Genomic DNA, 144,179 nt, shown 5'->3' with positions numbered 1-144,179 from the left:
CAAGGGCCACTTTTGTAAAGTCAGAGTTAGAGGCTAGGGCTGGGAAATAAGTCCCAGGTAGTGCCCCTCCTCATTGCTGGGTGCTGCAGACAGGGTGTCTTTTCCTCACCTGGCCACCAGATGTCTCAATGCCACTGACTCTCCTGGGCGGGTCCTGAGGAGAAGGCTTCATTCTCACATGGACACAGCACCAGGTGTCCTGTAGCAACAGCCCCTTCTGTGTAGGTCCAGAAGAGAAGGAGACTTCCTCCTCATCATGGACGCGGTGCCAGGTGTCTCCAGGTGTCCCAAAGCTGTGATCACTTCTGGGCGGTTCCTGAGGAGAAGGAGGCTTAGTCTTCACCATGAACATGGCCACAGGTGTCCCCAGCTACCTGGAAACCACAGCCCCTCGCGGGTGTGTCCTGAGGAGAAGGAAGCTCTGTCCGCACCACTGGATGGCTGCCCTACTGCTCAGAGTTAGTTTGTAGGATCTCTGTATGGGCTCCATGCACCCCCTCATGGTAGAGCTGGAAAAATCTCTGAAAGTCAGGGCGGATCAATCTAGGTGGTAATCTCAGGAAGTGGAAGTGAAATAGAGTCCACCTCCCCATACGTTGAATGGGGCTAAGAAGCAAAGAAGATGGTCAATAGATTTTTTCTATATCAGCAATAATGAATAGGAATAATTGGAATTTGAAATTTTAAGACACCATTTACAGAGTACCCCCAAAATTGAATCCGTTAAGTATTAATATAACAAAATATGCAAAATTCATTAAAAAACATTGAGTCACCACTGAGAGAAATCAAAAGAAATATCAGTAAATGCAGACAAGCCAGGTACTGTGGCATATGCCTGTAATCCAAATAGTTTGGGAGGCTACAGCAGGCAGATCACTTGAGCCCAGGCAGATCACTTGAGCCCATGAGTTGGAGACCAGCCTGGGGAACATGATGAAACCCCATCTCTACTAAAAATATAAAAAATAAGACGAGTTTAGTGGTGCACGCCTGTAAAGGCGTGGTCCCAGCTACTTGGGGCACTGAAGTGGGAGAATCTCAGTGAGCTGAGATTATGCCACTGCACTCTAACCTGGGTGACACCACAAGACCCTTTCCCAATAAATAAAGGCAGAGAAGTTCCTTGTTTTGGAGAAGTACGCTAATTATTATTTTAGCCTAATCCCAATCAAATTCCAGGCAAAGATATCAAGAAAGTAGAATACATAAAATAAAGCTGAGAAAGAACAAAGCTAAAAGACTTACACATCTGGATATGAATACTTACACTAAAGCTACCATAATAAACAAGAGTGTGGCATTGATGATTTGAATAGGCAAGTAGATATGTGGAACAGAATAAACAGCCCCAAAACAGACCCAAGTCAATTGATTTTGTAAAAATTCAAAAACTATTTTTTGGAAATGGTAAGTCTGTTCCACAAGTGGCAACAGAACAACTGGAAACTATATAGAAACAAAAGAACATAGACACAAACGTTGTAATTTAAAACAATTAGTCAAAAATACCCATAAATTAAAATTTTGCAATGCAAAGTTGTAATGGGAAAATATCTGCATGGGCTTGGGGTTTGTAATGAGTTATTAGCAAGTCCATGAAAGAAAAATAAATGGATAGTGTGGACTTTATTGAAAATGGAAATGTCTACTCTGTGAAACATTCTGTTACAGTTGGGCATGGCAGTTTGAGCCTATAATCTCAGCACTTTTGGAGGTCGAAGCAGCCAGATGAACTGAGGTCAGGAGTTCCAGATCACCACGGTAAACATGGTAAACATGGTGAAACCCCGTCTACTAAAAATACATAAGAATAAAAATAAAGGAATAAGAATAAAAATAAGAATAAGAATAATTGGGAGTGGTGGCATGGGCCTGAAAACTCACCTGCTCAGCAGTCTGAGCCAGAAGAATCCCTTGAACTTGGGAAGTGGGGATTGCAGTAAGCCTAGTTCGGGTCATTGCACTATAGCCTTGGTGACAGAACAAGACTCTACCCCCACACCCCCAAAGAAAATCCACTTAAGAGAGTCAAAAATCAAGCCACAGACTGAAAAATTTAGCAAACTCATCTGAAAGGTGACTTGTATATGCAGTATACATAGAAACTCTAAAGCTCAGCAAGATAAGCAATCCAATTCCAATGTAAAAACCTGGGCAGATACCTCACCAAGAAAGATAAAGAGATGGAAAACAGGCACACCAAACACTGCTTGCTGAGACCCTGCTGCTTCTGCTGAAGGCTGACTGCAAGCCTTCCCATGGCAAGCAGCAGTGGCTGCCAACTGTCCTGAACTACCCAACCTAAGTCCTTCCTCCAGGGCCCAAGTTTCCCCAAGGCACTGGGCATGATGCTCTCCCAGAAGGAGCTGGAAGCTGATTACTTTATTTCTTTTCTTAAAGTTCTGGAGGTTGCCAAGTGTCCTTAAGTTGGAAGTTTTATTTTTGTCCTAAGCAATTTGAGACCCTGAGAAGTATTATTAGCAGAGCTGGTTTTCAATCCACACTTGTCTTCATAAATAAATAAAATAATTGGCTCCAATTGCTATTTTGTATGTTCTTTTAAAATGTTTGGTACAATGCATTGTTATTTTGCTTTCCTGAAGACATAAAACACAGAAAAATTAAGTAAAAACCAAGTTGGGAGTCATCATAAATTCATGGATACTATTTAAGCTGTCATTTTACCTGTCCTTTTTTTCTTTTAAAAAATTATACTTTATGTTCTAGAATACATGTGCAGATTTGTTACATAGGTATCCAAATGCCATGGTGGTTTTCTGCACCCATACACCCATCATCTAAGTTTTAAGCCCTGCATATATTACGTGTTTGTCTTAATGGGCTCCCTCCACTTGCCTCCTATTTTTCTGACAGGCCCCAGTGTGTGATGTTCCTCTCTTTGTGTCCATGTGTTCTCATTTTTCAATCCCCACTTATAAGTGAGAACAGGTGGTGGGTTTTCTGGCTGAGGATGATGGTTGCTAGCTTCATCCATGTCCCTGTAAAGGACATGAACTCATTTTTTTTTTTAGTGGCTGGATAGTAGTCCATGGTGTATATGTGCCAGATTTTCTTTATCCAGTCTATCACTGATGGGCATTTGGGTTGGTTCCAAGTCTTTTCTTTTCTGAATAGTGCTGCAATCAACATACATTTGCATGTGTGTTTATAGTAGAATGATTTATAATCCTCTGAAATACTTCTGTATACCCCATAATGGGGTTGTTGGGTCAAATGATATTTCTGGTTATAGATCCTTGAGGAATCGCCACACACTCTTCCACAATGGTTGAACTAATTTACACTCCCACCAACAGTATAGAGCATTCCTATTTCTCTACATCCTTACCTGCATCTGTTGTTTCCTGAGTGTTTAATGATCACCATTCTGACTGGTGTGAGATGGTACCTCACTGTGGTTTTGATGTGCATTTCTCTAATGACCAGTGATGCTGAGATTTTTTTTTTTTTTCATGTTTGTTGGCTGCATAAATGTCTTCTTTTGAGAAGTGGCTATTCATAACCTTTGCCTACTTTTTGATTTTTTTCTTGTAAATTTGTTTAAGTTCTTTGTAGATTTTGAATATTAGACCTTTGTCAGATGGATAGATTGAAAAAAAAGTCCCATTTTCTGTAGGTTGCCTGTTCACTCCAATGATACTTTGTTTTGCAGTGGAGAAGCTCTTTAGTTTAATTAGATCCTATTTGTCAATTTTGGCTTCTTTTTCTGCAATTGTTTTTGGTGTTTTTGTCATGAAGTCTTTGCCCATGCCTATCCTATGTCTTGAATGGTATTGTCTAGGTTTTCTTCTAGGGTTTTCATAGTTTTAGGTTTAAGTCTTTAATTCATCTTTTTTTTTTTTTTTTTTTTTTTTTGAGACGGAGTCTCGCTGTGTCTCCCAGGATGGAGGGCAGTGGGGCGATCTCGGCTCACTGCAAACTCCGCCTCCCGGGTTCACGCCATTCTCCCGCCTCAGCCTCTGAGTAGCTGGGACTACAGGCGCCCGCCACCACGCCCGGCTAATTTTTTGTATTTTTAGTAGAGACGAGGTTTCACCGTGTTAGCCAGGATGGTCTTGAACTCCTGATCTCGTGATCCGCCCGTCTCGGCCTCTCAAAGTGCTGGGATTACAGGCTTGAGCCACCGCGCCCGGCCCTTTAATTCATCTTGAGTTAATTTTTGCATACGGTGCAAGAAAGGGGTTCATTTTCAGGTTTCTGCATAAGGCAAGTCATTTTTCCCAGCACCAGGGAATCCTTCCACCATTGTTTGTTTTTGTCAGGATTGTCAAAGTTTGGGTGGTTTTGGATGAGTAAATTACTTTAAGGAGTATGGTCATTTTCACAATATTGATTCCTGTTATCCATGAGCATGGAAATTTTTTTCCGTATTTTTGTTTCCTCTCTTATTTCCCTGAGCAGTGGTTTGTAGTTCTCCATTAAGAAGTCCTTCAAATACCTTGTAAGATGTATTCCTAGTTATTTTATTTTCTTTGGAGGAATTGTGAATTTGAGTTCACTCATCATATGGCTCTCTGATTGCCTATTATTGGCGTATAGGAATGCTTGTGATTTTTGCACATTGAGTTTGTAGTATGAGATTGCTGGAATTGCTTATTGGCTTAAGTAGTTTTTGAGCTGAGACAATGGGGTATTCTAAATATGCAATTATATCATCTGCAAACAGGGACAATTTGATTTCCTCTACTGCTATTTGAATACCCTTTATTTCTTTCTCTTGCCTGATTGCTGTGGCCAGAACTCTCAATATTGTGTTGAATAGGAGTGGTGAAGGAGGCCATCATTGTCTTCTGCCTTGTGTCTTGTATTTGCAAAGGGAGTGCTTCCAGCTTTTGTCCATTTAGTATACTATTGCCTATGGATTTTTCACAAATAGTTCTCATTGATATGTTCCATCAATACCCAGGTTATTGAATGTCTTTAGGATGAAGGGATATTGAATTTTATTGAGTCTTTTTCTACATCTATAGATATATGGTTTTTGTCATTGGTTCTGTTTATGTGACGGAATATGGTTATTGATTTGCATATGTTGGACCAGCCTTGCAGCCTAAGGATGGAGCTGACTTGATCATAGTGGATAAGGTTTTTGATGTGTTGTTGGATTAAGCTTGCTAGTATTTAGTTGTGGATACTCACATCAATGTTCATCAGGGATATTGCTAACATTTTCTTTTTTTGTTGTGTCTCTGACAGGTTTTGGTATCAAGGTGATGCTGGCCTCATAAAACAAGTTTGCGAAGAGTCCTTCTTTTTCTATTGTTTGGAATATTTTTAGAAGGAATGGTACCAGCTTTTCTTTGTATGTCTAGTAGAATTCTGCTGTGAGTCTGTCTTGTCTGGGCATTTTTTTTTTTTTTTTTTTGGTTGGTAGGCTGTTAGTTGATGCTTCAGTTTCAGAACTTGTTGGTCTATTCAGTGATTCAAATTTTTTCTGATTTAATCTTGGAAAAGTATATGTGTCCAGAAAATTTTTTATTTCTTCTTGATTTTCTTGTTTATTTGCATAGAGGTGTTTATAATATTCTCTGATAGTAGTTCATATGTTTGTGGGATCAGTGGTGACATCCCCTTTGTCCTTGTTTATTATGTCTGTTTGATTCATCTCTCTTTTCCTTCTTTATTAGTTATGGTAGCAGTCTATCTATTTCATTAATCTTCACAAAAAAACCAGTTCCTGGATTCATTGATTTTTCGAATGGCCCCTTCCCCTTGGTAGTCCATCTCAAAGAGATCAGAGTATTACCTATAAGACCCTGACTGGGGCTGCTGCCTTTCTTTCAGAGATACCCTGCCCATTGAGGAGGAATCTAGAGAGCCAGTCTGGCCACATCCACTTTGCCATGCTTCAGTGAGTTCCATGCCGGCCAAAGTTCCTGGCAGCTTTCTTAACACTGTGAGGAAATCTCCACTACTCAAGTCTCAGTAATGGTGGTCACCACTCTTCCCATCAAGCTTGATCATCCCAGGTTGACTTCAGACTTCTGTGCTGGTAGTAAGAATTTCAAGTAGTGGTTCTGGGCTTGCTGTGCTCCATGGGAGTGCGACATGCTGAGTGAGACCACTTGTCTCCCTAGCTTTGGCCTCATTTCCAGGGTAGTGAATGATTCTCTCTCACTGGGGTTCCAGGTGCCACTGTGGTATAAAAATAATCTTTTGAGGTTAGCTCAGCATCTGCCCAAGCGTCACACAATTTTGTGTTTGAAATCCAGGGCTGTGGTTGTGTAGGCACACTAGGGAATTTCCTGTTCCGCAGGTTACAAAAATGAGAAAACTGCAGTATCTGGGCTGGGTAGCACAGCCCCAGATGGCTGTCGTCAGCTAGGAGAAGGAGTTCCTCGTACCTTGCACTTCCTGGGTGAGGTAACACCTCACCCTACTTCTGCTTGCCTTTCATGGGCTGCACTCACTGTCTAACCAGTCCCAATGAGATGAACTGTGTACCTCAGGTGGAAATGCAGAAATCACACATCTTTTGGGTTGGTCTCACTGCAAGCTGCAGATCAAAGCTGTTCCTATTCACCTATCTTGTGAGATCACTACTGGCTTTTATTATTATTTAAAGTGTGCACTGTTGAAATTATCAGAACTTTTACTTGTTATGTCTAAAAGCAAAAAAGGAAAAGAACAGTGAGGAATCTTTTAATAAATAACTCTCTCCCTTCAAATGTGAATCTGAGGCAGTGGAGGGTTTTGTGAAAAGTGAAGTAAAACTTACAGACCAAAACCATGTGATTTCATATTTTGGCTCACTTTTGAATAAGCAGGTTTAAGAAGTAAAACCTCTAGAGTTCTAATATGTGTCAAGTATTCAACATTGCAAAATATATACTGAAATTGAAATCAATGGTTTTTTTCCAATTCCTGCAGAAACTAGTTGTACTCTATAAATTCCTGTTGCTGCTTTGACATCTGTAGGAGTTCAGTCAGGATGGTGGGGAAAATTATAAGACACAACCCTTCTTGGAAGGCCTGGGGGGTTTGCATAAGCTCCAGTAATAAACTTGGCTGAAGGTGGCCTCATCCCCTTAAACAAATTAGAATAGAAACAAAGGAATTTGGGAAATTTATCTAACTAGCTTGTTTATTCATGTGATCAGTCCTAAGTCTAATCTTTGATTTACCATGGGTGCTTAATAGCTTTCAACTTGGGAAGCCCACAATGTCAATTACCCTTTAGTATTGTTGACTCAAGCCTTTGTCAATTAATCTTTACTGAAAATGTGAGTCTCTCTAGCTGGTCAGGACATGGTCACAACTGTTTACAGCATTCTACCTGGAGTGTGTCCATGGCCTGGACCCTCAGCTGAACAGACAAAGCAGAATAGCTGGGTGTCAGTGTACTTTATTAATCCATTGTTGGATAAGGGTCTGTGGGACAGACCCCCACAGGCACCAGTGGGACAGACCCCCGCAGGCATCTGTATAGGAGTCACTTGGCTGAAAGATATCTCTACATAGTAAAGTATCACACTAATTCAGCACATTGTCTCATTAACTGCAGCTTACAATCTGATTGTAGAAATCATTAACAAAAAATTACAGGATAAATGCAACAATATGTACTAGCATAATTTTTTTTATTTTTTTCTAAGTAGAGCTTAGACTATGTTTTATTAACATCAGTTTTCTGTGGTACAACATATGCAGGCTTCTTTTTGAGGAATTATAGAATAATTAAAAAACAATAACAACAAAAAAAGCCAGTGTGAAGAGATCACATGTGGTATGATCACATTTCTATGACAGTATAGAAAACTCTATAGGGATGGTAAACAGACCTGTGACGTATAGTGGTTTGTAGGGGTCAGGGAGTGAGTTGAATAGGGGAATAGGATATTGGCCAGAGGCACAAATGGGCCTGTTGGAATTGGACTCTGTCTGGTTGAAGAGGTCGTGCTAAGTGTGTGGAAGAGCCAGGAGTGTATAGTACCTATAAGGGTAAACTGAGGCTGGAGCTGAACCGGGAACGAAGTCACAAGGCAAATGGCAGTGAGAATAGCTGTTATTAGGGCTTGCCGGTGAGGTTCCTCGGTCCAAAGGTATGGGCTGAAGAAGTTGCATTGAGGGAGGAGGGTAGTGACTTCTTACAGCCAGAGAGGTAGGGAAGCTGGTTGTGCAAACAGGGCCTGGGGGGTCTTGAAACTACTAGGGCAGGAGTTAAGTAAGGGTCACGAGGAAGGGGTCTTTGGAAACTGCCAACCGAAACTGCTGTTTATGAACTTGTGGAATGCAGGTGAGCTGCAGGTCATGGGGGAGTGTGGCTGCCCAGCTGGAACCTCTGATGTATGTAAGTCTGCAGGTGTGTACAAGGGTGAAGGGAGTCTTTAACAAAAGGCCTGCTATGCCGGGTAATGCCGCCATGTTGGGTCTTGATTCCTGCCTAACATTCCGACCTCTTTCTAATAAGAAATGGGGCGATGTGTTTATCTGGCTGCTTCCTGCTGGTATGGGTCGTCGTGGGGTTCTTTGGAGGTCGGAACTCGGGTATAGGGGTGGAGCAGCATCTGAATGAAAGTGACCTGGGAGACTTCTTTCACGCGGTCCTGGATGAAGCGGAGGACACAGGGAGCTATGAGTAGCAAGAAGCAAATGATTAGTAAGGGGCTTAGAAAGAGTAGGACTTAACCAGCCACAGACGACTGCCACCACCTAACTGAGGGCCTTGATCCAAGGTTTTTCTGGTGGAGTCTTTCCTGAATCTTTTCTAGAGTGAGGAGATTGGTTTCTACTAGTCCTGACTCATTGATGTAGTGTTCAGCCGGGAAGGGGAAAGGAGGGGGTTAGGTTAGAGGAGTTAAAAGGGCTGGGTGAGGGTACTGCAACCAGTGGGGGCTTATTCAAGGCTACACACAGGAAACAACGAGAGATGTTGTGTACCTCAGCCATGTGTACCACTTGAGCCCCTTTCCTGACTAAGGTTAGCCAGGAAAAAGGATTGCTGCTGTCCTGGGGCTTGTTGCCTGGGCTAGAGTGGGGATGGCTTCCTCCTGTTTTCTGATGTCAGAGACCAGGCTGACGAGGCTGCTTACAACCTCGATGTAGGCCTTAAAGATCCTGAGTCGGGCCACAGGATAAGACTCACTGTGCCCACCAGTCCTAGGAAGGACAAGATCTCTTCCGCATCCTGAGGAGGCTGGAGAATTTCAATGAGGCTTATTCTATCTGCTGTGAGGTTTTTGTAGTGGATGTGAGGAGTATGCCTAGGTAGGTGACAGAAGGGCTGCAAAGTTGAGCCTTAGCCAGGGTAATCTGATAACCTTGGTCACCTAAAAAATTTAAAAGTGTAGCAGTATCTGCAAGGCAGCACTCCTAGGAAGGACTACATAGTAATAAGTCATCTACATATTGCAATAATGTGCTGTGGGTCAGGGGACAGAGGACAACATCCTGTGCCAGTGCCTGTCCAAAAAAATAGGGGCTATCATGGAACCTTTGAGGCAAAACAGTCCAAGTCAGCTGGGAAGAAATATGAGTGTCTGGATCTTCCAATGTAAAAGCAAACAGAAAGTGGCAGTCTGGGTGTAAAGGGATGGTAAAGAAGGCATCCTTCAGGTCAAGGACAATGAAATGGATGGTGTCAGGGGGAACATATAAGAGGAGTGTATATGGATTAGGAACAACTGGAAAGGTAGGGACTACTGCCTCAATGATGAGGCGTAGGTCCTGTACAAGGGCTGAAGCCCCAGAGCTTTTCCATACAGGCAGGATAGGAGTATTACATGGTGAGTTGGTGGGAACTAGAATGTGCTGCCAGAGCAGGCGTGTAATGATGGGTTTTAGTCCTTGTCAGTGTTCAAGGGAGATAGGGAACTGGGGTCTAGAGGGGAACTTAGAAGGGTCTTTTAGTTGGATGCGGACAAGAGTGTGGTGCTAGGCAATGATCAAGGTGGAGGTGTTCTACACCTCAGGGTTAATGGGGACTGGAAACGGGAGTAGGGGGTCAGCCTGGTGGGGTTTGTCAGGGGAGAGAAGGGGTAAGAGGAACCTGAGGTGTGCGGCGGGGTTGGGTCAGAAGTGAACTGAGGCCCCTAGCTTGGAGAGGAGATCTTGTCCTAACAAGGGGACCGGGCACGAAGGAATGATAAGATATGAGTGCAAAAAGAAAGAGCCATCCAGGCGGCAAGACAGAGGAGGAGTCTGGCGGTAGGTGGAGCGAGTGCCATCAATTCCCATGACTGTGACAGTGGAGAGATGACTGGGGCCACTGAAAGAAGGCAAAACAGAGTAGGTAGCCCCCGTGTCCATATGGACTTACCTGCTACCTGAAGCATAACCCTGGATTTGGTGAGAGTGAGAGGGATCCCCAAGTCTGGGCCTCTTCAATCTTCGTCGGTGTCGAGGAGCTGGAAGGCGCCTCCAATACCTGGAGGAGGGTCATCACGTGGAGGCACAGCGACCGTCCTTAGGTTGGGGCAATCTGACTTCCAGTGGCCCATCTTCCAACAGTTCGGATAGGGGCGAGTTGGCTCCTTTGGGTGAGGGCACTGCCTGGCCCAGTGGCCATTGTTGCCGCACTTGAAGCAGGCACCAGGTAGCGCTCGGGTAGTACCTCTTTTCTGGGAACTTCTGGAGCTGGCCAGCCTCAGGGCTGCTACCAAGGCCTGGGCTTGGAATTGTACCTTGTGTTTTAGCCTAGCCTGTTGTTGGGCCTCAGCTGCTTCCTCCCTGGAGTTGTAGACCTTGAAGGCCAGTTTGACTAATCTTGGATGGGAGTTTGAGGGCCTTCCTCTGCCTTTTAAAATTTTTTTTGGATATCGTGGGCCGACTGAGAAATGAAATATGAGGCCAAGATGGTTCCTCCTGCAGGGGAGGCAGGGTCAAGGCAGGTGTACTGAATAAGTGACTGTCAGTCAGTTAAGAAAAACAGCCAGATTTTCATCTGAGCCTTGGACTACCTCCTTTAACTTATTAAAACTGACTGACTTATTGGAGGCTGCCTGCATGCCAGCAAGAAGGCACTGGACCATCATATCTCAGCAGCGGTGGCCTGCCTGACCAACCTGCTAGTCCTAGTTGGGCTCGGCTGAGGGCAACGCCTCAGTGCCAATTGGCATGGCATGGTCAGTTAAATGAACCTGGTCAGCGTGCTGCCTGGCTGCCGCTAGTATATGCTCCTGTTCCTCAGGGGACAGGGATGAGGTCATAACGACATGGGGATCATGCCAGGTGAGGTCATACACCTGGCACAGGTATCTGAACTTTTTGAAATACTGAGTGGTGTTGGTCGAGAAAGAACCTACACGCTTTTCAATCTTAGACAGGTCTGCCAGCGAAAACAGCACATGGACCCGGACTACTCCTTCAGCACTTGCCACCTCTTGAAAGGGACACAGGAGGTTGGTCCCGGACCGAGCATGGGCTGAGACAGGCGAGGAGGGGGAGGAGGTGGAGGTAGGGGAGACAGAATCTATCGGGTTTGGTGAGGGCACAGGAAAGGTGGAAGGGAGGGGAGGCATTGACGAGGACGGGGATAATGCTAGGTCAGGGTAAGGAGGAGGTTGGGTGGGAAACCAGAGGGGTGGCCAGGATAAGGTGTCAGGAGGCTCAGAAAAAGGAGGAATCATCCCTCTCCTTGCTCGAGGGAAGAGACCCTGTGAGTAGGACCTGAGCTAACGAGCACTGGGCGCAGAGATCTGGGTGAGAACACAAGTCCCAAAAGGCTTGAACATAGGGTATCTCATACCATTTGCCTAGTCTCTTGCAGAAGTTGGTCAGATCTGTGAGGATGTTAAAGTCTAGAGTGCCTTCTGCAGGCCACTGGGACTGATTATCCAATTTAAACTGCGGTCATGCTACTGTGCAGAAGAAAATGAGCTGCTTTTGTTTTAGGTCTTGGCTGAGACTTAAAGTCTGGAAATTAGCCAAGAGGCACCTCAGAGGGGATTTTTGGTTTGGTTTGGACAGGGTAGTTCCCATGGTCCTAAGGCTGGCAGTCCAGCGGCAATGGGAGCGTCCTCTCACTGCCACGCAGAGTGCGGAGTACGGTGGCTTCCAGGGTGATTGGATGTCTCCTAGTTCCTGGTGCCAAGGTCACAGTTGACCAGAGAGAGCCCCTGACGGGGCCACGCATTTCAGACAGGGACTCCCTGAGGGAGCCTTCAGGACGGGGGGTAAATTACCCAACAGTGATAGAATTGAGTCTTAAATGTGGTGAGATGGCTCCAGGCTTGAGGAGGGGATCCTGGCTTAGGGAGAGGAGAGCCTGCCCTACCTGGCAGGGGTCCAGGAAGGGGGTCTACTCCTGGGTTTTGGCACCAAATGTAAGGGTAAACTGAGGCTGGAGCTGAACCGAGAACAAAGACACAAGGCAAATGGCAGTGAGAATAGCTTTTATTAGGGCTTGCAGGCGAGGTTCCTTGGTCCAAAACTGTGGGCTGAGGAAGTCGTGCTGAGGGAGGAGGGTAGGGGCTTCTTATAGCCTGAGGGGTAGGGAAGCTGGTTGTGCAAACAGGGCCTGAGGGGTCTTGAAACTACGAGGGCAGGAGTTGAGTAAGGGTCACGGGGAAGGGGTCTTTGGAAACTGTCAACCAAAACTGCGGTTTACGAACTTGCAGAATGAAGGTGAGCTGCAGGTCATGGGGGAGTGTAGCTGCCCAGCTGGAACCTCTGATATACGTAAGTCTGCAGGTGTGTACAAGGGTGAAGGGAGTCTTTAACAAAAGGCCTGCTACGCCGGGTAACACCACCATGTTGGGTCTAGATTCCTGCCTAACAGGACCAATGTAAATAAACAGCCTCTTACTCTAGGAGAGAAGGATCTTCTTTCATCACACATGGAACTATTTCAGGACCAGTTCTCAGGAAGCCTTTGTTGTACGTGGTAAAGTATACATAACATAAAATTTAACAATCTAAACATTTGTAGGTGCACAAGTCAGTGGCATTAAGTATGCTACATTGTGGTGCAACCGTCACCACCATTTCACATTCACCAGTGATGCACAAGGGTTCCAATCTTTTCACATACTCTCCAAATCTCCCGTTTTTTAAGACATTCCAGTGGCTTTAAAGTAGTAATTTCATTGTGGTTTAGATATTAATTTAGCTAATGGCTAGTGATGATGAGCATACATTCATGTGCTTATTGGCATTGAATTTGTCAATGATTTCTAGGATATAACGGAAAATGCACAGGAAACAAAATAAAAAATAGATAAACTTCATTAAAACTAAAGACTTTTGTGCATCAAAGGACACTATCAGAATAGTAAATCAAAAATCCACACCATAGGACAAAATATTTGCAAGTAATATCTAAGAGTAAGGCTCTGGTATCCATGATATTGAAAGAATTCTTACAACTCAAGAACATAAAGACAAACAACCCAATTTAAAAAAATGAATAGAGTAATTGAAAGTACTTTTCTCCAAAGAAACACAAATAACACATGAAAAGTAGCTCAACATCACTCACCTCAGGGAAATGCAAATCAAAGCCACAATAAGACACCATTTCACACCCCTTATAACTGTTATTATTATTTAAAAAACAAACTAACAAGGCTTGATGTGGAAATGGAGAACTGTAAATGTAAAATAGTTCAGCTGCTATGGAAAATAGATTGGTGGTTCTGCAAAAAGCTAAACTTAGAATTACCACAGAAACCAGCAAATCCCCTCCCATATATATACACAAAAAATTGTAAAGCAAGTATTCAAACAAAAACATGTACACTTATATTTATAGCAGAATTATTCACAATAAATAAAATGTGGAAACAAACCAAATGACCACCAATAAATAATAAGAAAATAAAATATAGTATATCAATTCAATTGCATAATATTTAGCTGTACAAAGGATTGAGACACTAATACTACAATGAGAAGAAACTGCAAAAACATTGTGTTTAAAGAAGCTAAACATTAAAATCACATACTGTATGATTTCATTTATATGAAGGTCCAGAATAAGTAAGTTCATAGAGACAGAAAACAGATTAGTAATTACCAGGGGTCAGAAAGAGGACATCTGTTCTTCTCATATTCTAAATATCACTAGTGTACACTTTTCTATGATTCTTCCTTTAGTGTGGGCTGCTCACAGGCACAATGCCCTCATTACCCTTGGGAAGTGAGCATAAGCAGTGTGTTTAAGTAGTTATATGCATGCCCATCTGAGGTTTCCTTACTTTTTTTGGTGCAATGACCCCAGAAAGTCATACTCTGCCATTTTATCTCTTACTGTGCACACCTGGATTCATTCACCCAATATCCGAGATTTTATTGGAAGTCCTTTCTCTTCCTCCTTGGTGCGTGAGTTTAATTATCACTTTAATGTTACCAGTTCTGGATCAGGAGGAACTTGTCTCTCCCTGACTCCAGCTGCTAAATATTATTTTCAGAGAGCCAATATTATAACTGTCCAACCATCACCCAATGACCTGATATTTCTGGTGGGTGGGTAGGAAGAACCCTCTGCTGCCCCACTCATGCCTATCTAACTATGTGTTACAGACCTAGTGGCCATTTTCAGCTCCAGATAACTTTTTCTCTGCTGTATTCCAAGCCACCCAGTGATCAGTGATGCCTCCTGAGGGTTCACAAGGTTTTCTGAATCTTGCTGTACTATAATCCAAATCTCAGCACATAATATTCATGTGTTATCACATTCCAGTAAAAGGAAAACAGCATTTTCTGAGATACTGGGGAGGCCCATTTTCTTAATGTCCCTCAAAGCGATCAGATTAGGGGAGCTTTCATGGGCTTTGAGTCCCAGCCTGCTTCCCAGTAGGTACAAGCAGTCCTACTGTCTGGAAAAGGGATCACCACAGGGCCACCCCAAAATTCTTTCTTTGTCTCATGTCCTGTCATTGGTCTCAACCAAAAACCTGTAATTACTAACCCAGGACATCCTAAATTTTGGAACTTGTGCCATCTCTCAAATCAACTCACCAATCACTCCTCTGGAAACATGATGCACTTGTCTCTAGCCTAAGAGTTTGCCCTGCCACACAGAGACCTCAAAATACAGAGGGGCAGCTAAAGCCCTGCTTGGGCCTATTCTGAGCCTCAGGTCCTCTGCCTTAGTGATCTCACTCCCACAGAGTGAAGACCTAAACCTACTGATTGAGGGAGGGCTGTCCTTATAACTAATGTGATTAACTAGGTCTGGACTTTGTCAGAAATCAGTTCCCCAACCACAAGGAAACTGGGGCTCTTGAAAAACTCATCTGACCAAAGAAGTCTGTCTACACACCCAGAGTCAACATGGGGGTCGCCTGAGGGCTGCAGGAAGTGGGGACCCTCTCTCTGCACTCAGGTCTTCTGCCCTGGCCTACTGGGCTTGATTTAGGTGCTGGCAAAGGGCTGTTGTGAGCTGCCAGTAATTGGAAAGCCAGTTGAACACCTGCTCCACAGTAGAGCTCATCTCCAAGTTCTCCTGCCCCAATACTACAAAACTTATGGGGGAGCAGGGGTCAGAGAGGTGAGTCTGAGAGATCATCCCACCAAGAACGGGGGTGGGAATCCTGCCTAACCTCTCCACTGACAGCAGATATGGAATTCAGTGCACTAGCAAATTGGATAAGAGAATGTCTCCTGAGCATGTACTGTCTGGGTTGTCCCAATTCCTGGCCAGGCCATCTATGCAGCTGCATGTGCACATACCCCTAGGTGGGTCCCTGCTGTCCTCCAGGACAGCACACCCAAGGCCAACCTGAGTCCCTGGAATGGCAGCGCCTGCAGAACTGTGCCACCTGTGCTCTACAAAACCTCTCTGCAATCAGAGAGCACCTTAGACCTTGGCTGTTCCCAAACAAGACTCATACATCTGAGAATGTGCCTTTCTCTTTCCTGAGGTGACCCTGGGCTTAGTCCCAGGAGCAGGGTGCACAGCACTGAGAGAACTAGCTGATTGGAAGGTACAGAGAAGTGGGTAAAAGAAACAAGAAGAACCTGCAATTCACATTTTTCAGTGATACATGTTAAATTATATGTTTAATAAAATTAGATGTATGAGTACTTAAATATAATGTTGAGCTTTAAAACTTGCATTCTATTATGTGCATTTCATGTGTAGACATGATGCTATGAGCTACGTATTGATATTTAAATGGTTATTATAGTAAAGCAAATTAATATATTTGTAATCTCACATAGTGACTTGTATAGTTTGAATATTTGACTTTACCAACTTCATGTTGAAATTTGATCCCCAGGGTGGGAGGTGGAATTAAGTGGGAGATGTTTAGGTCATGTGGGTGGAATCCTTATGAAGGGCTTGGTGCTGTTCTTGTGGTAATGAGGGAGTTCTTGCTCTATTAGCTTCTCATAAAAGAAAAGCATGGAACCACCTTCCCTTCTGTTGCGTATAATCAGATTATAAAATATTATTGTTTCTGTCTGGCTTATTTCACTTAGCATAATTTCCTCCATACTCCTCCATATTGTGGCAAATGTCAAGATCTCATTCCCATTTAGGGTTAAATAATATTCCATTGTACTGGACACTTAGGTTGTTTCCATATCTTAGCTATTGTAAATAATGATGCAATGTACATGGAGTACAGATATCTCTATAAGGTGATTTCCTTTAGTTATGTGCATGAAGGAAGAGTTGGTAGGACATATGATAGTCCTATTTTTAATTTTCCAGAAACCTCCATACCTATTTCCATAACGGTATACATTACTGACAAGAGTGTACAAGAGTTTCATTTACTATCCATCATGGCTAACATTTGTAATATTTGGAGCTTTTTATAATTGGCCATCCCGATGTGAGTTAGGTAATGTCTCATGGTAGCTTTGCTTTATAATTTCCTTTTTATTAATGATGTCAAATATGTTTTCATACACCAGTTGCCCATTTTTTATATGTTCATTGAAGAAATGTCTATTAAGAGTTTTTGCTCATTTTTTAATCTGGTCATTTGTTTTCTTACTATTGAGTCATACAAGTTTTTATAAATTTTACATCTTCACCCATCATCTGATGTATAGCTTGAAAACATTTTTTCCAGATCTTTAGGCTATTGTATTTTGTTGATTTCCTTTTTTTTCTTTCTTTCTTTTTTTTCTTTTTTTACTGTGCCGAAGCTTTTATATTTGATGTGGCCTTGTTCATTTATTTCTGCTTCTGTGGCCTCAGTTTTTGGGATGTCCAAAAAATTACTGTGAATGCCAATGTTAAGGAGGTTTTCCCCTATGTTCTCTTCTAGGTGTTTTAGAGGTTGTAGTCTAAAATTCAGTGTTTTTCAATTCATCTTGAGTTGATTTGTGTGTATGATGTAAAATGGGGGTCCAATTTTATTCTTTAGCATATGGAAATCCAGTTTTCCCAGCACTACGCATAGAAGATGTGATCCTCTTCTCATGATGTCCTTTTGGTGGACATTTCAAAAATTAATTGACTGTATATGCTTGGATTGATTTCTGGACTCTGTTCTGTCTCATTGGTCCATATTTCTGTTTTCATGACTGTTTTAAATAAGCCAGTGTGATTCTTCCTACTTCATTTTTCTTTCTCAAGGATTGTTTTGACTCTTTAGAGTCTTCTATATTAATGTACAATTTGATATTTTGTTCTCTATTTCTGTGAAGAATGTCATTAATATTTTGTTTGGATTGCATTGAATCTGGATATTACTTTGAATACTATGAACATTTTAACTGTAGTAACTCTTCCAATCCATAAACATGCACCATCTTTCCATTTATTTGTGTCTTCTTCAATTGCTTTAATCAATGTTTCATAGTGGAAAGATCTTTTACTTCCTGGTATAAGTTTTTCTTAAGTATTTACTTTCTTTGATGTGCTTAAAATGAGGTGAGATTCTTGACTTATCATTTAGTTAATTATGTGTACAATGACTGAATTTTTTGTTTAGTTCTAACAGCTTTTTAATAAAATATTTGGGGTTTTCACATACAGGATCATATCATCTACAAACAGAGGTAATTTTACTTCTTGCTTTATTATTTGGATGCCGTTTTGTTTTTCTTTCTTGTCTGATTATTCTTGCCAGCACTTCCAGTACGATATTGAATACAAGTGGTGATAGTGGGCATCCTCGTGTTATACCAGATCTCACTGGAAAACCATTCAATTTTACATTGTTGACTATAATCTTAGCTGTTTTTTTTTAATGGCATTTATTACAAAAACTAACTTTCTTTTTATATCTAAACTGTTGAGGGTTTTTTAATCAGGAAAAATTGTTGGACTTTTTCAAATGCCTTTTCCTCATTAATTGGGATATATGTATGTTTTTAATCTATCATTCTGTTAATGTGAAGAATCACATTGATGTATTTGTACATATAAAAAACCAGCCTTGCATGCCAAGGATATATAATCTTGGCCATAATGTATAATATTTTTGGCACATTGTTGGATTCAGATTGCTAATATTTTATTGAGAATTTTGCACCAATGTTCATCAGACAGACTGACCTGTAGTTCTCTCTTCTTATGAGGTAGTTGTCTGCCTTAGTATCAGAGTGATATTGGCCTCACAAAATATATTTGGAAGCATTACATTTAACTTTCTCTTTTTTTTTTTTTTTTTTTTTTTGAGATGGAGTCTTTGTCACCCAGGCTGGAGTGCAGTGGCTGGATGGCAGCTCACTGCAAGCTCTGCCTCCCGGGTTCACACTATTCTCCTGCCTCAGCCTCCTGAGTAGCTGGGACTACAGGCGCCTGCCACCATACCCGGCTAGTTTTTGTATTTTGTAGTAGAGACGGAGTTTCACCGTGTTAGCCAGGATGGTCTCGATCTCCTGACCTCGTGATCCACCCATCTCGGCCTCCCAAAGTGCTGGGATTACAGGCTTGAGCCACCGCGTTTGGCTAGTTTTTTTTGTATTTTTTAGTAGAGACGGGGTTTCACCGTGTTAGCCGGGATGGTCTTGATCTCCTGACCTCGTGATCCACCCGTCTTGGCCTCCCAAAGTGATTTAACTCCTTTTTTTTAAGAGTTTGAAAATGATTAATATTCTTTTCTGAATATTTGGTAGATTTCAACCCTAAAGCCATCTGGTCTTGGGCTTTCTTTGTTGGAAAGTTTTATAAAGTCACTTCTTCAGGCTTCATTTATAATTAATTTATTTAGGCTATTTCTTCCTAACTCAATCTTTGTAGGTTTTATTTTATTTTGAATGTATTCATTTCCCTAGGCTTTCCAAGTTGTTATCATATAAATGTTCAGAATAATTCCCTTTGATTCTTTTTATTTCTAACATATCTGTTGTAATTTCTGTTATCTAATTTTTAATTTTTTTCAGTTTTATCTTTTCCTTAGTTAGTCTAGCTAAGGGTTTGTTGATTTTTTTTTACCTAAAATTTAACTCTGAATTTCACTGATTATTTCTATGATTTTTAGATTCTCTATTCAATTTCTTTTTGTTTTAATTTTTATTATTGTCTTCATTGTGCTAATTTTGGATTTAATTTTTTCTTTGTCTAGTTCCTTAGACATATTGATTATTTCTGTAATTTTTAGATTCTCTATTCAATTTATTTCTGTTTTAATTTTTATTATTGTCTTCATTGTGCTAATTTTGGATTTGGTTTTTTCTTTGTTGAGTTCTTTAGGTACAATGTGGGGGTGCTTCTTTGGAATTTTTTTTTTTAATGTATGCATTTATTGCTATAACCTTCCCTCATAAAGCTGCTTTAATGAACACCATAGGTTTAGCTACATTTTCTTTACACTATGATTTATCTCAATATATCTTTGAATGTTCATTTTTATTTTTCCTTTCATCCATTGATTGTTTAGGCGCAATTGTTAAATTTTCGTGTATTCATGATTTTTTCCCAAGATTCTTCCTGTTACTGATTTTTAGTTTCTATTATGATGGTCTGAAATAATATTAAATATGCTTTTAATCTTCTTAATTTTGTTAAGGCTTATTTTATGGCCTAACATACGGTCTTCCGAGAGAATCTTTCCTCTGTGTTACAGCAAAATATTTATTTTGCTACTACAGAATAGAAAGTTCTTTCTAATCCTGTTGGGTCCATATAATTAAAACTACAATGTAAATTCAGTATTTTCTTTTTAATTTTCTGTAGTGTTTATCTATTTTTTGTTGTAATTGAGGTACTGCAGTTCCCTACTATTATTTTATTGTCATTTTCCCTTCTTGTCTGTTTATCTTTGCTTTAAATATTTAGGTACTCCAATGTTCAGTGCATATGTATATAACTGTTATATTCTCTGGATGAATTAACTGCTTTATCATTAATGATGACCTTCTTAGACTTACGACAGGTTTTGACTTGAAATCTCTTTTATCAGATATGAGGATAACCACCTTTAATTTTTTTGATTTCCATTTGCATAGATTATCTTCTCATATTTCTTCACTTTCAGCCAACGTGTGTCCCTCAAGTTTAAGTGGGTCTCTTGTAGATAACATGAAGTTGGATGTCATTTTAAAAATCCATTAGGTCACTCTATGTCTTTTTTTGGATAATTTAATTCATTTAAATTCAAGATAATTATTGATAGGTAAGTTCTAACTACTGTAATCTTGTCACTTGTTTTCTGATTGATTCATACCTCATTTTTTTCCTTTCTTACTTCGTTGTCTACTTTTAAATTTTTTCTGCAGTGAAAAAAATTGATTACTTTGTCTTCATCGTTGGTGTAGCTACTGTAATTTTTTGTTGGTTTGATGGCTATCATAAGGCTCACATAAAACATAATATAGTTAATAGTCAATTGGTTTAAGTTGATAACTTTGGCCACATAACTGTAGACTGTTACCCTCCCTTAGAATTCAGTCTTTGATACCACAATTTACATATTTTAATATTTTGTGCCTTCCTTAAAAACTTATTATTGACAATACTTTTGCTGAATTATTTAAAACCTTCTCTACAATTTTTTTTTTTTTTTTTTTTTTTTTTTTTTTTGAGACGGAGTCTCGGTCTGTCACCCAGGCTGGAGTGCAGTGGCCGGATCTCGGCTCACTGCAAGCTCCGCCTCTCGGGATTTCGCCATTTTCCTGCCTCAGCCTCCCGAGTAGCTGGGACTACAGGCGCCCGCCACCTCGCCCGGCTAGTTTTTTTGTTTGTTTGTTTGTTTGTTTGTTTGTTTTTTGTATTTTTTAGTAGAGATGGGGTTTCACCTTGTTAGCCAGGATGGTCTCGATCGCTGTCCTAGTGATCCGCCCGTCTCGGCCTCCCAATGTGCTGGGATTACAGGCTTGAGATATGGTGCCCGGCCAACATTCTCTATTTTTCTCTTTTTCCTTATTGTTTTTAGAATCCTCTTTATTCCTTAATCTTTGAGAGTTTGATTATTACTTGCCTTGGAGTAGTTTTATGGAATGTTAATATTTTTGGTAGTCTCTGGTCTTTCTGAACCTGTACATTCATAATTTTCTCCCATTTTTGAAAGTTGTTATTATTCATTTGAATATCCTCACTATACCTTCCTCTTGCTGAGCTCTGTCTTGAACATTACTAGTTCTTAGATTTGCTCCTTTGAGGTAATTTTGTATATCTTGTAAGTGTTTTTCATTCTTTTGCATTGTTCTTCTATTACATTCACTGTGAATTTGCTAAAAACGTGTTTTATTTTTTTATTTTTATTTTTTTTTTTTGGAGACAAAGTCTCAGTGTGTTGCCCATCCTGTAGTGCAGAGGCATGACCTTGGTTCACTGAAACTTCTACCTCCCAGGTTCAAGTGATTCTCCTGTCTCAGCCTCCTGAGTAGCTGGAATTATCGGTGTGCACCACTATGCGCAGCTAATTTTTTGTATTCTTAGTAGAAACGGGGTTTCTCCATGTTGTCCAGGGTAATTTTGAACTCCTGACCTCAAGTGATCCACCCACCTCAGCATCCCAAAGTGGTGGGATTACAGTTGTGAGCCACCATATCTGACTCTAATAACCTGCTTTAGAACTCACTGCTTCTTTATTTTGTTTGATCTATTCTGCTGTTGAGAGCCTCTTGAATTTCTCACTTCAGTTAATGTATTTCTTAGTTCCAGAAATTTTTTATTTTTTAATAATTTTATTCAATTTTTAAAAATTTCTCTCAGAAGCTTATTGGTTCCTTTTCTTTATTGTTTTAGAGATCTGAATTTCATGACAAATGGCTATTTTGAATTCTTGATCACAGAATTCACTGACAGCCATCTCATTAGTTAGCACTGGTCAATGGTTTATTGACTTGTTCACTTTGAAAGATTATGATTCCCTGTTTGGTATCATTTCTTGTGGTTATATATCTATATCTTTTTATTGAAGGACGGGTTATTTACTCCATTCTTCTCTCTGTCTTATTTTGAATGTTACTGAATATGTTTGCTTTGATGTTTCTTTACAACATACCTATTGCGGGAGTTTTGTTTGCTTGCTTTTGGCTTGGTCAGTGCCTGTGTTCTGGTAGTAGATGGTTCCTTAAGCCTAGGTTTGCCTTAACTCTAGCAAACTTCAGAAGACTGCCACTCCCCTATCTGAGAGATCCTGAAAGGCATATCCTAATAGTGTGGGAAGGCTGGCTATGGGTTTGTGCTCAGGGAAATTATGAAATATACCTCCTACCTCATGGCACTACTGTGCAGGCACTCTGCTTGTGCATCTCTGTAGCTGGGATATCTAGGTTGGATATGGTAGTCCTAGCTTTCTGCTTTGTTCCTGGTCATCCTCAGAAATTTTTCCTCTTTAAGATATTCACAAGGTTTCCTGTGGATTAGGCAGGAATAGGTCTCCTGTCAGGGAATCAAAAGTGGTGGGGAAGCTGGTCATCCACTTCAACTTTATTATATCCAGTGTAGTAACAATAAGCCATAGAATTTTTGTTTGTTTTGTTTTGTTTGTTTTTTCACACTTGCTTGCCAGGAGACCAAGGGAGGAGTGTCATGAATATAAAAGCCTAACTTTCTTACCATCTGCCTGGTTTCTTCACTTCTCTGCCACCTAAGGAGCTGTCTCACTCTCATATTTGAGTTCTGGGTATTGCCAATGATAACCTCTGCTCTATATATTTGTTAGCAGTTTCCTGAGTGTGTTCTGGGGGGACTAGGTTTGCAGGGGGGAATGATACCAGCTTCCTTTATTATGCCATTTTTTTTTTGTAAAAGTACTCTCCTCTAGTTTGTGCTTTTTCCATATCCTTGTGTGTAAATTTGTGTTATTAAATTTAAATTTCTTCCTTTGTATTTATGTGTTTACAACTATATATTTCTCAGCATTGATTTCCAGAAGTTTTAGAATGTTTTCATTTTTCATTTATCTGCAAGGATTCTTTAGTTCCTTGCAGATTATTCAGTTAACCATAGGTTGTTCAAGAGTGTATTATTTAGGTTCCAAATACTACACGTTTTTCTGTTTTTAGAAAATGGGTCTTGACTGGGCAGGGTGGCTCACACATGTAATCTCAGTACTTTGGAAGGCCAAGGTGGGTGGATCAACTGAGGTCAGGACTTCAAGACCAGCTTGATCAATATGGTGAAACCTTGTCTTTACTACAATTACAAAAATAGCCAGGCATGGGTGCATGTACCTGTAGTCCCAGCCACTCAGGCTACTGATGCAGAAGAGTTGCTTGACACCACTAGGTGGAGGTTGTAGTGAGCTGAGATTGCGTGACTGCACTCCAGCCTGGGTGACAGAGCCACACTGCATCTGAAAGAAAAAAGAGAAAAAGAAAATGGGTCTCTAAATTTATTACATTGTGGTTGGAGAAAGCATTTTTATGTGGGATTTCAATAATTTTAAATATAATAAGACTTGCTTTATGGCCTACCATCAGTTCTCTTCTGGAGATAGCATGGAGAAAGATGCATATGCACTTTAGAAGAATGTGTAGTCAACTTGTGGAGTGTTTTCTATATATCTGATAGCCTTATTTTTTTTACATTGCTGTTCAAGACCTTTGTTTTCTTATTGAACTTCTGTTTGGTTTCATCCATTGTTGAAAGTGGGATGTTGAGATCTCCAAGTATTATTGCAGGGCTGTCTACCTCCTCAAATCTGTCATTTTTGTTTATATATCCTGAATATTTATTATTAGGTTTATATGTAAGTATTAGATCTTCTTAATGAATTAAACATTTTTTATACTTGTTTAGTTCATCTAGCTGTATTTTGGTTACTGTTGCATAATTATTTTTCCTCCCTTTTAAAACATTTAAAAAGTTATTCTATCAGTCATGACTTGTAACTGGAGTTTATTTTCATTTAAACTAACCACTGATAAGAAAGAATTTATTTTGCTATTTTTGTCCCTGTTTTCTACAAGTTTTCTTTTGTCATTGTTGTTATTCTTCAATTCCTCTGAAAACTTCTCATTTTTGCATTTGATTAGTTTTCTAGGGTACCATTTTGACTGCCTAATTTCTTTTCAGTATATTTTAACAGTTATTTTCTTAGTGGTCATTAAGGGTATTATAATTAATATCTTAAATTTATAAGAATGTATTGTGAATGTATTGTTGACATAATAAAAAAAAATTTCCCCATACTGCTGCTCCTACATTCTGATGCTTTTTTTTTTTTTTGTCAAAAATTGCTTGCTATACAATATAGGCTAACAGTACAGATATATAATTATTGTTTTATTTTTTGTCATCTTTATTATTTTTATTTTACTTTATTGAGATGCGATTTCAGTCATACAAGCTAAACATGGTTCACTACAGACTGAAGCTCCCTGGCTAAGGGATCCTCCCACCTCAGCCTCACAAGTAACTAGGACCAGAGGTGTGTGCCACCACAACTGGCTAGCTAATTTTGTTCATTTTCTATATAGACAAGGTCACACTTTTTTTGCTTTGGCTGGTCTCAATTTTCTGTACTCAAACAATTCTCCCACTTTGGTCGATATTAAAGGTGTGAAATACTGTGCCTTACCTCTTGTCATTTATATCTAGTAGAAAAATCACCAAAACTCCAAATACAATAATATTTGCTTTTATATTTTTTGTCTAGTTACTTTACTGATGTTCTTTATTTCTTTATTTCCACATCAGTTACTGTGTATTGTTCTTTCATTCCTTACTTCCTTCATCATATTTTGAAAGGCTGATCTAGTAATGATATACTCCCTTTACTTCTGTTTGCTTGGAAATGCCTTACTTATCCATAAATTTGAAGTTGGATTTTGCCAGATAGTGAGTTTATGATTGACTTCGTTTTTATTTTCATCACTGTAAACATGTCACCCAAATTACTTCTTTCCTCCAAAAATTTTAATGAGAAATTGGTTGTTAATGTCATTGAGGATTACTTGCACGTGATCACTTACTTCTGACTTGTTTCTTTTAAAGTTTTCTTTGTATTGTCTTTTGTCAATTTCAGTGTATTTGTTTCAGTGTGGACGTCTTTCGGTTTATTCATCTTGGAGTATTTTTTTCTTTTGAAATTCTTGGATAAGTAGATCTGTATCTAGCAGCACATTGGGAAATTTAAGTCACTGTTTCTTCAAATATTCTTTCTATCCTTATCTCTCCTTTTCCTGTGGGGATACCATTATGAATATGTGATATACTTGATGATGTCCCTTGTCTACCTTAGTTTTGTTTGTTTTTCTTGTTTTTGCTTTCTTGTTCCTTAGACTGAATGATATCAATTTTCATGTTTCCTGATTATGCTTACTGCATGCTCATGCATGCTATTAAATCCTTCTAATTTCAGAGTATTGATTTCATTTTCAAAAATAATGTATATGTCTTTATTGGTATTTTCCATTTTTGAAATACTGATCTCCTTGTTTCCTTTAGGTCTTTCAGAACATTAAAGTCAAGTGAAGGAAAATATTTGCCTAGTAAGTACCATGACTGGGCTTGAAGTACCATTTATTTTCAGTATTTTCTTTTTGAATGTGCCATTTTTTTGTCCCTTTGAATGCCCTGTATTTTATTGTTGAACACAACACTTTGGATATCATTCAGCATATCTGGAAAACAGATTCCTGCCCTCCGCAACTGCTTAGTTTTGGGGTTACTTGTATAGCAACCTTCTAATGCTATTTTTGTACTCTCCATTCTTTTTCATGTATAACCACTTAACCTGTGTTCTGTCATCCTATTGGCCACATACTGTTTTTGTCACATTTTTAGAAAACATTCAAAGAAAAAAAAAAGGAAAAGGGGAAAATAAAGAAAAGAAAAACTGCTCATACTTTGCAGATAGACTCTTTGAGTAACTCCAGAATTTAGCCAAAAGTCAAGAAAAAGTGAAATGGATATCCATATGTTCAGTACTGGAAGCATGCACAGAGAAGACCTTGAAGACCATGGGCTCTAGTGATCTTCCCACCTACTGCAGTGAGCCCTGATCATGCCACAGAGAGCCCTGATCATGCCACAGACATCTAACCTGGGCCACAGGGCAAGACTCTGTCTCTATTTAAAACCAAACCAAACAAACAACAACAACTCACTGAGAGTTTTTTAAAGCTGATTTTCCACATTAATGTCCTTCCCTAGCCTCTGACTTACAGGCATTTTGTTTGTGCCCTGCTTGACCTGATTGTTATCCCTTGCTTCATGTGGCTCTGATTAGTATATTTCTTTTGCACAAATGCCTCCTAGGAGTCAACTTCTTCCCCCAAGAAAGCTCTGATGTGGGCTAAAGAAAAGCCTTTGAGCAAATAATGTTAAATGGAACCTGAGACCCTGAGACAGGTCAAATCACACAATGGACTTTTTTTTTTTTTTTTTTTTGAGACGAAGTCTTACTCTGTCACCCAGGCTGGAATGCAGTGCCATGATCTTGGTTCACCATATTCTCAATCTCTGGGGTTCAAGCAATTTTCCTACCTCAGCCTCCTGAGTAGCTGGGACTACAGGAGCTCCATGCCACGCATGACTAGTTTTTGTATTTTTAGTAGAAATGGGTTTTGGCCATGACAACCACAATTCTTTGAGATAAGCTTCGCATTTTTCCAACATGTATCAAAAGCTTTACCTAGAATTTAATCTTCTTAACTGTTGCCATGAAGTCATGGAGTGGGTGATGATGGGCAGTTAAAATGCCACACACCGTCTTGCTAAAACTCAGGGGTAAGGTCTTTCTTCATTAAACACCTCCTAGTTCCAGAGCTCCGAGAAGTCAAGTTCAATTTTTTTTTTCCTCTGCCTTATACCCTTTAAATTTAAACTAATGAATGTTAATGACAGTATAAAATAGAAACTTTCTTAAATTTTCCTTACTTTCCAATGTTTAGGAAGACTTTTTCTGAAGTACAGTCTTACTTTGTCACCCAGGCTGGAGTGCAGTGGCGAGATCTCTGCTCACTGCAACCTCTGCCTCCTAGGTTCAAGCAATTCACCTACCTCAATCTCCTGAAGAGATGAGATTACAGTCATGCACCACAATGCCTGACTAATTTTTGTATTTTTAGTAGAGAGGGGTTTTGACCATTTTGGCGACGCTCTTGACCTCAAGTCATCCTCACACCTCAACCTCCAAAAGTTCTGGGATTACAGGCCTGAGCTGTTATGCCCCGCCTGTTTAGTATGATTGCATTCAAGGCTGCTTCTATCATTATCATGAGAGCCATCTTCTTTTTGTTATTATAGGAAATAGTTTAGAAATATACATTTTTGTTAATAACTGTTAAGTGATATAATTTTATTATTTTCCAAAAATACTGAGAGTTCAGTTAGTTTATTTTACCACAGTATCTTAGTTATTACAAATGATCAAGTTCCATCTTGGGCCTGTTTAATCTCACATTCTGTAAGCTATTTGAGTGTAAAAAATTAATGATATAATTAGACTACATAATATACAGCTTATATATTACATATAATAAAATGTAAGGTTGATATTTTAAGATAATATCACATTCATCTTATGGAATCATACCCTCATAAGAAAAAATAATTACATTTGGTAGTTGTAGGCACATCGCTATGAAGTCCAAAACACACTCCACAAATTTTATTGGGAAATGAAAGATGAAATATTATGACTGTCTTGGAACTATGGCTCTAACCAGTAAGGAGATGGCTTGTGTATTCTATGATAAAAAGAGTAATAAATAATGAAGCACTTGAGATTTTCCCACATGTTTGTTTCCTGTACTATTTACATTTTAAATGATAAAAAATCTAAATAATAAATGTAATAATAAATTTAAGTAATAAAAATATTTAAACATTTAATTATATTAATTAAATGGTCAATGTACATTCTTTTACTCATATAATAGACTCTCAATTACAGAGAAGAATATGCCAAGTCCTCACCTCTAAATGTCTTATAGCTAGGGTGGATAAAAATGGAAGAAGTCAGTGAAAAAATAGCAACTCAGTCAAAATCTTGTTTTATAATAATCTATAGAATTGGTATTCAAAAATTTAATACTGAAATTACAAATTGTTATTATTACTTAAAATATTAAACACTTATAGAGACCTTATTATATCTCTGAATTTTAGCCTAAAATTGTGCATGTAACAGTAAATAAGACTGAAATGGCTCCTCACATTGTGAAGCAATTTAATAGTAAAGCAGAAAGAAAGAAAAAGTAGATGTTTATTAAAAACAGGAATGATTCTAGACGTGCAATGAAACAAATTGAACATGGTAATGCAGAAGCAAGAGGTCAATTAAGATGTTGATACTATCATTTAGGGAAAAATGAACGATGACCTCAACTGGAATGTACAAACAGAAATAAGAAAAACATCTGTAAATGGTAGATAATACAAAATTTATTATAGGTAAAATATGAAAGAGATGAGGGAAAACAATATATTTGGAATATCCCGAGTTTTTGTGTTATGTAGATGATGTATTTTTGGACATAAAATGATGTCAGGGAGACATGTGAAGTATAGAGAAGTTCAGGGGAAGTTTTGAATTTAGCTTTCTTGATCTTGGTAGACTCATAAGAAAAAAAGGCACCATGCGTAGGAATCCAGAGGTCATAGCACTGGCTGATTTCATTGAAACTACAGGTTTAAAATGTAAGAGGCCTTTGTCTCAAAACAACAACAATAAAAAGCCAGTAAAAAAGGTGTAATGGTGTGCATCTGTAGTCCCAAGTAGTGGGGAGACTTAAGAAGAAAGATTGCTTGACCAGAGTCAAGATTGCTTGACAAGAGTGGCTTTGTTTAATTGGGTATAAGTCCCCCATCCACTTCAGCCCCTCACCCTCCTGTTGTTTTGATTCCTCAACTGGTCACTTTGCCATCCACTCTGCCTGCTTCTTTGTACCCTTTCTTCACACATGAGCACCAGTAATCACCAGTATACTTGTGCACCTTCTGCTCACCCAATCCCTCTTTCTCACACTCATTCAGGTCTGAAACCTTCACCCTCAGTTTCCCTTACCTGTGCATGCTTTTCCTGTCACTTCTATGCTGCTCCAATATGTGTGTGTGTGTGTGTGTGTGTATATATATATATATATTCTTTACTAGATTTATTGCTTCACAATGAATTGTGAAGATTTCATGGACACTTATCAATTCTCCAATCAAAACCCCTGTGATTTCCTATGTCTGTCTTTAATCTTTTAACCCCATCATCTTCTTAAGCTGAGGAGGATATTATGTCACCTCAGGACCCTGTGACCATTGCCTTCACTGCACAGTTTGTAGAGCATGTGTGTTTGAACAATATGAAATCTGTGCACCTTTTAGAAAGAAGATAACAGCGATGTTCAGGGAACAAGGAGGATAACCTTAAACTCTCACTGCCAGTGAGCCAGGCGGAACAGAGCCATATTTCTCTTCTTTCAAAGCAAATAGGAGAAATATCACTGAATTATTTTTCACAGCAAGGAATATCCCTGAGAAAGAGAATGCATCCCTGAAGCTTCTAAAATGGCCTCTTTGGGGGAGCCTGTCTTTTATGGTCATAGACAAAGGGATGAAATAAGCCCTGGTCTCCCATAGCACTCCCTAATTTCTTAGGATGAGGAAATTCCCACCTAATAAATTTTGGTCAGACTGATTGCCTGCTCTCAAACCCTGTCTCCTGATAAGATGTTATCAGTGATAATGTGTGCCCAAAACTTCATTAGGAATTTTAATTTCACCCCATCTTGTGGTCCTGAGATCTCGCCCTGCCTCCATTTGCTATGTGATATTATATTACTTTGTGAAGCATGTGATCTCTGTGACCCACACCCTATTTGTACACTACATCCCCTTTTGAAAATCTCTAATAAAAACTTGCTGGTTTTACAGCTCAGGGGGCATCACAGAACATGCCAACATGTGATTTCTCTCCCGGTCACCCAGCTTTAAAATTTCTCTTTTGTACTATTTGCCTTTATTTCTCAGACCAGCTGACAGAGAAATAGAAAAGAACCCACGTTGACTATCAGGGGTGGGTTCCCCTAATATCTGATGTACAAACGTGGTTTCTCCTTTTTTCCTAAGTACATGTGGGAACTTGATTCCCTTTGGTAGGTGCGGACCAAATAGCATCACTGTGGTCCACAGATACATATGTTCGACTCTTTTACAACTGGTGAGTACTCTATGTATGGTCTGGGTTAACTGTGGGTCACGTGGAGTCTAAATACCATACTTATCTCTACTATATTAAACTCCTATTAAAACAGGGCAGTGCTTGAGTGCCTATGGAAAATATGGTCACTCTATTCAGGACAGTGGAACAATACTGTCCTTGGTTTCCTGAAAAAGGATCCTTAGATGTAGAACTATGAGATCATGTTGGTGCAACATTCAGGGAACTGGTCTCCACGGGGAATTATGTTCCCGTCACTGTTTGGGGTGATTGGGCCTTGGTATGTGCCGTCCTGATGACATACCAATCCTGTGACCACCTACAGTTACCTCAGTTTTCTGAATCTGACAACCCTCCACCTCTTCCTCAACCTTCCTCTCCCACACAGCCTTTGTTATCTCATCAGCCTCTCCCTTCAGCTACTCCTCCCCCACCTGACAATGCTGAGAATTCAATGTCTATCTCTGGTGACTCTGCATTACTGTCACCCCCCTGATGATCTTATTTCTTTTCATGAATAGCCAGTACTTGCAGCTCCCACGGCTGTGACTCACACAGCCCAGGACCACATATGTGCTAATTCTCTCTTCAGACCTCTGGAGTCATCTCATGGCTCCAGGACCAAACTATAATTTACCTATAATTCTTCAGGTGCTCCCCCATCCACTTCAGCCCCTCACCCTGCTGTCTTTTTGATTCCTCAACTGGTCACTTTGCCATCCACTCAGCCTGCTTCTTTATACCCTTCTTCACACATGAACGCCAGTAATCACCAGTATACTTGTGCTCCTTCTGCTCCCCCAATCCCCCTTTCTCACACTTTTATTCCAGTCTGACCCCCTCACCCTCAGTTTCCCTTATCTATACATGCTTTTCCTGTCACTTCTATGCTGCTCCATCTCAGATGCCTACTCTTGAAACTTCAATATAATGCTTATTATGCCAAAACAAAGAAACAAGTGGATTAGACGCATGGACTTACCTGGTCGCCCTAGACCCACACACTTTCCAAGGGGTACAAATGTGCCATTATGTACTCTTAATCTTACCCCTTTAAAATAATTTAACTATGCTTGTACTCAGCATGGTCCCACTTCTCCTCATGTTAAATGGTATTACAAACTTTTTGTACTTAGGTCACTTTACTTCCTTTAGACTGGGATCTTTTGGCACAAGCTGTTCTGACCCCATCTCAGCATTTACAATTTCATACTTGGTGGTTACAAGAGGCTCGTTTGCAGGCTCAACTAAATCAGACTAACAGCATTGTAGTTACTCACGCTCAGATCACAGGTTCCAAAAATTTCTCTGATACTTATGCCCAATTAAACATTGGTGCTTTTACCATAGAACAAGTAACAAAGGTGTGTATGAGAGCTTGGGATAAATTACACTCTCGAGGCCAAGGTCCTGTTTCTTTAACCATGGTTAAACAAGGTCACTTTTAATGATATCCTGATATTTTAGTGAAATTACAAGATACTGTTGAAAAATCTGTCTCTGATGAGCATGCTCAAGGTATTCTCCTTTGTATGTTAGCTTTCGAAAATGCAAACCATGAGTGTAAAATGGCCATGTGTTCCATCCAAAGACAAAATTTACCTGATCACGAGGTATTGCCTGCATATATTAAAGCTTGTGAAGGCCTTGGATCAGACACCCACCAAGCTATTCTGTGGGCATGGGCCATGAAGGATACCAACGAAACTGGTCCCATTAATTCTTTTCTTGGAGCCTGCTATAATTGTGGTAAACATGGTCATACTCGAAAATTGCACTGTTAAAAACTTAAAAGCAGCCACGCCGGCTCAACAAACATGGCCAAATGCTGCTGCTACTGTTTGTCCACATTGTCACAAAGGTAAAAATTGGGCACGTAATTGCTGCTCTAAGTAAAATATCGATGGAAACCACCTGCCACAACACCAGGGAAACGGGGAGCAGGGCTGGTCCCAGGCCCTGACATCAAATGAGATGCTTCAGACTCAGACCAACATTGTGTCTCCACTTCAAGTGGTCCCAACACAACCCCCAGCACAAACAAGCTTATCTGTAGCCAACCCAAATGGGTCCCAGTCTCTCCTTTTGTCTCAGTAAAATGCTTTGTCTATCTCCATGGTAGGTGGCGGGGTAGTTGACCTCTGTAGTGTTATTCCTCTGAATTTACTACCTAACTCTTTGCCTTTAACTGTCCCCATGGGGGTCACTGGCCCTTTGCCTCAAGGTTCAGTGGGTCTGGTGTTAGGTAGGGCATCTGTCTCTGCTAAAGGTATCATCATTCATACTGGTCTCATTAATTCTGATTCCATTGATGAGATTAAATTAATCGTGTCTGCCAGGACTCCTGTTTCCATTTTGGCTGGTGAGTCAATTGCTCAATTGCTTGTACTGCCTAATACCATTTTAAACAAAAGAGATAAGACACATGGCCCTGGAATGGGCTCCAGCAGTGAAAAGCAGCACTTTTCCAATAAAGTTGAAAATACATTAATCAACTTATTGGATTAATGTAATTTCTAAACAACGGCCCACCTGCACCATACACTTTCAAGGAAGAAAGTTTGAGGGCCTACTAGATACTGGTGCTGATGTTTCTGTTATTTCCTCTAGTTTATGGCCTTCCTCCTGGCTTAAACATCCTACTAACATGGGATTTGTAGGTGTTGGAAAAACTGGTGAAGTTTACCCGGGCACATTTATCTTGCCTTGCACTGGCACTGATGGTGAAAAGGGTACAATTCAGCCCTATATTACACCAATTTCCATTAATCTTTGGGGTAGAGATTTACTGGCACAATGAGGGGCTGAAATTAACATTCCACATAACTCTTATAGTGCTGCCAGTCAGCATATGATGGAAAACATGTGGTATTTTCCTGGACTCAGTCTCATTCCAAAGCATGAAGGGATTACTAAACCCCTCCCAGTTACTATAAAAGAATACAGGGCAGATTTAGGTTATCCTTTTTAGTGGTGGTCGCTGCCACACCTCCTGATCCTATCCCTGTACAATGGAAATCTGACACACCCATTTGGATTCAGCAATGGCCACTTTTGAAAGAAAAACTGGAGGCTTTCATTCAATTGGTTTCTGAACAGTTACAACTTGGAAATGTGTAACTCTCTCTTTCCCCCTGAAATTCTCCTGTGTTTCTAGTAAAAAAGAAATTAGGCAAGTGGTGTCTGGTAACCAATTTAAGGGCCATTAATGCTGTAATTAAACCTATGGGAGCTTTCCAACCTGGTGTTCCTGCCCCTGCTTTAATATCTAAAAATTGGCCTTTCATAGTTATTGATCTTAAAGATTTTTTATATTGCTTTACATAAATCAGATTGTGAAAAATTTGCTTTTACTGTGCCATCTGTCAACAGTCAGGAGCCTGCAGCTCATTATAAATGGGAATTACTTCCTCACAAAATGCTGAATAGCCTAACAATCTGCCAACTTTATGTTGAACTAGTGTTTTCACCTGTTCGAGCCCAATTTCCCCAGGCCTATATTCTTCGTTATATCAATGGTATTTTCATTGCTGCCTCCACTGATAAATAATTAATTGATTGTTATCAAATTTTGAGCAGCCATGTTACAGAGACTGGATTACACATTGCTCAGGATAAAATTCAACAGATCACTCCTGTTCAATATTTAGGAGTGGTAGTCGATAAACAATTCATTCAGCCACAATAAGTTCAAATTAGGAGAGATTCCTTGAAAATTTTTTTTTTTTTTTTTTGAGACGGAGTCTCGGTCTGTCACCCAGGCTGGAGTGCAGTGGCCGGATCTCAGCTCACTGCAAGCTCCGCCTCCCGGGTTCCCGCCATTCTCCTGCCTCAGCCTCCTGAGTAGCTGGGACTATAGGTGCCCACCACCTCGCCCGGCTAGTTTTTTGTATTTTTTAGTAGAGACGGGGTTTTACCGTGTTAGCCAGGATGGTCTCGATCTCCTGACCTCGTGATCCGCCCGTCTCGGCCTCCCAAAGTGCTGGGATTACAGGTGTGAGCCACCGCGCCCGGCCGATTCCTTGAAAATCTTAATGAGTTTCAAAAACTTTTGGGTAACATTAATTATTTAAGACCAACTTTAGGTATTCCGACCTATGTGCTCTCTAACTTGTTTTCTATTCTGCGGAGAGATTTCAATCTTCACAGTCCCAGGACTTTGACCCCTGAGGCTTTACTAGAACTGGAATTCACAAAGAATCCAGACCGCCCAATCATCTACAGTACGCCATTTCAGCATTTTCAGCTTCTCATTTTCGCTTTATTACGCTCTCCCCACGGTACTAATTGTTCAACATAATGATTTAGTGGAGTGGTGTTTTCTTCTTCATTCTGTATCAAAAACTTTGTCTGTCTATCTGGATCAAATAGCCATATTAACTGGACAGACTAGGTGTAGAATACTTCAAATTTCTGGATTTGATCCAAATTTAGTTCCATTGTAAAATTTAGATCCATTGTAGTTCCTTTAAATGGGCTTGAAGTTCAAGTTGCCCTTCAACATTCCGTACTGTGGAAAATTCACTTGACTTATATTATTGCAGTTATTGATAATCACTGTCCAAAAAAAAATTGATTTTATAAAAATGACATCTTGGGTGGTCCCTTGATTAAGCAAAGATCAGCCCATTCGTGAGGCCATTACAGTATACACTGATGGCTCCAGTAATGGCAATGCTGGTTGTGTAGGTCCTACAGATAATCTTATTTCTACCTCTTATACTTCTGCTCAAAAGGCAGAGTTAATTGCTGTGATTACTACCTTACAGGATTTCCCCAAACCTTTAAATATTGTCTCTGATTCTGCTTATGTTGTACATGCCACTAAAAATATAGAAACTGCTGCTATCAAACATACTGATAATTCTGAATTGGCTTCATTATTTTCCAGGTTACAACAGGTGGTTCACCAACATAGACACCCTTTCTATATTACAAACATTAGATCTCATGCCATTTTACCAGGACCCATATCTGCCAGTAATCATAAAGTAGACTGTTTGGTGTCTTTTACAACCCAGGAAGCTCGGGAGTTCCATAATCTCATTCATGTCAATGCTGCTGGATTAAAAGATAAATTTGCCCTTACCTGGAAACAGGCTAAGTTCATTGTTCACACTGCCTTCAGTGCCAGGTCTTCGTACATCCAAATCAGTAACCTCGTGTTAATCTCAGAGGCCTAACTCCTAATGCTTTATGGTAAATAGATGTGACTTATGTTAGCTCCTTTGGCAGACTGTCATACGTACATGTTTCTGTAGATACCTTCTCAAGTTTTATCTGGGCTTCTTGCCAAACAGAGGAAGGCATGGCCCATGTTAAAAAAAAAAAATCTGTATTCTTGCTTTGCAGTTATGGTGCTTCCAAATCAAATATAGACAATGCCCCTGGATAAAGTAAGGCTTTTATTTATTTATGCAACAGTGAGGAATTTCTCATCTTACTGGAATCCCTTACAATTCTCAGGGACAGGCTGTGGTGGAACAGGCCAATTGCATTTAAAAACCCAATTGTCCAAACAGTGTGAACAATGAAAACATGATTAACTACCTCTCACTCCCAATTACATGTGGCATTTTTTACTTTAAAAATTTTAAATGTTCCTAAAAATAATGCTCTTACTGCAGCCGAACGCCATTATACAGGCCAAAAATTCTCCCCAAACGAAGGCAAGCTAGAGTTATGGAAAAACTCCCAAACCAATACCTGGGAACCTGGCACAATTATAACGTGGTTAAGAGGATATGCTTGTGTTTCACCAGGAGATCATGAATCCCCTGTCTGGGTACCCACCAAGAGACACAAGCTTCAGGTAAATACTGACAATGAAAACCACAGGGAAAAGACATCAGTGTCAGAGAACTCCCTCAGATGTGGTGAGATCCATGTCAACTCCTCAGAAACAGGCACACCAAATGACAATGGGTCTGATTCAATCCTCTCTGATGACAATGGAGAACCATCTAACTAATCCCACTTCTAATTAGCTTTCTTTTTCTCCTTACAAACCTAAAAATCTCACCATTTCTATTAGCCTGAAAATAACATCCCTCTGTTCTCTTCCTCCTTCAGCACTCAATCTTGCTTACAATCGATTTTATTTAATGATTATCATCCTTATACTTTCTCAGCAGTTTTCTCTCACACTGATTTACCTGCTACACGTAACTATTCTTATTGGGCTTCTGTGCCTTTTCCTCCACTTATTCTACCTCTCACCTGGATGAATGCTTCTGCAAAAATCTGCACTAAAAATAATGTGTGGATGCCTGGAACTACAGATGACTGTTGCCCTGCTCAACTAGGAGAAGAAGGCAATACATTTAATGTCACCATGGGTTATAAATACCCACCTGTGTGCCTCAGACATGCACTTGGTTGTATCCACCTAGAAACTCAAGTCTGGGCTGCTTGTCTTCCAGATAAATCAGCTACAGTGGAACTGGGACATTTGGTCTCTGGCTTCTCCCTTTCTCCTTTAAAACAAATGAAAGGGGGAGTAATGGGAGATACCACATACTTTCAATCTAAACCTACAGGAAAACCACGTCCTAAAAATTTTGAGGGCCTATCTAAAATTTAAATTTCGGAAAACTGTATTAACTCACATGCAGTAATATTAAAAAATGACTCGTATGGTTTAGGAATAGACTGGGCAGCAAAGAGCTATTTACAAAATTGCTCCTCTGGTGGAAAGGAACTCCTGGACACTACTTTTTTTTTATTTCTTACTTGGAGAATGAGAATTATCATTATACTTTGCATAGGAGGTTCAGCTCATTCTTTCTCTTAAAATTGGAAGATAAAGGCATTACTCCCACAAGACCTTGTATGATACTTCCCATTCTGAGCCCAGAACATCCAGAACTTTGGAAATTGGCTATTGCCATGTCTGGACTGAGAGTATGGGAAGGGGAAATTATTCTGTCTGTTGTCCCTGCTATTGCCTCCTGACTTGTCTTAACTCCCATTTTGACTCCAGGGAAAGTAACGTTGGTTCGAGCTTGAGAAGGAATCTGGATTCTGGTAACTTTGTCCAGAACTTGGGAATCCTCCCCCTCAATAAATTTAATTAATGAAGTGTTACAGTGAATTCTAAAAAGATCTAGGAGATTTGTTTTCACTTTAATCGCTGTGATCATGGGTCTAATTACAATCACTGCACTGGCCACCACTGCCAGAATGGTCTTACATCAATCTATTCAAATTGCTCATTTTGTTAATGATGGGCAAGCCAATTCCACGCAAATGTGGAATTCTCAACAAGGCATTGATCAAAAATTGGCTAATCAAATTAATTATTTAAGACAGTCTGTTATTTGGTTTGGAGATCAGGTAGTGAATCTCAAACATCACATGCAAATGCTGTGCGATTGGAACACTTCTGATTTCTGTATCACCCCATATTCCTATAACAAGACTGATAATTTGTGGAAAATTGTCAAAGGACACCCTCGGGGTAGGTAAGATAATTTATCATTGGATGTAACTAAATTAAAGAAACAAATTTTTGAAGGCTGCCAAGCTCACTGATCCATTGTGCCTGGAGCTGAGGCGTTATATCAGGTGGCATAAAATCTCCATGGGTTAAACCCCATGACTTGGATTAAGTCTACTGGGGACTCCACTGTAGTAAATTTTGGAATTATGTTTCTCTGTTTAATTGGCTTGCTTTTAGTGTGTTGGACCAGTCAAAGAATCCTGCATCAAAATCGAGAGAACGAACAAGCTTTCATTGCCATGGCACATTTATATATAATGAAAGGCAGAGATTTTGTGGGAAGTCAGGGCCCCCAAACGGAGGGACCAGCTGAAGCCATGGCAGAAGATAAATTGTGAAGATTTCACGGACACTTATCACCTCCCCAATCAATACCCTTGTGATTTCCTATCCCTGTCTTTAATCTCTTAATCCCATCATCTTTTTAAGCTGAGGAGGAAGTATGTCATCTCAGGACCCTGTGATGATTGCATTAACTGCACAAATTGTTTGTAGAGCATGTGTGTTTGAACAATGTGAAATCTGGGCAACTTTAAAAAAGAAGAGGATAACAGCAATCTTCAGGGAACAAGGGAGAAAACCTTAAATTCTGACTGCCAGTAAGCCGGGCTGAACAGAGCCATATTTTTCTTCTTTCAAAAGCAAATAGGATAAATATCACTGAATTATTTTTCTCAGCAAGGAACATCCCTGAGAAAGAGAATGCATCCCTGAGGGAAGGTCTCTAAAATGGCCGCTTTGGGGGTGACTGTCTTTTACATTCATAGATAAAGTGATGAAATAAGCCCTGGTCTCCCATAGTGCTCCCAGGATTATTAGGATGAGGAAATTCCCACCTAATAAATTTTGGTCAAACCGGTTGTCTGCTCTCAACCCAGTCTCCTGATAAGATGTTATCAATGGCAATGCATGCCCAAAACTTCATTAGCAATTTTAATTTCATGCCGTCCTGTGGTCCTGTGATCTTGCCCTGCCTCCATTTGCTTTGCGATATTTTATTACCTTGTGAAGCATGTGATCTATGTGATCCACAACCTATTCATACATTCCCTCCCTTTTTGAAAATCTCTAATAAAATTACTGGTTTTAAATCTCAGGGGGCATCACGGAACCTGCCAACATGTGATGTCTCCTCCAGACATCCAGCTTTAAAATTTCTCTTTTGTACTATTTGCCTTTATTTCTCAGACCAGCTGACACTTACGGAAATAGAAAAGAACCCACGTTGACTGTCAAGGGTGAGTTCCTCTGATAATTTTGCTCTTGTCATCCAGCCTGGGGTACAGAGGTGCAACCTTAGTTTACTGCAACCTCCAGTGAACCAGTTAAAGTGTTTCTTCTTTCTCAGCCTCCCAAGTAGCTAGGATTACAGTCGCATGCCAACAAACCTAGCTAATTCTTGTATTTTCAATAGAGATGGTGTTTTACTGTGTTGGCCAGGCTGGTTTTGAACTCCAGACCTCAAGTGATCTGCTGGCCATGGCCATCCAAAGTGCTGGGAGTACAGGCGTGAGCCACAATGCCTAGTCTGTTTCAGCAATTTTGAAGTGTACATTTATTAACTGTGATCACAATTCTGTGCAACAGATCTCAGAATTCCTTCCTTACTGAAATTTTTTAGCCTTTGACGAACATTGCCCCTTTCGCTATACATTCTCATCACCATCCTACACTTCAATCTCTAACTACATTTTATGTTTGTTCAAAGAGTCAGGGTCTTGCTGTGTTGCCCAGCGTGGAGTACAATGGCACAGCTATGGCCCACTGTGGCATCAAACACCTGGCCTCATGTGATCCAACCACCTTATCCTCCCAAAGTGCTGGCGTTACAAGCATGAGCCACAACACCCACCATATTCACTGTTTTCATGAGTTCAAGTTTTTCAGATTTCACATATAACTGTTATCATTCTGTGTTTGTCTTTCTGAGCCTATCTTATTTCACTGAGCATGTTTTCCAATTCCATTCTTTTGTCATAAATAAATAACAGAACTTTCTCCTTTTATTAAACTGTATAATGTATTGCATTGTGTATATGTGCTATACTTTGTCTTTTAATCTGCTGATGAGCACTTGGGTTGTTTCTGAGCTTGGCTATTGTAAGTAATGCTGACATGAATATGGGAGTGCAAATATCTCTTTGACATACTAATTTTATATCCCTTGTGTACATATTCAGGAGTAGCTGGATCATGTGGTAATTCTATTTTTAATTTAATATTTTTTTGAAACCTCAATTATATGACACTGAAAGCACATTAAAAAAGAATGTTTTCTGGATAAACAGAATGCATACAGTAGGTAAGATATATATTTACTCCTTAAGAGTGGAGGTAGAAATTTTATATAATTGCAAAAGTTGTGTTGTTAATTGCAAAGTATTCCTGTTAACAATTAAATGTCTGTCTACTCATCAGTCTAGATGAATGACATATTAAGCACATCTCACTGCAACTGGAATTTGTCAACATAAATAGATAACCATCAAATTTGCTACAGGTGTATATTGAGACAATCCTACTAAGGTATTCAAATGTATGACTGCTATATTATCTTTAAAATTTTTCCGTATTTTGATATTTAATACTTTGTCACATCTTATGTTATCAATTATTGTCCCTCTTTATTGCATTTATCCTAAAATTATCTTTGTCCAATGTAATATCAGTGGCCTATCTTATTTAATAAATATTTGATAACGTTTTCTAAAATTTTGATTTTGATATTTCAATGGCATTATTCCTAGGTAAAAGCATATTTTTCTCATCTAATGTTAGAATATTTTATGTTTTAACACACAAGCTTAAACAGATTACATTAAACATGATTACTTTCTTATCTACATAAATGATACTTGATTAGACAGTTTTTTATTTACCCAAGATTTTCTTAGTCTGCCTTTACCTCCTCTCTTTCTGCCTTTGTTTTTCTCTCATTCTTCCCACCTTAAACCTTTTTTTCAATAATACCAATTCAGTTTTCTTACCCATATTCATTTTTCCCTACTTTTGTCATTAATTACCATATTTCTACACTTTTTGCAGTCATTCATTTTTTAAAAAATTTTCATTTTTTCTGCTGACATTAATTACCATATTTCTACACTTTCTGTAGCTATTCAGAAGGACCCAGTTAGTTGACATTTTTTTTCTAAAAAGTAAAATGTACTTCTAGCCCCCATAACAAAAAAAACATAACTTCTAGCATATCTCTTTCATTTTGAGATTTGTTTTTCTCTTTGTTAAAAAAAATAGGTTTTATGCTTCCTTTCCTTCAGTTTTCACTGCCTTCAATATTTGCTTAATCTTTATGAGTTCAAAAATATATTTTTATGATAATTTATGTGGAATAATGCCTTGTTTACAATTTATTTTCATATTTTGCCTTTTATCACTTCTTTTTTTTATTATTACTATACTTTAAGTTCTAGGTTACATGTGCATAACGTGCAGGTTTGTTACATATGTATACTTGTGCCATGTTGGTGTGCTGCACCCATCAACTCATCAGCACCCATAAAATCGTCATTTACATCAGGTATAACTCCCAATGCCATTCCTTCCCCCTCCCCCCTCCCCATGATAGGCCCCGGTGTGTGATGTCCCCCTTCCCAAGTCCAAGTGATCTCATTGTTCAGTTCCCACCTATGAGTGAGAACATGTGGTGTTTGGATTTCTGTTCTTGTGATAGTTTGCTGAGAATGATGGTTTCCAGCTGCATCCATGTCCCTACAAAGGACACAAACTCATCCATTTTTATGGCTGCATAGTATTCCATGGTGTATATGTGCCACATTTTCTTAATCTAGTCTGTCACTGATGGACATTTGGGTTTATTCCACGTCTTTGCTATTGTGAATAGTGCCGCAATAAACATACGTGTGCATGTGTCTTTATAGCAGCATGATTTATAATCTTTTGGGTATATGCCCAGTAATGGGATGGCTGGGTCGTATGGTACTTCTAGATCTAGATCCTTGAGGAATCTCCATACTGTTTTCCATAATGGTTGAACTAGTTTACAATCCCACCAACAGTGTAAAAGTGTTTCTATTTCTCCACATCCTCTCCAGCACCTGTTGTTTCCTGACTTTCTAATGATTGCCATTCTAACTGGTGTGAGATGGTATCTCATTGTGGTTTTGATTTGCATTTCTCTGATGGCCAGTGATGATGAGGATTTTTTCGTGTGTCTGTTGGCTGTATGCATGTCTTCTTTTGAGAAATGTCTGTTCATATCCTTTGCCCACTTTTTGATGGGGTTGTTTGTTTTTTTCTTGCAAATTTGTTTGAGTTCTTTGTAGGTTCTGGATATTAGCCCTTTGTCAGATGAGTAGATTGCAAAAATTTTCTTCCATATAAAAGCTCTATGGGACTCTTAACTCTGAATGGCAACTTATTCTTGCGCCAAGCTTGGTTTCTGGAACTATTCTTGGTGAGAAAGTCAGGTGTCATCACCTCTGGTGCTGCGTTGGAGCTTCCTGTGCATGGCCAGTGTGTCACCAGAGAGGGAAGCATGTATGCACTACCCAGCCAGGAAGTGCCACTGAAGATCACTGAGGTTCTTTTTTAAACCAGTAGGTCCTGATGAAAAACATGGTCATGAAAACTGCCTGGACTTTCATGGATGCCATTTCAAGGCAGCAACCTACCAGAGGTGGACTATGTTTTAAGTGCTCAAGCAGCAGCAATTCATGATGAGTGACATAGTGAACTGAGTATCATGGGGAAAGCCAGAGCATCATGCTAGTCTGTGCTGAATTAAAGGATGAATCAATAACCCCAAGGATATTCCATGTCTGGCTTCTCTTAGTCTATGGGACTCCAGAGAAAGCCTCACCTAATTGTGATGGAATTCATTTACCTCACGCATCCTTATCTTCCAGTTCTAAAATCGTATTCCACCGTATCATTTCAATGGCATAAAAATTCTTATAAAATTTGAGGTTTCACATGCTTTTGGATTCTGCCTTCCGAGCTGGAAAAAAAAAATCCATTTCAATAACTGGATTATCATGGTGTGAACAATAACAAAGTACAAGCTCCTAGACATGCTCTTAAATATATGGGTCCTTATTAAGCAGTAAATAGTACATATTTTATTAGTTTATATTGAAATTCAAACCTGACTAAGGGGATGTGTAGAATTATTCTTCTGTTTTGCTTTCTAACTTAAACCTGACATCGCAGAAGAACATGGCACTAAACTTGGCACCGTTTCCTGTATACTAGTGAAGATATGTGGCTTCTGGAAAAAAACAAATTATATAACTGTGATATTTCCTGTAGAATCCAATGAATTTCCATAAGAAAAGTAGAAGACCTCTAACATGAAATCACAAAGAGAACATTCTCATGATCTGAAAGTATGGCACATTCAGCTCAAGAGACCCTGAGTGTCTGGTGGAGTAAGCTGGGCTTCACTTGGACTGGACCAGTTAGCACCAGCACTGACACCTAGAAAATTTAACAGCGGTCGGCAGTAAGTTAACGACAATACAGGGTGGTGAGAAGACCACGGAAGTAATTAGCTTTCCTTAGAAATTTCCAGGAGGCATCTGTTGGAAGAAAGCTAAAACCAACTCTACAGCATGTCACTTACCTAGAAAGGAAAGCCACTTTAGCACTGATCTGCAGACTGCAGACTTCAACCTGAAATATGTGTGCTATCAGTTTTTGCAAATGCAAGAAACTACGATATGCCCCTGATATAGCTATTTATAAGAAAGGAAGTTTTGTATTCTAAAAAAGGTGGAAGAAATAATCCATAAAAAAAGACATTCTGAGGCATTGAGAGACCTTGCAACTAAGTGCAAGAGGTTGGGCCAGGTGTAGTGACCCATGCCTATAATCCCTGCACTTTGGAGGGATGAGGCAGGCAGTCTGCTGGAGCCAGGAGTTTGAGACCAGACCAGGCAACGGGGCGAAACAAGAGATACACGTCTATCAGCAATATGAAAATTAGCCAGGTGTCGTGCTGTGTGCCCATATTCCCAGCTAATCTGGAGGCTGACAGGGGAGGATCACCTGACCCCAGGGGGGTCAAGCCTGCAGTAAGCTGAGAGTACCACTGCCCTCTAGTCTAAGTGACAGAATGAGACCTTGTCTCAGAAAGGAAACAAAAATAAAATAAAATTAAATTAAAAATTAAACAGATTGGCAAAAGAAGTAAAACTATAAGAAACTGGGGGAAAAATATAATGATTTCATAGCTTCTTGCACATTTGAAATAGATGAATGATGGATAGGTGGGACCATGGATGAATATACGCCATGGTAAACCCAGAGTGTGTAATTTTTTTTTTAATTTTTTTTTATTTGTTTTTTGAGGCAGAGTTTCGCTCTCGTTGCCCAGGCTGGAGTGGAATGGCATGAATTCAGCTCACTTCAACCTCCGCCTCCTAGGTTCAAGCAATTCTCATGCCTCAGCCTCCTGAGTAGCTGGGATTACAAGCATGTGCCACCAGGCCCAGTTAATTTTCTACGTTTTAGTAGAGATGGGGTTTCTCCATGTTGGTCAGGCTGGTCTCAAACTCCCAACCTCAGGTGATCTGCCCGCCTCGGCCTCCCAATATGCTGGGATTATAGGCATGAACCACTGCGCCCGGCAACAGTGTGTATTTTTAACACAAGAGTTTTGAAATCAAATAGAGTGAGGTTTCAATCTAGCTCAGCTACTTACTGGCAAGCACAAGCAGCGCTTAATTGCCTAATGTGGGTTTTCTCCTCTGTGAAACTGTGGTAACATTGTAGCACCTTATGGTGCACCCTATGGTGGAGGACTAGACAATCTAATGCAGGTGAAGTACCTGAAACAGTTTCTGACTCACAGGACCTGCTCAATTAATGTTATCTAGAATAACAGGGAAGGCCATGTGCACAGTGGAATGTGGTGAGTAGTAACTTCTCAACATAGGATGGAAATCAAGTAAACCAGGACTCAATGTCCTGGAACATACATCTGAGGTGTGTTAGAAGACAAGACTCATCAAGCCCCACTGGGTCTTCTGCTAATTCACCTACATACAATGAAATCAAAAGAAAACTGATATGTACTGACAAATGAATGACACATGATATAAAGGAAATCAAGGCACAGCTGGCACTTTTAACTTTAGGAGTGGAAGGCTACGACCATGGAAGAAGAGGCAGATAGGAGGCTCTCAGCATGATGAAGAGGAATTTAAAATACTATTAGATGTGGGGAAGTATAGCCTTGTCCTGCTTCTTGCTACCATCAAAGGCTGCTCTCACACTTCAATGGCAGAGTTAAGCACCTGAAACAGAGACCAGCTGTCCCACAAAGCCAACAATATTTACTATCTGATCCTCTAAAGAAAATGTTTGACCCTGCTTTAAGACAAAGATGAGATACAGATTGAGATAGAAAAAGTAGATAACAAAGACAAGCAGGAATGATATAAAAGCCGTGCAAAACTAGATGAACTGGCAATAATTCTCCAGAGAAGGTGATGGAAGAAAGGATGGAGAGTTGAAATTTGAATAAAGTAGACAACGATATCATTAATTTGTGCTAGACTAGATTTCAAAGATGAAGTTTGCCAAGAGGAGGGTTTGTTACTTTCTTCAACATTTAAGCAGCAGCAGCAGCAGCAGTGAACACACACACACACACACACACAAGCAGAAATAAATATATGTATGTGTGTGCGTGTGTTTGTGTCTGTAGGTACAAGGGAGATAACATGCATCCCCACACTCACCCCTATATGGAAAGCTACAAATGGGCAAGAAACATGGTCTTAAGTCAGCAGGAAGACAGACAGAAGGGGAACTCAAAGACCAATTGAGGGCACTGTTACCAACTACCTAGATGGGCAGAAAATAAGAGCTTTCTTTGTATAGAGTCTGGGCTTGCCTTGAGCTGCCAATTTGATATTGAGTTTGTAAACCACTGAAGAAGCAAGAAAGGCTCTAATTTTTTACTCAGTTCTGAAAGGAAAAACTGACAGGTGAAGCGGAAGAATTGAAAACCCTGGGGAATATGACCTCATTGTCTCAGGAAATGAATAGCTGCAATGACTAAGCAAACACTTGACGGTATCAGGAAAAGGTGAGACATATACTAGGATTCTGCACTGTTTAATCTGTGGAACTTTTTGCAAGGATTCAAATGTTCTAAACCTGTGCTGTCCAACATGGGAGCTGCTGAGCATTAGAAATGTGGCCAGTGTGACTGTATAATTGAATTTTAACTTAATTTTAATTACAAAATTATAGCCACATGTAGCTAGTGGCTACACTATTGGACAGCACAACTTCAGATTCAGGAGATTCTCCAACTTCCAGATTCAGGAGATTCTCCTGCCTCAGCCTCCTGAGTAGACGGGATTAGAGGCATGCACCAACACGTCGGGCTAAGTTTTGCATTTTTAGAAGAGACAGATTTTCGCCATATGGCCCAAGCTGGTCTGCCACTCCTGGCTGATCAATGGGTCTGCAGTCCTTGGCCTACATAAGTGCTGAGATTACAGGCATGAGCAGCCATGCTGAGACTAATTCCAAACGTTTTGTAAACGTTCTGTGACTTCCTCCACCTTCCCTTCACCCACAACACAAGTATTACTTAGAATTCCAATACATAATGAAAATAAAGCAACTGCCATGACCGACACACCTGCATTGGCATGAGTGTGTATTCATGGTCTGCTCCGTTTTCCCACTGCCTTAAATAAGAGCATTTGAAGCATCTCCAAGGAAGAGTTGGCCCAGAAGTGTTGAGTAGGCAGTTATAGAGAATTTGGGATTAGATTGAGAAATTGAGGACAAGAGTAGAATCTAGGATGGTTTCCAAATATCTAGCTGAGTGGAAGAAGCAGAATAGTGGCCCCTCTTCTAACATGTACACATCCTAATCTCTGGAACTTGTGAATAGGTTAGGGCACATGGCAGAAAGGAATTAAGGTTGGTCAACGGTTGACCTTAACACTAGGAAGATTGCCCTGGATGATCCAGGTGGGCCCAGTGCAATTAAAATAGCCTTAAAAGTAGAATATGGAAGCAAGTGATGAAAGTCAGGGAGAAGTGACAGAAGAACGGCCAAAGCAGTATGATGTTGAGGGCTTTGGAAACAGAGGAAGGGGTCACAGCCAAGAAATGCAGGAGGCCCCTAGAAGCTCGAAAGTACAAGGAAACAGATTCTCCTCTACAGCCTCCAAGAGGAACACAGTCCTGAGAACACTTAGATTTTAGCCCAACAAGACCTGTGTTGGACTCCTGTGCTACAGAAAAAATGATACACTTGTCTTGCATTAAGCCACTAAATTTGTAATAATTTCTAACAGCGGCAATAGGAAGCTAACATAGGTCAAAACAGGAAAAACATGCAGATATGAGAGAAAAGGAAAGAAACTCAAGTAATGGTCAGCAAATGAGTAGAAGGCACATTCTATGAAGAGACTGGGGACAAAGGCAATTTATCTGCCAGGGGGCATGTGTTTGAAAACACTGTGGAAAAGGTATTGCACAGAGGCAATAAGATGCATCAAGTTGAAGGTGTCCGAAGCAATATGCGGAAACGGTGTTGCGCAGACGCAATACGATGCACCAAGTTGAAGGTGTGCGGAGCAATATGCGGATAAGAGTGTGAGGAATAACGGGCTGCGTCTTCTCCACTGTGTATCCCCAAACTCTAACACAGAAACTGGTACACAGTAAGTGCTCAGTGCTTGCAGAATGGAACTGGAGGTTGGGGGCAGGGGCTGCAGGTTAGACAGTATTTTCAGAGTATCTTGAAATTCAAGAATGACACACATGGTAACATTTTGGTGTTAAGTAGCCTCAGCAATGCAGACAGCCTTCTGAAAGTTCCAGTGCTGAGGTCTCAGAGGTTTCCGAGGCTCCATGACAAAGTCTATGTTCAGGTGGTCAATATCAACTTTGTGAGAAGTGAAAGTTTTTTAAGGTGCCCATAAAGATATTCTCCAGAACATGGAACTGGGCTTCATGGCTAATGAGAGGGAGCCAGGACTCTCACTTGTGGTGGAAACAGCAGCTGTCCCTGGTGCCTAGGGCAACTTGGGCTTTCAAGAAAGAGAATACTAAAGTAATCAAGTTGGTGATATGCAGAGTTCTCTGACCACCTTAAATTTAAAGAATCTACATATAAGATGTAAGAAGTAAGACACAAACTAGTGATGAAAACAAGCACAGGACCATGGGACTAGCAAGTAGTGAACCTAGCATCCAAAGGGAAAAGATCTATGGAGAGTTTAAATGTGTCTCATACACACACACACACACACACACACACACATACATGAGAGAGCGGGGCTTTTTAGGCTATGATAGGGAAAAGCAGGGGAGAAGCACCAGGTACACACTGAAATAATGGAGGATGCTAATCTGTTTACCTTCCACTTTCACTGTTAAAAAACAAAAGAAACAAACAACAAACCTTTTGTTTCTTCTGTATTGCATAAGTGATCCAGGTACACTAAAAAATAAAAATAAACAAATGAAATTATAGCACTGTAAATTTTACTAGTAGCCAAATATATTTACCTATATAGGCAGAAATGAGTGATATACATATGTTTTAAAGAAAACTTGAGAGCCTTTTACTTTCTTTGTTACTACTCTTTTATTTTAAGTCCTGGGATACATGTGCTGAACGTCCAGTTTTGTTGCAGAGGTATACACGTGCCACGGTGGTTTGCTGCAATTTGTCCTAATGCTCTCCTTTCCCTTGCCCCTATCCCCCGACAGGCCCCAGTGTGTGATGTTGCCCTCCCTGTGTTCACGTGTTCTCATTGTTCAACTCCCACTTAAAAATGACCACATGCAGTGTTTGATTTTGTGTTCCTGTGGTAGTTTGCTGATGATTATGGTTTCCAGCTTCATACACGTCCTGTAAAGGACATGAACTAATTCTTTTTGTTGCTCCATAGTATTCCATGGTGTATGCGTGCCACATTTTCTTTATCCAGTCGATCATTGATGGGTATTTGGGTTGGTTCCAAGTCTTGCCTACTTTAAACAGTGCTGCAGAAACTATCATCAGAGTGCACAGGCAGCCTACAGAATGGGATAATAATTTTGCAATCTATCCATCTGACAAAGTGCTAATATCCAGAATCTTCAAGGAACTGAAATTTACAAAAACAAAAAACAAAACAAAAAACAGCCTATCACAAAATCAGTGAAGGATATGAACAGATATTTATAAAAAAAATATGCACCTACAAACATATGCAAAAAAAGCACATCATCACTAGTCATTAGAGAAATACACACAAAATCCACAATGAGATACCATCTCATACCAGTTAGAATGGCGATAATTAAAAAGTGTGGAAACAACAGATGCTGACATGGATGTGGAGAAATAGGAGTGCTTTTACACTTTTGGGGGGAGTGTACATTCAATCATTGTGGAAGACAGCATGGTGATGCCTCAAAGACCTAGAACAAGAAATACCATTTGACCCAGCAATTCATTTACTGAGTATACACCCAAAGGATAATAAATGACTTTTTAAACAGCAAGCACGGAGAAACAAACCTAGGCAGGCTATGAACTTCGAGATATAGGTATATTAAGAAATTTCAATACACATTTCAATAAATTCAAGTCATCAGGTCCTAGAAAATTATATACCTTGGATTAACAAATATGATTGACTAACTTCAGGTCAGTGACATTTGAGAAATTGCAGGAAAAGTGCCATATTATCTGCCAGGTTAAAAGCATTTCCTACTTTCAGATAGACGACAAATGACCTACCTCCTAGCCTATAACAGGTACATTCAAAGTGACTTAAACACCAACAGAAACATGTATTAAAAGCCTCTTATCCTTTGGATGCCATGTAAGGCATTTTCGGTATGCGATAACTCATTTAATGTGAATCCCAAGATAAAAACAGATTATTTTTCTTTCACATACACATGGTTGTAATGAGAACAAGTCATGCCAGACTTAACTTTTGTGTGTGTGTGTGCGCGCGCTGAAGTCAGATATGGTAGGTAAACAGAAAGTCATTTGGTGAAATACATTGGTATCTACCTAAGAACAAACTGGAGACTTGGAGCCTGGGTGACAATACAGAGTCTTGCTAGAATGCTGCCCTCCACAAGAGCAGATACCCCATTTGTCTCAGTCACTGTGGTATATCTACAGCTACAAGAGTGCCAGAGACCCAAAAAGCACTCATCATTTGCTGAATGAGGAATGGCTCATGGCCAACTTGAGTGTCAATACTCGGAAAACACTGGGTGCTTCTTGTCAATGTGTGGCCTCTAGGAACGCTTTGAGTTTGCCTTTAACCTAGTCTAGCTCAGCATTTAAATCAAGAACTTGAATGGGGACAACTTATCATATCCAAAGATAACATCCAGGACAGCTAATTATTAGAAGGTAGAAGTTAGGAGCCACAGTGATCTTCATGGCTATGAGAGTTAGGAAAAATTAACAAGATTGAAGTTGAGGGAATAAGAAAGAAAACCTTGTGCATGGGCTTAAAAATAAACTGTACAACAACAGGACAAAAGAAACCTACATTAAGAACGTTCATCTACATCAGCCCAAAAATTTTAACTTACTGCAAGCTCAGTAGAGGCAAAAGTCTGATAAGTTTGTCAACAAAGTTAATGCAATTCTGGGTGTTATTAAGAACAAGATCAGGGAGAATGCGCCTGTCCTCTTTGGGGAAGGAACTCAGTTCTGGGAATCATACCGTCTTGGAGAAGGTATTCATTTTGGGGAATCTACTGTAAAATGATCAATAACTCAGACCTGTGTGTGTTACAGAGGAGGGGAGAGCAGCATTGAAGCTAGTGAATGCTCTGGTCAGGAGATAAGAACAACTGAAGGAAGTGAGCGTGTTTAAACGGGGCTGGGAGAACTTTTTTGGGAGTGGAAAGGGACGGAGGCACAGCATAGTCCTATCTTTACATACGATAAGCCGTCTGATGGAAAAAAGATTTAGGTCGGGATGGCAAATGAGTTTCCTCTTGTGAGCTAATTCTAATAACTGGTAGTGATTGCCAGAAACTGATGCTGAGAAAAATTCTGAGACTAAGTGTGGTCAGTACGAAAGAATGCTGTGATCAATTATCCATGTACCCTGTGGATTTGGGGAACTGCAGTGCCTACATGAGGGCCAAGTATTTTCTGCCTCTGGACTAGACAGACTTATTTAACCAAATCGTACCATAGGTCAAGCCTAGGACTGCTCATTTGAAGTCACTGGAAACTAGAATCTAAGGGGTGGCTGGAACACTACCAGTGTGAGAGTGGGAGGATGCATAGTGAACTTGGAAGTAGCTGCTCTTATTTTAAGCTGCAGGCAAGTGCACGGTAAAACTCATGGACTCCAGCTCCAAAGACATCATTTCTGTAGCAAGCCTCTTTACAGCCTCTGTAGAATAACCTCAAGAAAAACGGCCTGGTGCTTCTGACAGTCTGGTTTCAAGTCGTTCCATAGACCTGGGGTCATGAGACTAAACTGGTGTGTGATGGGACATGTCTATTACAATGAAGAGGGACAGTATGAATACTAATGGTAGGTCTCTAATGTGACATTTTCGTATTAACATTATAAGCAATTCTCCCACCACTAGAAGTTACGCTAGTTTTTGGAGAACACTTTATCTAATTATACTCATATATTCAACTGTGACCGAAGGTTGGGGTGGGAGTGGGAGTGAGGGAGTCTTCAGACACAGATTGTTTTAGTTTTTTAAACAGTGAACTGGTGATTCTACCTAATAACATTTACAGCCTATCAACCTATTTTTAGAACACTGTTTTCATCATTTCATTATTCCACTCAAAAGTCTTGATGCGTCTCAGATACAGAATCATGTACTGGTATTCAAAACGGACTCCCACATTGATCCGCATGTCTTTTCCCAGCCCTACTGTTTCACCTCTGCTAGAGCTGAGTTGTTTACTTATTTTTCACCTAAGTTTACATCTACTGTATCCACTTCAGAGCTACTATTATTTCTCTCATCATGCCTGGAATGTTTTCCCTGATTCTGCCTGCAAAACTTCCCAGTTCTTTAAAATCCAACTAAGTAAGTCTCTTCTCCTCCTCGATTATTTCCAACAAAGTCCTATACGTTTTCTGTCTCCTAAGAAGTCCTGTCACTCTTGACACTGATCCAAATTTGTCCTCACAGGACTTAGATAATTTATCAGGCTTATATTCCCAGCCACTCTGAACTCAGGGTAGATCCCTCACTGCCCCCAAGAAGGTCCTGGAGTTTTTTTTTTTTTTTTTTTTTTTTTTTTTTTTTTTTTTTGAGATGGAGTCTTGCTCTGTTGCCTGGGCTGGAGTTCCCTGGCGATTTCTTGGCTCACTGCAAGCTCCCCCTCACTGCAAGTTCATGCCATCCTCCTGCCTCAGCCTCCCGAGGAGCTGGGACGACGTGCGCCAGCCACCATGCCCGGCCTATTTATTTATCTATTTATCTACTCATTTATTTATTTTGCATGTTTAGTAGATACAGAGTTTCACTGTGTTAGTCAGGATGGTCTCGCTCTCCTGACCTCCTAATCTGCCAGCCTCGGCCTCCCAAAGTGCTGGGATTACAGGTGTGAGCCACCGCGCCCGGCCGTTTGTCTGTTTTTAATTCCTGTCCTCAATTTTCCCCTTCCTGCAATGCTCCCCTTTTTGCCCACTACCCAAATCATACCCATGAAAGCCCTGACAAAGTCACACTTTTTTCAAGAGATGATCTGGATCACTTCGATCTTTAACCACCTCCTCTTTAAACGACTTACTCAGCGTATAATGTTATCTTAGTTCTTGCTCAATTCTCTGGCTGTAATATTTTCATTACTGATACTGAGACGTTTGGTGCCTTTTCATTCGAATTACATTTAAGCATTGTGAGAAAGGGCTCACCTTTCTTCACAACACACACAGGTGGGTACTCAAAAATGTTTAGCTCTGTGGATGTGAACCCCGAGCCATCTTGCTTCTGAGAGGACATACGGCAATATTTGGAGACATTTTTAGTTGTCACGTTTAGTGGAGAAGGTGGTACTGATGAAACAGGATTCAACTGAATCTACAATGCACAGGACAGCCTGCCAAAACGAAGAATCTTCCAGCTCCAAAAGGCAACAGTGGCGCCATTAGGAAGCACCGGGTCAGTTGAATGACTCAGTAAACCGCCAAAGCCAAGCCCCGGAGAGGGCGGACACTTGCAGGTGGCAGTTCTGGCTCCATGGAGGACCCGGTCAAGGCCTGGCAGGTCCGGCGCGGCTACCCCAGGGAGGAGTGGAGAAACAGCACCAACCTCCGCAGTCATGCAGGGCCTGTTAAGTACCCCACGGTCTCAAAACGCCCATTCCCCACTAGCTCCATTCCCCACCTGCAGCAAGAGGCCCACAACCTAAACGCAATGTCAGTCCCACCCTAGAAACCCGCCCTCTGCAGCCTCAGCCGGTATTTCCACCGGACAAGTTCCCAGGACCCCTTGGGCATGTGTTCTCGTGAGGTCTGGGTGGAGCTTCCGGCCGGTGCTAGGCAACCAAGCGCATCTGCTCTGTCTCTTCTAACCAGGAGGGCTGTGCTTAGTAGGTTTCCGGGAGCGGCAGGGTGGGATGTGAGGGTTGTAAACTCGCAGTCCTGTCTCCCCGACTTCTGCCTTTGGTGTCTGGGTCCCTGCCCTCCAGCCGCCTCTGAGTTGTGCCTCGGTCACGCTCCTCGCCCATGCCTCAGAAACATGAAGAAAGGAAGCTCTCGTGTTTGATAGAAAACCTAGTTGAACTGAGCTGAGATCCGGCCACTGCACTCCAGCCTGGGCGGCAGAGCGAGACTCCGTCTCAAAAAAAAAAAGAAAAAAAGAAAACCTAGTTGAGAGTGCAAGGCAGAGAGCGTTCAGCATGCTTGTTCCTCCCCCGGGACAGAGGCAGTGCCCTGAGGGCAGCGATTCCCGTCGTGTTGATCGTGCAGCCCGGGTTGGGCAGGCCACTTGGGCCACGGCGGGGCGAGCAAGGCGGCTAGGGAGCAAGCTGACCTCTGATAATGGCTCAGGAAGACATACCTGCCCCTCCTTGGGGACAGGCAGAAATAAAGTTTTCTTGGTGTCCCTTAAAACCCTTTTCCCGCCTGGCCACTTAGGGCTTCCCTGGAGGCCACTGGTCTGTTTTCAGTCATTCACGTTCCCTCCTTCTGCCCCCCAGGTAACCTGTAACCATTATGTCTTCTAGTGCAACATGCTCCCCTTGTCTGACGTGTTTATTCAAGATGAGCTGCGCAAAAAGTTGCATCAGACGTTGAAGGATCGGGGTGTACTGGGCATACTCAAGGTATCGGATTTAGGCATATTTATGTCATAACTTTTACAAGTGGAACCTGTAACAGGTAGTTCACATTTACATTCATTTAAAGTTTGGGTTTTAATAATCGTATGATACATAGATTGTATTGGCGAATTACATTTTTATATTCCTGAATAATTCTATCCTGAAATAGTACAGTCTCCTGAAGTCATTGAGAAAATGTTGTGTTTGGGTCGACTTAAAGAGGCATGCTCAAATAATTAATTGAACTGTCAATAAAATAGGAGCAGGAAGACTGAACACATTTTAGTAAGGTTAGGCTTGTTTTACATATCTGGCTTACAGGTTCCTCAACTAATAAATGGGTTTGTAAATAACATTTATATGAGGAATATTGACACAGTATAGAAAATACTAGTGTACCGTTTAATAATAATTTGGGGGCTGGGCGCGGTGGATCAAGCCTGTAATCCCAGCACTTTGGGAGGCCGAGACGGGCGGATCACGAGGTCAGGAGATCGAGACCATCCTGGCTAACACGGTGAAACCCCGTCTCTACTTAAAAAATACAAAAAAAAAAAAAAAAAAAAAAAAAAAAAATACCTAGCCAGGCGAGGCTGAGGCAGGAGAATGACGTGAACTCGGGAGGCGGAGCTTGCAGTGAGCTGAGATCTGGCCACTGCACTCCAGCCCGAGCGACAGAGCTAGACTTCGTCTCAAAAAAAAAAAAAAAAAAAAAAAAAAAAAAAAAAAAATTGCGGACTGAACAATTTCGTATTTCAACTATGTTGAAATGTCTGAATATTTAATTCAAGCAGCATATATCTATTAGTATACTTTATATGTGGATCAAGATCTAGGAGTAGGATTAGCTCAATGTGTTTTTGTTGCAATATCCATTTCAAAAGCATATGTTTTACATTTAAAATATGTACATATATCCTGTGTATATATCATTTTTAAATTTAAGTTATATAAGGTGAGCATTACCCTGTTTTTTTTTTAAATTTCTTTTTTGAAATCCTCATTTTCAGTGGCAACAGGCTTATCTTTGGATACTTTTGCAATATAGGTAGCTATCCCCTGTTGTTGAATATTTTGGTTATATTCCCCAACAGCCCACAGAGGTGTGATAAACTAGCAGAATTTTTTCCTATACTTCATATCCCAATCGTAAGCTGCTGAAATGGGCTTCTAGGGAAGTGAAATGAAGAGTCTGCAAGTGAGCCTGGCTAACCACCAGTTTCCCTTGGAAGCTGGGGAAAGCAAGCTTTTTCTTGAATGCACTGACCTGCTTGTCTCACAGGGTAAGACATGTGCAGGGGGAGGTTTCTAACTTCTGGCCATGGATCAAGAACCATTATGGAAATAAAAAGAAGGTTTCCAATGAATGTAACATATCTGTGTATATCTCTATTGAGACAATCTTGCTGAAATTTCTTTATCTTGTTTCTTCCTTCCTACCAACCTACTTTCCTTCCCTTCCCTCCCTTCCCTTCCTCTCTTCCTCCCTCCCTCCCTCCTTCCCTCCCTCTTTTCTCTTCTCTTCCTTTCTATTCTCTTTCATTTTCTTTCTTTTTTTTTTTTCCTTTCTTTGCTAGACACAACTTCAAAACCAGCTATTTGGTGTGTGAATGCACCGTGTATTGAAAGGAAAACTGCATCCTCAGTCCATTGCAGTGGAAGGGAGCTTCTTCTTACTAGGGGCCACTAACTCTTTAGTGGCTAATTACTTACAAAGAAGTGGCTATGACTATTCATTTTCTGTTTTCTTTCCAGAAAGTGGTTTAGCAAAATGAAAGGTAAAGTGTTTCATTATCTTTTGAATTTTTTTATTAACAATTTCTGCCACTGCTGACTGTGAAATGCTGCGTTATATCCAAGAGATCCTTGACTAGGTCTATTTTTCTTTTCTTTTCTTTTCTTTTTTTTTTTTTTTTTTTTTTTTTTTTTGAGATGGAGTCTCACTCTCTTGCCTAGGCTGGAGTGCAGTGGCATGATCTGGGCTCTCTGCAAGTTCTGCTTCCCAGGTTCACACCTTTCTCCTGTCTCAGCATCCTGAGTAGCTGGGACTACAGGTGCCCGTTACCTTGCTCGGCTATTTTTTTTCTTTTTTTTAATTTTTAGTACACATGGGGTTTCACCGTGTTAGCCAGGATGGTCTTGATCTCCTGATCTTGGGATCTGCCCGCCTCAGCCTCCCAAACTGCTGGGATTACAGGCGTGACCCCTATTTCTTTATCCTATTTGAATTCACATTGTACCTGCACATAGTATATTTGAAATGCAACAAATGGTTTGAAATTAATTTATTGGCACCTCATTTAGTCTTTTGTAAAGTCGTGATACAGAATCTCTAAATGTTTCAGAGCTAAAATTGATCTATCTATTCTCCATGTTGTCTAATAAGACTCTACCAATCTGGTGAATATGTGCTGTGGGCTTGGCATTTTTAATATGAACACTGCAGATATTTTGTGTGTTACAGGTGAGGAACCAGACTCTAGAAAGATGAATTAAGTAAACTGTAAGTGATAATGCGAGGCAGTAAACCTAGATCTCTAAAATGAGCCCTTTTTTTCTGCACTAGAATCTGCAGATGTTTCTCTTCTTTGCAATTATATAAGTGAAGAATATGTAATTTTAAAAAATCTATCAACGTCTTGCATCAAACTGGTACATATGCTACAATTGATAACTCTCCCACCCTGACATGTCATGGTCACCCAAAGTCCATAGTTTATGTTAGATTTCACTCTTGGTACTGTTCAAATGTTTTTACTTTCTTTACATTGTCTATAATTATCCAAAGTTTCATGTTTCAAAGTTTTAAGGACACAAGAAGCTTAGTGCAATATTTTGTTTTGTTTTTGTTTTGAGACGGAGTCTTGCTCTGTCACCCAAGCTGGAGTGCAGTCATGTGATCTGGGCTTACTGCAGCCTCTGCCTCCAGGATTCAAGCATTTCTCCTGTGTCACCCTCCAGAGTAGCTGGTACTACAGGCACATGCCCCCATGCCTGGCTAATTTTTGTATTTTTTAGTGGAGATGGTGCTCCGTGTCCCACAGTGTTGGCCAGGTTAGTCTCGGGCTCCTAGTGATCCACCCACCTCACCCTTCCAAAGCACCAGGATTACAGGTGTGACCCATTGCACCTGGCCTTAGTACAGTATTTGAATGAAAACTTTTTTTATTTTTATTTATTAAAGTTCTGGTTTACATGTGCAGAACCTATGGGTTTGTTACATAGTTATACAAGTGCCATGGTGGTGTGCTGCACCCATCAACCCATCATCCGCATTGGGAATTTCTCTTATTGCTATCCCTCCCCCAGCTCCCCACCCCCTGATAGGCCCTGGTGTGTGATGTTGCCTTCCCTTTGTTCATGTGTTATGGTTCAGTTCCCACTTATGAGTGACAACATATAGTGTTTGGTTTTCTGTTCCCGTGTTAGATATGCTGAATTTCTTTGTAAGCAACCAAATTTTATTTATCAACATTAGGGATGTATTTACTCAATTTTTTTTTTTTTTTTGAGAAAGGTTCTCTCTCTCTCACTCAGACTGGAGTACAATAGTACGATCTTGTCTCACTGCCACCTCTGTCTTCCAGGTTCAAGCCTGTCTTGCCTCAGCCTCCTAAGTAGCTGTGATTACAGGTGCACACCACCACACCCAGCTAATTTTTGTATTTTTAGTAGGGTTGGGGATTCATCATGTTGGCCAGGCTTGTCTTCAATCCTGATGCCAGGATATCTTCCCTCCTCAGCCTCCCAAAGTGCCGGGAATATAGCTGTGAGTCATTGTGCTTGGCCTGGAATTCATTTTTGATACCTATTTCTCTAAAATTTTAATCACTTTATACTTTTGCCTATTGTGTAATAATTATTTGTATAATTATTATAGCAGGAATTAATCCCACTCATATAACTTAACAGTTTCTACTAATATCAAGTGCCCATGTAGAGTATTTTCTTAAAGGAAATCCAGTTGAAGACAAATACTGGTGTTCTCAGAGTAGACATAATAAATGATATATACTGTAGAGAAATATGTATAAATAGCTACCTAAAATGTCTGTTTAACAATATTTTAGGTACACTTTAGTCATGGTTGTAATGACAGTAAAAATTTAGTTTATTAACATTTTTAAACGAGGAATACTTAAAAAAATTGAAATTGAATGACCCAAGAACTCATTCATGCATTCATTGGTTTATTAGATGTTTCAGTGACATCTCTAAGGTATTACACATTTCTGTCATTCCGGTTAGACATAACATCTTTAATGTGAAGTACTTAGAGGTTAATTACATGATCAAGAAAGATATTTTAGCTTTTTGACCTCCGTGTGTTTATTGTAATTCAACTAACAGTGTAAGAAAGAGCTTTAATTTTGCTTTGTTCACATAGTCATAATTTATTAATTTATTCTGTACAATATTTCTAAATTGCATATTCAGAAACATATCCTAGTTTGTAATTTAAACATTGCTATAAAACTATGTGCAACTGGTATTTTTGTTTTCCTTAAGGTATTTACCATGCAGGATCTATTACAACTCATTAAAATCAATCCTACGTCCACTCTCTACAAATTATTGGTAAGATTGCTTAATTAATATAATCTATTTTGGTTTGTTAATTAAACTGAGTAGCTGAATAAACCTTATAACAGATTTCAGGATTTGATAAAGAAAACCAAAAGGTAGGCGCCTACATCTTAGGATAAACTATAAAGTAAACTATAGCAAGATTTTTCTATGTACTTTTTCTTATAAAAGAATGAAACTAATTTTTAGGGAGAAGAATAAGACATTTAATTTGATTTAAATTAGTTGATTTTTCTTGCTGATCATACCTTATAAACAACAGTTCACCTATTCTGCAGGTCATTTCCCTTATATTTTCATTTTTGCAATAAACTTTAGATACTCAAATAGGAAAACTGCAGACAGTATCAAGGACCCTACAGACAGACACTCTAAAAGATGCTTTTTGAAAAAATTTCCACTGCTGGGAATATTTCTGAAAAACAAAGCAAAACAAAACAAAAAGTAACTTTTAGGCCAAGTGCCTTTGTGTACTAGGTATCTCTCTCAAGTACAATTTATAGAGTATGAAATGTATTAACATGTCCTAAAAGAATAAGATGTGGTTCAGTAATGAGTTATGTATCTTTTGTTTGTCTGTGTTTATACGGACCTGGTAAATTGCCTTAATTATGGCCTAGATAATAAACTTTCATAGAGTAAGTAACTACTGTGGGTTGCAGACCATTGGTTAGACTTGATGATGGGCTTTATAGCATAAACATAAGCTGGCAACTTGCCTTTCATATATAGTTACTCTTTAGGTCTTTCAAAATAATTTGTGAATTAGTAATTGTTCTTTTCTGTTGGTATACCCTTTAACCAAAGGGTAAACCTGTTGCCTGCGTTGCTGTCACCCCCACAGGGACATTCAGTAATTCATCAGTTCATTCAGAACTTAATCATTTGAGCGCTCACATTCTGCCACCCATTAAGTAAGTCTGTGAGTTAATTGCCAAGGCTCTTGGTAGAAGTCTTAGCATGTAATAAAGAAATCAGATCACAAGACCTTTTGGGCTGCCTGAAAACCAGACTATACCTATGGAAATTCAGTATGATTAATAATTGTACATTCTGTGCTCTAAGCACCATCCAGAGTAACTCTCTGTGAAGATTGAAATGTCTGTATCTATGGTGTTTAATGTGGTAGCTGCTAGCCTCATGTGGCTTTTGAGCACTTGAAATGTGGCTAGTGTGACTGAATGACTGACTTTTATTTATGTTTAATTAGCTACATGTGCATTGTGACTACCATACTGGGTAGGATAATTCTAAGGTATACAGCTAGTATCTGTTGCTTAAGTGTTACTTCAAAAGGAAATTTATGGCTTTAAAGGATGTTAAGAAATAATTTATGGGCCAGGTGTGGTGACTCATGCCTTTAATCCCAGCATTTTGGAAGGCTGAAGCAGGTGAATCACTTAAGAACAGGAGTTCGAAATCAGCCTGGCCAACATGCTGAAACCCCATCTCTTCTAAAAGTACAAAAATTTTCCAGACCTGGTGGTGAGTGCCTTTAATCCAAGCTACTTGGAAGGCTGAGGCAGGCGAATCACTTCAACCTGGAAGGTGAAGTTTGTATTGAACCGACATCATCCCACTGCAGTCCAGCCTGGGTAACAGAGCTTGAATGTATGTGTCCCTCCAGAATTCATACTTTGGAATTTAAAGCCCCCAGTGAGACAGAATTAAAAGGTGGGGACTTTTGCAGGTGATTAAATGGCCTTATAAAAGGGGTCAACAGAACTAACTAGGTCCTTTTTCCCTTACACCATTTGAGGATACTGTATTGGTCCTCACTGGAGAACACAGCAAAAATGTGCCATCTTGGAAACAGAGACCGGGCTTTCACCAGACATTGAATGAGTGATCTTGGACTTCCCAGCCTCTAAAACTCTAGGAAATACATTTCTGGTTTTTATAGGTTACCCAGTCTAAGATATTTTGTTATAGCAGCAGGAACATACTGAGATAGCATCTTTATTGTGGAACCTTTGGTCCTCATACTTAATGAGTGGGCTTTAAGTATTTCATTAGTTTTAGTTTTTAAGTATAGGGCTTTTTCCCTATAATTGACTTCAATTTCATCTCATAAAAATCAAGTTTTATGGCCAGGTGCAGTGGCTCATGCCTGTAATCCCAGCACTTTGGGAGGCCGAGGCAGGTGGATCACGAGATCAGGAGATCGAGACCATCCTGGCTAACCTGGTGAAGAGCTGTCTCTGCTAAAAAAGTACAAAAAAAAAAAAAAAAAGCAGGGCATGGTTGCAGGTGCCTGTAGTGCCAGCTACTCAGGAGGCTGTGGCAGGAGAATGGCATGAACCTGGGAGGTGGAGCTTGCAGTGAGCTGAGATCAGGCTACTGCACTCCAGCATGGGAGACAGAGCGAGACTCCGTCTCAAAAAGAAAAAAAAAAAAGTTTTACAAGGCAGAACTGAAAACAAATCTCTACTAATCCTGTAGAGGGTCCTAATGTTACCAGGGAGTGGTCCTTGCTCCCAGAGCTTCCAAGATGATGATGGTGGGCTGCTTCCAAGATGGTGGCAAGTCTCGTGTTCTCTGACCTGGGGTTCTTGGCTTCACGGATTCCAAAAATTGAATCTTGGGCCATGCAGTGAATGTTATAGCTCTATTAGAAGTCATGGGTCATGGAAGAGAACCGTGGAACTCAGTGACTAGTGTTGAGCTCAATTAGGATGAACCTGGACAATGGCAAGCCTTTAGCCCAATCAGGAGTGGCGATGAGCACCTCACTGGATCAGGAACACAGTGGACACCCTGCCATATCCAGAGGAATGGAAGTCAGTGGCAGGTCTGCGATGGCAACAAACAGCAGTGGTGGACGGGGTATGAAAGCTTAGCTTGAGCTGTAACAAACACAGACCAGAAGAGTCGCAGTTGAAAGATTTAATAGAGTGAAAACAGAGCTCCCCTACAAAGGGAGGAGACCCAAAGAGAGTAGCCATTGGCCCCCTGAATACCTGGGTTTATATCTGGATCATTGTCCCTCCCACTGTGCTCTCAGGTGACAGATCATTGGCTATTTCTTTACCTCTTGTTTTTGCCTTATTAGCATTTTAATGAGTTCCCTGATTGGTCTGGTGTGAGCTAAGTTCCAAGCCCCTTGTTAAAAGGTGGATGCAGTCACATTCCCAGCTAGGCTTAGGGATTCTTAGTCCGCCTAGGAAATCCAGCTAGTCCTGTCTTTCACAAGGATTTGTGGCAGGCTCACTGTGGATAATTAAGAAGTTGCTTATGATCTGATCTAACCATTATTTACAGTTTCCTCTGTTAACGCATGTGACTCACGTGACTTAAACAATTGCACAAAATGCTACTTAAACAGAATGTACTAAGTAGTGTGAGAGATATCACACTCACTGAGTTGCTAACTCTTCTCCTGCCATGCATGAATGGAGGGTGATGACCCAGAATCAGCACCTCATTTAGGAATGGCCACGTGTCAACTGGGACAAAGGTCTCACTAAGAAATGTCAGATGTAGAGTATCCAAATGCATAATCATGTTGACAGATAAGGAGTTCAAACAGATTAGAAAAAAAAAAAATCCTAAGTAACATATTTAGCTCTGCTACTCTAGAAAGTAACTGTTAGAACTAGGTTTCCAGTCAGGCATGGTGGCTCACCCCTGTAATCCCAACATTTTGGGAGGCCAAGGCAGGCAGATCACTTGAGGTCAGGAGTTGGAGACCACCCTGGCCAACATGACAGAACCCCGTCTCTACTAAATATACAAAAGTTAGCTGGGAGTGGTAGAATCGCTTGAACCTGTGAGGCAGAGGCTGCAGTGAGCCAAGATTGTGCCACTGTGTTCCAGCTTGGGCGACAGAGGAAGACAGTCATTCACATTCCCTCTGCCCCGCAAGTAACCTGTAATCATATTGCCTTCTAGTCCAACAGGCTCCCTGTGTCTGACTTGTTGAATCAAGATGAGATGCACAAAAAGCTGTACCAGACATTGAAGGATTGGGGTGTACTGGACACACTCAAGGTATCGGATTTAAGCATATATGTGTCATAAGTTTTATACGTGTAAACTGTAGCAGGTAGTTCACATTTAAATTTATCTGAAGTTTGGGTTTTTATAATTCTATAATACATAGATTGTGTTTTTGAATTACATTAGTATATTCCCAAATAACTCTGTCCTGAAATATTACAGTCTCTTGAAAACACTTGAGAAAATGTTGAGTTTGAGTCGACTTAAAGGTGCATGTTCAAATAGTTAATTGAACTGACAATAAAACAGGAGCAGGAAGCGTTTATATAATGAACACATTTTAGTAAGATAGACTTGTTTTATAAATCTGGCTTACAGGTTCCTAAATTAAAAAGTGGGTTTGTAATACATTTGGATGAGGGACATTGACACCATATAGAAAATACTGGTGTAGTGTTTAATAATAGTTTGGGGAATGAAAAAATTTATCTTTAAACTATATTGAAATGTCTGAATATATAATTTGGGCAGCAAGTATCTATTAGTATACCTTGTATGTGGATTAACTGCCAGGAGTAAAATTAGCTCAACCTGTTTTCATTGCAATGTGCATTTCAAAAGCATATTTTACGTGTAAAATATGTGGCTATTTCCTCGGTATATATCGTATTTTAATTTAGGTTCTATGGAGTGAACATTACCCTGTTTTCTTAAAAGTCTCTTGAAATCTTTATTTTCTGTGGCAACAGGCTTATCTTTGGATATTTCTGTAATGTATGTAGCAGTCCCCTGTTGTTGAATGTTTTGGTTGTATTCTCCAACAATCCACAGAGGTGCGATAAACTGGCAGAATTTTTTCCTATACTTCATATCCCAATCGTAAGCTGGCGAAAATGGGCTTCTAAAGAAGTGAAGCAGGTCTGGCTAATCACCAGTTTCACTTGGAAGATGGGGAAAGAAAGGTTTTTCTACAACCCACTGGGCTGCTCTCTCACTGGGTGAGATGTGTGCAGGGGAAGCTTCCTAACTTCTGGCCATGGATCTAGAACCATTATGAAAATAAAGGAAGATTTCCAATGAATATAATGTATTCTAATCTCTCTATATTTCTACTGAGACAGTTCTGCTGTCATTTCTTTCCCTTGTCTGTCTTTCCTTTTTTTTTTTTTTTTTTTTTTTTTTTTTTTTTTTTTTGAGCTAGACACAACTTCACAACCTGCAGATTCATGTATTGATGCACCCTCTATAGAATGGAGAACTGCAGCCTCAGTCTATTTCACTGGAAGGGAGCTTCCTCTTACTAGGCACCTCTAACTCTTCATTGGCCGAGCACTTACCAAGATGTGGCTATGATTATTCATTTGCTGTTTTCTTTACAGAAAGTGACTTAGCAAAAGAAAAGGTGAAGTCTTTCATTGTCTGTGTTTTTACCTTTTTTATTAACAGTTTCTTCCTCTGATGACTGTTAAATGCTGCATTAGAGCTAAGTGCTCTTTGACTAGGTCCATTTCTCATTCCTCTTTGCATCGACATTGTAACTTAAGTGCTTTTTAACTAGGTCCATTTGTCATTCCTCTTTGCATTCACGTCGTACCTGCACATAATATGTTTGTTATGTAACAAGGGGTCACTAAATTTCGAATTAATTTCTCGGCATCTCATTTAGTCTTTTGTAAAATTATGCTATAGAATCTCTAAATGTTTCAGAGCTAAAATTGATCCATCTATCCTCCATGTTGTCTAGTAAGACCGAGAAATCTACTGAATGTCCACTGTGAGCTTGGCACTGTGTTAGGCACTCTGCAGATGTTTTGGGTGTTACAGATGAGGAACCAGACTCTGGAGCGGTCAGTCAAGTAACTTTTAAGTGACAATGCAAGGCAGTAAACCTACAGCTCTAAAATAAGCTGGTTTTTTTTTTTTTTTTTTTGCCTAGTCTTTTAATGTATTTCTCTTCTTTGTAATTATATGTGAGAAATACAAAATTTAAAAAAAGTCTGTAAATGTCTCAAATATTAAAAAGACTTTCCTTTTGTTTTTAGTACATTTCTAATTATTGTAACTAGATTTCTTCACTATTACTGTTGAACATTAGTCCCACTTTGCTATTTTAAATGCAGATTCAGCAAACTACCTGTAGATATGAGCGTGTGTATGTGTGTTTAGCAGACTTTATTTTTCAAAACAGTTTGTGTTTACAGCAAAGTTGAGTGGGAAGTACAGGGAATTCTCATACACTTGCTGATCCTACACATGCACAGCCTCTCCACTGTCAAAGTTGTATACTGGCTACAATTCATAATCTACGGTGACATGTCATTATCGCCCAAAGTCTAAAGTTTACATTCGATTTCACTCTTGGTTTTCTTCATAGGTTTTTACTTTCTTTTTGTTGTTTATAATTATCCCAAAGTTTCAGGTTTCAAAGTTTTAAGGACACAAGGATCTTAGTACAGTATTTTTTGTTTTGTTTTGTTTTGTTTTTGTTTTCGTTTTGGATGGGGTCTGTCTCTCTCAACCAAGCTAGAGTGCAGTGGCGTGATCTCGGCTCATTCAACCTCTGCCTCCTGGGTTCAAGCAATTCTCCTGTCTCAGACTTCCAAGTAGTTTGGACTCAAAGCTCACACCCCCACTCCTGGCTAAGTTTTGTGTTTTTAGCAGAGATGGGGTTTCACTATGTTGGTCAGACTGGTCTTATTTTCCTGACCTCAGGTAATCCACATGTCTTCAAACTCTCAAATTGGCGAGTTTACAGTGTGAGCTACCACATTAGCCTTGATTGCTTAAACATATTTGTTGAAGATTGTGGTAGTTTAATATCCATTTTTAAAGTGCTGCCTACCACAACTGTTTTTGCCCCCTTTCCCCTATTGGTAGTCTGGGATTACAGGCACCGGCCCCCATACCTGGGTAATTTTTGTATTTTTAGTGGAGACAGTGTTTCATCACGTTTGGCCAGGTTAGTCTAGAACTCCTGACCTGAAGTGATCCACCCGCCTCGGCCTCCCAAACTGCTGGGATTACAGATGTGAGCCACTGCACCTGGCCTCAGTAAATATTTAAATGAAAACATTTTTATATATACTTTATGTTCTGGGATACATGTACAGAACATATGGGTTTGTTACATAGGTGTACACACATGCCATGGGGGTTTGCTGTACCCATCAACCTGTATCTGTATTAGGTATTTCTCCTAATGCTATCCATCTTCTAGCCCCCCATCTCCCAACAGGCCCGGGTGTGTGGTGGTCCCCTCCCTGTGTCCATGTGTTAGTGTTCAGCTCCCACTTATGAGTGAGAACATGAATTTGTTTTGCTGTTCCTGTGTTAGATATGCTGCATGTCTTCAGAAGCAGCCAGGTTTTATTTATAGACATTAGGAATGTATTTATATACTTATGTATTTTTTGGAGACCCGCTCTAGCTCTGTCACTTAGGCTGGAGGGCAATGGCACCATCTCGGCTCACTGCAACCACTGCCTGCACTCCAGCCTGGATGACAGAGAGAGACGCCATCTCAAAAAACAACACACACACAAATTGTACTATGCAGAATCTATTACAAAACATTAAAATTAACCCTACTTCCAGTCTCTACAAATCACTGGTACGATTGCTGAGTTTCTATAATGTACTTTGGTTTGTTAATTATGAGTATGAGCAAATAGCTGAATAAAAGTAAAATATTTTCTTTTTACAGGTTTCAGGATTTGATAAAGTAAACCAAACAGGTGGGAGTCTACATCTTTGTAAACTATAGCAAGAGTTTTCTATGTAACTTTTTAAATAAAATTCAATGAAGCTAATTTTTAGGGAAAAGTGTAAGAAATTTAATTTGATTTAAATGACTTGATTTTTCCTTGCTAACCATACCTTACCTAATTTTCTTTTCTTTTCTTTTCTTTTCTTTTCTTTTCTTTTTTCTTTCTTGAGAGGAAGTCTCACTCTTGTTGCCCAGACTGGAGTGCAATGGCATGATCTTGGCTCAGCACACTCTCTGCTTCCTTGATTCAAGCGGTTCTCTTGTCACAGTCTCCTTAGTAGCCTTGATTGCAGGCACCCACCACCACACCAGGCAGATTTATTTTTTATTTTTTATTTTTTGTATTTTAATAGAGATGGGGTTTCACTTTCTTGGCCAGGCTGGCCTCAAACTCTTCATCCCAGGCAACCCTCCTGCCTTGGCCTCCTAAAATGCTGGGATTACAAGAGTGAGCCACCGACTCTGGCCTATATTTCCATTTTTGTAGTAACTTTATATACTCAAATAAGAAAACAGCAGACAATATCAAGGGCCCTGGATATGCTAAAAGGTACTCTTTGTAAAAATATTCACTGTTGAGAACATTTCTGAAAGAAAAAACCAAAAACTGATTTTTATACCATCTGTGTATACTAGATATCCCTCTCAAGTACAATTGATAAGAGTATTAAATGTATTATGCCCTTCAAGAATGAGATATGGTTCAATAATGTGTTATGTGTCTTTTGTTTTTAAATGTTTATGCAGACGTGATAAATTGGCTTAATTTTGGCCTGGATAATAAACATTCATAGAGTCCATAACTACTGTGGGTTCCAGACCATTGGTTAGACTTGATGATGGGCTTTGTAGTATAAACATAGGCCTGTAATTTGCCTTTGATGTATACTCTTTAGGTCTCTTTAAACAATCCGTGAGTTAGTGAGTTAGTACTGGTCCCATTGTGTTGGTACATCTTTGGGTTTTGTCTGTTGCCTGTTTTGCTATCATCCCCACAGTAACAATCATTCATCCATCCATGCATTAATTCATCAATCCATTCAGAACTTAATCATTTGAGTACTTACTTTCTGCCAGCCATTAGTTAAGTCTGTGAGTTAACTGGCAAGGCTGTTGGTAGTAATGTTAGCACATGATAAATAAATTGAATCACAAGACGTTTTGGGCTTCCTTCAAACCAGGCCATCCCTACTGAAATTCAGTAGGGTAAATAATCCCACATTTTCTGTTCTAAGCACCATCCAGTGTGACTCTCTGTGAAGATGGAAATGTCTATAACTATGCTGTTTAATGTAGTAGCTGCTAGCCTCGTGGTTGTTGAGCACTTGAAATGTGGCTAGTGTGAATAACTGACTTTTAAATTTATGTTTAATTAGCTACATGTGCATTGTGACTACCATACTGGGTAGCATAATTTTAAGGTATATAGCTAGCGTATATTGCTTAACTGTTACTTCAAAAGCAAATATATGGCTTCAGAAATATTAAGAAATAATCTATGAGCCAGGCACATTGCCTTGTGTCTGTAATTCCAGCACTTTCAAAGGGCAAAGCAGGAGGATAACTTAAGGTCAGGGGTTTTATATCAGTCTGGCCAACATGGTGAAACCCTATTTCTACTAAAAATACACAAACTTGCCAGACCTGGTGACAAGTGCCTGTAATCCCAGCTGCTTGGAAGGCTGAGTCAGAAGAACTGCTTGAACCTGGAAGGTGAACATTGTTATGAACCGAAATCATCCCACTGCAATACAGCCTGGTTGACAGAGCTAGATGCCATCACAAACAAGAAAGGGAGGAAGGAAGGAATGTGGAGAGAGAGAGAGAAAGGGAGAGAGAGACAGACAGACAGAGAGAGAGAGAGAAAGTCTGTGTACTTGCAATAGGCACATTATCTTTAAAATTCGTTTTTCTACCTCTACACAGCCTCTTTAAATGCATCAGGTTCAGGAAGACATCTGGTTGACAGCGCTTACCTGCTTTATCTAGCATCCCTGTATAATTTCTAGAAGTCAGAAAAACATTAAGTAGCAGACATTTCAAACATCCTAGGGCCAAAATTTGGGTAGAACTTTAGCTAACAATAAAATAGCTCCTGGTAAAATACAATTATTTTAAAAATTGATGGACTGCAATTAACCAACAGAAATCTGTAACAAGGTATTTTTTACCTAACTGTTGTCTCTTCCCTGACTCAGAGACCTGTGGTCTTACTGTATCCTAATATATCTATGCTCAGGTGGTGCTAAGCTGTTGAATGGCCACAGTAGATTCCCCCAAGATTCTACTCACTATTCTTCCTACTCCTAGTATTTCCTGTCAGAGATAATGATGCACAGAAAGTGATGAGGGAAGAAAGAATTTGGATGAGGGAAGAAAGTCTGGACATTGGCCCTTTGCTTTGTGAAAGTTAAGATTCTTATCTTCAATTGGTAAAATAATAGACACATACATCAATGGGGACAGAATTATAAACTCCAAAAGTATATTCACACAAATATAGTCAGTTGATCTTTTTTAACAATGGTGCAAACACAATTCAATTCCACAAGTTGTGCTGGAACAATTTGATATTCACATGCACAAAAATGAATGCTAGACCTAAATATAAAATGCAAAACTGTAAAACTTCCAGACAAAAACAGGATAAATTCTATGTGAGATATAACACCAAAAGCAAGATAAATGAAAGAAAAATGTGGGCGAATTAGACTTCATTGAAATTAAAAACATCTCTATGGAAGACAGTGTTAAGAGAATGCAAATATGGAATGTCAAAACCCATAGAACTTTAACATCAGCAAGAGTGAACCTTAATGTTAGCAAGTTTGGATGAGGTGATCCAAGATGAAATGCAGACTGTGACAAAACAATCTAACTGTAATTCCCTCATTGAAGGGGGTAGGGATAGAGGAAAGGTGCTGAGCAGACTAAGGTTTTTGTTCCAAGAAACTAAAAGTTTCTTAAATAATTTAGGCTTGTGGTTTAAAACAAAGTTTTAAACTATTCAGAAAGATACACAATGATAGCAAAGTGGCAAATTCTGCCCATTTTCTGTAATCTCACTCTCCACTGATAATTAGAATGAATAATTTTATTTATCGGTCTTCCTTGTAGAATTGAGTTTAAAACTCTCTGTATTCGTAATTAAAACACACAATCAAGTGGGATTATATTGTAGATTCTGTATGCAATTTGCTTTTATATTCACCAATATATCTTTCTGCAGCAGTATATTTAGACTAATTATTTTTAAAAGAATGTATTTAACCCCATATTGATGGAGATTTAGTTGTTTTATTGTTTGCTTTTGGCCATTAGAAGTAACCATCGTGCAGTGTGCACTCTTTGTGCCCTTTGTGAAAGTATAGCTGTGTAAATTCCTAGAAGTGGAATGACTACATTCAAGGGCACTTACACTTTGAATATATATAAACACTGACAAATTTCTCTTCCAAGTGAATTAGCATCGCTATACATCCACTCTCTTTCCAATATTAGCATTATCAAAGTTTTAATCTTAGTAGTGTTATAGGAAAAATAATGGTTTCTCTGTTGTATTAATTTGCATTTATGATTTTGTTTCTGTTCATTCAACATATAAAGATTTTGTTTGTCTGTGTTTAACATTTTGTTCACCTTTGTTTAACGTTTTGGGTTTTTTTTGCTGCAAACCGTCCATGCGTTTCCCCATTTTTCTTTTATTAATTGATTTTTAAGAGCTCTTTCATATTACGAAAATGTCTTCAATTTAGTCCTCGTTATGATATGGCTCCGATGAGTGAGTACCAGGGCTCTTGTCTCATGTGAACTGCATAAAATGACATGGACACACGTGGAGTGGTTTTAGAAACCAAGAGTATAATAGACAAGGAAGAGGAAAGAAGGAAGAAGCTCCCCTGTACTGAGGCAGAGGGAGGAGGTTTCCAAAGCTGAACAAGGAAACCCCAAGCAGTGGGGAAACCAGCCAGTTACATGGGGAGGCTGGAAGAGGTGATGTCTAATTTGCATAGGGCTCAGGGGATTGATTTGACCAGGCAAGTTACTCACATAGCCCCTGAAAAAACTGGCCCTCCCACCCTAGCCATTTAATATGCAAATGCAGGGCACCATGATATTCTACATACGTGGGGCTATGTGGGGGTAGCCATGTTGCTAGGCATATTTGAAGGCAAGGTCAAGGAAAAGAGGGCAGGAATTGCCACATTTGAATGGACCCAACTTTTTATGGGCAGCATTTGCATATCAAAGTTTGTCTGCTGGGCTCTAAGAGCCCTGGCTGTCCAGCTAGACAAGAAACGTTTATGGAGCTGCTTTAAAAGACACAGAAACTTTCCAAGGGCTCCTTGTCCCTTCTATCTGCTTAAAATCATTTCTTTATAATATCTATAACATATCCCGTCCCGCCCCCCATTCCCAGAAGAAGTCACCTTAACTGCTGTTAGAGGGGAGATGACTCTTTCTGGCTACTTCCTGCTGAAAAGGGGCATCGAATGGGGAACAGCAGCTAGGGCTCCTCCTGCGGTTGATATAAGGGTCTTCAGAAGAACAGTGTGTCCATGCATGGTTCAGTTTGCAGCACCATATGGAGTTTGATGCCTTCTATGGAAGAGATAAACAGTTTGAGTTATACTGTTGAGTATTCAGGGTTCAAATATTAATGCAAGACGTATAAGCAAGAGAGAGTTTAATACAGGGATTAACTGATTTTATAAAGTAGACTGCAATTCATTAAAGAGAGATTGTAGTCACCCGGGGCTGAAGGCTGCATTTTTCCTGAGCCTCTAAATAATTTTGATTTGATATTTAAGTACCTGTAGATTTTCCTGTGTTTTACTAGAGGTGTTAGTCCAAGATATCGAATTTCCTTTTGGAAGTCTATGAAGTTCCTTTATTTGATTTTCCCCTACAAAGTTATGGGCACCCTATTCAATTTTATACCTGGAAGAATTTGCAGGATAACTCCCTAGAACTAGTATATTGATCCAGATAATTACCCATCCCTTTTTGTTTTTACCAAGCTGCAAGAGATTACCACTTGATTCACAGGAATAAGCATGGTTAGTCTAAAATGTAGACAAAAAGCTTAAAAGACAATTAATGGTACTGTGTTCAGAATTTATTCCTTCCAGTGGGTTATTGGTCTTGCTGACTTCAGCAATGAAGCCTCAGACCCTCACGGTGAGTGTTAAGAGTTCTCAAAGATGGTGTGTCTGGAGTTTGTTCCTTCAGATGTGTCCAGAGTTTTTTCTTTCCGGTGGGTTCATTGTCTTGCTAACTTCAGGAGTGAAAGTGCAGACCTTTGCAATGAGTGTTACAGCTCTTAAAGGTGGCATATCTAGAGTTGTGTGTTCCTCCTGGTAAGTTCCTGGTCTCACTGACTTCAGGAATGAAGCTGCAGATCCTTGTGTTGAGTGTTAAAACTCCTGAAGCTAGTGCATACCCAAACAGTGAGCAGCAGCAAGATTTACTGTGAAGGGTGAGAGAACAAAACTTCCAAAGCTAGGAAAGGGACCCCAGTGGGTTACCACTGATGACTTGGGTGGCCAGCTTTTATTCCCTTATTTGGCCCCACCCACATCCTGCTGATTGGCCCATTTTAGAGAGCACTGATTGGTCCATTTTACAGAGTGCTGGTTGGTGTGTTTACAATCTTTAGCTAGACACAGAGCACTGATTGGTTCATTTGCAATTCTTTAGCCACACACAAAAGTTCTCCTAGTCCCCACCAAACCCAGAAGCTCAGCTGGCTTTGCCTCTCAGTGCTAGGAGTTAATGATAAATGTATTATAAGCTTTAGAGCACAATTTCTCTCTGCAGGCCTCATTTTTGGTTAAAAAAAAAAAAAAAAGTTGTGACAGGACTGTGTGTGCTGTTCATAGAATGAACTTTATTCTTATACTTGGACTGATTACTTGCATAACGTGCAGCAAGAATGGTTATTTTTACATAGGCCTTTTTGGGTTAACTTTGATGAAACTCTGTTCCACAAATAACGTTAGATCAGACCTTTAAAACTGTGCCCAACCGTGGTTTGTATCCTCAAATACCTGTGAGCTGGCTGGTCCTCTCCTCTTGAGGTCCCAAATAAAGTTGAAACTCCCAGACCTTTTTGAAAGGGACATTATTTACTGTCCACAGGTTAGGAACCCCTGTGCAGGGACTGTGTAGACAAGGTATGAAGCCAGTTCTCCCCAAGGAGGTTTTATTGGTTCTGCATGTCAACCTTGATTCCTCAAAGGGAAACACATTATTTTAGTCAATTCACGGTAAAATAACCGGTTTTTCCAATTCTGTTCAGTGGACAAAGTAAATGGATTCTTATTGCACTGATGCAAACAACTATCTTGCCATAAGTTAAGAGTAGTCACAGTTTACAACAAACATGCTCCAAATTTTGATTACAGGAGAATATATTGCTCAACTTTTAAAGGCCATAAATAGTTTAAAATAAGTTTTCTTGACTCTGAAAAAACAAAACAAAACAAAACAAAAAAAACAAAAAAAACAAAAACAAGGACCATCAGTATTCCAAACCAAAGTTAAAAAGATGGCTTTAACTTTCCGAGTGCCACCCAATTAGTTAACTCTTCTTTTGCTTGATATTTGTAAATATATCAGTTCTTTATGAGGTCTGTACATTCTTTCCCTGTTCCAATGTTACAATCTTCAAAGCTATTAAAAACCTGCATTTGAGAATACCTATTAAAGTCCTTAAAATAGCACAATTATAAACCATCTTTTTAGAAGGAACAAAGCAAGAAAACCATTATCTGTGAATGAAAAAGCTTCCAGGATAGTTAACAGTTAAAAACATGACTGACAAAGAAGTTTGTTTATCTGCGTGGTTTACAATAACTGTACCCTTAATTATGATTGACAGCATATACTTAGACATTGGAATTTTAGAATTTCCATACAATTTTGGAACATATGTTAGTATTATTCACTAAAATATAACTTAAGATTGGACATCATTTTGGCAAGCTCATGTGAATAAATTCGTCCTGTATACCTCTTTTTCTGAGTGTTTCAGAGGCCCTCTAAACCATCCAAAAATCTAGGCATTAGGAAGGACAACTTTGAAACTTGAAGCTTCCTTTTGGGATGTCTTAAATGTTAGAGGTTTAGAACACTTGATTTATGAAATAGAATTCCAGATTGCCACAAATTATTTGTTTTGCCGAAGTGATGGCTCAAAAGGCAAAAACTTTTCATTAGCCATTGCTTTTACATGAAAATCCTTTCCAAAGCCAAATTTTACCCTTGCATTAGTTTGTTAATGTTAACCCCAATTTGTTTAAATAAAACCTTAGAGATCATTTCATTTAATCTCAACCAATTTGACCATGAGGAGAAATATTTACAAGCTTTTTATAATTATTTTTCTAAAGGGCAGATTAGTTTCTTAAGACTTCCTTGATGTCTTGGCTTTTATTTCAATGCTCAGTTTATGAAAAGACCATACAATACCCGCTTGAGTTTGGGTAACGTTCACTGTTGATGTTTAGCAACTTTCATTTTTGGTGAAAACCCTGGCTAGTAAGTGATTTTAGTTGTATACCAGGTGTGGATGATAGAAGATGCAGACAGAAGTGCAGATAAAGTTTGATTTTCCAGCATCTAGCTCCACGTGTCCCAGGCCTTACCTCTCTGTCAAACAGGCAGTGTATCACCTTGGAAAATTTTGAAACCTGATATCTAAGTTGTATGATTTAGACCTCCTATTTGCATTTTGAACACACTTGCATTTTGCCAATAATTCTTAGGACTTTCTTTCTTAAAGTCACATGAACTAAAAAACCTTTCACTTAAGTGCTTATTTTTCCTTAAGGCAGTTAATTAGAGCTTTTTTAAATAGACATTACACACAACACATAGATAGTAAAACAAAGAGAAGATTTATCCAAGATTTTTCATTTGCCAGGTTTTAAATTTGGATTACTGGTTTCAGTTTGGAGCCCTTGGAAGAACAGGGCCAGTAGCATACCTTTTTGGGGCCTAATGAGCAGACAGAGCTGAAGGCAATTAACCCATCACCCATGGGACCCTTGTTTCTTAGTCGGGGAGATGAGGATGTTTCCACATATTTTAAGTGGCCAAGAGCATGCTTTTCTGATATATAACTATGATTAACCAATCCATACAGTGTATTTTCTACTTAGTAATTACACATCAAAGCTCTCTCATAATGTGAAATAATTTGATATCCCTAAGACCCAAAATAGTGGTAACACCATACATAACAGAACAGAGCCTTTGATTTTGAGAGGAAACTTCTCCTTTTAATTATGGAGGATTCATCAGGAAAATGGTGATTTGGGGTGTGTGTGTGTGTGTGTGTGTGTGTGTGTGTGTGTTTTCCAATATGAGGTCTGTGGCATCTACTCTGTTTTCCCCCAGGAATCCCATGCTATCGTAAGTTACCTTAGGGCCTCTAATGCCTGCATTGAGAGTGGTTAGACAAAAAACAAACAAAAATAGTTCAGTTGACTGAGCAGAGAAGAGCCTTTTTTTCCAGAAAAAGTTTTAATGTATCTATAACTTAAATACCCACTTTTATTGGAGCTGAAAACTTATTCAGAAAATTTCTTAAAAATTCCTTGTTACTTGACCTTAGCCAGGCCAAGCTCTTAAGATTTTCAGCTTTCGACCTTTAGAAAAAGTAATCTCGCAGATGAAACCAACAAACCTTAATTAGGTTATTATTTAACCGTGAGTTTGCAAGGTATTTTTATAAAAATGATAGACAGGTTTTGAAACTGTCATTGCAAAATTGTCACAGAGACAGTGAAAGAGAATTGACCCAAACAACTCAATTTTGTTTCCTGCCCCCATGCTGTCCTTGCCCATAACTGGGTTTAGGCTCGACCAATTTTAGAAGGAACCTGATACACAGTCTACAGTCTAAAACAAAGATGGTAACAGCTGCTTCCCAATATATACTTCGTTATTGCCTGGGGTTTAGACCAAGAAGATGGCCACAAGATTAGATACCAGGGTTTAGCTGTCAGGCAGCTGGAGGCTGCAAGATTTTGACCATACGTAACCTGCTCTCAAGATCAGTGCTTAAGATATTTTGTAAACTCTGGTATTGATGGATTAGCTGACGCCAGCCAGATTGACAAACTGGCTTATCCGATTTTGTGGCCCTCATCCAGGAACTGACTTAGCGGAAGAATACATCCACCCTTGTAAAATGGCAGAGGCTAAAACAAAATATTGCCACATGGTTACAGGTTATGGTCCCAAGGACAAGACACAAGATGGAGGGCTGTAGCCCAGTTTGTTGCTGGCCATTTAGTTGGGCTGGCTTGAACCACAGGCTTATGGGGTCCTGGGCCTGCAGTCTGACTTCACGTACCCTTTCGTTGACAGAATCATACAGAAACACATATAAAGCCAACAAATAGTCTACAACTTAACACTGACCTCACAAATCCTTTGTTATTATATATACATTTACAGATAATATAAACAATAATCCTTATGTTTCCTTTTACTGGTTTGCTCAGGGAGACAGAAGCCAAAAGCCCAGCTGGAAAAAATGTTTTACCTTTTTGTTGGCATATCAGGCTTCTGGGTTTCCTTTCCCCTAGATCAACTCTAAGCCAAGTATTTTAGGTTTTGAAAATTAACTTTTCCCAGGTTGGATGAACATTAACAAAGTGATAGAAGACATATTAAACCACAAAAGAAGGAAAACACGAAAGGAAGCAGTTCCTATTAGGGCTGTCAAGAGGTATTGCCTCTTTTCCTATTAGGAATGGTGTTTCCCCTATTTCTTTGCCTTCCTTATTTTCCTATTTTCTCTTTTCCCTTTTAACCTACTACAGGGGACTGATTGCTCATCTCCAAAATTTTCTTTTGCTTGCAGAGCTGCCTGTTTTAGCTGGAGTGAGGGTTTGGCTTAGGAGCAGCATAACAGTCCTTCATAAGAGATCAAATACCTGAATTAAATTTTGGAAAGCTTTTATTTATCTATCAGGATCATCAGAAAATTTAAATGAGTCTCCTGTTACTTGAGGAAGGCCCTGCGATGAGAAGGAAAATCAAAGGGGCCACAGATAAGGGAATCCTCAGATAGTTTCCCTGAAACTTGCTTCTCTAATTTTGGGAAATTTTTTTCTTTGGACCTGCCTAATATGACTGCTAAATGGGCTGAATTATTTTGCAACACTTGCAAAGATCTAGTAAGAAGGCCATACTCCTGAGCAAAAGAAAACAAGACACTTTTTCACAGTTTCAGAGTCAATGGAACCTAAGTGCTTTAAAATACAGTTGGCCAGTTGTGGTGGCTCACACCTGTAATCCCAGCAGTTTTGGAGGCCGTGGCAGGTAGGGAACAAGGTCAGGAGTTCAAGAGCAGCATGCCCAATATGGTGAAACCTCATCTTCACTAAAATACAAAAATTAGCTGGGCGTTGGGGTGTGCGTCTGTAATACCAGCTACTCGGGAGGCTGACACCGAAGAATCACTTGAACCCAAGAGGCAGAAGTGCAATGAGCTGAGATCACACCACTGCACTTCAACATGGGTGACAGAGCAAGATTCTATTAAAAAACAAAACAAAAAAATGAATAGTGAGTACATGTTAATGCACTCCAAGCCATGGCACCAGAGAAACTAAATTTGGGGTCTTATTTATGCTTCCTGCAAGCAGTCTTAATCTTCTTTTATTTCCCTTTGATCCCCTAGACCTGTGTTGCCTGTGTGCCTTTTTTAAGAAATGGATTTCAGGAAAAAAAGCACGTAATTTGTCAAGGTTACCTTAAGTGAGAAGTGTGCTAGATGGAACTCTATATCCTGCCATTATGGCCCAGGCTAAAGCATTTATCCATAGACAAATGGTTCCCATTAACTTCTGGACTTAAGTCTCCTTACTAATTACATACTGTCTTACTAGGAGACAGAATAGGTGCCTGAAAGGAATATGGGAATGGAATGGCCATTTCCCTACCAGTGGGACACTATCGAGACTAAAATCTGGCTACAGAAAATATCCTACTCCTAATTGCTAAAGCCAGAAACTTCTAAAAGAAACTGCTAGAGACCTGGAGCCTGATTTCTAACCCTGTGAAAGAAAGCTGTGGTGTTGCTGTGAAAAAGGAACAAAGCGTGCCTCGAAGAAGATTTCCATTAGCACTGGGTGGCGATGTTGGCTTAGAGATGCTATGTCCTCAACAGAGAAGTGCTAGCAAGTAGCTTCACCCCAGGGGAAACAGGAAAACTCTGTTCCTAGACTATAAAAATCTGTACATGTTTCATACAGAGAAAGTGTAAGAAGCTGCAGCTAGAGAAAAATAGTTTTGCAAGAGGATAGTTAAAAATTCTCTGCAAACTCCTGGAATGGGCTGTTGGATGCTGTGTCCAGGCCAGAGACCTTTGAATCATGCCAGGGTATGCCCTGGCCAGAAATTCAATATCCGTGTGTAACAGGGGGTTCTCCATGTTTGTCCTCACATCCATGTTTTAGTATGGCAGCCAGCACTAACTGTCTGTATTAGGCTGATGGATGCCCATTGATTTGTTTGATTTATTTTAAAATAGAGCTGTCACAATGAGAGGCAGGTTTTAAGCTTGCTTCCACAGTTGTCACTCTTGACAAAGACTGTACCTTGCATTCCCGGCCATTGCACCAAAGTTATGTGAAGAGGCTGGAGGAGGTGATGTCTGATTTTCTTGGGCTCCGGGGATTGGTTTGACTAGGCAGTCACTCACATAGCCCCTGAAAAAACTGGCTCTACACCCTAGGTTTTACTATGTAGATGAAGGGCACCATGATGTTCTGCACACATTGGGATATTTGGGAGCAGCCATATGGCCAGGAACATGTGAGTGGCAAGGTCAAGGAGAAGAGGGCAGGAATTACAATGTTTTGGTGTACCCAGTTTCTAATGGCAGGCATTTGTGTATCAAAGTTTGCCAACCCGACTCTAAAAGCCAGGGCATTTCTTCTGGTCAGGAACTGCTTCTGGAGTTGCTTTAAAAGAGACAAAAATTTTCCAAGGACCCCTTTGTCTCTCTGTCTGCTTATAATAATTTCTTAATAACTCCTGTAACAGTTATACCCCCATATTATTGCAGAGTTTTGTTTTTGTTTTTGTTTTTGTTTTTTTACCTTATGCCATTTGTAGATTTTCAATTTTCATGTAGTTAGATTGATAAATATTTATCCTTATTCCCTCCATGTTTTGTAGCATGCTTGGGAAGGCATTTCCTCACATTTATTCTTAGAAGCTATGACTGGGCACAGTGGCTCATGCTTGTGATCCCAGCACTTTGTGAGACCCAGCTAGTAGGATCACTTGAGATCATCAGTTTAGACCAGACTGGGCAACATAGCAAGACCCTATCTCTACAAAAACTAAAATTGGCTTCACGTGGTGGGTCATGGTACATGCCCCTACTCCCAGCTGCTTGCGAGGCTGAAGTGGGAGGATTGCTGGAGGACAGAATTTTGAGGCTTCAGTGAGCCGTGATTACTCCACTGCACTTCAGCCTTTGTGGCAAAGCAAGACTGTCTCTAAAAGAAAAGAAAAAAAAAGGCATATGATGCGTAGAATGATAACGTCATAAAAGTAATATTGTGTAAACAGTGACTAAACTCAGAGTGGCTGCAAGCTCTGAAACAAACCTGTATGCATTGTGTTTCTTCGGTTTCCTTATGCATTTTTTTTTAAAGAATTGACAGAATATTATCGAGCTAAAGAGAGTTGTAAGATACTTTGGCAATTATAGCCTCCATTCTTAATTTCAGTTCTGCTGTTTTCATTTGGAATGAAGGAGGATACTGGATTTACCAGATTGTGTGGTGGTTCCTTGAACCGGAGGGATGCAACTTACAGGTAACAAGGGAATTCACTTTTTCTAGAATCATCTTGGGGGGCCAGGAAGTGCTTCCCAGTGTCATCGCCTGGCTTCATGAATGCCAGGGCTCTGCTGGTCAAAGCATGGAGTGATTCAAAGGACCATAATCTTTCTGTCTGTTGACTTTCACCTCTCTTAATTCAGAGGTTCTTCCTCATGGTTTGTCTTAACTTTACAGTTACGAAGTTAGAAGACTGCAGACTATTTGCTTTGCAAAGCACTAGAGGAGTTATTGGCTTATCGCTTCATTTTATAGTTGAGGAAATTGAGGTCATCAGAAGTGGAGCAACATGGAAATATTCAGTCTGCATCAGAACAGAGAGTGGAGTCCAAATTCTCCCATCCATGATCTAGAGCTTTTGGTTCTTTACGCCAGTCTGCATTATCATCCTGACCTTCAGTTTTGTGCTCAGTAGAGATGGGGAGTAGCCATTTAAAATGATGTGCTTAATGGAACTCTTGGCTGTCTTTACTCTTAAATAGTGAGAATAAGTTGTAAGAAGATAAGTTTGTAATTTGTACAATGTATTCTATGACTATGCCTTTAATTAAGTATAAATTTAATTCCATTAGAAACACATTACTTGCTAACTAACAAGCAGTGTTGTCCAATACGTGAGCCACATACATAATGTTAAGTTTCCCAGTAGCTACATTGAGAACAATAGGAAGAAACTGGTGAAATTTGTTTTAATAACATATTTAAACCAATATATCCAAAATATTGTTTCAACAGGTATTCAACATAAAATACACTAATGAGATACTTTGCGTTTATATTTTGCACTGAGTTTTGAAATGTGTGTGTGTGTGTGTGTGTGTGTGTGTGTGTGTTTTACATTTAAAGTATATCTCAGTTCAAACTGTCACCTTTCCAGTGTCAATGACCCCATGTGGCTGGAGAGACCTATGTTGTACAGCTTTTGGAAAACACAGAGAAGTTGATGAAAAACTATGTCTAAAATCTTGCCTACCAGGGACAAACACTATCAATGTGATAATCTACTTCTGCCAGTCTTTTTCCCATTGTACATACTTTTTTGATGGGTGTTATACATGGTTGAGATTGGACCCTGGATTCTTTGTGGTTGATTTTGATGCATAGTTGGTTTGAGGGCTGCTGGACTAATTAATGGAAGAGTCAGTAGATCTCACTTTAGTCCTGGCTATGCTGTTATTTAGTCAATTATTGAGCTATCTTGGGATTTGTTCTTTATCTGTAAAGTGGAGGCATTGAAGTACGTGATCTTTGATTCTTTTAAAGTTATTGTTTCGAATCTGAAGTCAGCTTTAACCAAAGTCCAATAAAGAGCTCTCTGCCTTAGCACTTAGAGAGTAGGGAAGAGACTTAGGTATTTTCAGACTTCAAACTGTATTCTTGGGTTTGTTTTTCCTCCAACATGTTACAATGAACACTTTCAAATATACAGAAAAGTTGACACAATTCTGGTCAACACTTACATACCTGACAAGTAGATTCCACTATTACATTTGCATTATATATGCTTCATCATTTTTATCTGTTCATCCATTCATCCGTCTTACTTTCTTGTATATTTCAAAGTAAATTGCAGACCCTCAGGCATTCCCCTAGGTATAGTCTTTCTTTCACTTTTTTTTTTTTTTTTTCTGTAATGGAGTCTCACTCTGTGGCCCAGGCTGGAGTGCAGTGGAGGGCTCTCTGCTCATTGCAAGCACCTCCTCCTGGATTCATACCCTTCTACTGCCTCAGCCTTGAAGAGGTCTGGTGGGGCATGGTGGCTCATGCCTGTAATCCCAGCACTTTGGGAGGCCCAGGCGGGCAGATCACGAGGTAGGAGATGGAGACCATCCTGCTAACATGGTGAAATCCCGTCTTTACTAAAAGTACAAAAAATTAGGTGGGCGTGGTGGCAGGCGCCTGTAGTCCTCGTTACTCAGGAGGCTGAGGTAGGTGAATGGCATGAACCTGGGAGGAGGAGCTTGCAGTGAACCAAGATTGCACCTCTGGCCTCTCTTACACACCTGACCATGCTTCTATGTCCTAATTTGACGTGGTTTTTTTTAATAGCTGAGAAGTTTCAGCTTATTGACAATCAGTTTGCAGATGCTTACCCCCAGCCTATCAAGTGTGAGTCTTTAAAACTGAAGCTAAATGAATATAAGAGAAAACTAGAAGAGCAACTTGAGGAAGAAATTCAAAATTTACAAATAGTCAAAAGATGAGCTTTACCTTGTTACTGTTAACAAGAGTGATGATTTTGTTTGTCTTCTAAAGTCTTAATCTTATGTATATCGAAAAATATCTAGAACTTTTAATAAAGAATGGGATACTCTACTCTTGTGAATGTTATTTTTATTTCCAATGACATTTGTTTGACATTTGAGTGAGTCCTACAAATACGGTGAATGAGATTATACTCAATGAAACAAAACTAAACATCAAATAAATGTAACATATTTGGACAGAGCATTAATGTGGAACCTAGCTGTGTAAGATAATTTGTTACTGTTTTTATAGTATAATACTTGAAATTTTTAATTGTTTGTGGTCAATTTGCAGTTGAAGTTTTTTAAAGATGCCAAGATAGTGAAAGTTAAAATGAAAGCAAAATGAAACTATGAGAAGGAATTAGCTGTGTTCCGGAATGTTTTTGAGAAAGACTTGACAAGCAAAATCTGAAGCCCTCATTCTTCATGAAAAGAATAGTCTTGAGAGAATTCAAAAGCACCAAGAGGTGATATTTACAAATAGTTTACTGTATGGGTATATTCTGCAGCCATTAGTAGATTGGCTCAAGATCCCGGAATGAGATGGGATAACTGATGAAACAAGGGTTCAGAAGAACAGCAGGCACTGGAGCCAAGAGTGCAAATAAAAAGAAAGATGAGCCTTGAAAAGGATACACAGATTTGCTTCTTCTGAGACTTGAGGAAAGGCAAGAATTGCAGCGGTGAACACTGAAGTTGGGTTTCTGGGAAACACAACCTAAATAAGCTCCATCTTTCTCAGGCAGATTAGAGGGTTAGATTATGGGTTTTAGGAGCAGCTCAGAGGTATAGACTAGCTCATGAAAGGGAAGAACAGCTCTTTAAGGCAGAGAGGACTGATCACCTGTATTGAGACTGGCAGGTGGAAGAATAAGGATAGTCCAATAGTACCAAATTGCAGGATGAGGTTTCAGGTGGAAACCAGAAACCCAATACAGTGTGATGCTATTGACAGAACCATGGAAATGAACAAAGGTAAAGGTCACCAGGGTCACAAGGGTCACCCATGGGGCCATTTGATCTGGTCACCAGGAAAGTAACTGGTGAGGCAAGAGATGGTGAGGATGATGAGTGCAGGAGTTTGTGTTGGCAAGTGGGATTGGATCTATTCCTTTAAGAAGTAATACTTTTCGACCAGGGGTGTGTCTTAGACCAGACTGGATTTACAGCAGTGTTTTTGGCCTACATCCAGAATTGCTGCTATCAGATGTTAAAAGTAGGAAGGCTTCCCCCTAATGGCAACTCGTGCTTGGGGCTTGAAATGAGACCTAGTTGTTTAATGCTACGGGCACCCCCTTTAAACTTTTGTATAGCATTTCTGAGGAATGGACTTTCTTCAGCTATAATGTTGGCAGCACCGATCATTGAGATGATTGTATTGTGTTTAGTCTAATAACTTCAGATTCAAGCTAGATGACAGACTAGATTCCGGTTTATTTTAACGCGAGTATCTGAAGGCTTTGAGGAAGATTGTCATCCTCATAAAAAGCGCCATGTCTGTATGTCTTCACCTGGAATGTCAAATTCCTTCTCTCCCTGATAAAACTATATTGTCTTTCAAGACCCAGCTTGGATGTCACCTCAATGATGCATTCCCCGACTCCCGCTAAGCAATGCATTTAGGCCTCATTCCTTCATGCAGTCTTTATTTACCTCAGTTATGAAATTATCGTATCTTATTGTGATTATTTCTCTCTGACTAAATCATGAGGTGTTTAGCAATGAGGCCTATACCTGTGTACAATTTTATATTCTGTCCCCAGTATGCTGCTTTATTTGCAACGGGTAGTTAGTAAATTGTTGCTCTGTGAAAACATAAATGGAAGTGAGAGGTGACAATGTGCTAGCAGCCCTCACTCGTAGTGCCTCCTCGGCTTCATTGTCAACTCTGGTGGCACTTGAGGACCCCTTCAGCCCATCATGGCACAGTGGGAGCCCCTCTCTGGGCTGGCTGAGGGCGGAGCTTCCTCCCTCTGCTTGTAGGGAGGTGTGGAGGGAGAGGTGCTTGCAGGAACCGGGGCTGCACCGTGCTCTTGGGCAAGTGCGAGTTCTAGTAGGTGCTGGCAGGGGCTTGGAGGCCCGCACGTGGAGCGGTCCCCCGGCACTGCCAGCCCAGGGCAGTGAGGGACTTAGCACCCGGGCCAGCAGCTGCGGAGGTTGCACTGGGTCTCCCAGCAGTAGCGGCCCACCAGAGGTGCACTCAAATTCTTGCCAGGCCTTAGCCGCCTCCCCATGGGGCAGGACTGGGGACTTGCAGCCCGCCATATCCGAGCCCCCACTCCACCGTGGGCTCCCCAAGGTTGCAACCCCTTGCCCCATGTCACCGGGTCCCATCAACCGCCCAAGGGCTGAGGAGAGCAGATGCAGCTCGGGACTGGTGGGCAGCTCCACCTGCAGCCCCCGTGCAGGATCCACTGGGTGAGGATAGCTGGGCTCCTGAGTCTGGTGGGGACTTGGGGAACTTTTATGCCTAGCTAAGGGATCATAAACACACCAATCAGCACTCTGTGTCTAGCTCAGGGTTTGTAAATACACCAATCAAGTACTCTGTGTCTAGTTCAAGGTTTGTAAATACACCAGTTGGTACTCTGTATCTAGCTAAGATAGTGGGGACTTGGAGAACTTTTCTGTCTAGCACTGTGTCTAGCTCAAGGATTGTAAATGCACCAATCAGCATTCTGTGTCTAGCTCAGGGTTTGTATATACACCAATCAGTAATCTCTGTCTAGCTCAAGGTTTGTAAATACATCAATTGGTGCTCTGTATCTACCTAAGCTAATGGGGACTTGGAGAACTTTTATTTCTAGCTAGAGGATTGTAAATGCACCAGTCAGCACCTTGTCAAAATGGTCCAATCAGCTCTCTGTAAAGTGGACCAATCAGCCCTCTGTAAAATGGTCTAATCAGCAGGATGTGGGTAGGGCCAGATAAAGGAATAAAAGCAGGCTGCCCAAGCTAGCCAGCAGCAACCCACTTGGGTTCCGCTCCACACTGTGGAAGCTTTATTCTTTCCCTCTTTGCAGTAAATCTTGCTGCTGCTCACTCTTTGGGTCCACGCTGCCTTTGTGAGCTGTAACACTCACTGTGAAGGTCTGCAGCTTCACTCCTGACAGCAAGACCATGAACTCACCAGAAGGAAGAAGCTCCAGACACATCTAAATGTCTGAAGGAACAAACTCCGGACATCCCATCTTTAAAAAGTGTAACGTTCACCGCAAGGGTCCATGGCTTCATTCTTGAAGTCGGTGAGACCAAGAACCAACCAATTCTGGACACATTTTGGCGACCACAAGGGGACTTTCACCTATCATCACGTGGTGAGACTTTCACCTATCTTCAAGCACTGGGACGTTGACTATTGCCGAGCGGTGAGCACCAACAGACCCCTTTTTCTTGCTATTCTGTCCTATTTTACCTTAGAATTCAGAGGCTAAATACCGGGCACCTGTCGGCCAGTTAAAAGTGACTAGTGTGGCTACTGGACTTAAGACATGGGTGTCAGGCTTTCTGGGAAAGGGCTCTCTAAAACCCCTGACTCTTTGGAGTTGGGAGCGTTGGTTTGCCTAGAACCAGCTTCCACTTTTCCTGTACTTCTGGGCTGACCTGTGGGTCGACTGAGAGGAAAGCCATGCAGCTCTGGGGTCCTGACAACAAGTTGGTTGAGCCTGCGGCCATGAGTGGAACTCTCAAAGGCATGTCACCCAAGCGAGACTCACCTGTCTATTCTATCTACCCTGACCCTTGCCCCCTGGGTCCTAATGCCTTCCAGACAAACTTCCTCTTGCTTCTCTTCTCTGAGGTTACTACTGCTTCTAAAAATCACTCCCTGTCTCTGGTGCTTTTCTAGTTTCTCCTATAAGAATGACCTCTAGTATGAACTCCAGGACTTTGTTACCTTCTTTAGGCACCTGGGCTCACCAATCAGAAAGACATAATTTTTGCCCAAATCCCTATTGTAAGAGGGACTATCTGGAATTTTAGGATCCCTCCTCAGAGTAGCAGGCCTAACAAAACTATTCCTGAAGCTAGGATATGGGGAGCCTCAGAAATTGTATCCTTCCTGTTCATATAAGCAAGGACAAAAGATGTCACTCTTCCAACCCTAAAGATCCCTTCCCTCCCTCAGGGAATTGCCCTCCCCTTCATTTTGGGTCATAACATCTTTATAGGACAGGGGTAAAGTCCCAATACTAATGGGAGAATGCTTAGGACCCTAACAGGTTCAGGTTTTTGAGAATGTGTCGGTAAGAGTCGTTAAATCCGATTTTTCTTGGTCCAGACCTCCATGTGGTCTGGGTGGACAGGCAAGGGTGCAGATTTTTGAGAATGCATCAGTAAGGGCCACTAAAGATCTGACCTTCATTGGTCCTCCATGTGGTCTGGGGGAAAAGCTAGTGTTTCTGCTGCTGCATTGGTGAGGACAACTATTCTGATCAGCAGGGTCCAGGGACCGTTGCAGGGGGAGAAATAAAACAAACTAAAACTGCAGATGGTTTTATCTTTCAGATGGGAAACACTCAGGGATCAACATCGCATCCTTGAAATGCATCCTAAGTCATTGGGACCAATTTGACCCACAAACCCTGAAAAAGAGGTGGCTCTTATTTTCTGCACTACTGTTTGGCCCCAATATTCTCTCTCTGATGGGGAAAAATGGCCACCTGAGGGAAGTACAAATTACAATACTATCCTACAGCTTGACTTTTTTTGTAAGAGGGAAGGCAAATGGAGTGAAATACCTTATGTACAAGCTTTCTTTTCATTAAGGGAGAATCTACAACCCTTCAGAGCTTGCAGTTTCCATTCCACAAGAGGACTTCTCAGCTTACCCCCATATCCTAGCCTCCCTATAGCTCCCCTTCCTATTAATGATAATCCTCCTCTAATCTCTCCTGCCCAGAAAGAAATAAACAAAGAAATCTCCAAAGGACCACAAAAACCTTCAGGCTATTGGTTATGTCCCCTTCAAGCTGTGGGGTGGGGGGGAGGAATTTGCCCTAACCCGGGTACATGTCCCCTTCTCCCTCTCTGATTTAAACCAGATCAAGGCAGACCTGGGCAAGTTTTCAGATGATCCTGATAAGTACATAGGGCAAACCTTCAACCTTGCTTGGAGAGATGTCATGCTACTGTTAGATCAAACACTGCCCTTTAATGAAAAGAAGGTGGCTTTGGCTGCAGCCTGAGAGTTTGGAGATACTTGATACCTTAGTCAAGTAAATGATAGAATGACAGCTGAAGAAAGGGACAAATTCCCTACCAGTCAGCAAGCCATCCCCAGTTTGGATCTCCACTGGGATCTTGACCCAGATCATGGGGACTGGAATCATAAACATCTGTTGACCTGTGTTCTAGAAGGACTAAAGAGCATTAGGGAAAATGTCCATGAATTATTCAGTGATGTCCACCATAACTGAGGGATAGGAAGAAAGTTCTTCTGCCTTCCTCGAGTGGCTACATGGGAGGCCTTAAGAAAATATACTCCCCTGTCACTCGAATCACTTGAGGGTTAACTGATTCTAAAAGATAAATTTATTACCCAGTCAGCCCTAGATATCAGGAGAAAGATCCAGAAGCAAGCCCTGGACCCTGAACAAAATTTGGAGACATTATTAAACCGGGCAACCTCAGTGTTCTATAATAGGGACCAAGAGGAACAGACCCAAAAGGAAAAGCGAGATCAGAAAAAGGCCGCAGCCTTAGCCATGGCCCTCAGGCAAACAAACCTTGGTGGTTCAGAGAGGACAGAAAATGGAGCAGGCCTATCACCCAGTAAGCTTTGTGATCAGTGTGGTTTACTAGGACACTTTAAAAAAGATTGTCCAATGAGAAACAAGCTGACCACTCATCCATGTCCACTATGCCAAGGCAGTCACTGGAAGGTGCACTGCCCCAGAGGATGAGGGTTCTGTGGGTCAGTAGCCCCCAACCAGATGATCCAACAACAGGACTGAAGGTGCCTGGGGCAAGCACCAGCTCATGTCATCACCCTCATTGTGCTCTGAATACACTTAACCATTGAGGGCCAGGAAATTGACTTCCTCCTGGATGCTGGCATAGCCTTCTCAGTGTTAATCTCCTGTCCTGACGACTGTCCTCAAGGTCCATTACCATCTGAGGAATCCTAGGACAGCCTGTAACCAGGTATTTCTCCCACCTCCTCAGTTGTAATTGGGAGACTTTACTCTTTTAACATGCCTTTCTTGTTATGCCTGAAAGTTCCACACCCTTATTAGGGAGGGATATATTAACCAAGACTGGAGCCATTATCTACGTGAATATGGGGAACAAGTTACCCATTTGGTGTCCCCTACTTGAGAAGGGAATCAACCCTGAAGTCTGGGCATTGGAAGGACAATGTGGAAGGGCAAAAAATGCCCGCCCAGTCCAAATCAGTTTAAAAGATCCCACCATGTTTCCTTACCAAAGGCAATATCCCTTAAGGCCTGAAGCTCATAAAGGATTACAGGATATTGTTAAACTTTAAAAGCTCGAGGCTTAGTAAGGAAATGCAGCATTCCTTGGAACACCCCAATTTTAGGAGTACAAAAATCTCAGTGGAGACTAGTGCAAGATCTTAGACTCATCAATGAGGCAGTAATTCCTCTGTATCCAGTTGTACCCAACCCCTACACCTTGCTGTCACAAATACCAGAGGAAGCAGAATTGTTCACTGTTCTGGACCTCAAGGATGCCCTCTTCTGTATTCCCCTGCACTCTGACTCCATGTTTCTCTTTGCCTTTGAGGATCCCACAGACCACACGTCCCAACTTATGTGGACCATCTTGCTCCAAGGGTTTAGGGATAGTCCTCACCTGTTTAGTCAGGCACTGACCCAAGATCTAGGTCACTTCTCAAGTCCAGGCACTCTGATCCTTCTGTATGTGGATGATTTACTTTTGGCTACCAGTTAGGAAGCCTCATGCCAGCAGGGTACTCTAGATCTCTTGAACTTTCTAGCTAATCAAGGCTACAAGCTGTCTAGGTTGAAGGCCCAGCTTCGCCTACAGATGGTCAGATATCTAGGCCTAATCTTAGCCAGGAGGACTAGGGACCGCAGCAAGGAGTGAATACCGTCTATACTGGCTTATCCTCACCCTAAGACATTAAAACAATTGTGGGGAGTTCCTTGAAATTACCGGCTTTTCCTGACTATGACTATGGATACAGCGAGATAGCCAGGCCCCTCTATACTCTAATCAAGGAAACCCAGAGGGCAAATATTCATCTAGTGGAATGGGAACCAAAGACAGAAACAGCCTTCAAAACATTAAAGCAGGCCCTAGTACAAGTTCTAGCTTTAAGCCTTCCCACAGGACAAAACTTCTCTCTGTATGTCACAGGGAGAGCATGTATAGCTCTTGGAGTCCTTACTCAGACTCGTAGGACAACCCCACAACCAGTGGCACATCTAAGTAAGGAAATTGATGTAGTAGCAAAAGGTTGGCCTCATCATTTACAGGTAGTTGTGGTGGTGGCTGTCTTAGTGTCAGAGGCTATCAAGATAATACAAGGAAAGTATCTCAGTGTCTGGACTACTCATGATGTAAATGACTTACTAGGTGCCAAAGGAAGTTTATGGCTATCAGACAACCACCTGCTTAGATACCAGGTGCAACTCCTTGAGGGACCAGTGCTTCAAGTGCATACATGTGTGGCCCTCAACCCTGCCAGTTTTCTCCCAGAGGATGGGGAACCAAATGAGCATGACTGCCAACAAATCCAGACTTATGCCACCTGAGATGATCTGTTAGAAGTCCCCTTAGCTAATCCTGACCTTAACCTATATACTGATGGAAGTTCATTTGTGGAGAACGGGATACAAAGGGCAGGTTATGCCATAGTTAGTGATGTAACCACACTTGAAAGTAAGTCTCTTCCCCCAGGGACCTGTGCCCAGTTAGCAGAACTAGTGGCACTTACCTGAGCCTTAGAACTGGGAAAGGGAAAAAGAATAAATGTGTATAGAGATAGCAAGTATGCTTATGTAATCCTACATGTCCATGCTGCAATATGGAAAGAAAGGCAGTTTCTAACTTCTGGGGGAACTCCCATTAAATACCACAAGGAAATCATGGAGTTATTGCACTCAGTGCAAAAACTCAAGGAGGTGGCAGGCTTACACTGCCAAAATCATCAAAATGGGAAGGAGAGGGGAGAATAGCAGCATAAGTGGCTGGCAGAGGCAGGGAAAGACCAGCAGAAAGGAAAGAGAGAGACAAAGAAGAAGTCCAAGAGAAAGAAAAAGAGATAGAAGTAGTAAAGAAAAAACAGTGCCTACCCAGCCAAGGCATATTCTTCTTATGTGGAATGTCAACTTGTATCTGCCTCCCCACTAAGTGGACAGGCACCTGCACCTTAGTCTTTCTAAGTCCCAACATTAATATTGCCCCAGGAAATCAGACTTTATCAGTACCCCTCAAAGATCAAGTCCATCAGCACAGAGCAATACAACTAATACCCCTACTTATAGGGTTAGGAAACCAGAATAGCTGGGTTATCTACCTCATTATCCTACTACCACACACTCTCAAAATATTTCTCAATTTACAAGAAATAACAAAATCTATTTTTACTCTATGATCCCAAATACACTCTTTAGCAGCAGTGACTCTCCAAAACCGCTGAGGCCTAGATTTCCTCACTGCTGAAAAAGGAGGACACTGTACCTTCTAAGGGGAAGAGTGTTGTTTTTACACTAACTAGTCAGGGATAGTACGAGATGCCAACTGGTGTTTTCAGGAAAAGGCTTCTGAAATCAGACAATACCTTTCAAATTCTTACACTAACCCCTGGAGTTGGGCAACATGGCTTCTCCCCTTTCTACCTCCAGTGGCAGCCATCTTGCTATTACTAGCCTTTGGGCCCTGTATCCTTAACCTTCTTGTCAAATTTGTTTCTGCTAGAATTGAGGCCATCAAGCTACAGATGGTCTTACAAATGGAACCCCAAATGAGCTCAACTAACAACTTTTACTGAGGACCCCAGGACCAACCTGCTGGCACTTTCACTGGCCTAGAGAGCTCCCCTCTGGAAAACACTACAACTTCAGGGGACCTTCATGGCCACTAACCAGCAGGAAGTAGCTAGAGCAGTCATCGGACAAATTCCCAACAGCAGTTGGGGTGTCCTGTTTAGAGGGGGTATTGAGAGGTGACAGTGTGCTAGTACCCCTCACTCTCAGGGCCTCCTTGGCCTCAGTGTCCACTCTGGTGGTGCTTGAGGAGCCCTTAAGCCCACCATGGCACCATGGGAGCCCCTCTCTGGGTTGACAGGCAGGAGCTACCTCCCTCTGCTTGCCAGGAGGTGTGGAGGGAGAGGTGCGGTCGGGATCTGGGGTTGCCCCAGAGCTCTGGGGCCAGTGTGAGTTCCGCAGGCAGGGGTGCGGGCTCAGCGAGCTCGGCACATGGAGTGGCCGGCCAGCGCCACTGGCCCAGGGCAGTGAGGGGCTTAGCCCTGGGGCCAGCAGCTGTGGAAGTTTGGCCAGGTCCCCCTACTCAAATTCTCGCCAGGCCTCAGCTGCCTCCCCACAGGGCAGGGCTTGGGACCTGCAGCCCACCATGTCTGAGCCCCCCACTCCACGGTGGGCTCCCTAAGGGGCATTGGCCCCTGCTCCGTGGCTCCGGGTCCCATCAACCGCCAAGGGCTGAGGAGTACAGGCGCAGCTCAGGACTGACCGGCAGTTCCACCTGCAGCCAGGGTAGAGGATCCACTGGGTGAGGCCAGCTGAGCTCCTGAGTCTGGTGGGGACTTGGGGAAATTTTATGTCTAGCTAAGAGATCGGAAACACACCAATCAGCACTCTGTGTCTAGTTCAAGGTTTGTAAATACAACAATTGGTACTCTGTATCTAGCTAAGCTAGTGGAGAACTTTTATGTCTAGCTAGAGGATTGTAAATGCACCAATCAGCACCCTGTCCAAATGGTCCAGTCAGCTCTCTGTAAAATGGACAAATCAGCAGGATGTGGGTAGGGCCAGATAAGGGAATAAAAGGCTGCGGGAGCCCTTCCACACTGTGGAAGCTTTCTTCTTTCTCTCTTTGCATACATCTTGCTGCTGCTCACTCTTTGGGTCCACGCTGCCTTTGTGAGCTGTAACACTCACCATGAAGGTCTGCAGCTTCACTCCTGAAGCCAACCAGACCATGAACCCACTGGGAAGAATGAGCAACTCCAGACGGCTGCCTTTAAGAGCTGTAACACTCACCGCAAAGGTCTGCACCTTCACTCCTGACAGTGAGACCATGAACCCACCAGAAGGAAGAAGCTCCAGACACATCTGAACATCTGAAGGAGCAAACTCCGGACACACCATCTTTAAGAACTGTAACACTCATGGCCAGGGTCCGTGGCTTCATTCTTGAAGTCAGTGAGACCAAGAACCCACCAATTCTTGGCACAAAAGGGTGATCCATTCATTTAGGAGTTCATATGATCTTGCTAACTCTAAGTCAGGATGAGGCATAAACTGAAACATTCAAACAGCACCACCAGTAAAATGCGTGGTGATTTCATTCTTTGGAGTATCATTTCTGAATGTACATTTTGTGCAATTTCCTTCCTGAAGAACTTATCAAATTTTAGTTAAGGGAGCCAGATGTGGTGGCTCATGCCTCTAGTCCCAGAAGTTTGAGAGGTAGAGGTGGGCATATCGTTTGAATCCAGAGATTCAAGACAAGTCTGGGGAGCATGGCAAAAGTCCGTCTCTACGAAAAATACAAAAAATGTAGCCAGACTTGCTGATGTGTGCCTGTAGTCCCAGCTACTTGAGAGACTGAGGCAGGAGGGTTCCTTGAGCTCAAAAGGCAGAGGTTGCAGTGAGCAGAGATTTCACCATGCACTCCAGCCTGGGGAACTGAGCTGGACCCTGTCTAAATTTTTGTTTGTTTGTTTGCTTGCTTGTTTGTTTAGATAAAGGACTGAGAGATGTTCTATTTCTAAGTAGCATATATTACATGAGGGAAGTTAGGAAGGTATGATAATGCAGTTTAACAGTAATTAGAGGAGTCAATTTTTATGCAGCTAGAATATCTAGTTGAATGAGGTTGAAACTTTGCTTTCCAACAAAGTTAAAGATTCCATCTCAAGGCTGGGATTTTCGTTTACTTTCATTATTTATTTATTATTTATTGAGATGGATTCTCACTTTGTAACCCAGGCTGGAGTGTAGTGGCAAGATATCAGCTCACCAGAACCTCAACCTCCCGTGTTCAAGTGATTCTCCTGCCTCAGTCTTCAGAGTAGCAAGGATTACAGGTGCCCACCACCATACCCGGCTAATTTTTGTATTTTATTAGAGATGTGGTTTCACCATGTTGGCCAGGATAGTCTCAAACTCGACCTCAGGTGAGCTTCCTTGCTAAGAGCAAGAGAAGGAGAGCTGACTCAGAGAGATGACGCTTTTAATTGTAAGTAATGCACCCTTATTTTGGATATTCAGAATAATGAGATTTAAAAGAATTACAAAATATATGTCAAAATATTCTATCGTTTATTGACAAATAGAGTTCTTGTTTATGAAGGTTATATCACCTAGTATTAGAAGGTACAATTGAAGAGGAACTAACACTAGGGTTTTGCTTTTGAACTATTGAACATTAAGATGAAAGGCAGAATGAGATACTATAACCAAGCTTCAGTGAGACCAGACAGAAAATTAGGACAGGCTATTGATACTTGAACAGATCATATGTTTGCAGTTAACTTCAGTCCTTCAGGTCTGATAATTTTGTGTGTTTATGTAAAGTAACTGAATTCTATATTTCCAGGCCTGTAGCTCTTACCAATTCTGTGCTCAGAAAACAAAGCATGGTGGTCTGACTCTACTTGCATTGGATGAAATTACTCCTTGTGTGTTATTCATTTTTTCTAAGTGCTCACAAATGTTCCATCTTTCAGATCTTACCTAGGATTGACAGCAAGCTCACCTGTATATAGTTTGTGCAAGAAGCTTTCTTTTCCACTGGAAATATGCTGTTAATTGACACCCATAGATGGTCTAGGAATCTTAGTTCATTAAAGAATTTGTCTCCATCTTCTCTAAAGTTGTTTTCTCACTTGTATAGGTTTGACTGGTTTGATTTCAACTCTCTGCCTGCCTTACTCTCTTTTTGGCAATAATAAAAATGTAAATTGATCAACAGAATGGGGAAAAAAAAGAAACAACATTTGGGCAGAGAGAGTTCATCACCTCTTTACCTCTATTTTCTCTGCTCCTATTCCCTCTCTATCAGCATATAAACTAGTTTTCACCTCTCCATGGCTTTCTAGATTACCAGCAGAGGGAGCTAATACCTAGAGTCTTTAACTGCTCTTAGACTACTCAGTGTTTTGTAGCACTTCTCAGGTTGACTGGATCTCAGCACCTGTGAACTCGCCTCCCTGGCTTGGGAATTGGTGCTATGGTTGATCTGAAGTCTCACTATGAAGATCATTCTATTCTTAAGTATTTGAAAGCCCATATTTGGGCTTCCATATTTGGAACATCCATCTATCTTTTGCCATCTCTTTTGGTAATTTTTCAATATTTAATCAATAGTTTTTGCTTTTTAGGGTTTTTCATTTTTGTTTGTTTTTGTTTTGTTTTGTTTTGTTTTAAGAGACAGGGTCTTGCTTTGTTGTCCAGGGTGACATCCAACTCTTGGGTTAAAGTGATTCTCCTGCCTCAGCCTTTTGACAAACTGCAATTATAGTTGTGAACAACCACACTTTGCTACATCCGGTATAGTACTAGATGTCAAAAACAACTATTCTACCTTAAATATGTATGGACTAATTAATTAAATCCCACAGTAAGAAACAGCATTATAAAAAACTCAAGTACATAAATACACTTTTGTTGCTTTGTAACTAATAGGATCATTCTTTCATTCCACAATTGATTGTAGCCATTTATCACCTGCAACCATTGTTTAAGTGTTAATTATCTTCTATGGGAAACCACTTACCTCTTGAGACTCTCACACACCCCTTAGCCAGACACCACAGCCCCCTGGTTCTGCTAGTTTCAATACACTGTAACTAGATCAGTTCATAAAATACACTGAGGACTTCTGGCTGTTTCCTTCTGCTTCCCAGTAGTAATAGTCAGGTAGCAGTTTTAGTCTACTAAATTAAAAACACTTGATGTTTTTTCCTAAATTTGTTACATTAGCTATTGAGTTTATTTACTTTTTATACTTTTGCTAATTTCAGGACCCAAATTCTCCAGGAAGAAAAACATAAAAGTGTGAATGAGGCACTTAGGATGGGGGAGCAGAATATAAACTTTCTTGAGAAGACCTATGACCAAAGAGCTTAAGAGTGAACTTCTGAAGTGATTGTTTGGCACTTTTGAAGGAGTGATATGTTTAAATTAAGTTTGTGGAAACATAACAAAAACTGAGGAAGTAGTCTATGATTAACATCCTATGCAAATTTTAGTGTTTGAACAAAAAATACATATTGTCATCAATAGCCAATACTTTCCTACATTTGAGTTAGGGTATTTTAAAAAGATAAGGTGTAGAGAAGTACATGCTCTGCTTTTCTTTCTCTGGGCTTCTTTAATGTTTGTTGAGGTCTGTGATTTGCTTTAATTTTCAGAGTACCTTGTGATTTACTCAGCTTGCACAGTTGATAAGCTGTAAAATTTGAATTATAGTCACTTTTAGTGACCTTTTCCCATACTGCCACAAAGATGGGGATATCTATCAATATATAAATTATATTTAGTGGTCGTAGTATTTGTCAGTGACCATATGCCTTGCATTCCTTCATGATTCTGCAAAGCTAGAATCAAAAGAAGGGAACTAAAATTAAGTATGTGAGGCAAAATGTGATACAGGGAAAGGAGAATAAGGACAACTATGGTTACTTTGGCTTTTCTATACTCTAAGTTTTATGTATCAGTGGATAATAGCTCAGTGCTAGGACATCATGCCCCTATGGTAAGTTTTCAGTGGATGAAAAGCATCTGCCACATAAAGAGTGCCTAGTGAATATTTGTTGTAAATGTGCCATGAGACACAATTCAGGTCCTCTTGGCATTTATTTGGCCTCTTTTTTATTGTCTTACTCATAAGTTGTCGTTGATACTTCATTACATAGTACATATAAGGGTTTCTTAAATTCTATTTTTTAAAAATACAGCAGCTTTTTTATCGATTTTGAAATGATGCATTTTACACACTTCTTTTATGTCAATTCCTATACTAGAACAGCTACATGGAAGTTGCTGTAGTTACTAAATTTTTAGGAATAAATAAATTAAAATATGTGTGTTAATTTTATATTGTGTATTAGCTAATATATAATTATGGAACTAGTGAACTCTTTGTTACCATTGTGACAGCTTCTGCTGTCTGCATGGTGTCTGTCTGGCTTTGTGAATCTTCATATGACTCTGGCAAGTGTTGGACTTTGGAGGCTGTTCACCACAGGAGTGTTTCCTTTTTCTTTTGGAACCAAAAGGGCAGCTTTTAACAGCTGAGACAGAGAAGTGAATCTGTGAAAATGTGCCTTTGGGCATTTCTAATCCAAAAGTAGTTCTCTTGCCACTTGTCTCTCAAGACCGTTCCTACTCCCTGGGCACAAAGTTCTTATGTTGGTTGGGAGTGGGCAGATAGTACAGGTGAATTGGAAGTGATTGTCTAATTATCCTTTGGGATAGAGTCTATTGTGTTCTCTGTAAGTCTAATTTTCTTCTTTGCTCTTTGTGTCAGTTGAGAGCAACTGAAAAGTGATGATTTCAGTAACCTTACAACAATACGATTCCTCATTTTGTATAGTTGAAGCTTATAGGGTAGAGGCAGGGTTTTAGTGAACGCTTTATGTTTGGAAGTCACATCATTGGCTTTAGTACTGAGGGACTTTGAAGTTTACATAATGTCATGTTCAGTGCCCTCAGGTATGCCTGTGCCATAGATAAGCTCCTGCATTGATATCAGTCTTTCCAGAAAGGTAACTGAGGAACTCATATTTAGTCGTTCTGATTCTCAGGTGTCAACTTGAACTAAAGGACGACTACCTCATTAGGAGTAATTGAATGATTGAAGATGAAAGGAAGAATAAAGGTGATGTTTGGGTGAGAAAAGGAGCTGTATTTTTCAGTTCCAATATAGGTTATTAACTTCCCAATTGGGTCCTGTCCTATATTCTAAAAAAGTACAGCTTACACTTCATTGTTCTCACAACATTATAGTTGTTTGTAATTTTAATTATGTAAAATTAACAAAAGATTGTCTTCCCTCTCTTTTGAGAAACCTTAATGTTTAATGTTTTGTGTATTCACAAAGGCCAGTGATTTATCATAGATATTTTATTCTACTTTATTTCAATATATTTTGATAAATCTGTAATCGTCAAGAAGTTGGAAGCAACTTATTGCCCTCTGATATACATTACTTGTAACCATGAGATACCTTATTTTTCAGTATGAAAAATTTTACCTTCTCTATACTCTGTGGACCTAGTTTCTAATTTCTTTTGCTTCCTCCTCTGTTATTTCTTTCTTTCCATTTTTTGTTTTGGAGATGTCTTACTCTTGTCACTCAGGCTGGAGTGTAATGGCATGATCTTGGCTCACTGCACCCTCCGCCTTCTGGTTCAAGTGTTTCTCCTGCCTCAGTCTCCAAAGTAGCTGGGATTACAGGTGCATGCCACCACGCCCAACTAATGTTTGTATTTTCAGTGGAGATGGATTTTCACCATGTTGGCCAGGCTGGTCCCGAAATCCTGACCTCAGGAAACCCTCCCGCCTCGGTCTCCAAAACGCTGGGATTACAAGCATGAGCCATAGCACCCAGCCTCTTTTGATTCCAGTATAGTTTTACTCTTTATAATACTTCTTTTACTTGATATATAACCTCCTGAACTTTTGTATACATTGGCCTGAGATTATTGAAATAGAGTAATTCTTTGATCTTCAGATACTTTACATTTCAATGTATTTCTAGGAAATTTCCTGTAATGGAAGTAAAGCTATCGCTTTCTTCCTGGATCCCAACTGCTGCTGACAGATGCACAGATCCTATTGGCTCTTGGGGCCATTATCAATAGGTAGAAGGCATAGAGAGCACCTCTGTGCATGGTAGAGGAGAGAAACAGGTTTTCAGGTGAATTTGAGGATTTAAAAGAGTTCTTTTACTTGGAGTAGGTCTCCAAGAGTAATAATGTTTCATTAAAATGCACTAAATTACTTTGTTCTGAAATCTGAGAGTCAGGATTGCTCTGAGCTTTCAGATTAGATAGATTTGAGCTCTGAGATTAAATAGAATTAATAGCTCTGAGATTAAATAGAATTAATATCATATTTATTGGGTGAGTACAAAGAAAAGGAACAACACATTAAAACCCTTTTACCAGTTTTTGTTAAATGAAATAGAAAAGATTGATAATGAGTAGGATTTTTTTTTAACCTTCATAGGTCTAGCTCAGGTGGCTCCTGAGGTTAAGGTATTTCAGAAAGAACTGCAGAAGGCAGAAAATGCTATTGTAGCTGAGTATGAAAAGTTTGAAAACCACAGGTAAGCTCTGCAAAAGCAACTGCAAGATGAAGTGAGTATTGCTCTTTGCCAGTTCCAGTATGATACCAGTACATTTTGTCAATAGGTAAGCTTGGCACAAGTCACACCAGTGTAAATTAGATTTACTTTAACATGAAACGTTGCTCCCCCAAATATGCTAAAGGTATTCTTTCCCATCTGAGAAAATTCCCCAGGGATAATATGACTTTTTATTTGTAATAGTAAAAAAATAGAAAAGAAAGCAAACACACCTAAACATAAAATTTTCAGAATGCCTGATTGTACCCACTGTTATCTCTTGATTCTCACCCTGAGGAATGTTGCAAACATTCCCTGTGTCTGCTGTCTGCCTGTTCTAGAATTCTTTGATATGACTGAAAAAGATGTGAAAATTTTGCTTGTGTGTTCTGTTTGTGTGTGTGTGTGTGTGTGTGTGTGTGTGTGTGTTTAAACAGGGACACTGTTGTTACTGGCATGAAGCTTCTCGACAAAATGAGTACAAGCATGATTAGAGAACTATTTTCTTTTTAAGCAAGTTTTGATCATCTGTTTTGCATTGATTTCTTTTCCTGTTAGTCTCTTCAGATTGAGCATTCTGCCCGGCTGAAGGCCCAGACACTATCATACAAAGCTTCTGTAAAGAGCTTAACTGTTCAGGTTGCTGATTTAAAACTGCAACTGAAACCAACTCAGACAAGTTAGGGACATTTTTAATCCATAAATATTTTGTGTGTATAAAACTTCTGATGCTTGTGAAAATATAATAATCATAATTTATTGAATATTAAGTAAATATTGTGTTAGGAGAAAAGCCAGAGAAACATATCCCAACTTAGAAGTAAAATATTCTGTATATTTTGGTAATACCATTTGGATCATCAGCAAAAGTGACTTGCTTCATAGGTGCCTCATGGCTTGGGGGAGCCTCAGGATCCAAATGGGAAAGGCGTGGTGGTGACATAGAAGTCTCCACGTTCAACTTAGGATTTTCTTTTCTGTTTGTTACCCCAATGTTAACATCAATTCAGTAGTTTTACAGATGCCGTGATAGACAGACATATGCATGCACAGGAGGAGCAGAGTGGTTTAGCAAAGAGAACGTTGCCCTCAGAATCAGAGAACTGTTCTTTTGGACCCCAGTTTTGAAGTTAGTTGTTTGATCTTGGGCATGTTACTCTAACTTCCTTGGGCCTCAGTTTCTTCATTTGTAATGAGGATAATAATACCTAAAGAGTCATGATGTAAAAGATGAAATGAAGTGGGTTTCAGTCCAGTGCCCGAGACATAAAAAACACTCAAGAAATGGTTATTGGTATCATTTTATGATTATGTCTTCACTGTGAATGCATCTCTGCCCTTTCCTACTTCTTAAGAAGGATACTGAGGCTTACAAGCCTTATTCTTTAGTTGCTTTAAAGCTCAAAGAAAGTGTGTATGTGTTACAAATTCAACTAATTTCTCATACTCGTTCTGAGTCTTTCTGGTTCCCATTTGCACTCTTTCCTCATCAGCCCTTTCCTCTCTTCTACCACTACTTCGCTTATTTTTATCTCTTTACTTGTTTTTACTTTTTTCTGTTCCTCCTTTCCTTTCAGTTCTGTTTGTGAAACTTCTCACAGCTGAAATCATAGTCTCATGTTAATAAAAATAGTTGAATGAGTGTAGAACCCTTTCACGTGCATGCATTGCTGAGGGCATGCTTCTTTTGGGTAGCATCATAGAGAGGCATTGTAGGAGAGTGGGGCACACACACTGGCTTTGCATTAGGAAAGCCCAGTAGCTCTTGGATGTGCTAACTGTGTGACCCAGCCTCAGTAAGCTTTAGTTATCCATCTGTAAAATGGAAGCAGTGAGAGTTCCTTGGACACAGTGTTGTTGTGGATGAAGGCCCTTACTTCCTTGTCTTAAATCCAAGCTGTATGCTGTGGATTTCAAAGCATATGAAATCCACAGCATGTGAGTTCTAAACAGCCAGCTGTAGTGAAATGCATTAATTATTTTCTAGTCAACTGTATGAATATTCATGTTGGGATAAACAAAGATAATAAAAGGGTTTACATCACTTCAGGCAGGTCAGACTTTTCAACTAAATTAGTTCAAGTCTGGTTAGGTTTGCCACCAAATAAGTTATGAATAAATTTTTGGCTCTCACACCATTTTGGATTTGAAAATTGGATTCTGAAATTATACCATGTTACAAAAGACATATGAAGCTGTAGCTGCTACAATAAGCTCTCAAGAGTTGTTAGTTGTTATTATTACCATGGCTTCAGAAACAGTTTTATGTGTAAGTTTTTCCTTATTATTACTCTCCTCCTCTTTTCAAAAAAAAATATACACAAGTATATTAATTTTCTTCTCTGGCTTGTTCACTCACTTTTCAAATTAGTTTTCTGTACTCTGCAGCCCTATAGAATGAAGTATACTGCAGTTCAAAGCAGTCTCCAATCGATCATTCTGTCAGTGGATTAACAAGTGGCAACATGGTGCCTTGCAATGGTCACATGCATCAAGATTTCTTGAAAAATTATTTTAAACAGGAAAAAGTTCTAGCAGGTGTGGTTGCATCAACGATCTCAAATCATCCAAATGGATGGTTGGAGGGTAGTTCTTCTGATTCTGACCTTGATGTTTTAGCCACAGTAAGGGAAGGCTCAAAGAGCTTGAGCAAGTGGCTGAAAGCTTGGAAAAGGCTTTCAGAAGTTGCCATCGGAGAGTCATTAAAAACTCTGCCAAAAGTCCTCTACCAGCAAAGAGCCCACCATCTCTGCATTTGCAGGAAGCTTTCAAAAACCTTACTTCCAGTTCCCCAGAAAGACATGTTTTTGCAGAGAACAGAGTTTTCTCTGAGCAGCCTCAACTGAAAACACTTAAAGAAGAAAGAAATGGCATCTCGGAAGCACTGGCAGGCAGTGCAGCCTCAAGGTTATGCAGAGGTACTTCCTCCAGATACCTCTCCTCCACTTTGCTTCCAAAAGCGAAAAGAAGCCTTGAAAGTGAAATGTATCTGGAAGGTAAGCACCTGCCCATGATACAGAGTTGTGAGGGTCAGTGGCACAGACCGGCAAAGTCTAATGTTTTCTTGGTACACAGAGGTGTTTAGGGGCTGATAGTTGCCTTTCCTTTGCTGCCTGTTGATTTCATGCATTTTTTTATTGCCACTGCAGTTTAATTTAGGTGCTTAGATGTGTGGATCTTCTGCATCATAATTGGCTATTTGCAAGAATAACAATTTATTTTCACACTAATAGAGTTATTTAGTAGTTGGTATCTTTATGCAATTGGTAATATTGTTGCCTGGTTTCCTTCTGCACCTTAGGTCTGGGCAGATCACAGGTTGCTTCCGTCAGTCTTTGTCCTGACAGAATGCCCTAGCCACCACCCACTGAGTTGAGGCAAAGCCTCTCTATCCCTCTTTTCTCCAGCCCAGAACAGAAGGTGGAGTAAGTACAACTTTCTGATTGATTGGCTACAGCGGAATCAGGTTATTTGCTCTGCCAGCCTTTACTTGCTTTACTCGGATTTTTTATTGTTGTTGTTGCGGGGGAAAATTGTTGCAGACCATGTGGCTGTATAGTGTTTGAAATCGGACTTAAAAATGATGTTTCATCTTTGAGAATCATCTAAATTTTCTGGAGGGAAAAAGATAGCTTTTAGCAAATAAATAGATAGTGCTTATTTGTTAAACTGGAAATATAGACCATGCAATATGGTATTAATAAGCATCTTCATAGTTCTGTGAATAGACTCAATTTATTAAGATAAAACACAAATGTACAAAATCTGTGAAAGCAAATGAATGGAGGTTATTTCTGAAGTTGGAACCATTTCACACATCATTAAAATTCTGTTTAAAAAATATTTTGGCATTGAAATATAAACAGATAAGGTCCTTTCTTTATTTTATTTTATTTTTTTTTTTTTAGGTGATTGGGGCAGAGTCTTACTCTGTCACCCAGGCTGGAGTGTAGTGGCATGATCTTGGCTCATGTCCACCTCGACCTCCCAAGTTCAAGCATTTCTCCTGCCTCAGCCTCCCAAGTAGCTGGGACTTCAGGCTTGTGCCCTACCATGCTAATTTTTATATATTTATTAGAAATGCTATTTCCACTATGTTGACCAGGCTGGTCTCAAAATCCTCAGTTAATCCGCCCACTTCTGCCTCCCAAAGTGCTGAGATTACAGGCATGAGCCACTTTGCCCTGCCTGGATTAGGTTCTCACTTGAGTATCATTGAAATAAATTCAAATGTGGCATTGGGCTCTGGAGTCTGATGTTGAAACTGTAAGGAGTGGATGTTTTTAGGAACTAGGCCAGCGGGTCCACCAGCCTATGGTGTAAGTCATGAGCAGACTCCTACCCATACCAGGACCCCACAGCAGAGAGAACTGACTCCAAAGTTCTGGGATCGAGCCTCAACATCTGCATGTTAATATAGTTCTCTGCCACAAGTGCCAGTCATGGCCCTGGAGTGTTTTTAAGTTTTTCTTTTGAGACTGAATCTGGCCCTTTCAGCCAGGATGGAGTGGAGTGGTGCAATCTCAGCTCCCTGCAGCCTCTGCCTCCTGGGTTCCTATGATTCTCCTGCCGCAGCCTTCTGAGTAGCTGGAACTACAGCCACACACCAACATGCTTGGCTAATTTTTGTATTTTTAGTACAGACAGGGTGTCACCATGTTAGCCAGGATGATTTTGACCTCCTGACCTCATGATCCATCCACCTTGACCTCCCAAAATGCTGGGATTACAGGCGTGAGCCACTGCGCCCAGCCAGTTGTTTCTTTTTAGTTTTTTTGTTTGTTTGTTTGTTTGTTTTGGTACTTGTGACATTCCAAAATGAAGGATAAGACACACACATATGCTGAGTTAGGTTATTGTGTTCACTCAAGATTGTGCTATTGCAACCTCAACTGGTTCATGCTAGTAGTGTCCAGGATTTTTCTTCACAAATGTTTCATGTTTATTGAGAAACGAAACTCTCAAGTATAGCATTCAGAGAAAAACGTTATTCTCCTTTAACAACTCGAGTACCTACTTCACAGCATGAGATAGTACAAGGTGTAACTGGGTAAGCAGTTATTAATTTCTGAAAACAATGCCTCACGGTGATGGTGAGGTAGAGCTATTCTTTATAAAACAAAGAGAAAAAAAAATGTGGAGCCTGTTCTTGAGTAACAAAAGGCTTTTTGCCACTCGTGCTCTTGGGTTTTCCATTATTAAAACTTCACATTCATGAGTTTTATCCTTCCAATCTAGTCTTTACTAGGGAGAAGCTAAACTTCAAGACAAAAGTGAATTTTCAAATATGCACAAGCTAGCTTTTAAGGATAATGAGAAATTTGAATCATCTTTTGAAAATAAGTTCCAATATAAATACCAGTTTGTATAAGTTGAAAATCTAGAAAGCTTAGTTTTGTTGAAACATATCCATTGGTATAAAAAGAAAGGCAGTTACAAATTGGGACATTTTTATTCTGTGGTGCAACTGCAAAGCAAGTACAGCTATATCACCCCATTTTTTTATCTTGAAGATTTTCATGGGTGTGTCTGTTTACTTGTTTTTAACTGTTTGATTGAACTAATAAATGCATTTGTTAAACTCAGGATAAATAATAAACATAAAAATGCCTGTGGGGTTTTTTGAGACAGGGTCTCACTCATTTGCCCAGGTTCATCTCAAACTTCTGGGCTCAAGTGATCTACCTGCCTCAGACTCTGAAAGCAGTGTGATTAGTGAAATAAGGCACCACAGCTGGCCTAACATACAAATATTTGTTGCATTTCCATACTGTAACAACAAGTGTTCACAAAAAAAGAAAAAGTTTTTATTTATAACAGTATAAAAGAAGTTTAATAAAAATAAATTTAACTGATAATATAAAAAGATACAAAAATTTATACCCTAAATACAATAAGATATTGATGACACAAATTAAAGTAGCCCCAGATCAATAGAAATATCTTTCATTTGAATAATTAATATTATCAAAATTCCATATTATCCAAAGTGGTCTACAGATTCAAAATGTTAGTGGCATTTTTCACAGTAACAGAAAACACAATTGTAAAATTTAAGTGTAACCTTAAATAACTTGAAATAACCTGAGCAATCTTGTAAAAGAACAAAGCTGAGAGCATCATTCATCCTTATTTCAAACTTTATTTAAAGATTATAGTATTGAAAAGCATGTAGTGTGTGCATAAAAACAGATACAAAAACAATGGAACACAGTAGAGACCCCAGAAGCAATCCATGCATACAAGGTCAATGAATCTTTGACAAGGGCATCAAGAATATACAGTGCAGAAAGTAGAGTCTTGTCAATACATAGTGCCAGAAAAACTGGATATCCACAGGCAAAAGAATATAATTAGATTATTCTCTTTTATCATACCCCCAAATTAGCTCAAAATAAAAGACTTAAATCTAAGTCACAAAGCCTTAAAACTCCTGAAGAAAACGTATTTGAAAATCTTGTTGATATTAGTCTTGGCAACAGCTTTTTAGATATGACACCAAAAGCACAGCATCAAAAGAAAATATAAACAAGTGGGACTGCATAAAAATAAACAGCTCCTGCTCAGGAAAGGAAAAAAAAAATTATTTAAACCCTACCAGATAGAAAAATATTTGCAAATCATGTATTATAAGTTAATGTCCAAACTGTATAATAAACTTTTGCAATTCAAAGCAAAACAATAATGATGATAACCCATTAAAAAATAGGCAAAGGATTATCCTGTTCCACACACACAAAAGACATGCATACAAGGGAAATCCTGTATGCTGTCAGTGAGGTATAAATTGATAAAATTATCATAAAAACCAGTGAAAAAACGAAAATAGATGTATCAGATAATCCAGTAATACCACTTCTAGGCATACTACTACCAAAAGAAATAATATTTGTACCTTGAAGAAGTATCTTCAGTCACCATGTTCATTGCAGTATTGTTTACAATAGACAAAAAATGGGTTTTTTTATGCAAACACAGACACACACACATACACAGAAGAATACTATTCAGCCATAAGAGAGAAGGAAATTTAGTCGTTTACAACATGGATAGACCTGGAGGACATTATGCTGAATGAAATAAGCCAAACACAGAAAGACAAAGAATCCACATGTTCTCAATTATAGGGGGAATCTAAAAATGTAAACTCATAGAAGCAGGGAATGGAAGGGTGGTTGTTAGTGCCCAAGGGTGGGAATATGAGGAGATGTTTTCAAAAAGTACAAATATAGTCATAAACTGAGCAAGTCTAAGAAAGCTAATGTACATTACCATTAGATCATGAAATAGCATTGTTTATAGTTAGTGATACTATAAAGTATGCTTAAAATTTACCACAACAGTAGACCTTAAGTGTTCCTATTACAAAAGAGGGTTATCTATGTGAGGTAAGAGATGTGTTCATCAACTTGACTATGTTTTATATCACAATGTATATGCATATCAAATTTTTGTATTGTACATATTAAATATATATATATAATTTTTATTTATCAAAAAAATCCATGTGACACAAACACAATCATATAGTTAGTCTTCACTTGATGTTCAAAATAGGTCCTTGAAAACTGCCTTTTTAAATGAAACGATGTTGCTATATGCCATTGGATATCTTTTGTTTTTATCAATTAAACTGTGGTAAAGTTTGTTTCCTTAAGCAATATGTTGCTTCACTTGCAAGTTAAAGCTTCCAAGAACCTATCAATTGACTATACAAGTTGATGTGTTCATCAACTTGACTATATTTTATTTCACAATGTAGACGCCTATCAAATTATTGTTACAGCTTCCTAGAACCTGTCAACTGACTATACACATAAACAATATATGTAGGTGTGTGTATATGTATCACCTTACACATTTTTATATTCAGCTATATCTCGATGACACAATCCCAGCAGGCTTCTTACTAAATAAAAAAAAAAGATTATATCATAATAGTTGTTAAACAATAAAATAATAATGGCTTAATATATGCTGAGCAATGTTCTAAGCTCATTAATGATATAAGGCATTTTAAAAATCTAAAATGTGAGTGGATACTTTCAACCAGTTGTGTGCAACCAGGCTTTTGAATGATACAACTGTTTTGCTTATCTGTGGTGACAAATCTGTGCACGAACCTTTTTTTTTTTAAGCTTATCAGTTATCATGAGTGTTAGTGTATTTTATATGTGGCCCTTGTCTGCCGGGGAAGCCAAAAGGTTGGACACCCGTTCTTCAAACTTTAATTTGAAAATATGCACATATAGGCCGGGCGCGGTGGCTCACGCCTGTAATCCCAGCACTTTGGGAGGCCGAGGCAGGCGGATCACAAGGTCAGGAGATCGAGACCACGGTGAAACCCCGTCTCTACTAAAAATACAAAAAAAAAAAAATTAGCCGGGCGCGGTTGTGGGCGCCTGTAGTCCCAGCTACTCGGGAGGCTGAGGCAGGAGAATGGCGTGAACCCGGGAGGCGGAGCTTGCAGTGAGCCGAGATCGCTCCACTGCACTCCAGCCTGGGCGACAGAGCGAGACTCCGTCTCAAAAAACAAAAAAAAAAAAGAAAAAAAGAAAATATGCACATATAAAGTTTAAATTACAAATCTCAGTTTATACTAAAACAGTAACATGAAGTAAAATAACATTACTTTTTTTCATATTTAGAAAAATGCTTGTTTTTCTGATGAAATTGCTGAGTAAGAATGTTTGTGGAATCCCATTTACAACCTCTAAAGGATTCAAAATTATTAAGGAGAACGATGCAATGTCTGTCCCTGGAGCTCCTGGGATTTCTGAACCCAAATCCCAAAATATCCACCACCTATCTTCCACATTTTAGATATCATGCAAAAAGAATATCTGAAAAAGCTAATTTAACATAGAGCTCCTGAAAAATACAAACATTCCTGTGTCTCCAAAAGCAATGGAAAGCAGTCAGATTGTACAGCAATCTGTACATTCTGTACAGATTGTGACAAAGTGACAAAGTGGTCATTGGCTCTCACTGTAAACTTGAAGGGAGATCTACTAAAGAAAATAATTCTTAGAGGCTTTAAAAGCATGAGACAGAAGATGTCCCTTTCTCTGAATCTGAAAAAAAAAAAAAAAAAATGCAACCTTTTCATTGGAGCAAATCTTCCTAAACTACATGTTAAGTCTGGCTTACTTGTTTACCTTTGGTCCGCTTGCCTGCGTCATCTCCTTCTTTCACTGTCACCTGCTTGAGGGTTTTGGATACTGTCTCATGAATCTTCACATTGTAGGGCTCTTTTCTTTGCTCCAGACAGTGACCAGGTCTGGTTAGAGATAGCACACCCAGGGAGACAAGGCTTCTGTAGTTCTCCAACATCACATCTCTACATAAATTCTGCTGGGAAGGGTCCAGGCATTTCCACTTTTCTGGAGAGAATACTATGGTCACATCCCTGAATGTTAAGTGTTCCTCTCACTAAAGTATCTGGAAGCCCTCATGCTTGACCCTGACCTCACCACCGTAGAATCATGCGAGAAATTTAATTTAAAACACAAGGATGTTTCTCCCCAGAACAATAGACAGAATCATTTCTTGGCTTCAGGGGTGTCCTGGAGTCTTAGATATATAAATTGTTCAATGCCAGCAGGTCACAGACCTGTGACAGAATCACCTAGGCCTCCCGGAGTGGCGGGCACAGGGCAGTGAAACCTTAACTCTCTAGAGTTGTCTGTTTACTTTTTAAAAATTTGGATATGACCAACAATTTCAAAGTTAGAGCTAAGCTCATAAAGGAATTTTTAACTTATGAAATTTAAAGTAAGTAATTTTAAAAAATTTGTTTCTTCCTTTATATGGAATACAAGGACGTTATTTTTCTGTAAATTTACTGATTCTGTTCATTGCCTCAAATTTAGAAAACCTCATTTTTATTAAAAGAGTGGAGATAAAAGAATATTAAGAGTCCAGAAACTAGTGTCCTGGCTATGGCACTGGCTTAGATTGTCTCACTTTGCAGCCTCTTTGTAAATGTAAAAATAAGCATGTAGAGCCTTTCATCTCTAAGGTTCTTTCTAGCTTGAGAAATCTTTACATTTGTATATAACCTATTGGTTATTTTTGTAAACATCGTCTTCAAATCTGGAAGTGTAATATTTTGAACAGTTAATTGAGAGGGCTTAATACATTTTGTGAATATTTGTTAAAGTCCTGATGTTAAATCTTTGATATTTCAATACAATTCAAATGATTATCAACAAGCCAGTTGAATTCTTCACTCTAACTGGGTTGTTGATGTTCCTGTTGGGAAATCCAGTTTTGTAAACAAAGTTAATTCTTTCAAATACAATAACACTCTGACAGCAAATACATTGGAACATCATTATCTTGGGAACTTCACAGAATCCTGTTAGAAAAGGGCACACCCAGTTACTTTGGCTGCAGTTCTAGTCAGTTGCCCCCACATGGCCCTCCTCTGTCTTGCTGTTATTGTTAAGGAAGGAGTCATAGAAAAATCGTCTGTGCCTCATGCAGATGCAGGGAATGTGCCAAGGCAGCTTGAAATGAACGAGCTCTTGCCTGCTGGAGACGTGCCTCATGTGGACGCTGCTTCAGCTGCTATGCCCATCTCATATCATCACTCAAGTAAGTTCTTTATTTTAACTAATAGTCAGCAGGGTTGTCTACTGAATACCAGTCTGTGTACTCTGTGAATTATTTCATGTATTGCTGAAGGTCTTTTTGTAGGTGTAAATTAGTCAAAGTCTTGGCTTACAGTATTGTAGTGTTATCATGTTGTTAATGACATTTCTGAAGTAATTCCCGTGTGATCATGTAAAGACAGTGCTGAGAAAAGGACACATTGCAAGGAAATACTTATCATTTTTAGTAGGGATGGAGTTTCACCATGTTAGCCAGGATAGTCTCAATCTCCTGACCTCATAATCCACCTGCCGCAGCCTCCCAAAGTGCTGGGATTACAGGCATGAGCCACCGCGCGCGGCCCAAAAACTGTTTTCATTTACTCCTCAGTGTCTGGCATAGTAGTTGGACTTTACCTATTTAATGCTCAAATCTGAAAGGAATTTTCCCAAGTAAAGCCACCTCTTAGTCCCTCCTAAACAGTGGAAAAAAGTCATCCCCAAATCAGCTCCAAAATCTCTTCTTAGCAGTTTCCTGGTTGTAGTCATGGCACTCAGGAATGTGTAGAATTATTGAAAGAGTCAAGGGATTTTGAGAGGTTTTGGTTTTGTGGATTCCAGAGTAAATCTGCTTTGGAAAGCACTCAGTGAGACTTGATCTAGAACCTGTCTCTGCTGAGCACTTTCCTCTGGGCTGAGAATACAACAGTGAACCAAATCAAGCCCTTGTCTTTCTGTGTTTCTAGTTCCTGAGGCCATTACCCAGGACTGCAGCAGGGAGGGGCTGCAGCTGAGGAGTAGGGGTCATGGTCACAGGAGGGAGTTTCTGACAGGCAGTCATTTGTCACAGGCCTGCGCAAGGGAATACAAATAACATGAAAGGATAAGGAAAATCAACTGACTATGTAGGTATTCTGCCTTTGGGATGAAATGTAGATTACAATCCGGGCTTTAAAAATTGTTAAGCAGCATAGTGAGTAGCATTGTTGTTATTGAGAAATTTTTATATTCGTCAACTCACCTCTTCATCTGGGCACAACAGGAATTGAAAAAGGCTGAAATTTGGTATCTCTAACGTGAGATGCCCAGTGGACATACTTCCTTTTTTTTCCCATTGTGTCCAAAGACATTTCTGAATATCACCATGCAGGTACAAAATATACAACACAGCAGAGAAGTAGATTGCTCTTCCTCTTTACTTTTTAATAAAGAGGTACTTAAACAACATTCCTATTTTGAGATTAGTATTCCATATTAAAAAGCAATCTCATTTAGGAGTAACATTTTTTTCTTCTTGTAGCTAGGGAGGAAGTTACATTTCTGCCTGTGGAAATGATCAACGGTCTCCTCTGGTATTTTAATCAGTGACAAGGATTGAGAAGAAATGGCAGTTGGACAGACAGAAAAACCTGTGTTGCTCCTTTCCTGTTCATAAAACTAACTCAGTCCCTGCTGATGACTTTACAAGTCACAGCAAAAGAGTCAGAGTCCTATGATGAACCTATGAATTTTTCTGCTTATTAGCATTGCTTGCGTTTAAAAAAAAAATAGGTTATGAGTCAGAACCAGCAGAGAAAGCTCAGCATAATTGTCTCTTGGATTGAGGTCTAATTAAACCCTTGAGAAGTAGGAACCTGTGCCAAGATGCAGGGGGCACAGACAATTTACTAAAATATGGACTTTCCCTGGAAGGAATAGAAGTGGAAGAAACAAGCATGTATAGGTTTTCACAAACCAGGTACATGATATTGTGGAAGTAAGTTGCTGGAGTGGTTACTTCTCATTTCAGGAATAAGGAGGAACTGCCATTTCTGTTGGATCTCCAATAGCATATCAGGCTTTGTGAGAAAATGGAAGTGCCACAGGCTGAGGAGGCAGTGAAGGCAAATGCCCAGCAAGGAAGATACAGTCATGGCCAGGCTGCAGTGAGTGGGTTGGTACAGATGAAATATTTCTACTACAAAGTTGGTGCTGGTCTAGGAAATCAATCTGGAAAAAAAAGGTACATTATCAGAGACCAGACTACCATGGCATTGGACTATACCAGAGCAGATATACTATACAGAAGATCCACATCTTCCCCTCAGGAAATACCTGGTGCAGATGAGCACAGGTTGCTGGAAGGCAGAGACTGACTTCAGGGAAAGCCTTGACTGGGCTGCTTCAGTATTCCAGGGAGACAGTGAGGAAGGTTCTTGTAGCTGCAGAAGAGGGAGTGCAAACATGCCAGCACTGGTTGGCTGGGTGAATGGAGGATAGAAAGGGCATGATCAAAACCCGGGAGGCGGAGCTTACAGTGAGCTGAGATCCGGCCACTGCACTCCAGCCTGGGCGACAGAGCGAGACTCCGTCTCAAAAAAAAAAAAAAAAAAAAAAGAAAGGGCATGATCAAAGGACCGGGACAGTCATGCCTGGGACAAAGCTGGTGCTGAGTGATTTCCACATGAATATGGCAGGAGAGTATTAGAAGTGTGGACGCAAGTCTAGGGAGAGAGACCAGGAGTAGAGGAAAACATATGGAATGGATCCACATCTAAGTAATCCCTAAAAGCCAAAGAAGGGCTGCTATCTGTTTGGATGAAGTAGGTAGTGAACAGTGAGATGGCTGGAATGGCTGGGGGAGGGCAGTGGTGTGATTTCTGCCCTGTTTTTTTGGCATAGGAGAGACTTGAGCATCTTTATGAGAGTAAGAGTTATAAAACTGCTGTGTACAGATATAGGGATCAATGGCTCAGTCAGGGTCCTAAAGACAGGGGAGGGATTATAATCAAAGGCAGAGGCAGAAATGCAGTCTTTGTTTTGGGAAATAGGGAAAGATCTGTGAAGAAGATGAAAACATGTGACATGGAGGGAAGACATGCCAGTTGGAGTCAGCCATGATGAGGGTGACTTATATTCATCCCTGTCAAGAAAATTGGGATGCAGTGGCTAGGAGTACAGTTGGGGGCTTGAAGTCAATGAAAAGAGAACAGTGACTTGAATCAGGTCACAGAGTCTGATACTAGAAGCATCTCTGTTTTCTGTCCTATTAGGCGTAGATCAGAAACAAATTGAAGAACAGAAGGAAGAAGAAAAAATATAGAAACAGCAAGTGGAAGAACAAAGGCAGAGAGAAGATAGAAGGCAAAGTAACTTACAAGAAGCTTTAGAAAGGGAATGAATAGAACTAGAAAAACTGGATCAAGAAAGGGTAACAAATATGACTGGATTTTCTCCAGTAGTTGGTCTGTTGTACACGTTTAGTAAGTACATTGAGCTCAGAGAGGGGAGTCAATTAGTGTCCAAAGTCAGAGGAGTGGCAGGTGCCCTAAAAGGCATCCAGTCCTCTCCTCATCATACAAGCAGCGAGAAAGGCTGCCTAGAATGTGCAGCTTAGGGGTTTGATAATAAAGAATCATTTTTGAAGGTAAATTTTGTCCATTCTCATCTGATCCTTAAAACAAGGCTGTAAGAAAGGTAGACTAGGGGCTGCTCTGGCATGGTGGGAACTGGGGTGCAGCTGCCATGTGCTGGCTAGCAAGCCCCAGTGGTCTTTAAATTCTCTCCTTACTTAAATTCTCCCTAAGAGTACTCCCGGGCTGCATACTCTTACCTGCCGTGGTGCAGCAAGTGTCCCACTGCTCTGCACTTCCAAGGACTCTTGTCATCTGCTTAGGCAGGAAATGTTGTTGCTCGATTACAACCTGGAAGTGGATGGTCTGAAGCATTTGCTGGGGACAGGGGCATCAGTAAACACAACCATGGATCCCTGTGAGCAGTCACCTGTCCACTTAACTGCTGGAGGCAGCCTTGTTGATTTCTTCTCTGGCAGCTGCAATTGGGCCCTGACCTCAATGAGCAGGATGTTTTAGGAGCAGCTCCACTGCACAAGGCAGCAAAAGTTAGAAGCCTGGAGTGCCTTAGCCTGTTTGTAGTCAGTGATGCCCAAATTGATTTATGTAATAAGAACGGGCAAACAGCTGAAGACCTTGCTTGGTCGTGTGAATTTCCAGACCTTGGCAAGTTTCTTAAAACAATTAAATGTATGCAGACAATAAAATCAAGTGAACACTTGATACGGATGATTGTGATCTTGTGATCAGACAGAAATGAAGTTTTGGAAGTGTAGAAAATATCAGTGGGAATAGGAAGTGTTGATTTCTTTTACGGTCACTAAGTTATTTTATTCAAGAAGAAAACTTGAAGAAAAGCCAATGAGTGGTCTGTGTTATATTATTCTCAAATGAAATGCTTTGAGAAATCCTTGCAAGGAGACTAGCTGAGGCCTCTGAAAATACTGTCGTGTTCTCCTAAGGAACTCTTCTTTATGCGAGAAGCTTTCTATAGAAGCTGGTCGGCCCACTGCTTTTGCAGATGGATTTGCTGTCCCGAATATACTCTAATGACCAAGACCAAAAGTGGACCCCTAATGCCTCTAGGGACTGCAGCTGACCACCTAGTAGTCTTTCAAGGAAATAAAATTGTTACAAGATGTTTTTCCCCTGGTATTTAAAAGTGCAGTGGTTCAGGTGGAAAAAATGGTAGACGGTGCTTTGCTTCAGAATGCTGCTTTGAAAACAGGGTTTAAAGAAGAGGCTATCAATGTCAGTTAGCTGGCACTAGAAGAACCGAAGAGAGGAGGTGACTGCCAGTCCAAAGTTGCTTTCAGGGGTGTACCCTGCCTCCTTCCTTCCTCTGGTTCTCTTCTTCCCTTCTGTGTCCCGGTTCTGGCCTTAGCAGATGGATTACTCTGTCCACTTAACACACTTGCTAAGTCTTGCTTGAATTACTGCAACATATGAATGTTCCCTGGACTCCTGGCTAATTCAAGTCTAAAACACAGGACACTTGAGGCAAATTAATCCTTTCCTTGATTGAGATGACCTGTTTGTCTTCCACTGATGATAGCAGTGACTGCAATTTTAAACATTAGTTACTGGCATACAGGCTATACTAGAAGGATCTGGATTATACTACTGCATTTTTTAAACACTTAAACATTTTACAAATCTAATTGTGTATTTTTCTGCTTTAGTACCCATCTGTTCTATAGAGGATGATTGAAGAATCAGTGAAGATTGAATTGGAAAATGATTAGAAATAAAAAATGAATTAGGAATGAGTAATCAAGAATGAAAGACAAACTGCTTACAGTGAAAATCTTTTAGAGAATTCTCTAGATAAACACATAAAAATCATCCAGTGGGAATAAGACCAGGAGTTGGCAGATAAGGTGCCAATGTATAGCTTTTTGCTTAAGGGAAAATATTTAGGAGATTTTGATTTGTCAAAGTTTGTAAAGGTTGGGATGGCTCATTGTTTTAGGAATAAGAAAGAAAAGACTTATCATATAACAAATACATGAGTACTAATATTAATATTTTATATAAGTCTGAATTATCATTTTAAGTCACTGCTGTTTTAGGCTTTTAAATTACTTGCATTTCAAAAATAGTTCTTAAAGAAAAGTATTTTATACAATTAATGCATACCTAATTTCAAAATTCTTCTCTCCCCACTGTGTAATTGGAGCTCAAGAATGTGGTCCAAAAGGGCTCCCTATGGACATGCTTCAATCTAGTGACAAAGTCGAAACTTACTTGGTTTCCCCACACACTGTGTTCCATACACAGAGGGTTACTTTCTCATTTTGTAAGCCAAGAGAAATGGTTAGAAATTTGAGGTTGCCTGTAAGAAGTTATTGAGTCAGTCAGAATTACTGACTATAAAAACAACTGAGTTTCTTAAGTTGTGAAACTGATCCTAATATAATTTATAAGCTAGGGCAGAAACTCCCCAGGGAAGAAATTGAAAACATTATGAGGATACCAGATATACCTGACACAAATTTTTAAATTTTTTACATTATAATTTTTGTCATTCCCTTAATTTAATAGGCTTTTCTCATGAAGAACAAGATGACTCTTGGTAACTACTTTTGCTGCCCAGCTTCTTACTCACATACGATGAGAAGTTACATAACATCTACTTCTCTGTAAATGTTTATCTGTCATCAGACAAAACTCGCAATAAAAATCTGCGTGTACTCCAGTGTGTGTGTTTTTTTCCCATAATTTTATTTGGTACTATAGTGTATGAACCAAGAATAATCTAGTCCAGTGATACCCCTTCTCCAGTCATATAATTTCTCATTCATTACAATAATAATAATAATAAAAAAAGCTGTTTCTTAACCTCTTTATTTTTGTCTTAAATTTTTAAATGAGTATAGCGTATCTTATTGGTCAATTCCGGCCCACATTTTGCAAGATTAAGCTGTGCTCTTTCCTCTCCACAAAAGCTGTGCTCTTTCCTCTCCAGAATAGGGATGCCATCTGTAAAACAGGAGGTCATTTTTCCCAGCACATTTCTGTTTTCTCCCTGAACATAAAAACACAGATTTTTCTAGGCATTAGAAATAGTATGATATAGGCCGGGCGCGGTGGCTCAAGCCTGTAATCCCAGCACTTTGGGAGGCCGAGACGGGCGGATCACGAGGTCAGGAGATCGAGACCATCCTGGCTAACACAATGAAACCCCGTCTCCACTAAAAACACAAAAAAATTAGCCGGGCGTGGTGGCGGCGCCTGTAGTCCCAGTTACTCGGGAGGCTGAGGCAGGAGAATGGCGGGAACCCGGGAGGCGGAGCTTGCAGTGAGCTGAGATCCGGCCACTGCACTCCAGCCTGGGCGACAGAGCGAGACTCCGCCTCAAAAAAAAAAAAAAAAAAAAAAAAAAAAAAAAAAAAAAAAAAAAAAAAAAGAAATAGTATGATATTGCCTCTGGTCTTTACATTTGATGTCTGTGGTTTGAATGTGTGTGTCCCTCCAGAATTCGCATGTTGGAATTCAACCCCCCTAGTGTGATAGAATTAAAAGGTGGGGACTTTCAAAGGCAATTAAGAGTGGATTAGCGACTGTATAAAAGGGCTCAATGGAACTAACTAAACTCTTTTACCCTTCCACAATTTGAGGACACTGTATTCTTCCTTTCTGGAGAACACAGCAACACAGAGCCATCTTGGAAGCAGAGACCCGGCATTCACCAGACATTAAACCTGCCAGTGACTTGATCTTGGAATTCCCAGCCTCTAACACTATAAGAAATACATTTCTGGTTTTTCTAAGTTACCCAGTTTAAGGTATTTTGTCATAGCAGCAGGAACATACTGAGATAGCATCTTTATTGTGAAACCTTTCATCCTCATACTTAATGAATGTGCTTTAAGTATTTCATTAGTTTATAAATACAGGGCTCCTCCCCTAAATTGATGTCATTTTTATCTCTTAAAAATCAAGTTTTATAAGGCAGAACTGGAAAAAAAAAATTTCTACTCAAACCTGTAGAGGGTCTTAGATTTTTGTGGCAGGATCACTGTGAATAATTTAGAGGCTTCTTGTGATCTTATCTATTATTTACAGTTTTCCTCTGTTGATTCATGTGACTTAAATAATTGCACAAAATGCTACTTAAATAGAAAGTAGTAAATAGTGTGACAAATAGCACACTCATTGAGCTGCTGACTGTTCTCCTGCCATGCATAAATGAAGGGTGATGATTCAGAGTCAGCACCTCATTTAGGAATAGTCATGTGTCCATAGTGACAAAGGCAAGACCTCACTAAGAAATGTCAGATGCGGAGAATCCAAATTCAGAATCATGTTGATAGATAAGGAGTTCAAACAGATTATGGAATAAAATCCTGAGTAACATATTTAGCTCTGCTACTCAAGAGAGTAGCTGTTAAGAGCTAGATTTCTTTAGATTCCTGAGTAAATCTTTCAATAGACTTTTGAACCTTCAATTTGAAAAATAACCAACTATACACGGATCTTTATTGCTTGCAGTTTGCCCCAGTTTAAGCCTTGTTAATACTGTAGGTATGTTTGGGTGATCAGACCCAACACCAGGCCATGCGGGCTATGAAGTCCAGTGGAGTCAAAGGAATGAGAAAAGACAAGAGAGAAAGTTGGACCAGGGGGTCAATGCTAATATGGAGATTGCGAAGTTCCCGAGCTCTGGGAGCCCATGCTATTTATTGGTGATCAAACAAAGAAACAGGTGGTGAGGATGTGGGGATTGAAAGAAAGCGGTGTGTCAAGTGGATGAGCTACAGCTGTGACGGTGTAACATTTTTCTTTGAAACATATGGCTACTTGAGATAAAGGGAGTGCTAGAAGCAAGGAGACAGCAAGTCCAGACACTTTCCAGAGGCCATGAGGGGTTTTAGACCCTGGCACCCAGACATGTTCCAAGCGCTGCCTCAGCTTCTCTCCCAATGCTCAACTTTTCTCCCAACATGCCCCCCTTTTCTTTTTTGTAAAACTGCCACAGCTATCATTGCTTGTTCTCAATGGTGGCTTTCTCTCCACAGCAGCTTCCATATCTGCAGACTAAAAGGAGACAGCATAAGCATGTAATTATTAGAACAAACTCCATAAGCGTAAGGCTTCCAGTGGTTTTAATCCATTTAAGAGGATTGATTGTAGACAACCCATTGGCTGTCTTCTTCAAAATATCAGTTCCAGGGAGTAGGTTCAAATGAGCCTGAGAGGCTTCAGAAACCTGCTCTTTCAGTTTCACAATATCAAGGGTGAGATTTTCATCTCTACCCTCCAGATGACATTTAAAAGTAACATAACTTTGAATCCAAAAGATCCTATTTTTGTTTTTAAATTAATTGAGCAAGGCAATTGCAGGCTGTGCAGTCCATAATTGCCTGTTGGTGATCCAGCTTCATTTTTCTTAGCCCCTATTCAAAATGGAGTCGCTCTGGTTTGAATGCTTCTTATATATTTCCCCTTTTCCTTTTACAAGAGGACCCTTAATTTTAAGGGTTGCAGAAGAATGAAGGTCCGTCTTCTGTAACCTCTTCATGCTGAATAGGAGCAATGATATTCCTGCCTACCTATTGGGGTCTCTTGTATTTGGGATAGAGAGGAGCTCAGTCAGAAAGCATTGGTCTGTTAAGCATCTGCTGTACCTCTGAATCCCAGCAAAAGGTAAAACCCTGGCACTCCAGCAGTTTCTCAGCTTCCTGTGTAGTTTTCTTGATCTGTCCCCATGTTAAGGGGGTTGATAGCAGCATGACTTCAGTCGGTACTCGTTCCATCTTTGCATTCAGATTCAACTAGGTCATGGCTCATACTAAGGGAACCTGGTCCATGGTTGGGATTCATGGGTCCCTCCAGGCTCCTGTTTCATGGTCATACATATTTGAGGGCACCCACATGGTTTGTTCATCTCCTGCAAAAACAAAAACATACCCTCACCCCCATATTAGTAAATCTACTGAAACAGAAGCAGAAGCAAAGGCTTTTTTTTTTTTTTTTTTTTATTGCTGAAGCATTTGTAACTCAGCATCTGCTTCTTTGGTTAATTACTATGGGGTAAAATGTATCATTGATCATGAGAAGCAGGCTTTTTATTATTAACAGAAGGCATACAGAAAGCAAATCAAGGCTTATCCTTCTTATGCAACAGTATAGCAAGAAAGCAATCCTGAAACCTGCAATTTGTATGGTACAGTTGGGTCTACTAGATGCTGTGGATCATGATAGATCTTCAGATGTTTGATGGGCACCCACAAGGCACTTGATTGTCATCTGGAGAGACACAAGCATATCCTCTTCCCCATATAATTTTCTTTCCTTTTTTTCAGGTCTTTGTATGTGCATCCCTCCACCATATATCTTGTCCAGCCTTTTTATTTTCCTTTTGTCCTGTCAGGTGTTGTTCCAGTATTTTGGAATCATTATCAGGGAGGGCAGGCCTGGTTGCAGTGCATCCATGGGTTGAATTACAGCATTAACAGTCCTCAAATCTGTTAGTATTCTCCATTTACCAGATTTTTTCTTAATGACAAATACAGGAGAATGCTAAGGAGAGAAAGTAGGCTCTATATGTTCCTTTTGCAATTGTTCCTGCACCAGTTATTTTGAAGCCTCCAGTTTTTCATGTTCAGTGACCATTGCTCCACCCAAACTGATTTGGCAGTTAGCTAAACAAGAGGAATTGGAGCTGGAGGCTCAACAATGGCCGCTCCTAAAAATGATATCCTAATCCAGTCCAATCTGTTTGTCCTTCTAAAGGTTTTGATTGGCCATTTTTATTTTTTACTAGTCCTTCTCTTGGGCAGTATCCCATATTTTCCATCATTTGTCTACTATTATTACTATATTGATCCATAGGAATAGATATTTCAGCACCTCATTGTTGCAATAAGTCTCTATTTCATAAATTGACAGGAATAGGTATAATAGTATGTTCGATTGTCCCTTCCTGGCCATCTGGCCCTTAACATGGCAAAATTAAGGAACTTCGAAAAACTTCTGAGGCAGTCCTATGCCAACAGTACCCATGGAAGCCTTTTGTTTGGTCCAGTGTCAGGGCCATTGATTTAAAGCAATAATAGAGACATCAGCTTCAGTATCTAGTAGTCCTTCAAAATCCTTTCCCTGAATAGTTGCTATACGAATAGGTCTTTTGTCAGACAATTGATTAGCCCAATATACAGTTTTTTCTGCTGGATTAGTATTACCAAAGCCTTCTGTTCTTTTCATTGTGCTGCTTCCTAGTTTTATGTAGGGTAGTAGCAACAACTGAGCAATTCTTTCTCCTGGCGAGGCAGAACATGGAGTCAAGGAACGGATAACTAGTTGAATCTCTCTGGTATAATCAGAGTCAATTATTCCTGTATGCACAGTGGCACCTTTTAAATTTCAACTAGACCTTCCAAGTAATAGATAGACTGTTCCTGGGGGTAAGTGTCCCCTAACTCCTGTGGAGACTTTCTTTGGTGGCTCCCCAGGAAGTAAGGAGAAGGGAATTGTGCTGCAGAGGTCTATGGCCAACTGCCTGCTGTGGCGGGGGACAATGATTGTATGTTTGTACGGGCACTGGCTGTGCCGGACATGCCGCAGTTTGTTGAGGCGCCTGAGGCAGGACAATCTTCCCGATTCCTGAAAGAAGTTGTCCATCTTTGCTAAATTTAGAATGACACAGATTTGTCCGGTGATTGCTTTCTTACACCAGGGACATACACCAGGACTTCTCTGTTGATTGATGGTAGGAGCTTTTGCCTTTTTTTCCTTTTCTACATTCCATTTTTGTGTGTCCAATTGCCCACAATTAAAGCAAGAGCCTAAGAAATGGGGCATATTCTTTCGTACTTTCAATGCCGTCACAGCCTGAGCTAAAAGAGTAGTCTTATGAAATTACCTCCAATGCCATCGTAAGTCTTTATATATTCAGCTAAACGAGCCTTTCCTCTCAGTGGTCTAATAGCAGTTTGACACTCTCCTTTAGCATTATCATGTGCAAGAAACTGTATTACAACATCCTGAGATGTTTTATCAGTTGTGGCTTTATACACAGCCTCTTGGAGCTGAGCAATAAAATCAATATATGGTTCTTTAGGTCCCTGCCAGACAGAACTGAAAGAAGGATATTTTTTCCCCTGTATCACTTATCCAACACCAGGCCGTGGGGTCTATGAAGTCCAGCAGAGTCAAAGGAATGAGAAAAGGCAAGTTAAGAGAAAAAGTGGTACCAGGAGGCCAATGCTAGTATGGAGGTTGCAAAGGACCCGAGCTCTGGAAGCCCACGTTATCGATTGGTGATCAAAGAAAGAAACACTTGTGAGGATGTGGGGGTTGAAAGGAAGCAGTTTATCAAGTGAATGAGCTACAGGTATGATGGTTTAGCTTTTTCTTTGAAACATATGGCTACTTCAGATAATGGAGTGCTAGAAGCAAGGAGTCAGCAAGTCCAGACACATTCCAGAGGCCACAAGGGGTTTTAGACCCTGGACCTCAAACATGTTCCAAGCGCTGTCTCAGCTTCTCTCTCAACACTCAGCTTTTCTCCTAACATAGGTCGATGGAATTTATTTGTTGCAAAATTTGTCAGAAAAATTTTTGCTTTATATAGAGAACTACAGAGGTGCTGGTAGCAGTTTTATGCCCAATACAGCCCAGTGGATTACAATATTTTCTTAAATTGCTGAAGAGATTCCTCCAGAAATGAAACAAGTAGCACTCACAGACTTGATTTCTATACCAATGTGAAATCCTGACTATGCACATTATTCAATAGTGACACCATACTGAGGACAAAGAAAGATAGGATTTATGTATGGTAAAAAGGCAAGTGAATGAAGCTGTAATTTTATTTCATTAGTCTTAGTACATCCACAACTATTTTCACCTAAATATCTTTAAAATAAGCATGCACAAGTATTGACTATTATTTACAAATATTTATTCCAACACTTGAATAGAACTATAGGGAGCCCTTGGCACTGATTGAAAATGTTGATTCACTGTTAGGTTACAAAAATTTATACATAGCAAAATTTAATTCTCTTTATATTAAAATATTAGACTACTTAAACAAAGCTTTCAAAAATTTCTGGTAATAGCTATCAGAATTAGAAAAGTAAAATTAGGCTTGAGACACTGCCTATTCTAGAGCACTGGACTCTGATGGCACCACCACTGCTGGAAAGAATAGTTAAATCTGTCATGCACCTGGAACACAAAACACTAAGCTATTTTTGAATAGCTGTTTTACACAGATGAGATCTTCTCTGAATTAAAAAAAAAAGAAATCCACTGATACATGACACTTGATGTTCAAATTTAATAGCATCCTGATAAAAATGTGCTTCCTTCCTCAATTTTGAATACATTTCTGCCCATATATGTTATAACAGCCAAATCACAAGTTAACTCTTAACATGAATATACACAGTTAATCCTGTATTAAGCAACCCATGTGAAAAGGACTGATGTATCCAACAGTTATATAGATTATTTCATAATGAACAAGACAGAGTTTACCATCACATATAGTACCTATAGTCACATAATGTCTGGAACACAATTACGAAGAAGCAAGTTTCTTTTGAAAATGTGTTAAACTCAAGCAGTTTTCTTGCTGAACATCAAACTTTATTATTCCAGAAAACTAAGATTTAGATAAGAAAAAAATGAAATACCAACCCTAATTTAAATTACATCTTCAAGTCTGTAAAAATAAAAGATTAGAAGTCTATGGTCAGTTTGAAATGAGATTTTAGATAGTTGGTATGAAACTGTTTACCCAGACCACTGAAAAATGGTTTAAAATGGTGCTCATTTTAATAAGGTAACACTTCTTAATTAAGAAAAACATTTATGGAACAAAATTCTGTGAAAGATATTTGGGTCTCTGGGTATGATATAAATTCTTAGAAATTTAAACAAATACTCCTTAAGGCAGAACTGACATGTATTTCCTAAGGATAATGAAAACCAGATCAGTATTTTGTTGAAATAAGACCTATTTAAAAATTGTACTTGGAAGCTTTTCAATAAGTCAGAATCCAGATTCTTTACTAATAGGTAATAAAATTGCTTCTGGAAAGCTTGTCAATGAGGCATAATCCAATTCTTTAGTAGTCAAGTCAGCAGAATTGTAGCTAATATTAGCATTATTGAATAACATTCTTATTGACTCAAGAAATTAATTGGCCCTGGACTTTGGCAGAAAAGCTAATTTGAAGTCAGTCATGAGAATTACATTATCTTTGAGCCAAAGTTTAACAAATGTCAGCTATCAGAATTGGAACTTCACACTAATTTCATTTTATTTTCTATGTCAATAACACTTATTTTAAGGCAGATGGCATATATGTGAATTTATGATCTCATCTTTTGATGCTGACATGTCCGAGGTCCCTATGAAGGAGTATAACATATTCCATTGAGTGTCTTGTTAGAACTCCTCTAACAATAAATGTGAACCTGCCACAAATTTCCAAAGTATAAACAATCATTTTGTCAAAGTGTTGCCTTAAAATGGCTAACATGAAACTGCCAGTATTTGTTCTAAAGGAAGCAATTTACCCTCTGGAAAATACTGAGATACATCCCAGCAGCTTGAGAGATAAAGTGAGGTATTTGAACATCTACATTAGTTTGGTAGGATACACATTTGTACTTCAGAGCAGTTTTCTGATGATGAGTCAGAGCGGTAAATGTGTCAGCCAAAACACTGTGGCAAATATTTATATGTAAGAATTAAGTTATTATTTTTACTGAGACTGGATATCTTGCAGTTCCTGCTCTTTCTTTTCTTTGATATCCAGGTAAGCCTGCATTTTGCCAGCATCTAAGTAAGCCCAGTTGGAAAACAGTATCATGTGAAAGTGAATCTTGAAGGAAAGGGTGAACATGATGACTAGTGAGCATGTGAGAAGGCAGAGCGAGGTGCTAGTTATATTAGATGGACTTGACTTTAAAGAGGATGAGGGCTATTTTTATTAATACTTGCTCTATGAGCAGAGCTGTCAAATTGTTAAAGCATGCTGTGCTAGTTGGCTTCACATTAAAAGGCTGATGAAAAGTTAGTACACAAACATTGCAAAGTATTTCTATTAACCACTGAATAATGTCTGTATACTCATCAGTCTAGATGAGGGATATATTAAACACCTCTCACTTCAATTGGGATTTGTCTACATAAATAGATATCCACCAAATTTGCCTCAGGCATCTATTGAGACAGTGATACAGAGGCATTTAAATTTGTGTCTGTTATCTTTAAATTTTTTTTCATATTTTGATATTTCATATTTTGTCTGTCACTTTTTATGTTATCTACAATTGTCCCTCTTTATTCCTTGCATTTTTCCTAAAATTTTCTTTTGTCTAATATAATATCAGTGGCCTAACTTTTTTGATAAATAATTGTTAGTTTTCTCTAAACCTTTATTTTCAAAATTTCAGTGTGATTATCCCTAGGCAGAAGAAAATTTTTACTAATCCAATCTAATGTTCAAATATAAGTTTAAACAGTTTACAACTAATATGGTTACTCTTTTATCTACATAACTAATACCTACTTAGACAGTTTTTTATTTACCCTAGAATTTCTTTGTCTCTGGCTTTGTCTCCTGTCTATCTGCTTTTGTTTTTCTCTCCATCTCCTCACCTGTCACTGTTTTTCTAATTGTATTGATTTACTTTTCTTACTCGTATTTATTTATTTTCCTGCTTTTGACATTAATCACCATATTTCTCTGCTTTCTGTAATCAGAAGGACCCAGTTAGTTGACTTTTTTTAAACAAACTAAAACATATTTCTATCCCTCTTTAAAAAATTCTTGCATACCTCTTTCATTTTGGGATTTATTTTTCTCTTTGCTAAAAATAAAACTTTTATGCTTCTTTTCCATGGCCTTTTCAAAAGTCTTTAATATTGCCAAATATTAAAGTTGAAAAATGTTATTAAATATTAAATAACTTAGGTAGAATAATATCCTGAGTAGACATTATTTTCATAATTTGCATTTTGCCCTTTCTACCCATTTTTTTCTTCTGGTGTTTCTTATAAATGTATATGAAAGCTTCCAACTTTGAGTTCATCTTTCCTAACTTCTCTTCTATATATGGTCACCAGATATAATACAGGATTACCAATTGCATTATCATTTTAAATAAGCAACAAATAGCATTTAACATAATTTTCAATATTCTAGTAATTTAGTACTATTCTAAATATTGCATGGGACAGGTTTATACTAAAAATAAAATGCTTTGTTATTTGTCAACAAAGTATCAAATTTCTAATTGAAATATGACATTTAAATTCCTGTATTTTCCCCCTACACCTGGCAAACTTACCTTCAGATCTCCTTAGGAAATTACTTATTCTTGCTATATTTGTGCTGAATCTAGTGTAAAAGAAACAACCAAAAAAAGTTGAGTTCCTTTAGTATATGGTTCATTTTTCAATCACGTATAATTGTCTATTTAAAAAATTTATTTTTGTCCTCCTACCCACCTGTTTTGCTTTTAGATTCCATTTATTCATCTCAGAGAACACCTAAACTACTTATTATGATGACTTTTTTCATTCCATTTTTTATTCTTAAGTGTGACCTTTAAATGTGTCTTCCTTGGCTAACTCTTGGGGCATGGAATATCCATTCATGAATTAGTAATGTTGTCTTTGAGGTGGTAAAGCAATCTTAAATTCTTAAATGTGAAGTTATTCTTAGGGGGGTGCAGTTTTATGTTAATCTTTCCAGGTTTTTAAGAACTTAATTGTTCAATCTAGTATTTTATACCAGTTTCTGCTTTTGAGGTAGTTATATATTGTAGACAATATGAAAAATCTAACCTCGGTCTACAATATCACACAGGTCAGCAGTTGTGATACGAATCTTTCCCCTCATGACTTTGAAGGAAAACTTCATTCTGTGTTAGATCGTAGTATCCATGGGCAATGGATTTCCGTATTGACACAAATATTTCAGCTAAATGTCTAAATAACACTTTCTTTCACCAATTATTAGGCAGGGAGCCCAGCCCCATTGGACGTAGAAAGGGTCTCTTTCCTGGGAATATATCCAAATTTACTTCTCAATTAACTATTTCAATGAACTGCAAAGTTTAATCTCAAATTAATAGTATTGGAGTCCAAACCTCAGAGCTGTTTTCTTTCTTGATACCCAGTTTGATTTTTTAAAAAGAAATTTCTTTTATAATCACTTGCTTTCATGAGATTATTTGCAACTGTTCATAAGATTTCATAAGATTATGTTGCAGCTGTTCACTTTGCAACAAAGACCTAGAAATGAGTGCTTGGTTTCTATTAAATCATGTATTACTTAACAAATAAAACCTATGAGAAAGATATTATTACTATATCTCTACTGCAGTTGAAAAATAACATATTTTTGGTTATATTTTCTGGAAGCATTGCTGACATTATTTTTCTCCCAAGTGTATGGCAGGTATTTCATTAGTTCTTCATTGACCAATATTATTTATGTGCTAAAAATCATTGGCTTTTTCACATATATTATAAAGACTTCTTTGAGATTATTTAATTTTAGTGAAGATTTTATTTTATAAAATCACTTCACTGTAGATATATTGTAATATTTCATTCTCTGTAATCATATCTTCCCACATTTTGCTTTACGGGATTTTGTCTGCATGATATTTTAAAAGCCTTCCTCAAACTTTGACTTCCTAGGACTTCCAGTTACAATGCAATACCCCGGTGTTTCCTCGTAACAGCTAAAACACCACAGACATAACAACAAGAAACAAAGACAGACTCTGAAAGGTAGAAAGAGGAAGATAGTTTGTCTAGGGTCTTTAGGAATTCAAGAGTAATACTATGGTAAATTTACTGGGTTTTCTTATTACCTTCAGTGTATCCCAGGTGATGGACTATAGAGGCTTCCAATCCAGAATCTCCATTAGGCACAGACTTCAAGGAAATCCTGTTCTCTCCCAGCCAAAGGACCAGGAGAGGATGACTTAACCACACACAACCACTCAAAACCCTTCTATGGGAATAACCGAGCTATTCCAGACAAACACCACAGAAAAAACTACTACGGAAGTTTCTGTGGAACCATGTACAGAGATGAGCTTCTCCCAGATCAGTGATGCTCTGATTCCCTCCAAAGGCAGAGTAGGCAGCTAATCTTCTTTTACCCACCTAGAGTAAACAGAGGACAGCATTCCAATTCCCTAACCAGGGTCAGCAGAGTCCAGTAGCAAGCTGAGCATCCAGGTCAACCCAACCACACAGTTTTTAAAGAGCCGGAGCTAAGTGGGGTTGATTGCACTGTGCTTCTTACCTGCCCTCCCCACTATCCTGTCACCAGGCTCCAGTGGGGAGTTAAGCATCTACTACCACCCAACCTCCTAGGCACTGAACAGTTGAAGTGAATCTAAACTAGTCAGCACTCTGCCATTTCCCCACAGCACAGGTCAGCAGTATCCCAATTTAGCAACAGTACCATCTACAATTGCTCCAAAGTACATGAAATGCTTTGTAATATATTAAAACAAAACAAAACAGATATGGCATCTGTGTGCTGAAACATATAAAACACTGGTGAAAGAAATCAAAGCAGAAATAAAGGGAGATACACTGTGTTCATGGATGGGAAGACTGAATATATTGTGTTAGTTGTCCCCAGTTTGATCTATATATTTGATGAAATTCCTATCAAAATCTCAGCAAGAATTTTTGTAGACAAAGCAAACTTACATCCTTGGATAGCTAAGACAGTTTTGAAAAAGAAGTATATAGTGGGAGGAATCCATCAGCATTTCAAGGAATTATTGCACAGCTAAATTAATCATGACAGTATGGTATTCGCACAGGGATAGATTCATATAAAAATGGAGCCAAAGAGAAGGCCCAGAAATAGAACCACACTGGTATGGTTATGACCAATTGATACATCACAAAGCTGGCAAATACAAGTCAGTGGAAGAAAAATAGCCTTTCAACAAATGGTGCTAGGGCAAGTGAACATCAATAGGTTTAGGGAAAAAAGCCTTAATATAAACCTCATACTACAGAAATTAACTTAAAATGACTTATGAACTTGAATGTAGTATAAAATTATAACACTTTTTATGAAACATTTTAGAAAAATATCATAAAGAAAATTCAAGTATCTTAGATGTAGCAAAGAGTTACTACATTTTATACTAAAGGTATAAGCATAAAAGGAAAACTGATAAACTGGATGAACTCTAAATTAAAAACTTCTGCTTTGTGAAAGAACTTATGAAGAGACTAAAAAGCCAATCTGCTACAGAAAAGTGTACTTTTCCTGCTGATAGCTGGGGACAATGGGAGGACCAGCTGCAGAGAGCAGTACCTTCTCTGCTGAGAGCAGCAGCTACTGCAGAGAGCTTCTGAGACCTGCAGAGACATTTAAATAACTTACCTGCAGAGAGAAGCCACCTTCTCCAGGGCCTTCTCTCTGCTGAAAACTGAATGCTCCATGGGAGGACCTCCCTATAGAGAGGAGCTACCCACTCCTCTGAGCTCTTTTAACGCTAAATAGAACTTTTCTTCTTCTTCACCTTTCACTTGTCTGTGTATCTTGTTCTCCTGCATGCAGGACAAGAACTTAGGCAAATGCACCATGGCCACAGAGGTTTCTGGCCCAAAAATCAACATCTCAGTGATCCTGTAACAATAGCACTGACATTTCTGTGTTGATATTTATCATGTTGTTTCATTGATGTGCAGAGCTTCCTATTTCTTGTCAAGATGAGAGAATTTTTATTTTCAAGTTAAACATTTGGGAGACTACTAGGAGACACTGGGTCTTATTATGGCATTCTGTTTTTCGTTTGTACCTGGCTTTGTCTGAAACCAACATAACAGAGGAAAGGGTATGCTTGTCAACTAGCGGCACAATTCCAATTTCCCTTTTTCTGTTTGACATGCAAGGCAGGGCTCATTACTGATAAATAAATATCCAGATTCTAGCTTCAGAGGTCTGGGGTGCTTCATTACTGCCTGGTAGAATGGATGTTCCCATTTGGACTTTGTTGTCCTGGCTAGGATTTTTATTTTGCTTTGTTTTGTGCTGCGTAGTTTGGCTAAAGTAGGATGGTTATTATAAAAATTATTTTTGTCTTAGTAAAATGTTCCTTTCCTACCCCTTGGCTATAAAAGTTGGGCTTTTAGGGGAAATTTTTGTCTTGGCTTGCCGCAACCTGTGCCTCCTGGGTTCAAGCCATTCTCTGGCTTCAGTCTCCCAATTAGCTTGAATTAAAAGTGCCCACCATTATGCTTGGCTAATTTTTGTATTTTTAGAAGAGATGGGGTTTCACCATGTTGGCCTAGCTGGTCTCAAACTCCTGACCTCAGGTGATTTACCTGCCTGGGCCTCTCAAAGTGCTGGGACTACAATCATGAGTCACCATGTCTGTCCCAAATTTTTATTCTTTTTAACATTCTTCATGTTCAGCGTTTAACCGTGTATATCACAGTACCCTCTGAAAATACAGTTTGAGAAGTAAAATGTGGTATATATCGTAATACCCTGTGGACATAGGTGAAATGACCATTGTCTTGTGTCGTGATATGCCAGGATAAAGAGTCAATATTCTCCGTGTACATAATTGATTCTGAACTTTTTCTATTTAGGCACAACTTAAAAATATATGCATATGGCAGGATGGCAGTAGTAGATTTTCAGCCTGAGGAATCTGGCTGTCCAAATCCATACCCCATTCCAACCCCAGCTTTCCCAGAAAACTGAGTGATAAATATTATTAGGCCTTAGCTTGTGACACCAGAAATTGTATAGTAGACCAAATCCACCATGAAGGCTGCTTTTGAAAAGCTGTGCTGCTGGGATCCCCAGTGTAATCCATTTCAGCACCACAGCTGGGAATCTCTGCTGCAAATAAAAGAAAGAGTAATAAGCACACACCTAGTTCTTTCAGGCAAAGACCTGTAAGTCAAAGCAGAAGACGAAAAATAAATTTGAGAAGAAGCAGGGGAAAATCAGAACTAGATCTAAAAAGCAAGCATGATAGAAGTGATAACCAATGACACTAGTTTTAGTAAGTCAAAATTATTGCATCTGTAGTGAACAGTACTGTGACCTACCCTTGAACATCACACACCGGGGCCTATCATGGGGAGGGGGGAGGGGGGAGGGATTGCATTGGGAGTTATACCTGATGTAAATGACGAGTTGATGGGTGCAGCACAGCAACATGGCACAAGTATACATATGTAACAAACCTGCACGTTATGCACATGTACCCTACAACTTAAAGTATAATAATAATAAATAAATTAAAAAAAAAAAAGTTGTGGTGAAGAACAAAGAGTAAAATGTAGTGCCGCAACACCATGAATATTCTTTTTTGACAATAAAAATAGATTCTATGGTTTTGAGTCCACAGTCAACATTGACTAATTCACATACATATGTGTGTGTATAATGTACATACATACAAACACACATACATACATATATCAGGTACTGTGTTACATCAGTGCTGAGTGTCCAAGACAGACAAGAAAACTAATCTGTTAGATAAGAAGCACCTCCTGGAAGGAGTGATGTCTGTGCTACAGGAGCCTTAAGCAGGCAAAGAGGGAGAGAGCTTTTTAACTCCAGGAAAGAAATGGGGCAAAAGCTACCAGATGAGAAAAGGCATGGCTGAAAGTGGAGTTGCCTGAATGTTGCTTCAAATGGACAGTGATGAAACAGAAACACATGAAGTTGAAAGGCAGAAATATATCAGGTCTTGAAAGGATTTGTTTAGTTATGCTGAGGATATAGGTTCAGAATATAGAAAGTATTAAATGCCAACAAAAGAATTTAAATCAGACTTTGGATGGAGCATGAAATCAATGCAACAAAAATGTGCATTTAAAGGCCGGGTGTCATGGCTGAAGCCTGTAATCTCAGCACTTTTGGATGCTGAGGTAGGTGGATCACCTGAGGTGAGGAGTTCAAGACCAGCCAGGCTAACATGGTGAAACCCCATCTCTACTAAAAATACAAAAATTTGCACGGTGTGGGTGCACATCTAATCCCACCCACTCAGGAAGTTAAGGCACAGAATTGCTTGAACTCAGAGGTTGAGGATGAAGCGAGCTGAGATTATGCCATTGCACTCCATCCAGCCTGGGCAACACAGCAAGACTCTGTCTCAATAAAACAGAAGGAAAATGTGCACTAGAAAAGGTGAAAGGTGGACTCTTACAGGAGGTAATTAAAGGCACAAGCCTGTTGGAATGCTTTGTTGGAAGATCAAAAAGGTCTACTGATAATGCCAGCTGAAAATTCTACCATGTGCCTACAGTGATGCAATCCATGAGCAAAATATCATGTGAAGTTTATTACCCAAGTGATGACACAAATAATTGTGATCATGGTTACTGAGCTCACTAGGTATGAATTGTAATGAAGAAAATCTTTGCCAACTAAAATTGAAGTTTAAAATAACTAAGAAAAAGTAATTGAGAAAATAGTGAAGTATATAGTATGTATTAACCTTTCTCTAGATTTTCTGTGTGTGCACATCTATTCTTTTTTTGCCATCCTAATTTAGGCCATCATTTGATTTATGCCAGACTACTTGGAAGTCAGTTATTACTCTTTTCTAACTCCAATTCCTTCTTTTTCCCTTGCCTGCTGCAATGGTTTTGAATATATAAACATATGTGTGTGAATTAGCCAATGTTGACTGTGGACTTAGAAACCATAAAATCATGAGGGTACACCCTCATGGCTGGATTGATAGATTATCTGAAGAATAGGTTAGTTATTGTGTGAGTGGGCTTTGGAACAAAGGATGAGTTTGGCCCTGATTTTCTTTTTATCACATGTCCTTTACTATATGATACCCTCCTGCCATGTTGCAACATAGAAAGAAGATCTCATCAGATGCAGCCCCTTGGACTTCCCAGTCTTCAGCATAATGAGCAAAATAAGTCATTTTACAAATTACCCAGTCAGTGGTATTGTGTTGTTGCAGCAGCAAATGGACTAAAACACTCTATTATTTCTTCCTCTTTAGATAACTAAATAAACTAACTTACAAAGGGTCATGTCAAAAAGCCCATGTATTTTTTTAAAATGCAGTACAAAAGCCTGCCACTGAAACAAAGCCCCATTTTACTCTTAACCATGTTTTTAGAAATAAAGGGGAAACAACCATAAAGGTCAACATGTAATTTTACTGTTCAGTAAGAGAATTGCAGGAATTTTTAATGTTTTTGTTAATGTAAATTTCAGTCTCTGTTGTCATGCATACTCTGGTACTCTTTTGGAGGAAGATCAGTTGTAACTAGGGTGATATTTGTCCAGTAAAGATGGTTGAAGAGTTGGCCTGTAACGAAAGGCAACTGATGTATCAGCTATCGTAGTCATTCACAACCATGGGTTGCCTGCTGGTAACAGGTTAGAGTAAGGAGCCTCATTGGCTGATAATTCAGGATATCTGTATGGAAAAGTAGATGGTTTCACTATCAGCCCCGAAAAAGTGAGATACAATGTAGTATTGAGAAGCTGTGGTTGTAACAAAATTCACAGTGTGGCCATTTGCTTACATGTCACTGCTATGAGAATGCATATGAATATGCATCAACTGATTTAAAATAGCATGTTGATCTGTTCTAATTTGTCCTGATTGTCCAATTCAGTTTGAAATGGAAGAGGAGAGAAACCACTTCTAACTGGGTCAGGTGAACCAGCAATTCCCTGATTGACAGAAGATTTCCTTGTTAGAGTCATATTTAAATTCGTAGATGTTGAAAATGAACTTTCTCCACTAGTTTCAGCAGCTAAGACAGAATTATGTTTGTCTTTGTTAGCCCCTGCTCTAAAGTGCTTTTTGAAATATTCAGTGAAGTAGATACAAGAGAAGCATTTTTAATCCTAATTCTTCTTGTCTTTCTTATTAAAAGTTGGAGACAGCCACATTTGAAATTTGGATGATAATACAACTTTAAAACCAAGGAGAAGGTAATTCAGTGCCATTTTAAACCAAGAGACAAGTAATAATAACAAACATAACACAAAAAATATCACTCAATATCATCAAATAATGAATGAACATTGGTTACTATCTTTAAGAACATGCTTGTTGGGGAAAAAACACTCAAGTTTTGAAGCCCTCAAGTGAAAACATGTTATACATTAATAGTAACATTTCACTAAGTGACTTTGGTATCTTTATTTGGAGTTCACTGGTAAGATTCAAAGAACTCAAACAAATTTACAAGAAAAAAACAAACAACCCCATCAAAAAGTGGGCAAAGGATATGAACAGACATTTCTCAAAAGAAAACATTCATACAGCCAACAGACACATGAAAAAATGCTCATCATCACTGGCCATCAGAGAAATGCAAATCAAAACTGCAATGAGACACCATCTCACACCAGTTAGAATGGCGATCATTCAAAAGTCAGGAAACAACAGGTGCTGGAGAGCATATGGAGAAATAGGAACATTTTTACACTGTTGGTGGGATTGTAAACTAGTTCAACCATTATGGAAAACAGTATGACTATTCCTTAAGGATCTAGAACTAGATGTACCATATGACCCAGCCATCCCATTCCTGGGTATATACCCAGAGGATTTATAAATCATGCTGCTATAAAGACACATGCACACGTATGTTTATTGCAGCACTATTCACAATAGCAAAGACTTGGAATCAACCCAAATGTCCATCAGTGACAGACTGGATTAAGAAAATGTGGCACATATACACCATGGAATACTATGCAGTCATAAAAAAAGGATGAGTTTGTGTACTTTGTAGGGACATGGATGCAGCTGGAAACCATCATTCTCAGCAAACTATCACAAGAACAGAAAACCAAACACCGCATGTTCTCACTCATAGGTGGGAACTGAACAATGAGATCACTTGGACTCGGGAAGGAGGACATCACACACCAGGGCCTATCATGGGGAGGGGGAGGGGGGAGGGATTGCATTGGGAGTTATACCTGATGTAAATGATGAGTTGATGGGTGCTGACGAGTTGATGGGTGCAGCACAGCAACATGGCACAAGTATACATATGTAACAAACCTGCACGTTACGCACATGTACCCTAGAACTTAAAGTATAATAATAATAATAATAATAATAATAAACAAAGTTGTTAGCAAAATTTCTTAAAACACTGAAAGTTTAGTGCTCAACCTGCAGTCAATAATTTCAAAAAATTAAATAATTTTTACCTTAATATTTTATGTAATTTTTAAAAGTTGATCTTACTGCATGTATTAACATAGTTACTGATGTACAAAATGAAATTACATATATACTCTATTTAAAGTGGTAACCAAAATATTTTGAATACCTTGCTTAAAACAGGAATTTTTTCTTCTGCCAGAAAGTTGACTAGAAAAGCAGATCTTTGAAAATTCTGTCGAATTGTACTAAATCCATAAAGGTTGAGCTGTAGAACTAAGCTTTTCATACTGTCAGTTTCAAATATTCTGTAAGGGGCCTTTGTTTACAAAATTTCTTTCTTGAAGAGTTCTTCATTAATCACTATACAAGTTTCATTCTTATCCCATGAATTAGACTTGAATTAGTCACTTTCAACTATTTTCCAAAGTTTACTGGGAAAAGTCAGAGAAAGAAAATCATTATCTTTATCTGACTCAGAGTCACAAAGTGTAACGTGGCCTTTTTATCAAGGATCCTTGTGGCAAAACCTGAAAATCATTTCTTCAATCTTTGTGCTTAAGGCTGAGTCCCCAGGGATTATGTGTTCACGCAATGGAGACCTAGTGGAGGCTTCTGAACCAGTTGATTCATCTTTGGGAGAAACATCTTGAGTTTCTGAAGAAACATGTGCCATCTCAAATAAGTAATTATTAGCTACTTTTCCAGCCTGCATGTGTTTCAAGACTGCAGCTTCAAATGCTGCTTCAGTAGGTCTACTCAGGTAAAGTAATCTAGACCATCACAGGGGTTTCCAACCTGAGTAGCAATGGCATCACAAGAGGACTTTGGTCACCTAGTAACAAACATACAAATTTGGCCAAGAGTGTTTACTTCCCAGTCTTAGAAATGTATCTCGTGAAAATAAAATACAGAATGATTACTTACACAGTATATTCTGCAAAAATTTCATATCTGCAGAATCTTTTAAATTAATAAGGAGGGCCGGACATGGTAGCTCACACCTGTAATCCCAGAACTTTGGGAGGCCGGGGCAGGCAGATCATGAGGTTAGGAGTTCGCAACCAGCCTGACCAACATGGTGACAACCTGTCTCTGCTAAGAATACAAAACTTAGCTGGGCGTGGTCCATGTTCCTATAGTCCCAGGTACTTGGGAGGCTGAGGCAGGAGAATTGCTTGAACTCAGGAGGGGGAGTTTGCAATGAGCCAAGGCTGTACCACTGCACTCCAGCCTGGGCAACAGAGTGAGACTCCATCTCAAAAAAATAAAAAATAAATAAGGAAATAAATAATATCCTCAGTCCCTGAAGTAAACATAACTTTCTCTTTGACACACACAGTCTTACTAGATTGGTGCAAGGAGCCTAGGGCCTGGTAATTGGACAATGCAAAAATAAAAATAAAAATGAATGATTTTAAAAGCTCTCTGTTTGGTGTGTTGGACTAAAAACTCATGCAGTGTAAAACTGCATTATGCATATGGTAAAAAGACATGGTCATAGAGCTAAAAGGTAAGTTAATGGTTGTCAGGGGCTGGGGAATAGAAAGAATTGTTAAGTAGATGTGAGATTTCCTGTTTGATGATAGAAATGTTTGAATAATATAATTTTGAATAACATAATTTTATATTATGTGAAACTTAAAAAATTAAGATAAAATCAAATATGAATAAAACTGATTAGATTTCAGAACAAAAGGTTATTCATGTATATATCTATTCAAAACATTTTTTATTCATATCAGTAGAATAAATAATACTTTCATTTGGTATGTCTGTAAATATCTGACATGTTAATTATGTAAGATTTTGAAAGCAGGTGACCTACTGATAAGGACATCCCGAAGAGTGGGAGATTTTAAAATACAATAATAACAAGAAAGTGTTTTAAGTACATTTGTATGTGTGTCTAAGCAGAAAATTTTATTGTTTGGTTCCAAGAGCCAAATATCTATTTTAAAAAGATTTCTTAAGGAATAAACTTTGTGTCCTGCAACATAAAGTTATCATTATAATACAGGACTCGAATTTTTGAAGTAATCTTAGTATTGAATAAAATATTTCTTCTCTTTGAAAAATCATCATGCCCCATTTACAATAAGAATTTTTATATGTTCATGATTGTGATGTAGTATATTAAAATTCGAACTCCTTGGCTTTGGTAACTGTTGAATATGTATAGCAAAAAAAAAAAATGAGTTTGATATTTCTCATACTGTAGGAGGCAGTTCTCTCATACTGGAAAGAGGTGTCATTGTTAGAAGGTTGTCTTAGTTTAATACAATTTAGGTTTTGGGGGTGTTTTTGTTTAGTTCAAAATTTTCCGTATTAATAGTAAGTAACAAAAATGTCCAGATCAAAAAACTCTTTGTGAAAATAAAACAGGTGCTCCTACCAAATGTGGTTCATCAATTTTGACAGTATTTTCATTTAAAGGAATGCAAAATTAAAATATTTTTAATTGTTTGCTTTCTGGGGAATTTTCATTCTGCTTTATCTGAAGGGAGTGCAGATTTCTTTTGTGATGGGAGAGGATGAATGGCTACTGACAGCAGCAAAAGATGGGCCATGTGTGTGAAGAAAAGAGGGAGTTAATGGGAGAATCAGAAAAAAATCACCTTAAATGTAGGACAATCTAAGTCAAATCGTGACTGAGCATTTTGGGGAGCTAAGATGGGTGACTGTGTAGGGAGGAAGAATGCCTTGGTGTTTTCAGGGGGAAGATGGCCCAGCTAGAGCAGTCACCTGACTCCAAACTGAAAGCCTAACTTTAGTCATCAAAAGGCAAGAAAATAAGCAATTTTATCTGAAAAACATAAATATAAAATTGTCTGTATCCACTTAGCTATGTAAAAGAGTAAGATGTCTGTCAGAGCTCTCAGATCTCTTTAGTGGCAGCCTGTGATACACATTATTTTCTTGTTAAATGTGTATGTAATTTCACAATAAATTTGTTTTCCTTTTCTCTCATCTTTGTGAAGAGGTTGTCTGGGTTGGGAGTAGATTTTAGTTTGGATTCTATTTTTCCATGGAGAAGGCTCAGTGGATCTGAGGAAAAAAAGTAGGAAGAACAGGCTGGGCGCAGTGGCTTATGCCTGTAATCCCAGCACTTTGGGAGGTTGAGGTGGGTGGACCACCTGAGGTCAGGAGTTCGAGACCAGCCTGGCTAATATGGTGAAATCCTGTCTCTACTAAAAATACAAAAAAAGCCAGGAGTGATTGCTCATGCCTGTAATCCCAGAACTTTGGGAGGCCGAGGCAGGCAGATCACCTGAGGTCAGGAGTTGGAAACCAGTCTGACCAACATGGAGAAACCCCATCTCTACTAAAAAGACAAAATTAGTTGGCTGTGGTGGCAAATGCCTGTTATTCCAGCTACTCAGGAGGCTGAGGCAGGAGAATCACTTGAACCCCGGAGGCTGAGGTCGTGGTGAGTCAAGGTTGTGCCATTGCACTCCAGCCTGGGCACCAAGAGTGAAACTGTGTCAAAAAAAAAAAAAAGTTGAAGAACAGGATGTGGACAATGGGAATGGCAAATTGTAAAGAACGTAGTGTTGAAAACAAGACCAGAAATGGTGCTGTTAAAGAGGTGAACAAAATCATTTACTTTTAGAGCAAGTTTCAATATTGTGAGGGTGACAAATAGAAAAGGTAGGTGGGGGCAGCCCTCAACCATTTCAAATCAGCTACTTCAGCCTACCTTGACCTCTTCGTATTTCAGCTGGGAATCTTAACATATATCCCTTGATACCAGGGGTTGCTTTTCCCAAGTCTTGAGCCTAGAAACTCCCTCTCTTGATTCTGATTTTCAGAGAAGAAAAGCAGCTGCTTAGCATTTAGGTGGGACAGTGGTTAATTGTTACTAATATATTACAAATTTCAGCATGGTGTTAAATATCAGAAGGAGAAAATGCTTCCTATTTAAGTGAAATCTCAAACTGGCAGAAATCTACCATATTCTTTGTTATTCAGATACAGTGAGGTACTGGCTAAGTGAGTACAATAAACAAGTTCACTTAATTACAAACACATGCCTAAATTCCATTGTTTGGTGACTTGACTTTACTTTCACTTTCTACCTCTAATTTTAAACTCTGGAAGATCCACTTCTAAACTCTGTAGCCCTTTTGTATGTTCATATCTGGTAGCTGCAACTTGTTTATCTTCTTTCTGCTTTTCTTACTCACTTACTCTACTTACTAGGTATTTAACAATTGTCTTTAAAAGTAACATCCTTTCTTGCTTAAAATGTTATCCCTAGTGGACATTATTCGGAGAAAAAACATTTTTACGGCACCTCTAGATAAGTAATTATATCATCTGCACATGATTCCCATATTTTCTTACATGCCTGTTCCTCATAGGTGGAAAAGGGTACTTCATTGTACTCTTCTCTCTTTATTTGCAAGAGTGTTTTTTCTATCCCATCCCTTTAAATGACACATTGTCCCTCTTTTTGTCACATTGAATTAATTAGGTCAGATGCTATTTTTCTCATCTATTCATTTGAAGAATATTTCCTTTCACATTGCTTCCAGGGCCTGTTTGCAAGCAACAAATTTCTTTTTGTTATTGTTCTTTTCTTTTTCTTTTCTTTTCTTTTCTTTTCTTTTTATTTGTCTCATCACTCCAAGAAGCAAGAATTAGTTCTCATCATTAAGATCCCTTCAAGATTTCATTCACTTGTTTCTGCAGACTTGAATTATCATCACCTGGACCTGTTGTTACATCAGGAATCTCTAATTTCTAATGTTCTAATTTGGACACTCTGTTACCTGTCAGTTTGAATGTTTACATTTAAAGAAAACCTTTTAGTACTTGAGTACCCTAAAGTTTCATCTTTTGAATTGGTGTGAGATTTATTATTATTGATCTCTCCATTGATGAAGAAAATTAAGCAATACGTAAACTATATTCTTTTTGTAATTTATGTTTTCTGAATGTTCCACAGTAAATGTTTACTACTCTTGTGATACTGCAAATTGCCAATCAGATATATTTTAAAGTGACAAATTTACCCTGTTCATCATATTATGTATATCACACAGCTCAAAAGTAGGTATTTAAGTTCATTTTAAATGTTTTTCCCAAAAATCCTGCTTCTACCACTTTTCCAAGCTCTACCAGATAGACATTTAAGAACTGACCAAGGAAATCTCTTTTCTCATATTTCACTGTCAAATACTCTTAATCAGTGAGTCCTGTCAATTCTGTGTTTCTAAGAAATGATGATGGTGGTTATGATGATGATGATATCAATAGAAACACCTTTCCAAATTTGAGTATGTACTACAAACTCTTCTGCCTGCTGCCGATGTGTTACTTTCTCTACACTGCTACCTCCTCAGGAAGATTCTAATAATGTAATTATTACACAGATGTGGAAACCGTAGCTTTATGAGGTTTTAATTATATAATTCAAGGAAATGACAGGATTCTGGCAGTGTGGTAGCTCATGCTTGTAATCCCAACACTGGAAGGCTAAGGGAAGTGGATCATTTGAGCTTATGAGTTTGAGACCGGGAAGATGGTGAAACCCCATATCCTCCAAAAAACACAAAAATTAGCTGCACATGGTGGCATGCACCTGTGGTCCGAGCTACTTGGGAAGCCAAAGAAGGAGGATCACCTGAGCCCTAGAGGTTGAGGCTTCAGTGAGTCTAGGTCACGCTACTGCACTCCAACCTGGGTGACAAGGCAGACCATGTCTTAAAAAATAAACAAATAAATACCCACCAAAACCACAAACAAACAAAGCAAGCATAATAAACTAGTTGATATGCTTGTTAGCAATGTGGACGTTTATTTTATAGTTAAAATAAAAAATAGAAAGAAGTGACAGTATTCTAATTCAGAAAGTCTGGTTCCAGAGTTTCTACTCCTAACCAGAACAACTTGAGCATCAGTTGATATTTTCCATTTTTTACTCTACTTTGTCTGATATTAATATAGCCATTCTTGCTGTCTTATCACTAGGGTTAGTAGTGCATATCTTTATTCCATCTCTTACCTAGTAATTGTGTCTTTATGTCAAATGTGTGTTTCCAGCAGGCAACATATAACTGGATTTTACTATTTTTATTTCTCTCATAGGATCTACCTTATAGTTGTGGTATATAAGCCATTTACAGTTAATGTGCTCATTGATGAAGCTTTCTGTTTGCCCCATGTGTTACTTGTTCCATTTTCTCTTATATGTCTTCTTTTCTATTATTTAAGTTTTTGATTTTTTTTTTTTTAATTTCTTGTTATGGCCTTTGTTGATTTCTTAGCTGTTACTGTTATTTTAGTTCTTGCTTTAAGATTTGAAGTGTACATCTCAAACTTACCACAACCTACCTTGAAGAGATATTATACTTCTTTATGGACAATATTAAAATAAACACTAAAATAACATGTACCATTCTCCCCTCATAGCCTCTGTGCTACATGCATTTTTTAAAAATTACATAACCACAGTATTTTATTATGTCAACTGTCAATTGCATTTTTAAAAGATTTGATTGAAGAAAAAAGTCTAAAATTTACACACAAAATTGCCACTTTCAGTTTTGGACATTTTATAAGACCTACTATATCTTTGTGTCACCTATCATAGCCATTTGATAAATTAATTTGTAGATACAGTAAGAAGGTCAGGTATTTATTATAAAGTTTTTAATAATGATTTTAAAATTTCTTATAATTATTAGGTGGCAAACAATAATAAAAATAAATGCCCAGAATAAGTATGTTATAAAAATAATCTCTAACTGTGTGTAACAGCTATAGCATAGTTCGTTTGAACTGAAATTCACATAAAATATCATATTGAAGTCCAAAAAAACTAAAAATTTAGTGTAAATTCAATTTATATAAAATTGAAGCACTAGGTTTCCTAGATACCTGCTGCCTACAGAGTTAGAATCTAATTCTCTCTGATTATTCTTGTAACAAAATCTTTTGAAATTCTAAATTCTGAAGCAGAACATACCAGTGAAACTCCCTACCACTGCCTCTTGTATTAGCATCAAGGGAGAGAGAAAAAATAAGGTAAAAAAACAGTCTGCTGTGTTTTTTTTTTTTACCTTCCAAATCTTGCTGAGTATTACTATTCAACAAATGAAAAAAAAAATTCTGATCAGTTGTACCTGTTTATTGCCAATATACCTGGAAAGCAAATTCACTTTGTCTACAAAACTGCAGCTGTTTCCAGGTACTTAAACACAGTAACCAATAAAAATACTACTTATAATTAGGCCCTGGATTTTTGAGATTTTTTTTAATCTACCATAGTACTCTTAAGATAATGTGTTAGAATTATTTAAGTATTCTTTCTATTGATTTTTTTTTAAGTGTGGTTGTACTGTCATAAATAGAGTTTTCTAGAAGGAAAGCAAGTAAAGTTGCTTAACAGCTTTGATATATATATATTTTTCAGTTAAGGTCAATGCTATCATAGAAAACTACATTTTATTTTTAAATTGTGGGTTGAAAGTCTAATCTGTGACTCTTAAACTTGAAGATATTCCTTAATATTATTAGTCTTAAACTTGAGCATCAGATGATATCAGAGTTGAATACTAACTTTATATAACATCTTTATATAATATCTAACATCTTTATATAATATTCTAACATCTTTATATAATATTTCCATTTACTTGAAATCTATGTCGGTCATATATCTTATTTGTCTTAGTCATAATTGTTTTGTGGATGACAATAGTTTGTGTTTTAGTTTTAAAACACACACAAAAAAGATATTCTATCACAAAAGAGGGGTATTCATGAAGGAGTTATAACTTACAAGAGATTGTGAAAAAGTCATCCTATTTCTAACATCTGTTAGGTTTGCTTTCTCATCTATAACTGTGCATGACATTTCAGGGGTAACATCAAATCTTTTTATAATAATAGATATATTATTGACCTGTCACCACAATTCTTTCCTGATTACTCTGTCATTTCTTAGATATTATGCAAGTATTTTTTTAAGTAAGGATAGTAAGTGATTGAATGAAAGAATGGTCTCAGTATTAGGTACCGGAGAGGGATGTCAATGAGATGGTGTACTGGGAAGTGTCAGGCCTTCATGCCTTCACAGAGATCGTGAATTAACAACAGTATTTGGACCACAATACCTTTTTGAGAGCTCCAGAGACCAGCTGAGAATCTATAGCACCCAGGTCCATGTTAAATGTGAAGAAATTCAGCCAAATGAGTATGAACATTCATGTCATTTTGCATGTCAGTCTGTTTTCATTTCTCTATGTTGCATAGTGTGGCAGAAACAGGAGGAACACTTCCCTGCCAAGACTCCTCATTCAGTTTAACTCCCTGGGATTCTTTCAATTATACATACTAATAGTCTATTTCTTTTTTATTGCTGAGTAGCAACCCATGGTATAAATGTACCACAACTTGTTTGAACATTCACAATTGAGGAACACAAGGGATGGTTTTTAGTTGCCATATACCTTCATGTACAGTTTTTTTTTTGCATAAGTTTTATTTTCTCTAGGATAACTGCACTCAGTTGCAAGGTTATCTGACAGCTGCATGGCAAACAGTTTTGGACTGACCCTACCATTTTACCTGCCACTGAGCAATGCATGAGTGGCCTATTATTTCTGCATCTTCACCAGCATTTGGTGGTGTCATTACTTGTTAAAATTGTAGATGTTTTAATAGACGCAGTGATGTAGCTAATAATGTTCAATGGCTTTTTATGCATTTATTTCACACAGTTATATCCTTCTTGATGAAATGGCTTTGTGCCCTTTGTTCATTTGCTAATTTTTACCTAAGTATAGTAATCGGGTACACATTTCATAAATGCTTTCTTGCATCTGCACATTGGCTTTTTAGTCTCTTCATGAGTTATTTCACAGAGCAGAAGTTTTAAATTTTGATCTGATCTAATTTATCAGATTTTTTCCATGGCTTGTATTTTTGGTATCAAATCCAGTAACTCTTTGCCACCCCTAAAAGGGTTGAATTTTATTTATTATTTTTTAAAGTTTCATAAAAAGTGTTATGATTTCCTACTGCATTCAAGTTCATGAGCCATTTTGAGTTAATTTCTGTAGGGTGAAGTTTATGTTAAGGCTATTTTTCCTTAACCTGTGGATGTCCACATACCCCAGGACCATTTGTTAAAATGCTATTTTTCCTCCACTGATTTGTATTTGCCAGCTTTGTGACATATTGCGTTATGTCCAAATCAGTGTGACTCTATTTCTGGGCTTTCTCTTCGGCTCCATTTTTACATGAATCTATCCCTATGCAAATACCACACTGTCATGATTACTTTAGCTGTGTAATACATCTTTAAAATATTGTTGGTAGATTCCTCCCATAATATACACTTCTTTTTCAAAATTGTCTTAGCTGTCCAAGGATGAGAGTTTGCTTTGTCTGCAAAAAATCTTGCTGAGATTTTGATAGGAATTTCACCAAATACATTGATCAAGCTTGGGAAGAGTAACACAAGATATTGAGTCTTCTGATCCATTAACACAATGAATCCTTCTTTATTACTACTTTGATTTCTTTTTTTTTGTTTTTTTTGTTTTTTTTTTTTGAGACAGAGTCTCGCTCTGTCGCCCAGGCTGGAGTGCAGTGGCCGGATCTCAGCTCACTGCAAGCTCCGCCTCCCGGGTTCCCGCCATTCTGCTGCCTCAGCCTCCCCAGTAGCTGGGACTACAGGCGCCCGCCACCTCGCCCGGCTAGTTTTTTGTATTTTTTTTTAGTAGAGACGGGGTTTCACCGTGTTAGCCAGGATGGTCTCGATCTCCTGACCTCGTGATCCGCAACTACTTTGATTTTTTTCACCAGTGTTTTATATGTTTCAGCATACAGAGCCCATACTTGTTTTGTTTTAATGTATATCAAAGCATATTATATTCTTTGGAGCAGTTGTGGATGATACTGTTGCTACTTTGGGGTCCTCTTGACCTGTGGCATAGGGAAATAGCAGATTGCTGACTAGTTTACATTCACTTCAACTGTTCAGAGCCTGGGAGGTTGGGTGGTGGTAGATGCCTAACTCCCCAAGGGAGCCTGCTGACATAATAGGGTAGGATAGTGGGGAGAGCAGTCAAGAAGCACAGTGCAATCATCTCTACTTAGATCTGGCTCTTTAACCACTATTGTTGTTGAGAGAACTTAGATGCTCAGCTTGCTATGGACTCTGCAGACACTGGTTGTGGAATTGGAATTGGAATGCTGTCATCTGTTTTCTCTAAGTGGGAAATAGAAGATTAGCTGCCTACTGGGCCTTTAGAGGGAATCAGAGCATCACTGACCTGGGAGACACTTGTCTCTACATGGCTGCAGAGAAACTGAAGTAGCAATTTTTTCTGTGGTGTTCCTCTGGAGTAGTTTAGTTATTCTCCATAGAATGGTTTTGTGTGGTTATTCTCCATAGAACAGTTTTGTGTGGTTGTTTGTAGTTAGGTTATACTCTCCTTTGGCTGGGAGAGAACAGGATTTTCTTGAAGCTCTTTTTGTCTACGCCTATTGGAGATTCAGAATTGGAAGCTTCTATAGTCCATTATCTCGGATACATGGAAGGCAATAAGAAAGCCCAGGAAATTTACCATAGTATCAATTTTCAAGTCCTGAAGTCCCTGGACAAGCTGTCTTCCTCTTTCTTCCTTTCAGAGACTGCCTTTGTTTCTTGACATTATGTCCGCGGTGTTTTAGTTGTTCAGAGGAAACACTGGGGTGTTGCATTGTAACTGGAAGTTCTGGAAAGTCAAAGTTTGAGGAAGACTTTTAACATTCCATGCAAACTAAATCTCATAAAGACAAATATGGGAAGGTATGATTGCAGAGAATGAAATGATATCTGTAATAAAGTTATTTCATGAAATAAAATCTTCACCAAAATTAAATAATCTCAAAGAAGCTTTATAATATACGTGAAAAAGCCGATGATATATAGCATATAAATAATACAGGTCAAGGAAGAACAGAT

General features: G+C 39.4%; 3 pseudogenes; 2 read left to right on the top strand and 1 right to left on the bottom strand.

Moving 5' to 3' along the window:
• The first annotated feature begins 53,785 nt into the window (after window positions 1–53,785).
• LOC106995389 (centriole and centriolar satellite protein OFD1-like) lies at window positions 53,786–114,651 on the top strand (annotated as a pseudogene).
• LOC106995395 (ankyrin repeat domain-containing protein 37 pseudogene) lies at window positions 112,403–112,877 on the top strand (annotated as a pseudogene).
• On the bottom strand, window positions 131,221–133,959 carry LOC106995396 (heat shock transcription factor, Y-linked-like; annotated as a pseudogene).

The sequence above is a fragment of the Macaca mulatta genome, chromosome Y (assembly GCF_049350105.2).
Source record: "Macaca mulatta isolate MMU2019108-1 chromosome Y, T2T-MMU8v2.0, whole genome shotgun sequence".
Lineage (NCBI taxonomy): Eukaryota > Metazoa > Chordata > Mammalia > Primates > Cercopithecidae > Macaca > Macaca mulatta.
The sequence above is the reverse complement of the archived record's forward strand: the minus strand, read 5'-3'. Positions and strand labels throughout refer to the sequence as shown.